Source organism: Chrysemys picta, chromosome 24 (genome assembly GCF_011386835.1).
Source record: "Chrysemys picta bellii isolate R12L10 chromosome 24, ASM1138683v2, whole genome shotgun sequence".
NCBI classification, from domain to species: domain Eukaryota; kingdom Metazoa; phylum Chordata; order Testudines; family Emydidae; genus Chrysemys; species Chrysemys picta.
In genome coordinates this window covers 5,295,666-5,433,204 of record NC_088814.1, presented here as the reverse complement: position 1 = coordinate 5,433,204, position 137,539 = coordinate 5,295,666, and the positions used below count along the sequence as shown (strand labels likewise).

General features: G+C 56.0%; 6 protein-coding genes and 1 long non-coding RNA gene across 23 annotated transcripts; 5 read left to right on the top strand and 2 right to left on the bottom strand.

Annotated features, from left to right (window-relative positions):
* Positions 1 to 3,225: 3,225 nt before the first annotated feature.
* On the top strand, positions 3,226 to 18,915 carry SP6 (Sp6 transcription factor). 2 transcript variants are annotated; one of them, XM_024100727.3, is made up of 2 exons: positions 3,226 to 3,712; positions 11,691 to 18,915. In XM_024100727.3, exon 2 carries the CDS (start codon positions 11,728 to 11,730, stop codon positions 12,838 to 12,840), a length of 1,113 nt encoding a protein of 370 aa, XP_023956495.2. In that variant the 5' UTR covers positions 3,226 to 3,712; positions 11,691 to 11,727; the 3' UTR covers positions 12,841 to 18,915. The 2 variants fall into 2 exon arrangements, with proteins under 2 accessions (XP_023956495.2, XP_005302033.2); XM_005301976.4 differs by lacking the exon at positions 3,226 to 3,712 and adding an exon at positions 3,728 to 3,933.
* Positions 18,916 to 22,771: 3,856 nt separating this feature from the next.
* Positions 22,772 to 34,876, top strand: SCRN2 (secernin 2). Of its 11 annotated transcripts, none has more exons than XM_065577649.1 (9): positions 22,772 to 22,941; positions 24,278 to 24,456; positions 24,605 to 24,786; positions 25,072 to 25,271; positions 25,866 to 26,081; positions 26,395 to 26,560; positions 27,242 to 27,422; positions 27,770 to 27,939; positions 34,699 to 34,876. In XM_065577649.1, the coding sequence occupies exons 2-8, from the start codon at positions 24,283 to 24,285 to the stop codon at positions 27,926 to 27,928; spliced, it is 1,278 nt and encodes a 425-aa protein (XP_065433721.1). In that variant the 5' UTR covers positions 22,772 to 22,941; positions 24,278 to 24,282; the 3' UTR covers positions 27,929 to 27,939; positions 34,699 to 34,876. The 11 variants fall into 11 exon arrangements, with proteins under 11 accessions (XP_065433721.1, XP_065433720.1, XP_005301922.2 ...); XM_065577648.1 differs by lacking the exon at positions 34,699 to 34,876 and adding an exon at positions 28,713 to 29,367 and having other exon boundaries at positions 22,823 to 22,941; XM_005301865.4 differs by lacking the exon at positions 34,699 to 34,876 and adding an exon at positions 28,647 to 29,367 and having other exon boundaries at positions 22,823 to 22,941.
* Positions 29,337 to 36,661, bottom strand: LRRC46 (leucine rich repeat containing 46). The gene is made up of 8 exons (XM_005301867.4): positions 36,091 to 36,661; positions 35,720 to 35,822; positions 35,123 to 35,231; positions 33,594 to 33,640; positions 32,947 to 33,056; positions 31,399 to 31,468; positions 30,206 to 30,387; positions 29,337 to 29,839 (listed from the first exon to the last, which is right to left on the bottom strand). The coding sequence occupies exons 1-8, from the start codon at positions 36,098 to 36,100 to the stop codon at positions 29,433 to 29,435; spliced, it is 1,038 nt and encodes a 345-aa protein (XP_005301924.2). The 5' UTR covers positions 36,101 to 36,661; the 3' UTR covers positions 29,337 to 29,432.
* Positions 36,662 to 37,219: 558 nt separating this feature from the next.
* On the top strand, positions 37,220 to 43,861 carry MRPL10 (mitochondrial ribosomal protein L10). Its single transcript, XM_065577652.1, has 5 exons — positions 37,220 to 37,372; positions 37,886 to 38,052; positions 39,103 to 39,267; positions 40,333 to 40,477; positions 41,623 to 43,861. The coding sequence occupies exons 1-5, from the start codon at positions 37,330 to 37,332 to the stop codon at positions 41,892 to 41,894; spliced, it is 792 nt and encodes a 263-aa protein (XP_065433724.1). The 5' UTR covers positions 37,220 to 37,329; the 3' UTR covers positions 41,895 to 43,861.
* A 3,874-nt stretch (positions 43,862 to 47,735) lies between these two features.
* On the top strand, positions 47,736 to 71,180 carry OSBPL7 (oxysterol binding protein like 7). Of its 6 annotated transcripts, XM_024100732.3 has the most exons (24): positions 47,770 to 47,893; positions 48,702 to 48,883; positions 56,974 to 57,142; positions 57,705 to 57,827; positions 58,558 to 58,611; positions 58,941 to 59,054; positions 59,711 to 59,833; positions 60,003 to 60,129; positions 60,333 to 60,436; positions 61,013 to 61,105; positions 61,464 to 61,593; positions 61,793 to 61,917; positions 62,533 to 62,640; positions 63,003 to 63,134; positions 64,733 to 64,814; positions 65,348 to 65,682; positions 66,127 to 66,264; positions 66,614 to 66,677; positions 66,866 to 66,944; positions 67,038 to 67,182; positions 67,454 to 67,598; positions 67,850 to 67,976; positions 68,092 to 68,214; positions 68,571 to 71,180. In XM_024100732.3, exons 3-24 carry the CDS (start codon positions 57,050 to 57,052, stop codon positions 68,677 to 68,679), a joined length of 2,673 nt encoding a protein of 890 aa, XP_023956500.2. In that variant the 5' UTR covers positions 47,770 to 47,893; positions 48,702 to 48,883; positions 56,974 to 57,049; the 3' UTR covers positions 68,680 to 71,180. The 6 variants fall into 6 exon arrangements, with proteins under 6 accessions (XP_023956501.2, XP_008160982.2, XP_023956500.2 ...); XM_024100733.3 differs by lacking the exon at positions 48,702 to 48,883 and having other exon boundaries at positions 47,736 to 47,893; positions 65,351 to 65,682; XM_008162760.4 differs by lacking the exon at positions 48,702 to 48,883 and having other exon boundaries at positions 47,736 to 47,893.
* TBX21 (T-box transcription factor 21) lies at positions 71,077 to 108,134 on the bottom strand. Its single transcript, XM_005301974.4, has 6 exons — positions 106,983 to 108,134; positions 77,523 to 77,677; positions 76,689 to 76,810; positions 75,714 to 75,872; positions 75,290 to 75,351; positions 71,077 to 74,389 (listed from the first exon to the last, which is right to left on the bottom strand). The coding sequence occupies exons 1-6, from the start codon at positions 107,549 to 107,551 to the stop codon at positions 73,741 to 73,743; spliced, it is 1,716 nt and encodes a 571-aa protein (XP_005302031.2). The 5' UTR covers positions 107,552 to 108,134; the 3' UTR covers positions 71,077 to 73,740.
* A 10,439-nt stretch (positions 108,135 to 118,573) lies between these two features.
* LOC112058834 (uncharacterized) lies at positions 118,574 to 122,476 on the top strand. Its single transcript, XR_002888020.3, has 3 exons — positions 118,574 to 118,846; positions 121,492 to 121,600; positions 122,085 to 122,476. It is a non-coding gene; the product is annotated as an uncharacterized LOC112058834 (long non-coding RNA).
* The last annotated feature ends 15,063 nt before the right edge of the window (positions 122,477 to 137,539 follow it).

Sequence of the window (137,539 nt, the reverse complement as noted above, 5' to 3'; positions counted from 1 at the left end):
TGGGCCTCCTGGCTGCAGATCTGTCACCAGTTCACAGGAATCGAGAGCCTTTCATCTTCCCATGGGGTTTCCTGTGAACCATCTTTTTCATGTTAGAAGCCAGCGCTGGGTTACGTGCGCGGGAGGAGAACACCAAGGTCTGGTGCTTCTGGGATGCCTGAAAGGGCTCGATTCGTGGCTACAGATCCACACCAGAGCCTACCCCCACAGCAGGGGGATTTCCAGAACATGAAGAGTTATTGAGGTTGGAGTTTATGATTTATTAGCCTGCAAGATCTTTGGGGCAGGGGCTGTGTGCAGGGCTGACAAAAGGTGGGGGAGTAAGGGGGACAATCGTACTGGGGCCCTGAGCTTAGAGCCCCGCCAAAAAATCTGTAGCGTCTGGGTAAATAAAGTGAAAAGGGAGCAGGTGGGACCCCAGCAAACTGGATGTCGTGGGGCCCCAAATTTCTCTCTACAGGCCTGGCTCTGTGTGTGTGTGAGAGAGAGAGACTGGAAGGGACCTCGAGACATCATCTAATCCAGTCCCCTGCACTCATGGCAGGTCTAAGTATTATCTAGACTGAGCTTTTAGATGCTACTCAGTAGAAATGTTAAAGATGGATCGGTGTATCTAGCTATCTGTCTTAGTGTGCTCTGCACTTTATAGCACAAACAGAAGGCCATGGTCCCTGCTACAAAGCGCTCCCAGTCTATTGGTCTAAGGAGAGATCCACACTGTTCATATTCCATAAAGCCAGGATGCTCTGGGCAGCTCGGAGGTAGCAGGACTGCTGCTGTGTGAGCAGAAGGTTGCTTGGAGGCTGGAGGAGTCAAGCCGACCCTCCATTAATAGGGAGTCATAAAAACATAAGAACGGCCACACTGGGTCAGACTAATGGACCATCTAGCCCAGTATCTTGTCTTCCAACAGTGGCCAATGCCAGGTGCCCCAGAGGGAATGAACAGAACAGGTCATCATCAAATGATCCATCCCCTGTCGCCCATTCCTGGCTTGTGGCAAACAGAGGCTAGGGACACCAGCCCTGCCCCTCCTGGCTAATAGCCATTGATGGACCTATCTTCCATGGACTTATCTAGTTCTTGTTTGAATCCTGTTACAGTCTGGTTACAGTCTGCTCTCTAGAGCTCTTCCTCCCGAAGTGGATGGACCCAGTGATCGAAGAGGGTTTTTCCAGCCCAGCTGCCAGCGCTCGCCATCCTTAAACAAGGACGTTCCAGGAGGAAAACAGGGACATGGCTGTTCATTCTATTGATGTGCACCAGCCGGTGGGCCCAGTCTAACAGATTCACAGAGTTTCAGGCCAGATGGGACCATTAGGCCATTGAATCTGATCTCGTGCATAGCACAGGTCAGACAACTTCACCCCCGTGAGTTTGACACGCTCTCATTGAAGTCAATGGAGAGACTCCGCTGACCTCCGTGAGCTTTGAGCAGGGCCCAGGAACGGTCTTGGAGGGGTGGGCGATATTCCTGACCACAGAGAGTCATCCCTCCTAAATCAGGAAGGCTGGCGCGCAGGTGCTTCTCACCGCTCCGACCCACAAACAGCCAATACGGCCCCCTCGGCGAGATGTCTCTCTTTGCATTGCAGCTACTGCCAGGAGATGGGAGGAGGGCTGGTGAAAGGACAGGGCGGGGGCCCTTGTAGTCAAACTCAATCGACAAAGTCCAGAGAGCGAAGTCGCTCCAGTTTGCAGTGCCCTCCCGTGACCTCCGGGTGACCCAGAGCAGGGTTTGGAATGGGGTCAGCTCTGTTTTGCTTTGGGGCTTTCTCCAGAATCTGCCAGGAATGTCAGTAGCTGTCAGGCACTCATCATGGGTCTAATCTAGCCAGCTGATCTCAGCTCCCTACCCAGCAGCCACCTCTTCGACTGGATCTCTCAAATCTCTCTCTGTTGTATCTGATCTATCTAGTCTCATGTACTCACTTATCTGTCTGGCCTCCTGCACATCTATCTATCCCCATACACACCCCCACTATCTATATCTATCTATCTCCATACATCCCCACTATCTATCTATCTATTCCCATATACCCCCACTATCTAGATCTATCTATCCCCATACACACCCCACTATCTATCTATCTATCTATCTATCTATCCCCATACACACCCCCACTATCTATATCTATCTATCCCCATACATCCCCACTATCTATATCTATCTATCTATCCCCATACACACCCCCACTATCTATATCTATCTATCTCCATACACACCCCACTATCTATCTATCTATCTATTCCCATATACCCCCACTATCTATCTATCCCCATACACCCCCACTCTCTCTCTATCTATCCCCATACACACCCCACTATCTATATCTATCTATCCCCATACACACCCCCACTATCTATATCTATCTATCTATCTATCCCCATATACCCCCACTATCTAGATCTATCTATCTATCCCCATATACCCCCACTATCTATATCTATCTATCCCCATACACACCCCCACTATCTATATCTATCTATCTCCATACACACCCCACTATCTATCTATCTATCTATCTATTCCCATATACCCCCACTATCTATCTATCTATCTATCTATCTATCTATCTATCTATCTATCTATCTATCCCCATACATCCCCCACTATCTATCTATCTATCTAATCTATCTATCTATCTATCCCCATACATCCCCACTATCTATCTATCTATTCCCATATACCCCCACTATTTATATCTATCTATCTATCCCCATACACACCCCACTATCTATCTATCTAGCTATCCCCATATACCCCCACTATCTATCTATCTATCCCCATATACCCCCACTATCTAGATCTATCTATCTATCCCCATACACCCCCCCACTATCTATATCTATCTATCTCCATACACACCCCACTATCTATCTAGCTATCCCCATATACCCCCACTATCTATCTATCTATCCCCATACACCCCCCACTATCTATATCTATCTATCTATCCCCATACACACCCCACTATCTATCTATCTATCTATCCCCATACACACCCCACTATCTATCTATCTATCCCCATACACACCCCACTATCTATATCTATCTATCTATCTATCCCCATACACACCCCACTATCTATCTATCTATCTATCCCCATACACACCCCACTATCTATATCTATCTATCTATCTATCCCCATACACACCCCACTATCTATCTATCCTTTACTCTGATCCCACTTCTTTGCATCCATCCATCCATCTATCTATCCATCCCCCTGCACCCACATCTATCTACCTCATGCATATCTAATCTATCTATCCATCCCCATGTACCCACATCTACCCATCCATCCGTCCCTTCTGTCTCTCTCTTTTTACAGCACCCAAAGGTGTGCTGACCGGGCCGCAGTGCCAACAGAAAGGGCTGGGTCCCTGCTAGGAAGCCCTGGCTGTCTACAGCTACACAGAGGCGATAGACCGGCCCAGGCACCCAGTGGCCACCCCTCCAGAGGCGCTAATAATCACACCTGACTCTAGTTACGTTCCTTCCCAAGCGCCCTAGAGCCGGCGGGTTCCCGTGTGTCCGGCTGGGGTGTGGGGGCAAAGCACGTGTTCATCGCCCTGCCCGCGATCGGGCCCGTGGAGCGAGCTGGGAGCGAGCCCAGCGCTGGGGCCGGTTTCTCCCCTCTAAGCACCCTCTGTGTGGGCTCCCCGGCCGGCCGGAGCCGTCTGGAAGGGTTAACAGCAGCTGGGGCAGGTAGGTGGGCGGAGCCGGGCCAGGAGGGAAGCGGAGCGCGGCCGTGAGTCAGGGCGGGTTCGCTCCGCTCACCTGGGCTCGCTCGCTCCGCACGGGGACCGGCTCTGGCCAGCGGCCGAGGGGCTCTACCCGTGGGGCGGGCGAACGGACGGGACGGGCGCCCCGATGAGGACGGCTCCGCGGGGAGATCGCGGCACCCCCGGGCCCCGCTGAATCTGCAGGTAGTTGAACTTCGTGGGTCTGCTCCGGGGCGCGCTCCCCGCGGATGCTAACGCGGGTGGGGGGCAGCTGTCCGCGGCGCCGGCGCTTGGGGGGGCAGCGTCCTCTGTGTGTCCAGGGGCGTCCAGCCCCCCCAGCGGCCCTGGGAGCCAGGTGGGGAGAGGCCCCGGGACCGGGTCCTTCCTTCTCCCGTCGTGGGGCACCTGCTGAAGTTCCTGCTCCCCAGGCTAGCTGGTCACGATCGCTCCTGCGGCGGCGGGTGGAAAGGGCCGCGGGCCCCCGGGTGAGCTCCCCCCCCGCCCAGGGCAGACCCCCAGGGTGCAAAGTGGGGTGTGCTGGAGAGTGTGGCGTTGGGGGGAGGGGGGATCTGGAGCTGTGCAGTTGTAGTGGGACAAGCCCCCCCCCCACTCGGCCAGGCAGGGTCTGGGGGGGGGTTCCTCTCCTCCGGAAGCTAAGGGGCGCATTGCTGGGGTTCAGGGTGTCCTGACTCCGGTCTGAGTTGGCAGGATTGGGCCCAATCCAGCGGGGGGGGGCCCCCACACACACACTGAAGGTTGTGGTTGATTGGACCCCTGGCCAGGATCCATTGAAGGGGCGATTGTCTTGGCTCCCTGCCACCCCCCTCTTCAAAGCCGGTCACCTGCAGCTTGTGGTTGGTTTCTCGCCTAGTGCGAGGTGCTCTGCGCTCAGGACGGGCAGCCAAGAATTGCCCAGTTCTAGTCCCAGCCCAGGCGAGGCACTGCTCGGTGCCTCAGTTTCCCCACTTGTAAAATGGTGCTCGTGCCTCTTAGACTTTCCTCGGGGGCTTGAGGGGTTTATTAGCGGAGCTGCTCACGAGTTTATCAACGCATTTATTTATTTTCTGCTGGAAAATGTTGACCTGTCAAAAGCAGAAGTGCTCACTGGAGCTGGCTGGTTTTGATGACTTTCCTGTATTGAAAAAATATTTGGATTTCTATTTTTGGGAAATGTTGGTGTTTTCTGACTGACACAGTTCCTGGTTTTGGTTCAAAGAGAGATGTTTGTTTTGAAGATTGTGTTAATTTAGGGTAAATAAAGTAAATATAAAGCTGCAATGGAAACAAAACATTTCAAAATGACTGACCTGTCGCGCGTGCTCACAAAAATTGTCAAGACTTCAACTTTTTGTCCTGATTGGGGATGGGAAAATGTCTCAAACTCTCCCGGGGTAAGAAGATTGTTCCCCTCCCTGGCCCACTGGTGAGTCTGTACAGCGCTCTGGGAATGCAAAGCCAGGATCCGAGGCCACGTGTTAGTGACATGACCAGGAGCGGCTGCAGTGGGTGGGGGCTCTGCTTTGGTAACCAAGTGCAGACCTGGAAGGAGGGTCTGATTCCCCTCAGTGCCCCTGGTGTCAATCCGGAATGACTCCTGGGAAATCAGGGGGATTATTCCGCATCAGTGCGTGTGTCACTGAGGTGACAAATTGGCCCCAGGCCTAGACTGGTGTTGACATCCACGCTGGAGCTTAGAGAGAGCTGGGATAGGAAAAGTCCCTGCTTTGCTTTCTGCCTGCCCGGCTCCTTAACATGGTGACTAGACAGCTCCCTGTGTCACCCAGAGTCCTAGCTTGGCCCTAAGAGGGATCGGGCCCTTTCAGGGCACCTTTGCTTCTTAAGCCGTTTTACCATGCAGCGCAGCCTGGCTTTGATGGCCCCTGCGTTCAGTTCTCCCCCTAGACACTGCTACCCTTCGGAGTCAACCGGAGTCCCGTGCTGGCAGGGCTGGGCCTGTCGGTGAGAGCTCTGGAGCCGTCCCCAGGGATCCGGGAAGCGGCATTTGCTTCCTATTGATGGAGGCTGAGTGTGTGTTTGCAACTTACCGGGGAGGGGGTAGGAGCCTGTCTGAGTCCTGCAGGAAAGAGCCGTTGAATTGCCAGTGAGGGTGGCCGGGGTGGGTCCTGCAGGGCTGGGCACTGAGCCCTCCTAGGGGCTGCTTGGCCAAATCTGTTTATGCCACGCAGGAAGGGAGGGAGTTGGGCACCTGTTCATAGACCCAGCCTGGCCCGTGATTCCATGTGGAGAGGGGACCACGTCGGTTCCTGCCCCCGACTGCTGGCCAGACGGCTGCTGTGTTTGCGGGCTTTATCCTGAGACACACCACATGCCCTCACGTGGCCATTGATGTCCGAGAGACCTGAGGGCCCTTAACACCCCTCAGGCTCGGGGCAACTCAGTGGTTAAAGGGGGCTTTGCTGTTCAGTACTGGGGGAGGATCTTCTTTCTCTCCTGACTTTCCCCCCACCACGGTGTTAACCCTTTACGCACCCCTCCCCATCAGCAGCCGGACCTGCTCAGTTCTGGGGAAGCCAGCCCAGATGGTAGCAGCACCCTGGGCACATTCCCAGTTGGCTCCTTGGTTAGTTCCCTTCCCCGCTTTGCTTTTTCTAGGCACTGTTGCCTCCCTATCCCTGGCGGTGGAAGGTCCATGGAACCTTTGTCCAGAAGATCAGCTTCGCCCAAGCTAGCGAAGCCCTGCTCTGTAGGGCCCTGTCTGGCCTGAACCATGCTGACAGCAGCTTCTGGACCTGGTTGTAGTTAGCAGGGCTGTAGCTAGCATGGTTGTAGTGCAGTTTCCCAGTCCATGCTGGATTGGAGGGGTAGGGTGGGAAGAGTTACTCTTTAAGCCACTCTGCTAGCTAAGATCATGCACTGGGCCCCACCCTGCGACACGGTCAGAGGGGTGGGGTTGTGGTTTTGTTGGGTGCGGACGCAGTCCACCCTGTGCTTTAAATGGATGGAGATATCCCATCTCCTACAACTGGAAGGGACCTTGAAAGGTCAAGTCCAGTCCAGCCCCCTGCCTTCACTAGCAGAACCAAGTACTGATTTTGCCCCAGATCCCTAAGCGGGGCCGGCACCAGCTTCTCAAGCAGGTGCTTGGGGCGGCCGCTCCGGAGAGGGGCGGCACATCCAGGTATTCGTCGGACGGTCCCTCACTCCGCCTGGGAGCGAAGGACCTCCTGCCGAATTGCTGCCGCAGATCATGATCGCGGCTTTTCTTTTCTTTGGCTGCTTGGGGCGGCCAAAACCCTGGAGCCGGCCCTGTCCCTAAGTGGCCCCCTCAAGGATTGAACTCACAACCCTGGGTTTAGCAGGCCAATGCTCAAACCACTGAGCTATCCCAGTGTGTTTCAAACCTGGTCCAGAGCCTTGGCATGGTCAGCGTCATGGAGCCAAAGATGGGGCTGGAGCAATGCCATCTGGGAGGGAATTCCACTCCCAGCTCCACCGCCCCACCGAAACGTGGGGGAAAGAGTGTTCTTCTGGTTAAGGCTGACGGAGAATTGAACTCGGCTCTGAGCCCTAGAGGGTGGGCAGAGAATTGGATTTGGTGTCCTGAGTCCAAATATACCAGGAACCTGTTTGCTCAGTCAGGCACCATCCGTGTGAACTCTAGTCAGTTTCTGACACTGAAACAAACATAACTTCAGGCCTGGGGCCTGTCCCCATCTCCAATGCCTGTACAATAATTGTTCTCCCCCCTCTCCTGTTGGGATGAGAGACCCACACAAACTCAGAGGGGAAATTGACTAGCCGGGGGAAGCCGTGAAACTGACTCGACACAAAATTAAAGAGGCTGTAAACAAACAAGGAAAAAACCCAGAGAAATGTGTGTTCTCCTCTGATCTGTGTCACCTCCACCTGCTCGGATGGCCCTGAGTGTCCCCCACCGGGCAGTGAGTGCTATAAATCCTTCCCTGTGCCAATCCCCAGACACCATCCAACTGTTTCAGCCCCCCAGCTAGAGAAGCCTGTCTCTTTAGTTCCGGCTCTAGCTTCTAGCTCAGGAGATCACTGGTTCAATCCATAGTGTTTTGGCCAACAGGGCAACTATCACATAAGCACATTTCCCCGCCTCCCCTCCCCTCCCGCCCCGGGCGTTACTTATAACAACGATGGTAAAAGCTTTCCGACAGGGTGTGATTTTTTTTGTTCTTTTTTTTAATTGAGGTTAGGTGTCCCCTTTAACGCTGCTGCGGGTCCTTCCAGTGAGAGGATCTGTGGGGGACAACGCATGAGAAAGGGGACAGAAAACTCCCGTCAGCTGTCCTGGTGAGATGGGGGCGGAGGGGAGTTCATGACCATTTCTGGAGCGGCATCGTTCTTGATTTCTATACATCTGGGGCTGGCGCACACGTCCTCTTTCCAGGACACCTCTTGGTGTGTCTGTGGATTTTTCTCCCCGTTTTCCTGCTGTCGGGGCTGTCTTTGCCCTATTCCCTTACCCCCACCCACACTTCTCCATGTCATCTTATGTGCAAATTGGCATGTTTTTGTCCATAGCAATGCAGGGCAGGGTAGGGGGAAGTGGGGAGAGCTGTGTGGTAGGCCAACAAGGGTGAATGGAGCTTTCGGTTTCCCTTGGTTCTGTCCAAGTGGAGTCAGGATTTTCCAGCGTCCCCTGGCTTGAGGGTGAGGATGTGAGGGTGAGGAATCTCCTGGGCTGTCTGGATTGGCTCTCCAGCGAATGGTCATTAGCAGGAAGATGAGGAAGGTTAGGGGGGCCCGGGAAGGTGTGTGTAGGAGGGACATATGGAGAGCTGCCAAGCGGGGGAGCAAGATGGGGTACAGGTTACCAAGGCTGAGCAAGACTCCTGGGGGCAGGAGACAATTGGAGCAGAGCGAGGGCTGCGCCCCACGGAGGAGGCTGGGTACCGCTCCTGGTGGAAACTTGGGGGCGGGGAGCTAGTCCTGGCAGGTGGATTTCGACATTGGGGTGGGGCGCCTCGCCCCACTGGGGTTTCCGCAGCTCGGCAGGGTGACTCACCAGCTGGGATCCTGAGAAACAAACGGGGATCCCGTGGGACCCAACGCAGGCCCTGAACCCTGATCTCGGCTGCTGGGGAGCAGGGCAGGGCTGGCTGGCGACTCCAGCCCCGGGACAGGCAGACGGGCCCTGAGCGAGCTGCTGAAAGGGGAGCTGACGTGGTTACTGGGAGGACAGGACTTCTGCCCCCCATCATCTGGGGCAGGGGGAGCTGTAGGCTCTGTGTCACTGCTGCAGCCCCCGATCTGCTAGTGCAGCAGGGAAGGGAGAGGGAACTCGGGGGCGTTGGGGGAGGGGAGCGGAGTTCGGTGGTTTGGGGATGGTGACCAGCAGCGACCTCCAGTGAAGTGGTCTAAACCGCTGCACAGATCTCGCCTGATCGGCAGCCGGATGGCCCACGCCCACTGCTGTTGAGTGCTGAAGGACAACTGGTGCCAAAGCAAAGGCCAGCAGCCTGCCTCGTGTGAGAGGGCTGAGTGAGTGGACGGGTGGCCCAATGGTTAGGGCGTTGGCCTGGGGGTTGGGCGACCCTGGTTCACGTCTCTGCTCTGCGGCAGGCTTCCTGTGCAGGCAAGTCACTAAATCTCTCTGTGTCTCAATTGCCCCTCGCAGGGGTGTTATCAGGATAAATGTATTGGCCTGTGAAATGCTCAGATAATACAGGGGCCAGATAAGTATGTAAGCTAGAGAGCTAAGACCCTGTGAAATGCCCATGGGCTTGATGCAGCGTTCACGCCAATATTGCTACACTGCCAGCAGGCAGCATGGGATTAAATCCGGTGCTGTGGGGTTGATGCTGGAGAACAACTGAGCTCCAGGTGGGACCAACCCAGTGGAACTGTCCCCTGGAAGGAGCTGGTGTCCGTCCCTCCCTCCTTGGGATTAGCTGTACACAAGGGAAAGGGAGGAGGCCGTGCCCCAAGATTAAAGTCACGGCCCTGTAGATTCTGCGGCAAAGGGTAACCTACATTCTGGTGGCCGCCTTGTGAGTGATGCAATGCAGTGATGTTCTGTTCTGGGGGACAGATGAGCTCGTTTTTTTACATCTACTGCTAACCCCGGCATCATCCCAGTCCCCTTAGGACTTCCCCGCTGTCCCTTTGCTGCAGATCAAACTCTTCCGCTGGGGCAGCAGCGCTCAAACGCTTCATAAGACAGAGCTAGGACCACTGGAGCTAAGAAGCCCCATGGCCGTATTTGGGCCTATGGCACACGACTGAGCCATTCTGATTCCATCCGGTCGGGTCAATGGGCAGGGACACACCAGTTAGTGATTGTTTATACTTCAGTCAGGAACTCTGCCCTCCCCCATCAGAGGGTGGGGACCTTGTCTGCCTGGGGAGACCCCAGCTCTGTATCCTGAGTGACGGTGCCTCGCTGGCCGGCGCTTGCATTTCAGGGCTAGTCCCAAGTGAGAAATCCCCTCTGCTTTTCCTTGTGCACGGCGCTGCACGACTAGCCAGCTGCCTTATGGAGGGAGGGATGGGGGCAAGGTTTGGCTTGCTTTGGCTTGGCCGCTGCTCCGGGCAGGAGACCTCAATGGGCCAACTCCTAGGGATGGCCCATACCTGACCGACCAGCTCCTGTGTTCTTCAGCGCCACTCCCGCGGGGATGGGCCCAACGAGCCGAGCGGCGCCGCAGGCCTGTTCCGGGGCGTTCTACGGAGCCGTGCAGAACAAGGCTATAAATACCCCGCCAGGTGTCCCCACGCCCCTGCCACCCCAGGCTCAGCTCAGAGGTGCTCCAGAACGCAGCCGGAGCCTCTTCCATCCAGCGGCACAGACGATCAGACTGTAATTACTGTAATCCACCTCCCAGAAGCTGCCTATTAGAGGGGCCTGTCTCCGAGGGCCTTTTAGGAACGGAGACTAAACTATATTTAAATCTGCTCCTCCCCCTCCTTTTTTAGGAGCCTCTAAAATACCTTCAAAAACGCCCTGGCCATCTGGACAGCGCACAGAGCCGCTAGGGCAAGATGCAAAGCTGAGATGCTGTCCAGGGACCATACAGGGCTGGGCAACTCGGGGGGGGGCTCTGTGGACAGAGGGGAGCTGTAAGGGGATGGGGAGCAGCATCAGATCTATTGTCCAAGGTGCCTGGTGCTTCGGGATCCTTAGCGCCACCTGGCATGTGTCACACAGCCAGAGCCCATTGAAGTCAACCTGAGCATTTCCACTGACTCCAACAGGCTTTGGATGTGAGGGTGAAAGGCTCATGTTCTGTCCTGTCCACCTCGCCTTCCCTGAGTCAATGACCCAAGTAGACAGCCTTCCAGCTGGAGGACATCAGCCCTTAGGGGTAGGGTTAGGGGCAAGGGATGGTGGCCTAATGGCTAGAGCACTGGATGGGGACTCAGGAGATCTGGGTTCTATTCCTAGCTCTGCCACTGGCCTTCAGTAAGTCACTACTCTTCTCTAGGCCTCAGTTTCCCCATCTGTAAAATGGGGATAATGATACAGCCCTTTGAGATCTACTGATTGAAAGTCTCTCTAGACAAATGCCTTAGGCTGTAAGCCCCTTGGGATAAGAACCATCTTTTATGGTCTGTGTTTGTACAGCGCCTAGCGCCACACGGTCCGGATCCCAAACCTGAGCTCCTAGGGGCTACAGGAATACAAATAATATGTAAAACCAAGGTTGTCTTGTTGTCCTGGTGGCACAGCCATATGAGAGAGGAGCGGTTTCTAGGCCAGATTCATCCCCGATGCAAATCCACTGAAATCAGTGGGGTTACACCTGGGATGTATTTGGTGTCCTGTGCCAAGCTCGGTGCACAGAGGGGCTTAGCAGGATCCCAGCCCCCGGTGAAACAAGTGACCTGGCCCAGACCCATCTCTGGCTCCATGGTTGAAGGGGAAACTCGGGCCCGTTCCAAGGGAAGGCAGCGCAGGGTTAATTGCATGGGAGGGGAGTGAGCATGACTCCCGACTCAGATCCCTTCCTCTCCCTCTCTCTTTCCCGCTCCAGGTCTGCTGGAGCTGCGGCCCCGCTCTGGAGTCCGGCGATGCTCACGGCCGTCTGCGGCTCTCTTGCCAACCAGCGCTCGGACACGCCGCGCGCCTCCTCCCCGCGCTTGGACCTGCAGCCCCTGCAGCCCTACCAGCCCCACGCCAGCTCCGAGGCGGGCGGCAACTTCCCCTCCCCTCTCCAGCCCACGGAGGTCCAGAACCTGCCCTTGGTGGGCCCCGGGGTGGAGTTCGCGGCCGCCCCCGGCTATGATCTGCATGGCTCTTCGAGGCTAGACCTGGATGGTGACAGCCTGCTGGCCCCCGGCACGTACTCCAAGCTCCTGCAGCCGCCTCCCGAAATGGCCCACCCCTACGAGCCCTGGTTCAGGCCCTCGCACCCCAGCAACGCCACCGAGGACGGCGGCGTGAATCCCTGGTGGGATCTCCATGCCGGATCCAGCTGGATGGAGCTGCCGCCGGGTCAAGGCGGCCTGCAAGCCCCTGGCCCGGCGGGCGGACTCCAGCCGGTGCTGGGGGGTTACGGCTCCGCTGAGCACCAGCTCTGTGGCCCACCGCATCACCTCCTGCCCTCGGCCCAGCACCTGATGGGCCAGGAAGAGCTGAAGCCACTCGCCTCGCCTCCGGAGCCGCACGTTCCCGAGCAGGCTGTGGACGGTACCGCTAGGCCGAAGAGCTCGAGGCGATCGGTGCCCCGGAGCGCCGGGCAGGCAGTGTGCCGCTGCCCGAACTGCCAGGAGGCCGAGAGGGTGGGTCCGTGCCCGGATGGGGCCAAGAAGAAGCATCTGCACAACTGCCACATCCCCGGCTGCGGCAAGGCCTACGCCAAGACCTCCCACCTGAAAGCCCATCTGCGGTGGCACAGCGGGGACCGGCCCTTCGTCTGCAACTGGCTCTTCTGCGGCAAGCGCTTCACCCGCTCCGACGAGCTGCAGCGGCACCTCCAGACCCACACGGGGACCAAGAAGTTTACCTGCCCCGTGTGCAGCCGGGTCTTCATGAGGAGCGACCACCTCAGCAAGCACATGAAGACGCACGAGGGGGCCAAAGAGGGAGCGGAGAGGGAGGGCAAGGGCGGGGCAGACCCTCCGGGGAAAGGCAAGAGGGAGCCCGAGGCTGGCAGCTCCAGCCCCGCGACCCAGCCCAACTGAGCTTCTCCCCCTCCGAGATGCCCCCTCCTCTCTCCGGTACCGCAGGATGGACGCTCCCTACCCGGCGCCGGGTCTCCCCGGGCGGGGCCGTGGTCCCTGGGCCGGGGCGTACGTGGCTGTGTCCTCCGAGCAAGAAGCTATTTATCCTGTAGGAGGAAAGGACGCAATCTCGGTGCGTTGGGCACAGGGCCTCTCCTCCCACGGGGGGCTGGGAGGGTCCGGCCCGGGGGCTGGTCTCCGAACCGGAAGAGGGAGGGTGTTAAGGGCTGGGACCTTTTTTTGAAGGATCTGAGTTGAGGGATTGTGCTGATGGGGTGGGGGTAGGGGGCAGGAGGAGGGGGCGGCCCCATGCAAAGCGGTGGGGGGAGGGATGTCTCCGGCGGAGGCTGGGGCCCCGGGTCCAGATGCTCCCCGCTGACCAGCAAAATCCGAGTGTGGAGAGCTGTGCTCCGGGCTCAGCTGGCAGAAGAGGCAGGCAAGACGCTGTAGCCGAGGGTGGTCTTAAACCCCCCAGCTCCCCCATCCACTGCCTCTCCCCTCCCCTGCCCAATCCCCTCCTCCCCTCCCCCATCCACCGCTTCTCCCCTCCCCAACTCCTCTTCCACCCCACCCCACCCCGCTGCGCACTTCGCACTCCACCCTGCAAAATGACCCTCCTGGCCCGATCCCTGCCTGGGAAGTGCCCAGAAGCCAGCTCCTGCCCTGGGGGGTTTTCGCTCGGCTGGCTTGCTCTCGCTGGGCTGCGGAAGTTTCCCCACTTGCTCGGGGATCCGCCCGCCCGCCCCCTGCTTTGTGCTGCTCCGACTTCTGGCACGAGGGAGGCTGCTTGGAAGGAACATCAAGCGGGACCCGGAGCAGCGAGGACCCTTCCCTCTCGGCCGCAGCCGTCCAGACACGTCTGCGGCCAAAAGGGGAGGGTAAAACAGTGGGTTGGGAAAGGCTAGTTTACAAACCGCTCGCCCCAAAGGGAACCCCTTGGAGAGGGGGAGCAGAGGGGTTCACTGCTCTTCCTCCTCCAGTATGCCCCCTTAGCCCCCTGCAGAGGAACAGCCCCCCGCCATTCCCCAGGACCTGTACGAGCTGGGATCGGCCCTTAGAATCACAGCCCCAACACTACAGCGGTCTGACCTGACGCAGCGCTACTGACCCGGCGTGGTTTGGGGCAAACCTGTTCCTGCCCCGCTACCTGGGGTGGGGGTGGGGGGAAGTTGACCCACAGGCTCCTGCAGGGGGGTCCAGCTGCGCTGCCCAGCTCATGGAGTCTAGGGGACAAGCTGGCCCCGGGGGGGAACCCGCCCGAGTCAGGGGCATTGCACTTGCTTGGTTCTAGGTGCGGGGGCAAATCCCCCACCCCGAGAGTAGCTTAGCCAACCTCAGCCTCTCCTCTCTCGCCACCTCCCATTAGAAGGCCCCGTGTTTAGCCATTACAGCCCCGTTCCCGGCTTTCGGTCCCTGCAGCCACTGTTACAATCCTCCGAAGGGACAGGGGTTCTCAGCCCGAGCAGGGGGCGGTTCCACAGTGGAGCCCCTGGATGTTCAGGCCCTCTGAATCTGCCCCAGGGGGTTCCCACGGGGGTCCGGGCTCTGTTGCGTGACCCCTGCCCCCTCCTGCTTTTGGCTGCGCTGGGAGGACAATCGTCCCCGGGTGCAGTGGGTGAGTCCAGTCAAGGCTGACGCCCAGGGACAGGGGCCGAGCGGCAAAGTAGAGAGCCTTCTCGTGGCGGGAACCCACTCGCCCCACGGGGATGGGTGTGGGGGGAGAAACCCCGCGATGAGCCACCCGGGTGTGGGGAGCGTCACTCTGGGCCGGGGATGCGGGGGGAAGCCTTGAGGGGGGGGGGGGCCTGCGCCAAGGCTGCTGGGCGAGTTGTGCAACGTGCCGGCCTTTGTGCGATTGCCCAAGGTGTGCAGCTGCTCCTTTCCCACGCCCACCCCTCTCCCGGCCGTCACCCGCTCTCCCCCGGGGGAGGTGAGCATTGCGTTGGGAAGCCAGTGGAGCCGGCAGCAGCCAGATTCCGATCCTATGGCCCAATCGGGCCAGGCAGGGAGGGAGGGGAGCGTCAAACCACCCTCTCCCGTAGCAGCCGGGCTGGGTGGGTCTTGTTTTGCACTGGAAGCTGAATTCAGGCTGCTCGGAGCCTGATCCCATGCTCTGCACTCCAGCGATATTTATTGAATGCCTAGATTATCATTTGTGCTATGGAAGCTGATGGGTTGGGAATTCCACCCCCGCCCTGTTTTTTTTGTTAAACTGTTGATTTTAAACCAGTTTATCCCGAAGGAAACTTTTTTTTTCTCTCTTGATCCTACCTCCTCCCCCCCCCCCCTTTTTTTAAATGAAGTGGTTGTTTCATATAATTGTTTTCCTAAATGTCGGCAGAACCCTCGAGCAAGTAAGACTGGCTCTTCTGCCAGCGAAAATGTAACTGTGGGGAGTGGAGGGTTGGGCCTCTGTCGTTCGATTTCGGGTGAGGTTTTAAAACACGGCTACGGCTACCTCTAGATCCAAAATTCTGGGGGGCCGGATCCTCAGCTGACGTCTTTCAGTTCCCCTCCATTCAATGCGCTGATCGACACCAGCCAAGAATCCGGCCTGGGGATTTTTCACAGCTGATATCATGGTTTGGCCCATTATTAAAACATGGGGTAATTTGCCAGATTCAGAGTGGAGTTTGGAGACCAAGAAGCCTCTAACTTCCAGAGTGTTTGGAGATATGTGGAGGTTCAAATCCATCTCCGGATATGAGCCGAGCTCTTTATCTTAGACTGTTTTATTATTATTATTTTATTAATATTATTATTAATAAGGTGAAACCAGGCTTTGCCAGTTGGGGAGGATGGAAGCTTAGAAACGAAGCTCGTTTAATGTGCATCTTTCAGGGGGAAGTTGCCCAGTATCGGTCTCAAAAACCAGTTGCTCGTCTCTGGTCCCATCTGGGCTGGGATCAGAACTGTGCTCGCTGCAGACAACTTTTGTTAAAGGGTTGAGAAATTCGGAGACGCTCCTGGATAGCTGAGGGCAAAGAGCCTCAACGTGTTGCAAGTTTGAGTCTCGTTGGAATGACTCGTGAGTAAAGGCTGCAGGATTGGAACCTCCAGGTTGTGAGTTCAATCCTTGAGGGGGCCATTTAGGGCTCTGGGGCAAAAATCTGTCTGGGGATTGGTCCTGCTTTGAGCAGGGGGTTGGACTAGATGACCTCCTGAGGTCCCTTCCAACCCTGATAGTCTATGATTCCCTAGCACAGTTTCCTTAACTGGTATCAAGGCCCTTTTCCTCTCTCAGACATCCGTCCATGTGATTGGCTTAGTCACATTCCCAGTGCACCCGCTGCCTCTTCCAAAGGATAATACTGATTTTTCAGATTCTTCTCCATTTGCATTTTTACCCTCTCAGGAAAGTGACGACAAAAAACAACTGGGACACCAAACTAATTCAGACCGAATGTCACAATTGTAGAAATCACAATTCATCAGTCACAAATCAAATCCTCCTGTTAACTGACTGATTACCAGACAGAACAGAGAGCGGAAGAGCTGGATAGCTGCTTCCCTGTGTGAAAAGAGAGGCCTGGCTTATCCCTCCATTAACTTCAGGGATACAACTGACACCTGATGTATTTAAATTTCCCTCCTTGTAAATTTCAGTGGAGTGTTTTTTTTTTAAATCACCTTCTAGGTGGAGGAAGAAATTAAGTTATTTATATTCACCACTGAAAATCCAAAACCTTCTAACCTTAACTAGAGTCTATCCCTGTCTGTGCTGTCATCAAAGAGAGTGTGCTAGATTCTTGCTAATAACTAGGCAAATTAGGTTGGTTATTTATGCAGCAAAACCAGTGTGGGTTTAGTTCCAGGTTCAGTGTGTCCTACCCCCAGGATCAGGAATTGGAGCTGGGAGAAGTAGGGTTTGCATCAATGATTCTAGTTTTGGTCCATCTCTATTAAACCAGAGCCCTGCTTAACTTGGAGCAAGTATGCAAGTGGCTCCAAACTTTGCCTCTTAGGTCATGTCTCTAAAAGGACATTCAGGAAAGTAGTTAATTTGGATTAACTAAAGGTGTGAATTTAACGTGCATTAGTTAAATGGGAATGAAGCTAAATCAAATTACTTCTGAATAAGGCCATCCACACAGAGGTTTAATGCAGTTGAACTAATCCACTTTAAAAATGAATTCAGATTAGTTTTCCTGAACGTCCCAGTGTAGACAAATCTTCAGGCCCTTGGTTTCTGGGCTTGATCCATCTTCCGGTGAAGCTGGTGGGAGTTGGGCTGGGTGACCTGACCCCTTTGTTAGCAGTGACCACAGTTTAAACATGCTTATGGTTACAGGTTTCCATCCTGGAGTGGATGTAGGGCATCATCCCCTGGGAGCTCTGAAGCAGAGCTGGTCTGATCTCTCCCTCCTGTGCCCCGTGAACAGGTCCTGAGAACACAAGGGCCTTTGGGTGTTGGGGTGGATTCCTTGGCATCTGGGCTCAGCTCATCACATCTGGCCTGCCCCCTCCATCGATAGTGGGCAAAATCGCTGTTCCCCTAATAGAATTGTTCCTGCCTGGTTTCTGCTGGTGAAGGCTGGGGACAATCCTGCTTTTTAAAGCAGAGATCTGAATTGGTTCCTGGATCCAAAGAGTCACGTATAGGATAGGTCTGTCCCAGGGCGGCTGAACAGTTTGGAAGGGAAAACAGTGGAAGCAGGGGATTTAGGCAGCTTTCCCCCACCCCCCTCCACCCCCGCTCGCCACCTCCTTCCCTGCAGGGAGGATGTCTCAGAACCCAGCCCCTGCCCATCAGGCCTTTGATTTATGGGGCAATGAAGGCTGTAAAACTGGGTGGGGAGAGACTGCTCGCTAGGTCTCCCCGCCTGCTGCATAGTGGGGATTTCAGGAGGGGCTTGCTGGTGCTGTGCTCCCGAATTGGCTAGTTCAAGCATCTCCTAGCCCTGCACTCTCTCCTTGCCAGGGGACTGCCCAGGTGAGAAACATACAGGCGTGAATACCAAGCCAGCTGGGGTGGTGCTGTTGAAACTTGTGCTTCAGGGCATAAGCTGATCCCCCAGCTGGGTGGTCGTGGGGGAATTTCCCCTCTCTGGGGCAGATACAGCACAGGAGCATCTGATGTCGGGTAGCTGAACCACTGGGGGAAGGATGCTGGGCTGGATGAGTGTGTTGGTTTGATCCGGGAGATACCGGGCTACAGAGATGAATTGGTTTGATTCAGGGAGTGGGGATACCTGGCCAGATGGGCCACTGGTTAGATCTGAAGTGGCAGTGAAGTGGGGATACCATATTGCAGGGGTAGTCAATAGGTGGACCACAGGCCAAAACCTTACTGCTGTCCAGATGCTTTTTGAATGGACCCCTTTTATTTACTTGCTGTTATCATTACTGTTGTTTTCTCTGGAGTCCGGACCTTGACTAGACCTTGACCAAGAAATGTGGACCTCGATGAAAAAGAATTGACTACCCCTGTCTTATTGGATGGGTCCATTGGTCTGATCAGCGAGGCAGGGAGACTAGGATAGATGGACTGATGGAGTTGGCTAGGAGATCCGGTGTGGCAGGGATACCAGGATAGGTGGGCTATTGGCTAGATTTGATGTGGCTGAAAAACGATGTTCCATTGGTCTGATCGGGGAGGTGGGGTCCCTGGGCTAGATGGGCCATTGGCCAGGTCCAGTGTGGGAGACAAGACACCAGACCAACTGGTTCATTGGTTTGTTCCCATGTGGCCGTCCGCAAGTAGGATACAAGGATGGAATTGGCGATGAGTGACACTCCCTGCCACCTCCCAGGAGCAGGTACAAGGCAGCGAAGGTTTTGCTGGCTTCCAATGCCTGATGTGGGGCATGGGAGACAGGAGAGGCCGGTGCCCAGTCATCCATGGTCAGTTTGGCTAGGGGAGAAGTTGGCTGCTAGTGACCCTGGGTGCTGGGGTGCTTTCCTGCCCCCCAAGCTGTTACCGTAGGAGCCCCACAGAGGAAACCGTGTAGGATCCTTTGCTGCTATGAAGAGACCTGGGGTGATGGCTTGTGGGTTTGTGTTTTGTACCATAATAAAGTTGTGTGTTTTCCACATGCTGAGCTGTGGTCTCTATCTCTGCTGCGTTCGAGACGCCCACCGTGTCCAGCTTAAAGCACCTGCAACAAAAAGGGGGCTCCAAGCCCTCGAATACCGCCCACCCCCCAAGTAACTATTGTTCTGATCCTCCCCTCTATTGTATTTTTAGGCCATGAGCCATCTGGGTTTGCCACGCCCCTCCTCCCAAGGAACATCACTGACTTCAGTGGACCTTTCCATGTGGATCTGCAAAAACACAGTGATGATGCCAACCCACTCCAGGAGGAGGGGAAAAGGGGCGCTCTTCTATTGAATATCCTGTGGGCCTGCTGTCAGCTCTGCTTTCAGAGAACCAAGGGGGTCTTCTCCAAACGCCCCTGCTGTCTCCGGTGCTGTCCGCACCCGGCAGTAGCCGCAGGCTGCCCTGGCCTCGCCCGTCATCCCCTTTCAAGAAGGGACATGTCGGATGAGCACTCAGCCTTTTCCCATGGCTATCCCACACGGTTTGTCATCCGGCAGTGGTAGGAGGCATTGCTCACCATTGCCAAACAGGTCTGGTTTCATAGCCCGGGACGCGCATGATGAAATGGGACGCTTCCCATCCAAATGTCAGCCACTGAAATACTACTGAGCTACCATCAGCCAAGCCTGGCACATGGACTCGAGCCCTGCTCCCTGCAGATTGATTGGCTTTGAGGGGCTCCCGCTCACGCGGATCAGCTTCCAAGCCTTAGGGCTATTTGTCTGACATCATGATTCACGTTACCGTAGCATCCCCAGGCGCTAACCAAAATTGGGATCCCGCTGCGCTGGGTCCTGTGCAGTCACATCGACGCAGTCTCTGCCCTAGAGAGTGGACAGAGAAAGGGTGGGAGGGAAACTGAGGCACAGTGGAAGGGACTAGCCCAAGGTCACACAGCAGTCAGGGGCAGAGCTGGGAACAGACCCCAGGTCTCCTGAAGCCTAGTTCTCTGCCCTATCCCCTTTGCTCTCTGCCAAAGTGAGGTGTAACCTGGTTAGTTTGCCTTTGCTGTTTCCTAAAACCATATTTTAAAAAACACCTATGTTAAAAGACTCACTTTCAGATACATCCAAGGGGTGCCAGTCAGCCCTGTGGCCACTGCTTGGTTTGTTATATCCCTGGCCCTTGCCCTTCTTGTTTCTGCATCCTTCAGACAGTAAACTCAGAGACTGTTTTTTCCTATATGTTTGTACAGCACCGCACACAATGGGACCCCAGTTGTCTTAGTAATTGTATTACAGGAACACCTAGTGGCCCCAACAGAGCTCAAGGCCCCATGGTGCTAGGCCCTGTACAAACACATAGGAGAGACAGTTCTTGCACCAAAGAGTTTACAATCCACATAGACAAGAAGTGAGAAGCCTTATTATCCCCATTTCACAGATGGGGAAACCGAGGCACAGGGTGAGTAAGGCCCACATCCTCAAAGGTATGGAAAATCCTAACATACCTTTGAGGAGATGGGCCTAAGTGGCTGGGCCCGGTACTGAACCGAGGTCTCCTGAGTCTCAGTGCAATGCTGTAGCCCTTTCTCTCAATAATCTGGATTGGCGCCTCCTATCAGTGATAATCATCGTGTCTCTAGAATAAGTCAGCCTCGCAAAGTTCAGTTTACCTTGAGCACCTTACCTATGTTTGACAGCCACAAAAAAGTCTCTTTGTTGACCAATCCCATTTTTGGCACTCGTGCGCTGAGTCAATTTTTGTGCATGGGGCTGGCAAATTTCGGTGCCGGTTTTGCTAGCCTGGAATAAATAATATTCCTGCTGAACCCTAGTAACAATCTTGCTTTTCATCCTGAAAGGTCTCAATGTGCTTTAGACACAGGGCTCACTTTACCTGCCACTGAAATGCGGCTGCTTCTGGGGTGGAATGCTGCAGCTGGTTTAACAGTGCACACCACCACCATACTGCAATAACCAATTGAAATAGCAGGGGAGAATTTAAGGGGGTAGAATGTAATTACCCTGGGTGTAATTTGGCCAGGACAAGGGGGTTCCAACACCCCACCTCTTGTAAAAATGACAACGATTAGTGAAGACCTTTGCTTTATGTCCGCTCCAAGAGACACAATTCCATGCGCAGCCAGAGACAGGAGCTATTGGACAATGTAATTTTGGAAGCATTTTCCCCCCTCCTAGCCAAAGATTTCCAAATGTGAGCGGAGAGGAGGAAGGGGGCGTCCGCGCCTGGAACGGCCTGTCTGGGCACGGCTCAGGCATTTCCTCTCTAGATCCCGCTTTCTACCGCTGAAGCCTTTTTCCCTTCAACTCTTCAAATGGGGGCTCTGGCCAGGCCACAGCCCAGCCAAAGCCTGGGTGACTCCTAGAGTGTCCCTAGTCCCCATAAGATTGGGGAGGGGGTAGCAGGCAGCTGGTCACCCCACCCCCAGATGCCCTTTGACCTGGCAGGTTATGGACCCCCCACCCCCACCCCCAGGGCAGATCTGGCTGACTCCTACATCTCTCTATCTGTCCGTTGCAACATTAAAGATGCTTGGATGAGTCATGACTGATCAAGGTGTGACCCTCAGAGAAAGGGGCGGTGGGAGCCTGAACTGTAGATTGCAGCCCCCTTCCCCTCGTTACTCACAGGACGGGCCTAGAAGAGGCCTGAGCAGAGATTGTGCCATGTCTCCCCACCCACACACACCTTCCCCAAGGCAGAACCACTCGGGGATCCCCCAGTTGGGCTCTGCATGGGGCTAGGCCTACTGCATTGATCTCAAAGGGGGCCAGCAATCAGGGAGCAGACTCGTCTCCTGCTGCAGCCCTGGCTGGCGTTTCCGGCCTACGACGCGGAGCTGATGCCGGAGGGAACCCGAGCCTGGCAGAACCGGTCTGCGAGCAGGGGACCCTGGGATGAAGCAACAGGAGCCCGTGCAGGGAGTCGGCCAGGGAGCGAGTGACTCCGACTCTCCGGGGAGTGTCTCTCTCACTTTCTCCTCCTCGCCCTCTTGTTTGTGATTCTCTGGCCACTTTCCCGTGTTTCCCTGGGCCCCGTTCAGGCCTGTCGTGGGAGGGCGCCGTTCCCATCCGGTCGCCAAGCGGCCCCGGGAGGGATTTCACCCAGGGTGTGAGTTACAAAGCAGGTGTCAGCTGGCTAGGAAGCAGGTGTGTCAAGCGAGTGTAACTTGCTTGCACTGATCCGGGGTGTGCACGACGCGTGCGACCGACCCCGGAGAGGTGTGCGGGGGAGTGGAAGGGGTGAGACAGGAAAAGCAAATGGCACAAGGGAGTAAGAGAAAGCAGGTCTCTCCGGCAGGTGCAACTGCCCTGACCTCGCAAAGGCAAAAGGAGGAGAGCTGGTTGGCAAATGGATTTAAGCGAAGAGAGCCCATCTCGTCCCATGGGGGGAGGGTGTTAGCTAGGGGGACCCCATTCATTCCTAAAAGGGGGTAATCAATAGGAGAACCCCCGTTCAGTCCATGGGGGGGGTGTTAGCCAGGGGCCCTCCATTCATTCCTAAAAGGGGGTATTAGCTAGGGGACCCCCGTTCAGTCCATGGGGGTGTGTTAGCCAGGGTCCCCCCATTCATTCCTAAAAGGGGGAATTAGCTAAGGGAACCCCCGTTCAGTCCATGGGGGGTGTTAGCCAGGGCCCCCCCATTCATTCTTAAAAGGGGGCATTATCTAGGGGAACCCCCGTTCAGTCCATGGGGGGGGGTGTTAGCCAGGGGACCCCATTCATTCCCTAGGGGATGTGTTAGGGGACTCCCAGCCAGTCCATAGCCTGAGTTCCTCCGGAGCCGGGGGTATGGGGCTGACCCGGGCCAGGAGGAGCAGGGCGCAAGGGCACCTCCTAGCGGTGCGGTTTGCTCCAGCTCCGGGCCGGTCCAGCCCGGGGTGACTCCTGGTGTGTCCCTGGTTCAAGTCCCGCTCGGGGAGAGCAGGAAACGGCGCTCCCCCCCCCCCCCCCCCCCCGGCTCCTGCCTTAGCAGCCTCCGGCCACAGGGCGCCGCCGCTGCCTGCTCCGAGCCGCGGAAGGTCCCGGCGGCGGGGGGCGCAGAGCCGGGCTGGACAGGTGGGGACACCCGCCCCCCAGGCCCGTGCAATGCAGGCGGGTGAGGGGGGGGGTGCGGGGAGCCCCCCCCAGGCCCGTGCAATGCAGGCGGGTGAGGGGGGGTGCGGGGAGCCCCCCCCGGCCCGTGCAATGCAGGCGGGTGAGGGGGGGTGCGGGGAGCCCCCCCAGGCCCGTGCAATGCAAGTGTGAGTGTGGGGGGGGGTGCGGGGAGACCCCCCAGGCCCGTGCAATGCAGGCGGGTGTGGGTGGTGGTGCGGGGAGCCCCCCCCGGCCCGTGCAATGCAGGCGGGTGAGGGGGGGGGTGCGGGGAGCCCCCCCCAGGCCCGTGCAGTGCAGGCGGGTGTGGGTGGTGGTGCGGGGAGCCCCCCCCCAGGCCCGTGCAATGCAAGTGTGAGTGTGGGGGGGGTGCGGGGAGACCCCCCCGGCCCGTGCAATGCAGGCGGGTGTGGGTGGTGGTGCGGGGAGCCCCCCCCGGCCCGTGCAATGCAGGTGTGAGTGTGGGGGGGGAGGAGGGCTGCAGAGAGGGAGATAGGGCTGATCCATTGGCATGCTGTGGCCAGTGGGCCCTGCTGTCCCTGGGCTTGGGTCTGTGTCGAGGGGGGTGTCCCCCTAGGGCCTCTCTGCTCTGACAGTTTAATCTGAAATGGCTTTAATCCCAGTCAAAATAGCCTTTGTTTTTCGGTCCCAGCTGGCCTGGATCCAGCCAGTCTGCCTGGCAGCCCCTGTTGGCAAAGGGCGGCCGGGGAGCTGTTCCCAGAAGGGCTGTGACGAGGGTAGGGGAGTCAAATCCCCTTTGGCAGCTGAGCTCCGCCTTCCGCGTGGGACAAGCCTCAGCCACAGGCCTGAACTGCTCGACTGGGCTGAGCTCCTGTGCCCCCGGCCCTTCTAACCCTCCGCCGGGGTTTTCTTTCCAGAGCGGTGGAGGAATAAGCCGCCCTCCTCCTCCTCTGACCACATGATCCCCGGGCCCAAGGGGTTGGCCAGAAGGGGTGACCCAGCTAGCGCTGCAAAATTGGGAGAGGACGTCACCCGTGGCAGGAGAAGTCCCCAGCCGCCCTGAGCGTGGCTGGCCTGTGCCAGGCGCTCACCCGCCCTGTGCCAGGCGCTCACCCGCCCTGTGCCAGCGCATCACGGCGGCATTCCCGGCCTCAGCAGGTGGCCTTGGAATCAGCGCGAGGCAGCTGGGTGGGTGAACTGATTCCGGGAGGACATGGTAGGGGATGCCCTGGGACTCCACTGTGAAGGGTGCCGATGGCTGGCTCGAGCGCTGGGCAGGGAGACCCACTTGAGAAGTGGCTGAGAGTGGGTGACCCTGACTCACCTTGTTTCTTCCTAGCTGGGATGGCCGAGCAGAACCGCCCCGCGCCCTCCTCCTGCGACTGCTTCGTCGCTCTCCCTCCAGCCACCGCCTCCCGGGCCGTGATCTTCGGCAAAAATTCAGACCGGCCTAGAGATGAGGTCCAGGAAGTCGTCTATCTCCCTGCTGCAACCTATGTCAGGGGGGCAAAACTCAAGGTGAGCAGATGATGTGCCGGGGGGGGGGGGGGACCCAGTTCTGGGCGGAGGAGATGGGGATCTGAGCCCCTGTATTAAGGAGAGGGAGCCCCCTTTGTTGAAGGTCCACAACCCAGGCGTGTGTGCTTTCTCTCCCCTGCCCTCCTAGTGCACGTACATAGAGGTTGAGCAGGTAGAGAGGACCCACGCGGTGATCCTGAGCCGCCCGGCCTGGCTGTGGGGCGCCGAGATGGGAGCCAATGAGCATGGCGTCTGCATTGGGAACGAAGGGGTGTGGACCAAGGAGCCTGTTGGGGAGGAGGAGGCCCTGCTGGGCATGGACTTGGTCAGGTGAGAGTTGCCGGGCGTGGGAGACAGGTGCTATGGAGTGTTGCCACCCCCTGATCAGCTGGACGGGTTGAGTCCAACCCCCTCCGTTGGGCGGTGATCTGATATTTTGAACTGCCCGGCTCCGTCCTGTGGCAGCTGCCCGCTGCCCGCACTTGTTTGCCCCCCCCCCGGTAGTTCTCCGGATGTGCTGGGGCGATCCTCTGGGCTTGTGCCTGGAGAGGGGAAGAGCGCAGATCCAGGTCTCCCCCCACCACCCCCTCTCCAAAGCTGCTCTGTTTGCCGCAGGCTGGGTTTGGAGAGAGGCAGGTCGGCTCATGAAGCCCTGCAGGCCATCACGGCTTTGCTGGAGCGCTACGGCCAGGGCGGCAGCTGCAAGGAGGAGCCGACCCCTTTCGTTTATCACAACACCTTCCTGCTGGCGGACCGCACCGAAGCCTGGGTGCTGGAGACAGCCGGCCGGTACTGGGCAGCCCAGAGGATCCGAGGTGAGCAGTGAGAATACCCGGGGAGGCGGAAGTCCTGCATCGTGGGGAGTAAGGGAGCTCGGTTACTGCAGTCCCAGCGGGAGGTGCTGTGTGGGAGCTGCTAGTCCAGTCTCAGCAGGGATGTTGTCTGCACAGGGATGGATGAAAGAAAAGTCCTACTGAGAGCTGATCTGGGACGTAGGGGACTGGACAGCTCAGATAAACGTGGAGCCTTTCACCTCTTGCCGACCAGTTCTAGTCCAGCCGAGGCTGCTGCTTACCGAACTTTGTTCCCATCTGCTGCCTTTGGCGGCCGGTGTGATGAGTTTGGTGGGTCTCAGCACAGTTTGCATCACAGCCATCCCCAGCCTCCTCGTTTGTGATGCCAGCAAACAGGCCAAGGATTGAGCAGGCCACGGCGATTTGACTCTTATGCTCACTCCTAGAGAGGTGTCTCTCTGGGTCAGGCGGTTTCCCGGACCCTTGCCTTGCTCCTGCCTCTGCTGTATTGGTGGATGGAGGTGTCAGGTCTTGGGAAGGACCCAGGCTGGCAGCCTTCATGGCTACATTCCCACTGGTACAATCCCTTTTAATCAAAGCCATGTCTTGTTGCAGAAGGGACCCGGAATATCTCCAACCAGTTGAGCATCGGCACGGAGATCACCGCCGAGCACGCGGGGCTGAGACGCCACGCCCAGAGCCAGGGCTGGTGGAGCGGGGATGGGGAGTTCAACTTCACCAAGGTCTTCTCTCTGACCCACCAGCCCGTGCGGATGGAGGCGGCTAAGGCCCGGTACTGCGCTGGCAAGGAGTTACTGCAGCAGCACGCAGGTGGGTGCAGGGGATGGGGCTGTGCCAATGTGGTGTCTCATCCCGTTACCATCCACGTGAAGGATCAAAGCCAGACTCCTGGCTGCTCAGTGTCTCCCTGGCCAATGGGATGGGAGCAGTTGGTTGATGGGGCAGCACCTAGCAATCAGGAGAGGCGTCTCTCTGGGTCATCCAGCAACCACTTGGTCTCATCTCATTGGCCACAAATATGGTGACCTAAGCTGCTGCTGGTCGATGGGGAGCACGAACTGGTCCCCCTCCCCGTGGTTACGTACCCATTGATCTTCCAGCTCTTTCCCCCTGATGTTGCTAGGCCGCATCACGGCGGAGACCATCATGGCCATCCTGCGGGACAAGGCCAGTGGGATCTGCGTGGACTCGGAGGGCTTCCGCACCACGGGGAGCATGGTGTCCATCCTCCCCCAGGATCCCGCCTTGCCCTGCGTGCATTTCTTCACAGCCACGCCCGACCCTTCCAGGTCAGTACCAGTGCTGCCTAAGGGGCCTGCCGTGCTTGGAAAGCCCCAGGCTCCCGGCTGTCGGAGGCGGCTGAGAGAAGCCAGGGTGGGAAAATTAAACAGGCCTGTCGTGTCTAAGATGCTGAGGGGCCTCAGCCACCAGCAACTTCCCTCAGGACGCTTGGCCTGTGGCAGGATCGGGCCCTTTGTTTGCACATTAACATCACGAGAGCCCTTGCCCAGCAGCAGTAGAACCATCTGCTGAGTGCCCATTGCAGATGTCCAAGGGGGATCCCGGGTGGAGACTGACCTGGGATTGGTTCAGTGAGAATCCAGGGGTCAGCCCACGGGAAGTCCCTGGGAGCTCAGGGATCGAGGCTTCAATGGGGAACCCGACAGCGACCCAGCCGAGTCACCTTCACTGCCCGAATAGCATCCGGCCCCATTGCCCCTCTGCCGGGTCGGTGCCTGGGTCGGTGCCTGGGGCACCCCCGCTCACCTGCAGAGCAGGCGTTTGGTTTGAACCCGGGCAGTGCTAGCGTCCTGCTGTTTGCTTCCCCGGTGGGCAGGAGCTGGGCAGGAGGCAGATTCCCGGCAACCTCTGGCCGAAACCCACTTTGCCGGGGAACGTCTCAGCAAGGATGTTGTGGGGCGGTAGAGACACCCCTAACAGTCTCTGCGCCCCCTCTCCTGCCCGGGCAGGTCCATATTCAAGCCCTTCATCTTCGTCGCCAACGTGACTCCGGTCCTACAGGCGATGTCTCCGAGCTTCGGTGACAAGGACCCCGTCCAGAAGGTCCCTCGATTTCAGAGCAGAGTTGATCGGAGACACCAGCTCTACCGGGCACATCAGGCAGCACTTGATCTCATGGAGACTAACCAGGTAACTGAATGCCCTGGGCTTGTACCCTGGGGTTCTGCTTCCCTCTCAAATGCTGAGCAAGGCTTCTGATGGCCTCGCCTGGCACTAACTCCCTATCACCCCAGCCCTGGGAGCTTTCCCAGGGGCTCTGGGGTTCTCTCTTGGGAGCCAGTTGGGCTGCAGAGTTCCCAGCAGTACAGTGGGAGGATTGGGGTTGGGCTGTCTGAGATCAGTGGGGTGTTTCTGGGAGGTGGAGAGGATGGAACTAGACTCTGGACTCACTCCGGATCTACACCATCCCCATAAGTAGCGGCTTAGGCTGTATGTGTCTCTACATCTCTCTCTTCTCCACTGACCCTGTCCCACAGGAGCAGGGCCAGAAGCTCCAGCAGACCATGCAAGATCTGGAGAGGCAGGGCCTGGAGGCCATGAAGGAAATGCTGGCCAGTGGTATCACCCTGGACCCGGCGGAGCTGGCTGACCTCTTGTTTGACTGTGTGGACACAGAAATCAAGTTCTACAAATAAGCCCGAGGCAGGTGGGTTTCAGGGAGGGGGGGGTAGGGGAAGGAGAAAGATGCTGCAGAGTTCATGGATTGTGGGCTGCACCCCTTTGATCTCTGTGGGGATCCCTTGATTTTGCCTGGTGCCCCCTGACTGCAGGTCCGTTTTGGGGTATTGTCTGCACTGGTTTCCTTGTCTCCATGCAACACTGGCTGCCCCCTTGCCTCTGTGCTCATTAATATCCCCGTCCTAGGCAGAGCCGCTCTGGGCCGCGGCCTGGAATGAAATGGAGCAAAGGCTCCAGTGTGGCATTGTATCCACATGGCCCAGGAGCCACGTGAAGGGCACAACGTTGTGGTCTAATACCTGTCCCTAAGGGGACGGTCTGTGTGCCACTGACTGGGAGAGCGTCAGCCTGGAACAGCCCCATTTATTTATGGGATTGAGGAAGCCCGTCACAGATGGGTTACGCTGATCAGTCACTGGGATGTCGTCGCCCTCTTGGGAACCTGACGCTCCTTCATCCTTAACAGAGATATATGGCCCATAGAAACTACAGGGTCCACTATGCAACATAACTGGGTTGCTCAAAGCAAGGCAGAGCATTGCATTCTGGGGCGTGTGGTCTTCTTGTGCTGCACCCTCAGAAAGAGGAGAATAGGTGTGGCTGAGCCATGGTCCACCTTCTGGCTACCCAAGGCCGCTGGTGAAAGGACACCCCCTCCCACTTGGTTTGTTTCAGAGCCCTGCCTGCCCTACCCTGTCTGGAGGTTGCTCTGTTCGCTTCTCTCCCCTGCTTTCCTTTCAGCGGGGAGCATTTCAAAGGCACAGGAGAACCTTAATTCCCGCTGCTGCTGCCGCCCCGTCTGCTCCGCTCCTGATTCCTAACCTCACATCCGATCGCTGCCGTTCTCTCCGGCTGCGTGAACTGGACTGGAAGTGGCTTTGCGCCACCGGGATTATTGCTCTGGCATGGTGCCCTCTCTGGACCCTCCGCCTGGCATTGCCCAGCCTGTAGCTGTGGACAGCCCTCCTCGGGAACGGGCGGGCGCCTGCCACTCCTTTCCTAGCACGAGTTGTCACTCCCATGAAGAGTCCAGAGCTCCAGTGGAGGCTTCAGCAGCTTGAACAGGCCTGAGCTCCGTGGGACCGGGAAGGGGAGAGCCTCAGCTAGTTAGATGGAGCTGAATTTGGTGGCTGGGTTACCAGGGGGCCCACCTTGCTTCTTCCTAAAAGGAAACACGGCCTAATGGTTAGAGCACAGGACAGCTGGGCTCGCTGACTCACCTAGGGACCTCGTTCGAGTCACTTTCCCCTTCCGTAGCAGGGGGATGATCCCCACCTATGTGTCCTGTACAGAGCTGGGATGCTGTGCAGGGCTAGCCCCACCCCCGCCAGGGAGCACAGGACAGAAGCCCACAGGCAGACAGACTGAGGTGGAATAAAGAGGTTTTATGTTTCAATCACTAGCGCCACTGTGCTGTTTTGTCCGGGCCGGCGCGGTCAGCGGGGGCTGGCTGGGCATCAGTCACTTCTTTGCTGCTCTGGCTGCAGTTTTAACTGTGGTGGAAGCCTCCCCTTTCGGGGGCTTGAGGCGGGCCCCGCTCCCGCGCTTGCTCTGCCCGCCAGTGCGTGGGGTGCCAGACCTCGCAGAGCCTCCTGCCTTCGGTAGAGAAAGCAGCCGAGATCCCGACTTGGGGTTGGGGTGCGGCTCAAGCAGCCTAGGGGCTGGTGATCTCCCTCCTGCAGCTCCCTCCTCCGCTGGGCTAGGTGCCAGGCGGCCCTCCCGGCTTCCTGGGCACAGATCTCCTGGCGGCTGCATCAGTCTCTGTCGCTCTGTGAGCTCCTCCAGCCGGGCCTGGTGTTCGCTCAGCGCCTCCTGCCTCCTCCTCTGTGAGCGGCCAGCCAGCTCCTGGCGGAGACCCGCAAAGAACTCTGCGGGGGGGAGAGTGGGAAAAGTTAGAGCGGTCCCCCTCTGCAGCCAGCAGACCAGTGGGGCAGGCTCATTAAACTGGCTCCTGTGTGTTACGGCACAGGGTCCCCCTGGTGGTGATATGGGAACATGGTGTGTGTAGCCCTCAGCTAGGATCCCAAGGAGTGCTGCAGAGCAGAGGGTTTTCCCCCATCTTTGGAAGGGGAGGACTGTCAGATCGGCCCCTTTCACCAGCACTGGTATTCACGCACACAGCCCAACCCTGTTGTCAGGCCTGTGCAAATCCAGGTGCAGGGGACTTCATCTGAATTTACTCGTGTACCAAGAACAGAATCTGGTCATATAGCTGATAGCAGCAGCTTGATCACCTTTGTCTGCACAGAAAGGACCAGTCAGCTCAGGGACATCATCATCATCTTCCTCAGAGTCACTGTCATCAGAAGCTCCCTCCTCTTCCTCCTCCTCCTCCGCTGGGTCAGGGTCCCTCCAGCTGGGGATAAGCTGGGTGTCCAACTTCTTGAGATGGGGCAAGGCCCCGAGCACCAACTCTCTGGAAGGACCAAAAAGATATTGTGCCTTCCAACGCCGAGGATCCTAAAGTGCTTTGACCACACAAACACACGCTGGCTCATGCTAAGTGTTGCTGCAATGCAGCTACCTCTGGGGTGGAACACAGCAGTGAACAGGGATAACTCGATATAACAGCTTTGGGCAGAAAGTGCCAATTCTGCTATCCAGTTGAAATTGCAGATGGGGAAGAATTTAGGGAGGCCGAAGGGAATTACCCAAGTTGGCGTTTAGGGAGGACACCCATTTAATATCCTGGGCTCCTGCAAAATACGCCATGGGGTCTTTAGTGACCTGGAGAGGGTAAGATGGAGATATAGCCCCTCCTAGCACCACCATGAGGCACGGGGTCAGAACTGACATGGGAAATAATGTGCCACCACCTCCCCCAGCTCTGACGTGGGAGCTGCTATAGGGGGCAGCCTTCAACAGCTGGCCACCGCTGGGGGAAGCCTTTTAAAGATCTCACCTTGCTGGAAGGCAGAGCAGCAGACGGCGCAAACACAAAAATGACACAACGATAAGCCAACAAAAAACAACTCACGGAAGGAAGGAGCCGCTCACCAGTTGTCGCCACTCAATCCTGGGCTTGTTCATTACCTCCCTTGCCCCTGCATCTTGGTATGGGGGAACCCTTTGGGGGCACAGTCTTGCCCGCCACTCTGGCCCACATGCTCCGAGGCATTTAGGCTCCAGATTTCCATTGATTTCAGTGGCAGTTTGGAGCCTATCTAAATAACCCCACTCCTTGTGATGCTTAAGTGTATCCTTAGAGGGTCTCCCATTGAAGGTACAGAGCTAGCCTGAGCCAGTTTAGCAACACCCAGCCTGCACTGGAGATACTTGTGTAAGAGAAGCAGGATTAGGTGCTTGGGTCCAGGTCCTCCGAGGTAATTAGGTGCTTAACACCCACTGGAGTGATCTTTGAGGAGCTGGGCTTTAGTTCTCGCCCGTGAGACTCAGAGGAGGGGAGATTGCGCGTACTCTCTCTCACCTGTAGCCATTTTGGTGGGTGCACCTGTTTCCCGATAAGTTCAGGATGCGGAGGGTCCGGGGCAGCTCATCTGCACAGACCAAAGGGAAGAAAGAAGGTGAGGGAGCAAATCTGAGCTCTGACTGCTAAGTAAGTGGATGAGTGGATAGGCTGCAGGTCCACTGAAACCCCTCCACCCCTCTCTGCTCTGAGTACTTTACAAGCACTAATGAAGCCTCACAATACCTCTTGGAGGTAGGGGAGTATCAATTCCCTTTCACAGCGGGGAAAACTGAGGCACGGGGGTGACTTTCTCAAAATCACACCGCGATTGTGTGATAGAACCCAGGAGTCCTGATTCCCAGTATCCTGCAACTACATCGTTAAGCTTTAAAAACCCACGTTCCTTTGCTCATTTCTCCCTGCCACAAACTAGAGGCCGATCTGCACGTGATTTTCCCACATCGGTGCATATTACTAGAGGCCTGCTCTGGACGGAAGAGACAAACTGTAGAATAGCTTTCTGCCCGGAGAGTGTTTCATTCCGCACTTCGCCCTGGGAACACCCAGATGGATTTGTCATTAATCTGCGTGTAGCTTTATTTTTGAAAAGCAGAGTGCATGGGAAGTGGCTACCGTGCCTAAGAGTTAGAAGGCCACATGATTGGCCATGGCCGTCCCTTATCTGCTTCCTGCCCAAATGAAACTGAAAAGAAACTTTTAAGCTCTGATTCAGCAAAGTATGTGTTCAGGGTCATTGAAGTCCATGGGACTTAAAACACATGCTTTGGTGCTCTGCTGAATCAGAGCTTTAACGAGGACACTGTAGTTTCATGGAAAAACGTGACGGCCTATTGGGCTGTAGCTTAGAAACCCGGCCAAGGACAGACTACGTCGTAGGACTGTTGGAATGTGATGTCGCATGTTAGCTGGATTCACAACAGCATAAAGAATTCCTTCACTCGAACACACAGTTCTTGCTTTTTAAAGAAACTGCTCTTTTGGCAGGAGACACACGCGCGAGCTCCCTGGCCAATCGGCATGTGTTTTTCCCACATCGGTGCGTATCCCTGCTCGTGTTGTTGGTGCACAAAAGAGGGAGTTAACCGAAGGCAAGACAAGAATGGTTGCTGCTCTCGCAGAGGAGGAAAATATTTGTCAAATGGAAAAGAGACTCGTTAGGGAAAGAAATGGGAGTGTGGTCTAGTGATTAAAGTAGGGCACTTGAGATCAGAACTCCTGGGTCCTATTCTCAAGTCAGGGAAGGACGGTAGTCTAGTGGTTAGCGCAGGGCACTGGTTAGCAGAGCTCAATCCTATGCCCAAGTCTGGGAGGGGGGGTGCATTAGTGGTTAGAACAGGGTAGCGGTAATCAGGGTGGGAGTCTTGGTTTATTCCTGCTTTGGCACCTTGGCTGGACAAGGCTAGGGATGTGCCCAGTGATTGAGATGGGGCCGCCCTCAAAGCATGTTAAGAGCAATGAGGAATAGGCAGGAGAAGGCACAGAAGAGCAGCCAACTGCGTGTGTCTGAGCCTGTCCAGCAGAGACTGCTGCATGTACCGCTCCTACCATGGTCCAGTGTCTCGATCCGGTTCTGCGACAGGTCCAGGAACTGCAGTTGTTGCAGGTCCCGGAGGTTCTCCACTACCCGGACGCGGTTCCCAGCCAGTGAGAGAAACCTGCAGGGCAGGAGGGGTGGGGTGGGGTGGAAGCTGTGTCAGTGAATGCAAAGGGGAACCACAGAGGCTGGGGACTTCCGCAGCGGGGACTATATCTGATCAAACCTGTATTGTGCTCTTGTGCGAGGTGAGACAGAGCTTGTGCTGATCTCAAAGGACCTGCTCCAATTCGTGCTGAAGTCAATGGCAAAACTGCCGTTGCCTTCAGTGGGAATGAAAGGGGGCCAAAAGACAGGGACAGCCGTGTCACTAAAGCAGAAGCATTTACTTTGGATTTGTGCCCGAAAACTTAAAACCGGAGGGCAAAGTCCTGTGTGCCAGAGAACCGGGGCCAAGTTCTTAGGGTTAAACTGTCATGAGGCTGCTGATGTCACTAACTACACCCAATCCTCACTCTTCCCTGAGGAAAAGCCGGTGTTCTCTTCTGATTGCCACCTGCGTTTGGAAAATTCATCCCCCACTACAGCTGCAGTGCAACGGCTGCTGTTAATGACACGATTCACTGTACAGAGAGCGTGTGTAAAGAACCCTACTTACCGGAGGTTGGGAAGGCAGCTGAGATTCTCAATGGTCTCAATTTGGTTCTGAAAAATGAAATGATTTCTTGACTACATGAAAACGAACAATGGCACGTCACGTGTTCGCAGCACTGAACAAATATTAACTAGACCTGGGAGTTCCCCCGACAGCTGGGCAAGTATTATTTTACAGATGAGGGAAACTGAGGTAGTGAAAGACTTGTTCAAGGTCACAAAGCAAATAAGGGGCAAGGCTGAGATTATAACGCAGAACTCCCCGAGTCGTAGTCCTGTGTTGGCTCTTCCACAGCATGCTTCCTTCTGGGAAACAGTTCTCAGATTTATAAGGAGCAGGGGTGGGGGGAAATACAAAGGAAAGAATAACTTGCCAAAAATCAGACTATGGGAGCAGACTCTCCAGTCAGGACGATAAGGCCTGAAACACACACGTGAGGTGGCCGAGTGTTAATCAGGTTAGATTTGCCCAGCTTCCCGAACAAGGAACCTTTCCATAGGAATCACTCAGCCCCTGCAAGCTTTTACGCACATGTGCAGCTTTCCTCAGAAGAATTCTTCCGTTGGCCCAGCACTGTCTACACCAGGGATTAGGTCGGCATAGCTACATCTCCTATGGGGTGGATTTTTCACACCTCAGAGAGACGAAGCTAAGCCGATGTAAGATCCCAGTGCAGACCAGCCCCAAGACCCCAATCCTGCAATCAGAGCTGCACAAATGGATCCCCAAATCAATGGGATCTGCAGGGGGCTGCATGCAGGGATCCCATTGCAGGCGTGGGGCCTGTACATGTACATGATCTTAGCTCGACTTGCCAGATGGCTGAAGCCAGAGCACCAGTCCGTTCTTTATTAATCCAAAGGGAGCTCTTTTAAAGGTCAATTTAAAAGGCAGATTTTTAAAACCTGAAATGTTCTTTTTATCGGTGTAACTTAGATGGTTAAATTCCTGATTCTTCTTCCATAGCTTAAATAATCGAAAGCAAAAGAATTAAAGATCAGATTTGCTTTTCCTTGGTTTTAGGTCATTTGTTTATTTTTTGTGGCCACTTGTCTCTCAGAGTGGAAGGCCCCTAGTCATTGTGACTTTTGTTAATTGTGTCTTTCAGGATATATTCACTTTCTGGCTCTCAACGCCTGGCACAAGGCTGTGATGGTTAGGTGGCCGTTGCTGTAGGGAATTGTTTAAATCAAAACACAAAACCGTGTTCAGAGATTTTTTTTTTATATATCTCAAACTTTTCTATTAATAGTATATACTTAAAAAAATAAAATCTGGGCCCAACACACCTGCCATTGTCTCTGTTTCTCACCCTCGGGGTGTCCCTCCCCAACACAAAGCATTCTCAAGAAACTGCTTGCAGAGGAAAGAGTCTGATCTTATTTCAAAGCCAAAGTATGTTCTTGCTTATAGTGGAATTTACTGTGGTGGGCGAAGTTTGGCTGCTGTGAAAAACCAGAGCTCATCTCCAGGGGGTGCTATCTCCCAGCCTGAGAGACAGATCATGTTAAAGAGCATGCTAAGCGCTTTACCTCTTGCAGGTAGAGACTGCGGACCTCTCTCAGACCCTGCAGGTTGCTGATAGCGCAAATGTTCTCCCTGTCCAAGCGGATGGTGAGCAGCGACGCTAAGGCCTTGGATCTACGGAGAAAGGCGTTCAGAACAATTTTGTGTAGCCATATTGTGGGTGTTGCTGGAATTCAAGAGCAAAGGAGATCCTTCCGAGAGCCCCTCCACAATGAAGGATCGCAGACTGCTGGGAGAGCAATCTTCAGTTCCCTTTAATAAAGCTACAACTTTATTTTCAATCACAGACCTGCTGGGTCGTGGCAGGAGCAAAGCAACCAGATGCACTTAGTAATTAGGGTGATCTCCCATTACCGTGTGTGTCTCAAGTCACTACCTCTGTGCCTCGGTTTCCCCATCTGTAAAATGAGGATAATAATACTGACATCCTTTGAAAAATCCTATGCGATCTACTGCCGAAAAGTGCTATGTAAGAGCTAGGGAGTATCATTACATCTCCCTTCCCATCTGCTAGGTTCTAGGGTGCCCGCCCATCCCTCATTTCAAGGGACTTCCCTTCTTTGATCCTGGACATCCCATTTCAGCAGCGATCAGACACTCACATGCTCTCTGGGGTCTCTTTTTCTGCAGGGCAGGACAGGTTTCTCTGGGCGATGAGAGAGTCAGTGATGCTCCTCCCTTCCTCTGCGGGGCTCTGCTGAAGGTCTGGAAGCAAACACAGGGATCCACATTCACTCAGGGCCCCTGATCCTGCTCTCAGCAATGTCAATGGGAGTTTGGCCTTGGACTGCATTGGGAGCAGGCCTTGGTTAATCACAGTGAAAAACTCCTGACAGTGCTATATATGGGGGGGGGGTTCCACCCTGACCCCCCCATCTTCATCTCTGCATGCAACCTCCTCTCACCCGCAGCCCCACCTCGAGGGCAACGGTGCTCTGCTGCAGTGGGAGATCCCATTGCACGGATCACTCACCCCTGGGCATGGCCTCTGGCAGGTTCGCCAGCCTGGAGAGGGAAGGGACACGTGGCCCCTGTACCCCAGTCCCCAACTCAACTGGCCACAGTCATAGGAATGGGGATGTGAGGATGGGGAGGATGAGGGGGGAGAGCTGCTCAGGGTAACTCTGCCACTCTGTGTGAAGGCAGGGCTGAGGGGACAGGGACCCGAGATAGGAGCCTCCAGGAAGGGGTTGGGGGGCAGAGCCTGGGATTGGGGGATCCTCAGGGACTGGGGGGGCAGAGGGGGAGAGCAGCACCTGGGTTGGGGGGGGATCCCCAGGAAGGGACTGGTGGGGGCAGAGCGGGGGGGCAACGCCTGGGTTAGGGGGGATCTCCGGGCAGGAGCAGGGGGGCAGAGCCTGGGATTGGGGGATCCCCAGGGACTGGGGGGGCAGAGGGGGAGAGCAGCGTCTGGGTTAGGGGGGATCCCCGGGAAGGAGCAGGGGGCAGAGCCTGGGATTGGGGAGATCCCCGGGAAGGGGTGGGGGCGGCAGCGCCTGTGCGGGGGGGAACCCTGAGAAGGGGTGGGGGGGTGGAGCCTGGGCTGGGGGATCCCCAGGAAAGGATTGGGGGGGGCAAAGCCGGGGGGCAGCGCCTGTGCCGGGGGGGTTCCCCAGGAAGGAGCGGGGGGGCAGAGCCTGGCCTGGGGGGGACTCTGGGGGAAGAGCAGGGGGGGCAGCGCCTGGGTTGGGGGGATCCCCGGGAAGGGATTGGGGGGGCAGCGCCTGGGTTGGGGGGATCCCCGGGAAGGGGTGGGGGCGGCAGCGCCTGTGCGGGGGGGAACCCTGAGAAGGGGTGGGGGGGGTGGAGCCTGGGCTGGGGGGTCCCCAGGAAAGGATTGGGGGGGCAAAGCCGGGGGGCAGCGCCTGTGCCGGGGGGGCTCCCTAGGAAGGAGCGGGGGGGCAGAGCCTGGCCTGGGGGGGACTCTGGGGGAAGAGCAGGGGGGGCAGCGCCTGGGTTGGGGGGATCCCCGGGAAGGGATTGGGGGGGCAGCGCCTGGGTTGGAGGGGGGGGCTCCCCGGGAAGGGCCGGGCAGGTGGCGGGCGCTACGCCCAGCGCGTGCCCGTTGCTAGGAGACAGGCACTTCCGGGGGTTCCCAGGGGCGGGCTCCCCCTGCCGGCCCGGAGGGCGCTGGCAGCGTCCGGCCCCTTTAACTCCCCCCGCCCCGCGCGGGGAGCGGTCCTCCAGCTTCCCACAACCCCCCTCGGCTAGGATGGCGGCCGTGGCTTTGTGCTGCCGGGGGCCCCGCAGGACGGGTAACTAAGGACCCTCCCCCCGGGCTCGGGCTCCCAGCAACTCCCCCCCTCCTCTCACAGCCCCCCCCCATGGGGGGCCCTATCCCAGGAGCCCCCGTGTGGGTTTGGGGGGAGCCCGCACCCAATGGGCGGCTGGGTCTGGGCTGGAGATGAGTCTGGGCTGATCCCCCCCGCCCCCCCCGCTCCTCCTTCCTTTCCCCTCCCCCCGTCAATCCAAACCCACCGAACTTGGCATGTCACAGGTATTGCTGCAGTGGGTCCTGAGCTTCAGACCCACACGTGGCCCCTGCGCTCTCCCCTGCCCCCCCATTTCACATCCGGGTCAGATCTTTGCATCTTGGGCTGGTCAGTTACTGAAATGTCTCTGCAGCCTATAGTGGCAGGGCCAGGCTGACCTTCTCCCTCATGGGGGGGTTCTGTGAAACAGCCCAGGTCACGGTCCAACGTGGGATCAAAGGCCCCCGGGGCTCAGATGCGCTTAACTACATCGTTCTTTTTTCTTTCCTGCACCAGGCTGGCTGCCCACCCTGCAGATCGTCCGCCATGCCAAGGCAGTCACTCGGCACTGGAAGGCGATGCACTTTGAGCGGCAGAAACTGATGGCGGTGACGGAGTACATCGCTCCCAAACCGGCCGTCCCAGAGAAGTGCATCACTCCCTACATCAAAGCAGTCAAGGAGGTAAGGCTCCCAGCCCAGGTTGAGACGCTTGTTAGTTGGGCTCACCCTCGCGTGCTAAGAATAGCTGCGTTGATGATGCTTTGATATTGCGTTTCGAGCCCGCAGTGCCCCCAGGCTTGAGACCCCAAACTCCAGCCTACATAGCTATTGTTAGCGTCCTAGCTTGAGCCCTGCTAACCCAAGTCTCTGTACCTGGGCTGGGAGGCTTGTTCCCAGATGCGGGGTAGATACGCCCTTACGGGCTCTGATTATTCGCTGGGGATTCGTGGCTCTAGGAAACCTTCTTGGGTTATAGTTGGTATTCCCTTTCTTATCCTTGCTGCTGTTGGGTCTGGACTTCCCTTTTGTTGCTTTGTTGTTTTTTTTCCTATCAGCCTCTTGAGTAATAGAGGCTTTGAGTGAGCTCTGTCTCCTGTATTTCTCAGCATTTCTACGTCCCTTCGGCTTTAAGGTCTGATCAGCCCTTCTGTTCACTGCGTGCCTGATTCATCAGTGATGCTGGGCATCCCAATCACGCCTGCTGAAGCATGTATGAGCTGGAGATATTTGGCATCTCTCAGATGAGGCGTTATGCCCATGCCGTCTCTCCGGAGCTGGCCTCTTCAACCTTCGTATTCTGCTCTTTCCCGTCTTGGCTCTTCGTTTGTGAAGGACCCAATCCAGCTCTTCGCTAAGTCAACGGCCTGTTGATGTCAGTGGGTGCGGGATCGGACCCCTAGTTCAGATGGTACTCTGGGCTAGTAGCTAAAATGGGGAACAGGGAGTCAGGATTCCTTGGTTCTATTCCTGGCCCTGCCACTCACCCTGTGTGTGATCATGGGCCAGTCACTGAATCTCTGTCTCTCAGTTCTCCCATCTGTAAACTGGGGATGGAGCCCACCTCTGTGAAGCCCTTTGAGGTTCTTGGGTGACTGGATCTCTATAAAGGCAGAGTTCTGCTTAACTGCTCTCTGCGCAGGCTTCAGGGTGGCACCCAGGTTCCCCCCCAGATCTAGGCTTTGACAGTTGTGTGTTTAAAAAAACAAACAAACATGGCTCTACCTCTCCCAGGAGAATGGCTATGCAAAGCTGTTACACTGGCAAGTGGTGGAGACATTCCGGGACAGTAGAATGATCGCCGTGTGTCAGCACAACTTTACGCCCAGCGAGGAAATGCTGCTCATGAAACACCGCCTCAGGAAGCACAACATCCATGTCAAGTTCTTCCCTAATGAGGTACAGTCGGAGCTGCCTGGCAGCTAAATCCAACGTGGCAGGCCGCTCCTATTGGAGCGAGGTTTAGTTCTTAAGGGGGTGTAGCACAGCCAGTGCGTGATGGTGCCCAGGACTGCCAAAAAAAAAAAAGGGGGGGGGGGGGTGAAGGTTATTGTGCGCCCTTTGTTGTGGTATCTGGGTTTGTTACATATATTAAAAAAAAGAGCCTCATCTGGAGTTAAGTGCCATCTACACAAAGCACCAGATGGGCTAAGATTGTGGAGGTTGGCTTCTAGGGCAAACGAATGGTTGGCCAAAAAAGATGACCCTTGCATTGTCCTGAAGATCGGTGTGCTCTGGCGCACCACTAGAGGGAGCATGTTCCACAGCCAGGGACCTTGCACCAGAATGCCTTGCCCACAGCTCAACATCTACCTTGGCTCTCTTGATGTTTCATCGGGAGTGAGATCTGGGGCAGCTGGGTCCCAAACCATGAGATCTGGGGCAGCTGGGTCCCAAACCATGGAGGGCTTCAGAATGCAGTTGTTTTCAAGTGAAGTGCACTGCACACAAGTATAATATGTTCATTCTGGCCTTCCCCACTAAACGGACTTCTGCATTTCAGCGCTAGGTGAGGCTTCTAAGCAGCCGTCAGCACACGATCTCCTCATTCACTTACTGGAGGACGTAAGCTTTCCCTCCTCTGCCTCTTTCTGGAGTACCGGGCGTTTTAAACACACTGCCATGTAAGGGCCTGCGAGCACTGCAGAGGGAATGTCAGAAAAACATCTGGCTACGGGGGAACTGCTGATGCTGGCCACTTGGGCTAAATGAATCCAATTTCAAGGTGGTTTTGTGCTGAAAATTCTGGTTAGAGGGTGTCTGGAATCTGCTGGTCTCAGATCTCGGGAAGGGCCCAGGTCTGTTCTCATCTGGGCAGATAAAGGGCTTAATTTGAATATGGGGCTCCTGAAATGGCTGTCCCTGTGGTACCTTGAAGACAACTTCAGCCTTTTTGTGATAAATTAAGTGTGATCTCTCTCTCTCTCTCCCTTACCTCACTTACTGTTTGCCTCCCTCTTTCAGATTGTGAGACCGTACCTGTCAGTATCCAAATACAAGAACCTCCTTCCTCTCTTTGTGGGCTTCAATCTCATGTTAGTGAGCCCAGAAATCAAGGTGAAGGAAATGTTGCGAATACTGAAGAACGTGCCACAGATAACCCTCCTAGGTAAGGATTCTCCCTCAATCAGGCTAATCTGTTGGATCAACCTGCTTGGAGAGCATCAGATCTTGTTACTTATATTACACGGGCGTCTAAAGGCGCTAACTGATGTCGGGGCCCTTTCGCGCTAGGTGCTGTACATACACGTAGTGAGAGGCAGCCCCTGCCTCAAAGAGTTTATGATCAAAAGAGAAAGGGTGGGTGGAGTAAACAGACCGAGGGAAAACAGTTTACTCAGAGTGATGCCATACTACTGCCAGGGCTGGTAATAGAACCTGTGTCCCGCCTGGTAGTTCGGTGCCCTGTGGCCCACACTACCTCTGGATGCATCTGCGAGGGGAACGTTTCTGTCTCTAGGTAGTTGGCCCAGGCATCTTTGCCCTCAGTCCCCAGCATGTGCAAGAGGGATTTGTGTTCACTCAGTCCAGTGGCAGCCCAGCTGGTGCAACTCCCTGGTGGCAGAAGGCTGGAGGAATTGCTCCTTGGGTCTCATGGACCAGTGACTGTACAAAGAGGTCTCTGGAGAAGAGAACAACTTTGAACCAGGATCACAAACAGCGACACTTAGCTGGGTCTGTGGAGCTGTTTACTGGACGGCTGAAGAGGCTGGAGCTCTTCAGATCACTGATGGAAATTCAGTCCAGGATGGAAGCCATCCAAAGCCCTGACCACCTCATGACTGCTAGGGGGATGAATTGGTCTGAGTGCAGGTGCTCACCTCACATTAGCCAGCCCCTTCTCCCCCACCTTGTTGGCAGAGTTAGAGACCAGGATCACGCTCCCCTTGAAGTGGCCCCTTCAAGTCAGGTCTGAGTCCCTTTGACAGGGACGCTCACGCTGCTGCTACCTGTTCCTTTCTAGGTCCTGTCTACTGAACTGAGTGCAGGGCTAGGAGCCAGGAACTCCTGGGTTCTTTTCCTGACTATGCCACTGATTTGTTGCCTGATCTCAAGCAAAGCATATAACCTCTTTCCTTCCCCCTCTGCAAAGAAGGCAACATGGTCTCCAGGGCTGTAAATCCAGCAGCATTAAACTCCCATAACCAAGCACCTCCCTCACACACCTATTGAAAATAAAAGATCCCTGGCTCTCTTTTCCTGCATAACCAGTATCTTGCACTCAGCCTTGTCTGCTCCTTTCCTGTCTTTCAGGTGCCTGCATTGACGACACCATCCTAAGCAAGCAGGGGGTCATAAACTACTCCAAGCTGCCCTCTATGGAAATCACCCAGGGGCAAGTGGTGGGCACTCTTTCTCTCCTGGCGTCCCAGACGTGTGCTCTCGTGCAGCACAGCTCTGTGCACCTCACGGGTTTGCTGGATCAGTACATCAAACAGCAAAGTGGCGGAGCTGGGGAGACTGATGGGAAGGCCGGGGAAGCCCAGGCTGAGTTGGGGCCTGCCAAGAGCTCTGCGGGCCTTTGATGCCAGTTCCCTGGCACACTGTTTATTAACCACATCCTGTACATAGAGGCTTGTAGCAGGGAGCCTGCCAGGATTCATCTCAGGTGGGTGTGGATTCGTGGGAGAGGCCAATCGCCTGTCTAAGCAAACAACAGAATTAGCAGGAAAAAGATCCTAGGGGACTAACCTGTCAGACTGGTGCTAATGGAATGTGCTACTGTTTGGGGGTGGAGTCTGCCAGGTGGGTCCAGTCCCCCTTTCTCAGCCTGGATATGCGAAGCTGTTCCTCCCTCCACTTTCTGAAACGCCCCCTCTGGTCAGTTGGAATGCCGCTGATGGATCATCCCGAGTCTTCGTCAGTGGGAAGGATTGTTCAGTCATGTGGGGAGCGGAGCAGATGGTGGCTGTAGTGCTTTCCAACCACCACCAATCCAGCAGTGAGAATCACTGGGCTCTGGGGTTGGGAGGGGGCAGAAAGCACATGGGGAAATTCAGAGCCCCTCTCTCAGTTAGGGGAACTGAAAGGCAGCCACCTCTGGGGTGGAAGGCACCAATTGTTTAGCAACACACAGTAACGCTCCTCTACAGTTTAAGACAGGAAGTGAAGAAGACACTGAAACAGCAGGCTATGCTAGGGACATAGAACGGAGATATATGCCTTCACAGCAGCTGGAAAGTGTAATTCCCAGTGCGGGCAGATGTACACACGTTAGCTTTGCGTAAGCTCCCCCCTAAATATAGCACTGTGTCCACCGTGGCTCGAGGTAGCCGCCTGTGTCTAGTCTCACCCAACCCCCTGTGGGGCTAGTCTGTGCGCCTGTGGCTAACCCTGCTATTTTTAGGTGTGGCTTGAGTAGAGCTAATGCACGTACGTCTGTCCCAGCCGGGTGTTCGATCTCCCAGCTGCTGTGTCGACGTCCCCTTCGTGGCTTGAGTGCGCGGTTAACCCTAGAGCAGGATGGGCGTTTTCTATGGAGACATTTTTGCTGATGGAAAATGGCTTTTTTTTTTTTTTTTTTTTTTTTTTTTTTTTTTTTTTTTTTTTTTTGCAAAACAGAAAATTTCTTGGGGGAGGAAGGGGGCATCTGTTCTTGTTAAACTGTGAAAGATTCTGGAGTCTTCAATTAACTCCTGAAAATATTTGAAGACGAATCTTGTTTTTGTTGGAAACATTTTACAGAGGAGGGGGGAAAAGAAAACGAGCTTGGCTTTAGCTAACAGCTCTGTTCTTTCAGATGGGGCCCAACCGTACAGAGCTTGACTAACATGGTTATTTTTCTCAGATGGGCAGCCCCTGCCTGTCCTCCCCAGGGGAGAACCTCCTGCTTCTCTCTCATCTATGCTTCAATCCGGCACAGAACTACAGCCCAATGCCTTCCTAAGAGCAATGGCAGGCACCCTGCCCCACCCAAGAGCTGAGTTCCCTGCCTCCGAGTGCCACTGATTTTCCACTGAGTCTGAAACCAAACCCAGCCCTGCGTTAGCACGAAGGGATGTTAGCAAAATAGCCTTCACAGTGTAGTCAAGTGGCAGCCAATCTCTCCTCTTCGCTGCTGTTTGCAGGGGCTGGGTAGCGATGGGGAATTGAAGATGTGGAGGTAGATTTTAACCCTGCTGTATATTGGCCTAATACCACTGATGTGAGTGGACTTGTGCCTAGCTGAATCAGGGCTGTGGATGGCATAAATCTACAGGCCTGCTGTATGAAATGCTTTGTCCTAGCATTGTCAACACGGCCATTTAAATTGTTATTGGACCAGGGCCCCTATTTTTTTTTTTTCTGATCGCTTTGGCCTCAGAGTTGTGTGGACTGGGGCCGTGCAGTAGCAGTGACAATACTGCCTATGGCGTGGGTGTTAACGGCTGCCTGTGGACAGCTCCTTCGTCTGTGCTATTGAACTGAACTTTGCAAAGCATCCAAGCCCGGCCCCCAGCCTGGCTGTGGGAGCGAAATGGGAGGACTCGTTAATAAACATTGTTTTCTAGAATGTCTGGGCTGCGGGAGTCTTTGTCTGAGGGTTTGCTCTTAGGATTCTTACAAAGCTGGTCCCTCTCTTCCCCCTCCCCCATGTGACTCCTTGGGTGGCTTCCCTTCCAGCTGCAATATGACCAACGTAGTGTTGGTGCCGCGGGATGCTGGCCTGAAGCCGCCTTTAGGCAGAGTACAGACCTCCCTGGTCCTCAGCCCAGCCCAGTGCAGGCAGGGAGAAGGAGGTCCAGTCCCTTTGCCAACTCAGTCCGTGGGCTCTGCTGAGACTCCAGGCACAGGGAACCCTTCTCCCAGTAAATGAACCTGGGTGGTAGAGCATCTCACAGGTCTCCTGGGAAACTAAAGAAGAAGTCTGGTGTTAATCTGAGCTGCTCCTGCTTCTTCCGAGATGCACCAAACTCTCTGGATGGCAGGTGGTGATCTCCGTGATTACACGCACGAATGCCTCTTCCAATCTGTCCAGTCAATGGGTTCAGTCTTCGCTTTAGTGAGCTAAGGAGGGTAATAGTCTTTGGACTTCTCCAGCACCTTCCATCCAAGGATCTCAAGCCCCTTTACCAATATTAAAGATGGCAGGGGATTGTGGTCTGCTGGGGAAACAGAGGCACAGCTGGGACGTGACCTGCTCCCAGACACGGGGGATTTCTACCCACCAGTGGCCTGGGTGTGTAGTGTCGTGTCTTTCCGCTTCCCACCAACACTGATGTCAGAGTTATATTTAGCTCCGAGTAACAGGATGTGGCAGAGTCTGGAACAGACCCCAGCTCTCTGCCTCAATTTCCTGCCTGAGAACTGCCCGGCCATCCCTTTGCCTGTGAGGGAGCTGCTGCGTCTTCTCACAGGGGTACCTGCATCTTCTCCCTGGGGCCTGTAGACCTGTGCGTTTCCCAGGCTGCTTCGGGCTCACTCCCTTTATCGCTCGTAGCATAAATCACTTGATATCCCTGAACCTGGGCATTGCTATAGGCGTCTGGGAGGGCCGATCCCTTCGCTACTCACGGCTCTTGTTCCCTGATCTGTGACCCAAGTCCAAGCAAGTGCGGTGCTCTCCTGATTAGAAATAGGAAGGCTGATTTCCCCTGGTGACCTTGGCAGGGTGGGGAAATGCTGCTGTTAGGGCCAGGAGATCAAAGGGGGCTAGCAGTGACACCTCTGTCCCAAGCACAGGTAACTCACAAGGGCAGCCCGGTCCCCTTCTCAAGGGGGGAGAATGTCTGCTTCATGCCTTTGCTCTCTGCATGGCAGCCAGGAAAGAAGAGTGTGATTGTAGAACACGGACATGCCTCCAGCGGTGCGGTGTAGACCATGTCCCACCCGCTCTCTCACTGATCTGATATGGCCAGGAAAGACCCTACTGGCTGGCACATGATCTGGAAACCTCAACAGTGGCATTGCATTTTCAGATGGTTCAACGGGGGCCCCACTGCTACAACTGTGCTGGGGGGGAGGAGAGAAAATACTTGGCACAATGCACCGAAGTGGAAATTCTTCTGCCATTGGGCTTAGCACATGGAGTTTTCTGCTGGTGCTCCAATTGCAAATGGACTGGATTTTTTTCTTTCCACAATATCTGAGTGCTAACCGCTCTGAAATCCGCACTGAGGAGGTAGGAGGGGGGAGGTTTTGTTTTAAAAAGGGGGGGTTATAAAAAAAAGAATGGTCATTTTCTGTTTATTTTGACGAAAACTTGAAATATGTTCCAAGAAAAATGTTGATGCAAATGGGGAAAAATATATAGATTTCATGTACATTTTGTACAACTTTTTTCCTTCCAGTGACAGGTGAACAGGGAGAGCTGCTGGAAGCCGAGGTTGGTTTTAGCTATTGGATCAACAACATTCCTCATTCTCCATCCCCCTTTATGCCCCTGCAATTTAGTTCCTTCCGGTGGCTTCTTCGACTCTGTATCTCTACACTTGCAGCTGTGGCCCTGGTGTGCTTTCCTACTCCCTTCCGGAGATAGCTGAAGATATTAACTCTGATCTCCGAAACGCAACGGGCTTGGGTCCTGTCTGCCTGGAGGAACCAATCTTCTCTCCACTTTACTTTGTGCTGCTGTAGCTGTTGAGATAAGGGTGACAATTTTCTGAGCTTTTTGGCAGAAAATTGGGTTTTCAACACTATAAAAAACGTTCTTTCTTCCCATGGAAAATGTTGAGTTTTTTGGCACAAGATCAGAATCCAAAATATTTTGGCCGAAATCCAAAATATTTCAATGCTGAAAGGCTGCCCCCAAGTCTTATGGGAGTTGTAGTTCAGGTGCCCCACACTCCCATTCTCTGACAGCTTTGCTTCCTGGCTGGATTTCATCTCCCATGATGCACTGCTGTCCCTCACCAAGAGGAGAGATGATGATGCATCATGGGAGACCAGCCTATAGAGGTGAACGGGAGTATGAGGCACCCAAACAACAATGCCCCTGGGGCACCGCAGCACCATTTCAAAACAGAAACGTTTTGGTTTTCGGCCCAACTATGTCAGTTTGATTTTTGGCCCCAAACTTGAAATTTTCTGCTGTCTTTGAGATCAGCAGGGGACTCTCCAGCTAGGAGTCCCTAGAGTTAAACAGCTGAGCACTATCAGCCTGCAGGACTTTGACACTGGAACTATTGTGCCAGTGGGAGAAGCAAGAGGATGGAGGACTATGTGGTTAAAGCACTAAAGTGGGAGTTGATTCCTGGCTCTGCAATGGTTTTTTGTGGCCTTGGGGTCATCACTTGACATCGCTGAGCCTCAATTCCCACTGTGTAAAATTGGCAGAGGGGTGTGTGTGTGTGTGTGTTTGTGTGATCCTTCCAATTCCTACCCCACAGGGGTGTTAGGAGGCTACGTTCATTGTGAGACAATCTGACACCATGATGAGGGTGACCAGCATGACAAGTCCAAAAGGGACGTAGCCTCTGTGCACATAGAGTGCCAGCGCGGCTCATGTCTAGCGAGGTCCTTCATGTGATCTAGCCAACCCTTCTGTGGCTATGTCCCTTGCTGGCGATCTTATGCAACTGAAGCTTGTGGTGCCCATGTGGTCACCGGCCCTGTAGGGGCCTTCCTGGCCCTTTGTTCGTTCATGCTAATAAAAGGTCTCTATCAAGACAGCCACGCAAACTGATGGAGGTGGTGGATGGGTTTAGCCACAAATATGCTCTTTGCTGAATTTGTCCTGTCAGTTAATATGGAACAACTGAGAAGATGTTCGGTTTGTCCCTTGTGGCACCTTAGAGACTAACAAATTTATTTGGGCCTAATCTTTCCTGGGCTAAAACCCACTTCATCAGATGCCCAACTACATGTGTTGTTTTTGCTCTTACAGACTAACACGGCTACCCCCTCTGAAACCTGTTCGACCCTTGTTACCCCAGGTGACAGCCTGTTTTGGGGTCCATTCTGTTGAGCTGGTACTGCCCCCAGTGGCTGTGTGTTGGGGTCAGCCCTGGTTGCTGGTCCTGGCCCAGGTGACAGGGTTTGGGTGGGTTCCCGCTCGATCCCGTGTGGGCCCAGGTCAGGTGTGGGTTTGGGTCGGTTCTGCTGAGCCGGTGCCGCCCCCAGGTGTTTGTTTGGGTCGGTTCTGCTGAGCCGGTGCCGGCCCCAGGTGTGGGTTTGGGTCGGTTCTGCTGAGCCGGTGCCGGCCCCAGGTGTGGGTTTGGGTCGGTTCTGCTGAGCCGGTGCCACCTGCGGCTGTCGGGGCCGGTTCTCCGGGAGTCTCTGCCGCTGTCCCCCTCCCAACTGCTATCACACCCCGCCGGAGACCTCCCCGAGCGGCCCGGGCAGCGCCCGGTTCGAGAACGGGACCCTGCCTGGGAAGGCTGGACCGGGCGCGTCCGGACCGCGCGGTCCCGGTCCCGGTCCCGAGTCCTCCACGGAGCAGGGGGGCAGAGCCGAGCCGCGTTAGGGGATTAGGGGCGAGAGAGCCGCTGCCGCTTTCTTCCGTGTTCCGGCTTCCTGCCGCCAGCCGCGGCGGCGCTGGGCACGGATGCGGCCGGCCGGAGGCGGAGGGGCCGGCGCGGGGCTGGGGCTGCCCCCGCACGCCTAGGTAAGGGGCCGCCCCGCGGGGCCGGCCGCGCCCCGCTTGCTCCGTGCCTGGGGGGCGGCTGGGATCCGGCCCCCTGCCCGCTCCGGGGCTCCCTTGCCAGGCTCCGGGGTGGGGGGCTGGCCACCGGGGGGGGGGTCTCCTCGGACCCTGCGCTGGCACGGGCGGGGGTCTGTCCCTGTCTGTCTGTCCCCCCTCCAGGAAGGGGCTCTGGCTGGGGGTCTGGCCCCAGCTCTGGGGGCCGGTGTGTAATAGGGTAGTTGCGGTGGGTAGCGACTGGCAGCCCCCGTCACGGACCGGGACCCCGGTGGGCTGGGTGCTGTCCTGGTAGCCAGGACGCCTGGGTTCTATTTTCAGCTGGGGAAGGCAGTGCCGACTAGGGGTTAGAGCAGGAGACAGGCAGCCAGGACGCCTGGGTTCTATTTTCAGCTGGGGAAGGCAGTGCCGATTAGGGGTTAGAGCAGGGGACAGGCAGCCAGGACGCCTGGGTTCTATTTTCAGCGGGGGAAAGGCAGTGCCGACTAGGGGTTAGAGCAGGAGACAGGCAGCCAGGACGCCTGGGTTCCGTTCCTAGTTCTGCCGCTAACTTGCTGAATGGCCTTGGGCAAGTCACTTCTTTCCCCCCCCCGCCTCAGTTTCCCCCATCTGTAAAGTGGGGGTAAAGATACTGGCTGAAGTGCCCTAAAGGAGGATGAGACAGTGCTTTGAACATACAAAGGGTCAATTATTAGTGGTCTTATTGGGCCGGGGTGTTGCCCTGCTGTCCAGCCCAATTGTAATTGCATTCTGCCTCCTTAAATTCCTCCTGCAGTTTCACTTGGGTACAGCCTTCTCCTTCCCTTCCTGTCCTAAAACTGTGGGGCAGCGTGACCATTGAGCAGCCGCTGTGTTCCACCCCAGAAGCTGCTGCATTTCAGAATGCCTGGGTGAAGCGAGGCTCAGACACTTCATTCGCAAAGCCCTCTGGGCTGAAAAGCACCGTAGACATCTCAGGTATTTTTAGCAGCGGCGATGGGTGACATCCGAGTGGGTACGCAGATCTGATAGCGTTGAGGCGGCAGGGAGGGCGGAAATTTACAGTGAGTGGAGGGAGACGGGACCTCCCCGTGGCGCACGCCTCGTCAGGTTCATTTACACACGTCTTGTGGCTGTTTGTGTGACAGTAGCACCCAGAGTCCCGTTGTGCTGGGTGCTGTACAAACACAGGCTATGAGACAATCCTGGCCCTGAAGGGCTGATAGATTGGAACGACAAGGGAACGTAGGGCCAGATTTTCACAGCGGCTCAGGGCCAGCACTCGGCTCCCACAATCCGGGCCTTCAGCACCCACTTGGCAAATCTGATCTGTGCCTGGTCCTGGAACCAAAGCCCTCGGTCTAGTCTCAAATTGTCAGATTCACCCTCATTTTGGTGGGTCTCTATATAAAACAACACCTAAGGGACTCTGCCATTCCCCCGCTGCCCTTAAACCCTTTCCAGGTCCTCCCTCATCTTTGCACACTCCCAACACCGCCCCTGTTTCCTGACTCCAACACCCCCTCCCTCCGCCTGTATGGAGCCAGGCCCTCCGGACTTTGTGGCCTGTGGTCGGTTCACAGATTATCAGCCTGTGAGGTATGTGGCGGCTGAGCGCAGCAGGTCCCCCCCAAGGTAGGAGGGTAAAGAAGGGGATCTGCCTGCATAGGTACTGAGTCACTGCGGGCCACGTGTAGGAAATGCCGAGGAAGCAGAATGAGGCGGGGCAGCGGGGGAGGATGGAGGTTGCACTCTGAACCCCGGCTGCCTGGCAGCTCCCAGGTCATTAGCTGTCAAGGGGAAGTTGCACTTGTCCTCGGAAGAGAAGCCAAAAGAACTCTTAGCCGTTTTTCTCCACCCCGTGTAAGAGTGACGCTGGGCCCTTCTCCAGCATTTTCTACTCAGGAATCTCAAAGTGCTTCATGGGTGTTGGGGAGTCAAGACTGAAAATCCCTACTGAGGTGGGTCAGTATCGTTATCCCCATTTCAGATGGGGGAAACTGAGGCACGGGGGGACGGGAGTGACTTGTCTGAGGTGAGACAGTGGGTTAGTGGCAAAGCTGGGAGTAGAACCTAATAGTCCTGGTTCCAAGACACCCCTGTTCTAACCACTAAACACACTCTCCTCCCAGAGTTGGGATAAGAACCCAGGAGTCCTGGTTCCTTGAGTCCCTCTGCTCTAAGCACTAGACCCCAGAGCCGGGACTAGCGCCCAGGAGTCTTGGGTCCCAGTCTCCTGCTCTAACCATTAGACTCACTGCCTGAGACTTCGGTACTTTTTAGCCTCATCTGAATTTATACGAGGGGTGGGTGTTTGTCTATATAATGTATTATTATTATTATTATTATTTGCATTATCATATCACCAAGGAGCCCCAGTCAGGGGCCAGGACCCTGCTGAGCTAGTCGCTGTGCTATATGTGTATTTACTCTCCTTTTTATGTTTCACGTGGTAGATCACGTTAAAACAAAAAAGTCGTGTAGTGAACAGAAATTTGCTTGGAAAAGGTCAGTTTCCCTCCAGTTTGAGTTGCATCTGGGTTTGTGATCAGCGTGTACTGGGTCTTGGTGACTGAGATTTCAGATGACATAAAAGCTGGAGCGTGGCTAAGAAATATTTGGGGGGGAGGAGGTAGGTGTTGGCCCCCCTGATGCCCGAAACCCTGTGATTAGGAGGTTCTCCTGTTGACTTCAGTGGGCTCTGTTCCCAGCTCTGCCACTGACGTGCTGTGGGACCCTGGGCAAGTCACAGCCCTGCTCTGTGCCTCAGTTTCCCCTCCCACCCTTGTCTATTCAGCCTGTGAGCCCTTAGGGGCAGGGACTGCCTCTTATTACATGCAGCACTTGGCACAATGGGGCCCCTAGGTGCTGCTGTCATGCAAACAGACCCCGGCCCAGGGCTCAGGCCGCTTCCCGGTATTGAACTGAAAGAGGTGAGAGGAGGTTGTGCAAATGGGGGGTGGAGGAGTGAAGAGTGGTGGGCCAGGAGAGATGGCGAGGAGGGGTGGGGGTCTGGGGCCACGGCAGCTCTCTGTGTGGGGCGGAGGGGGCAGCAGGCAATGGTGGGGGCTGGGCTATACCTGGCATTCCAGCTGGTGCTTCCCGGGGCTGGGAGGCGGAGGGGGTCATTGGCAGAGGGGGAGGGCTGATGTGGGTGTCAGGGGTGATCAGAGGAGGCAGAACGCGGTGTCCTGGAGAGATGGCTGAGAGGGGCCCGGAGCTGCTGGAGGAGGCAGGATCCCAGGGTGGGTGGAGAGTTTGGCCCGAGGTCCTCAGAAGTGTGGGAGGGACCTGTTCAGTCCATCCAGCAAGTCCCCACCCCCATCCTCCTTGGGGGGCATTTGTGGCACCCACTGTGTATCCAGGGCACACATTTGCTGCCTTTGTGTCTTTCCTACTCTCCATTGTGGGCTTATTCGGGGAGGGGGGGATTTGTAACACTGTCTCCAGCTTTCCTGGGGGGCAGAGCGCACTGCAGGGGTCGCAGCAGGGGTCTTTGAGTCAGGACTCCTGGGTTCCTTTCCCGATGTTGGGAGGGGACAGCAGTAGAGCTGGGAATCAGGAGACCTGGGTTCTGTTTCAGCTCTGGGAAGGACGGATTGTGTGTCGTGGCTCATGCCCAGGGGGCCAGAATTAGGAACCTGGATTCTATTTCTGACTCCCACCACCCTGGCTGTGTGATCTTGGTCAGGTCGCTTCCCCGCTCTGTGCCTCAGTTTCCCCCATCTGTAGTATATTCCCCAGATCTCTGGGTGCAAATGGGATAAACACAGAGGCCTATGAGCTAGCTGATGGGGAAGCTGAGAAATGCCCAGTGCTGAAAAGGTTAAACCTTCCTGAGGCTTGTGAATGACCCTGTTGTCATAGCATCAGGGAAAGGCAAGGTGTAGAACCCTGTTAAGCCCTCCCACCCATCCACCCCCCCTTGGCAGAAACACACAGATTTGTTTGCCAAGGGAGGGTGCAAAGGAGAAGGACTGGGAGGGCCACATGCTGAGTTTCCCCTCCCCCACCATGCTCCCTCAAGGTCACCAGACCTGCTTCCTCCCCAGGTCCCCACTTGGGCTCTGCCGGGGTTGTTAGCAGGGATCCTGCCAGCTGCCGGGTGCCCTGGGTCGTGGCTTCTTCGGGAGCAGGAGGGTTACGGGGAGAAGCGGATGGGGGGTGCCGGGCTCACCCCTCACCCTCTTCCCCATGGGGTCGGCTGCGGGGTGCCGGGCTCTGAGGGTGAGGGGTGAGGAGGCAGAGACATGGGGAACGGGGGTGTCAGTGATGGATGGACAGTCAACCTGTGGAACTCACTGCCGGGGGATGTTGTGAAAGCCAAAACTAGAACAGGCTTCAAAAAAGAATGAGATCCATTCATGGAGGACAGGTCCATCAGTGGCCATTAGCCAAGATGGGCAGGGGATGCAACCCCATTCTCTGGGTGTCCCGTAGCCTCTGACTGCCAGACGCTGGGACTGGATGACAGGGGATGGATCACTCGATAATTGCCCTGTTCTGTTCATTCCCTCTGGGGCACCTGGCACCGGCCACTGTCGGAAAACAGGATGCTGGGCTCGATGGCCCATTGGTCTGACCCGGCGTGGCCTGACGCTCGTGTGCGGCATCACACCCCGTCAGAAGGGGCCATTAGATCATCTAGTCCGACCCTCCGTACAGCTACAGGCCAGTAATGTTCATCCTGTATTGAACCCAAAGACTTCAGTTCGACTAACGCATTTCAATCCTCCGGAGACTAAACTGCCTAGGCAGAGACCGAGGGGCCGCCGCAGGGTTGGTCGCTGTGCCCAAGGCTCCTCCCGTGGCAGGGAGTTGATCAGGTGTGATCTGCCCAGGCGATCCCAGCGGGCGACTGGCGCCCCGTGCTGCAGAGGAAGGAGAATCCACCCCATGAGGTCCCTGCCAATCTGCTCTGGGGGGGGAGGAGGGGAATCCCATACAACCCCCAAATCTGGCAACCAGTCTGACCCTGAGCAAGTCAGCCAGGCAGCTAAGACAGGATCACCGGCCCCCCTGTCTGGTGTCTCCAGCCATGGCCGTCTCTGATCCTCCTTCAGCGGCAAGCAATTCCCCCCCCCGACCCCCCCAATACATCTGGACCCGCGATACTCAAACTGCAAGTGGCTCTTTGCAGCACATGATATTAAAACCCTGTGAGATTTAATTATTAACCGATCTCAGCTCCTAACCAATCAGGATGCTTTCCCTCTGTTATTAACCAATTGTAGACTACTTGGTCAGTCTACCTTGCTGTGAAAATTATGTATCCAAGTAGTTAATGAAGCCATGAATTCCCAGGGCCGGGGCTCTTTTGGGTAATGTTAATTTGGCTCCAGACCCCCTGAGGTCGGAGTATCGCTGCTCTAGACACTTGTGTCCTGCCTCGTGGGGAGGAGACGAAAGCTCCTGACCCGAAAAGGGGGGTGGGAGGGGAGAGAGACAACAGCCGGATCGGACCAGCTGAGCCTCTGTGCTGAGGAGGGCCTGTCCCCTCACTGGGGCGTCCTCTCCCGCTCGCCCACAAACCCCTCGACTTCCGCTAGGTTTGCCCTCTCTAATCCTCTGGGGCCACAAAGATATTTGCTAACATTTCCGAACTTGCTTCAGCTAGTGCCTTAAGTAGTGTGGGGTGAATTTCATTAGGCCCTGCTGGCTTGAATACATCTAACCTACCAAGATGTTCTTTAACCCGTTCTTTCCTTCTTCTGGCTTGAGTTCCTGCCCCCTTGTTAATGTTAATTGTGTTCAGTATCTGCTCACAATTAATCTTTGTAGTGAAGACTGAAGCAAAATAACAGGTTTCAGAGTAGCCGCCGTGTTAGTTTGTATCCGCAAAAAGAACAGGAGGACTTGTGGTAGAGACTAACAAATTTATTAGAGCACAAGCTTTCGTGGGCTACAGCCCACTTCATCAGACGCATAGAATGGAACATATAGTAAGGAGATCTAGATACACATACAGAGAAGATGAAACTCCCACCTTTTCATGTTCTCTGTATGTGTGTGTATATATATATATCTCCTTACTATATGTTCCATTCTATGCATCCGATGAAGTGGGCTGTAGCCCACGAAAGCTTGTGCTCAAATAAATGTGTTAGTCTCTAAGGTGCCACAAGTCCTCCTGTTCTTTTTGAAGCAAAATAGGTATTAAACACCTCAGCCTTCTTGATGTCACCATCCACTATTAGCTCCCCTTCCCTGCTAAGTAGAGGACCTACACTTCCCTTTGGCATTCTCTTGCTCCTAATGTATTTATAGAACCTCTTCTTCTTGTCTCTTATGCTCCTAGATGAGTTACACTTAGCTTGTGCCTTTGCCTTTTTGCTGTTGTGCCTCCATGCTTGTGCCATTAGTTTATATTCATCCTTAGCGATTTGTCCACATCCTACTAGGCTGTAGATCGGGGTAGGCAACCTATGGCACGCGTGCCGAAGGCGGCACGCGAGCTGATTTTCAGTGGCACTCACGCTGCCTGGGTCCTGGTCACTGGTCCGGGGGGCTCTGCATTTTAATTTAATTTTCAATGAAGCTTCTTAAACATTTTAAAAACCTTATTTACTTTACATACAACCATAGTTTAGTTATATATTATAGACTTAGAGAAAGAGACCTTCTAAAAACGTTAAAATGTATGACTGGCACGCGAAACCTTAAATTAGAGTGAATAAATGAAGACTCGGCACACCACGTCTGAAAGGTTGCCGACCCCTGCTGTAGATCCTACTCAAGAGGAGAGGATAGAAGTTGATCCTACCCTTTTGTAGGGTTCCCTTTTTGATTTCCAGGTCACTAAAGAGTTCCTGATGGATCCCTGTTGGCCTCTCGCTATTCTGACTGTCTTTCCTTTGCGCCAGGATATTTGCAGAGCTTTGTGCATCACCATGGGCCCCAGGGCCTGCTGGGTATTCCCCACAGTTAGACGAGCCTCCAGTTCTGGCACTTCCGCTCCATGCCTCCTATCATGGAGACACGTCCATAAGCTATCGGCATCTCCCCCGGAGGCAGCTCCCCCAGCCCAGGGGTTCCTTTGCTCAACTGCAGCTTACGCACGGTGTGCCAAGTAGATGCAACTTCTCAAGCCTTATGCATCGCGGTGAGATCTCTTAGGGCTGTGGAACAGTCTGCCAAGGGAAGTGGGGGAAGCTTTGTACCCAGGGACCCTTAAAGCCAGACAGGACAGAGGGGCAGGAGTGTTGTCAGGACCGAGCCTGCCCTGGCCTAGACGGGACCGAAAGGGTCCAGCTCCTGTGATCCGACGTTCCAATGGAGAGCGAAGCCCCTCGGAGCTCTCGCTTGCATTTCGGAGCAAAACGGAAAAGCCGAAGGGCCGGATCCTCAGCGAGTGTAAATCTGCCACCGTGGAACTGTTCTGATTTACCCCGGCTGGGGGTCTGGCCCCACGAGTGCAGTCAGGTGACACTGCACTGCACGTAACCCTGAGCTGAGCGGATCAGAGCTGGCTTGGCCACATGGCCCATAGCAAGTACTGTCTGGATCTCTGGTCTCCATGGGAATAAGCTGGCTTTTAGCCTGAAGCCAGCCTTGGAAAGGCTCCTGCTTGCAAAATAAAAGTCCCAGGGGTTGTAGGGGTGATGGTTGTTCGGGCGGGACGTGCGAGGTAAAGGTCTGTGTGCAGCGGGGTACGTGCTTCCTGGCCAGAGGTCCAGAGTTCGCACCTCTTTGCAAAATGAGAGTGAGGCAGAAGGGAAGGCACCCCGCGGGGTCTGCCCCTGGCTGGCTAAACTCTGAAGGCGAGATCCTGCATCTGCTTTAGCTTCCACTCCACGGAGCCCTAAGCGATCAGGGTGAGAAATTTGCAAATAGCCCCTTGTCCGTGGATGTGTTAAAGATCCCGTCACCCTTCTTGTAAGTGCAAGGGTGTTAGCTCCAGTGTCCAGGCCAAATTCCAGAACTGGACTGGAACAGAAGGGGGCTTCGGGTCGGGAATGAGGCGCATCGGTAGAGCTGGGCCGGGTTCGAGGGCTGGAATAGCAGGGGGTGCGGGTCGGGAATGAGGAGCATCGGTAGAGCTGGGCCGGGTTTGAGCGCTGGAATAGCAGGGGGTGCGGGTCGGGAGTGAGGAGCATTGGTAGAGCTGGGCCGGGTTCGAGGGCTGGAATAGCAGGGGCTGCGGGTCGGGAGTGAGGAGCATTGGTAGAGCTGGGCCGGGTTCGAGGGCTGGAATAGCAGGGGCTGCGGGTCGGGAATGAGGAGCATCGGTAGAGCTGGGCCGGGTTTGAGCGCTGGAATAGCAGGGGGTGCGGGTCGGGAGTGAGGAGCATTGGTAGAGCTGGGCCGGGTTCGAGGGCTGGAATAGCAGGGGCTGCGGGTCGGGAGTGAGGAGCATTGGTAGAGCTGGGCCGGGTTCGAGGGCTGGAATAGCAGGGGCTGCGGGTCGGGAATGAGGAGCATCGGTAGAGCTGGGCCGGGTTCGAGGGCTGGAATAGCAGGGGGTGCAGGTCGGGAGTGAGGAGCATTGGTAGAGCTGGGCCGGGTTCGAGGGCTGGAATAGCAGGGGCTGCGGGTCGGGAGTGAGGAGCATTGGTAGAGCTGGGCCGGGTTCGAGGGCTGGAATAGCAGGGGCTGCGGGTCGGGAATGAGGAGCATCGGTAGAGCTGGGCCGGGTTCGAGGGCTGGAATAGCAGGGGGTGCAGGTCGGGAGTGAGGAGCATCGGTAGAGCTGGGCCGGGTTCGAGGGCTGGAATAGCAGGGGGTGCAGGTCGGGAGTGAGGAGCATCAATAGAGCTGGGCCGGGTTCGAGGGCTGGAATAGCAGGGGCTGCGGGTCGGGAGTGAGGAGCATCAATAGAGCTGGGCCGGGTTCGAGGGCTGGAATAGCAGGGGCTGCGGGTCGGGAGTGAGGAGCATCGGTAGAGCTGGGCCGGGTTCGAGCACTGGAATAGCAGGGGCTGCGGGTTGGGATCGAGATGTCTGCCCCCAACCTAGAACCTGCCTGTCGTTCTCATGAGAGTTGCAGCTCCAGGAAGCGGGTCACAATGTCGCCGCGGCAGCACCGCTCCCAGGCAGTAACAAGCCGGGTTTTGGTTTCTCTCCCCGCAGGGGGACTCCGAGCTGGAGATGAAGGCGGTGGCCTGACACCGAGGGCCGTTCTGTTCACAAGAGGGAGCCCCCGGCCATGGGCAGTCACGAGAAGGAGCTGGCCTCCCCCCGGAGGGTGCCGTCCAGGTCCAACAGCACCGTGTCTTCCAAGCACAGCAGCGCTCACCAGGTCCGGCATCTCCCCTCCCTCTCGCCGACGCTCCTAGCAGACCCTCCCCTGCCCCCGGGACCAGAGCTGGGCCGGGGGAGGCTCCTCTCTGGGGAGACTCAGGAGGGGGGCGGGAAAGAGGACGCTGGAGATCTCGCCCCAGAACCAGGTGCCCTGCGGGGCAAAAGCGGGGCCAGCCAGCGAGGAGGCCTGACTCTGCCCATCAGTGACTTGGGAGCCAAGGATGTTCTCTGGGGCCCATGTTGCTTTAAACTGGAGCAAAGGCAGGGACCGGAAAGAGGTCTGATGGGGCCCCCAGCCCCCTGCTATCCCGACCTGCAGTAGGGTACGGCCATTTCCTAGTGCCCATCGGCGCTGGTACCCCCACAGCCCTGGGTGGTGTGTGTGAGACAGAGAGATCATGGTCAGTCAGCCCGGTCACGCCAAGGAACGCGTGGCCCAGGGGCACTGAGGGAGCAGCGCAGGGATTACTATATGACTTGTTACCTCCCTCGGCGCCTGGGGGGGGCAGCGTTGGGGCCTGTCTGTTCCTAATCAGACCCCCCCCACCCGTGTGCTGCAGGGCTCTGAGTGCTGGGAGGTGGTGGACGAGCCCCGGAGCAGGACCGGGCCCGGTCAGGAGCTGGAGCGGCACGAGGGCTACTTGCTGAAGAAGAGGAAGTGGCCCCTGAAGGGCTGGCATAAGGTGAGAAGGAGAAGGAGGGGGGGATAGAAAACCACCCCCCTTCCGCAACCCGGCACCCCACTGTCGCATCACGGCCTCCTTGCAGTGCAGCTGGGGGCGACCCCTCGTGGGGCAGGGGACTGGGGCGAGCTCTCAATCCCCAGCCGCCTCGTCCTGGGCTGTGCCCTCAGCTGGGGGACCGTGAAGGGAAACTCAGGGCGTTGCCCCAGCAGGGGGCGCTCTTCCCCACGCCGGCGCTGATCGAATGCCCCCGCAAGGCCCTGCCTGCGTCGTCACAGAGCCCAGGGATGAAGGGCATCTGGCTAACGCTGGGGCGTTGGTTGACCCTGGTTTCCTTGGTCAGCTCCCAGCTTGGGTGGTTACATTCTGTCCCCAGGGGATTTCCCCCTGCAGCTTCACAATTCTTCTTCACTTCCTGTCCTAAACTGCCACGCGCTGTTCAATAGCTTCCAGCCCAGGCCTGGCTGCATTTTGCGGCTCTGTGAGCTGGCCGTGGGCAGTGTGGCTGTTAATCGGGTCCTGTGCTCCACCCCAGAGGCAGCTGCATTTCAGTGCTGGGGGAAGCGATTCTGGGATGTCGTTTGGAAGGTGCTTTGGCATCCTCTAGCTGCCTTGAATCCAGCGCGTGAGCTGGGCTCCTGGGGGCAGATCATGCTGCCCTCTGCCCCCTGGCGTCCCCGCCCTTCCCTCCCTCCTTCAGCCTCATTTCCTTCTCCTCTTCCTCCCGCAGAGATACTTCCTGCTGGAGGAGGGGATCCTGAAATACGCCACCACGCGCCAGGATGTGAGTATGGCACAGGGCTGGATGCCCGTCTTGGCCTCTGGATCAGTCTGCCTGGGGGTGGGGGTGCTGGAGCTGGCTTGCAAGGACTCTGTGTTTAGGGGGAACCCTATAGATCGTGCGCCCATTTCACCCCATCCCCCCCCCCCCCCCCAAGTGGGGCCAGTTAGGAAGGGGTCTCTCACTGGGGACCGTTCTTCCCCCGATCCAGGTGGGGCGAGGTGGGCGGGGCGGAGCACTGAGACGCGGGGGTGGAATCCCGCGCACTCGGGCGCTGCCCAGTGCCCGTTCGCGCCCCGGCTGACCCGGGCCTGCAACCCCGCCCCTTCCAGGTCCTCAAGGGCAAACTGCACGGCTCCGTCGACGTCCGTCTGGCCGTCATGTCCATCAACAGGAAAGCGCAGCGCGTGGACCTGGACACGGAGGAGAACATCTACCACCTCAAGGTCTGCTCACGGGAAGAGCGGGTGGGGGAGGGAGGAGACAGGATGGGATGGGGAGAGAGATTGGGGAGGGAGGAGACAGGACGGGGGGAGGATGGGAAGAGAGGGTGGGAGGAGGGAGTAGATGGGGGGGGATGGGGAGGGAGGAGATGGGGGACAGGGGGAGGACGGGGAGAGAGGGTGGGGGAGGGAGGAGATGGGGGAGGGAGGAGACAGGACGGGGGGGAGGAGGGAGAGAGGGTGGGAGGAGGGAGTAGATGGGGGGACGGGGAGGGAGGAGATGGGGGACAGGGGGAGGACGGGGAGAGAGGGTGGGGGAGGGAGGAGATGGGGGCCGGGGAGGGAGGAGACAGGTCGGTGGGGGAGGATAGGGAGAGAGGGTGCGGGGAGGAAGGAGACGGGGCGGACGGGGAGAGAGGAGACAGGATGGGGAGAATGGGGGGGGGAGGGAGGAGATGGGGGAGAGGGGGGACGGGGAGGGAGTAGGGGGAGAGAGGGTTAGGGGAGGGAAGTGACTGGGGGGAGAGAGGGTTGGGGAACAGGGAGAGCAGGAGGGGGTGGTGGGAGGGGGGAGGCCGGGGCTATGGAGTGGGGATGTCTATGACACATGTCCCGTCTCTTCCCCCCTCCCCACTCTCTGGGGTCTCCCCCTACTGCAGATCAAATCCCAAGAGCTCTTTACCAGCTGGGTGGCCAAGCTGTGCTCCCACCGCCTGGCGGAGAAGCCCAAGTGCCCTGTGCCCACGGGGGGCCCGGATGGGCGAGTCCCGCCCCCCGCCCAGGTGAGCGCTGCCCATCCGCTTTGGGAGCACGGGAGGGGACTGGGGGTGTGTGTGTGAGGGTGGGCAGGTCATGGGAGATGGAACCCAGGCGTCCGTGCCTCCCCCTCCCCCTCTGGACAGAGTCTTCCCCAGGGAGCTCCCCTAACCCCCCTACCCCTGCGTCCCCCAGGGCTACGGTTCCCGGAACCGCGTCCTGCCGTCGGACGGCGCCCCGGCCCTGTCTGCGCTGACCAGCCCCCGGGACAAGGTGAACGCCTGGCTGAAGGACAGCGAGGGGCTGGATAGGTGCTCGGCAGGTGAGTGGGGCGGGACGGCTGGGGCCGGGGTGTGAAATCGGGGGGGGCTGTGGCCCCCGACCCGAGGGGCCCTTTGGGCGCCCCGTCCCCTGCCCGAGCGATGGGGGCGGGGAGTGTGGCACCCACCTGCTCTTGTTCACCATGGCTGCTTCCCTATTTCTCTCTGTTCCTGGCCCCCGTCTGCCCCCCCCCCCCCATCTCAGAGCTCTCCGAGTGCCAGGGGAAGCTGCAGGAGCTGAACAAGTTGCTCCAGAGCCTGGAGACCTTGCACCGCATCCCGTCCGCGCCCCTCATCTCCAACAGCCAGGTGACTGCGGGTGGGAGGGCTGGATCCTTCCTATGGGGCAGTGCCGGCCCCTTAGGGAGCTCAGCGTCAGGGATACCCTGCCGGGCAGCTGGGGGCAAGGCTGAGATCAGGGCACGTATTGCCGAGAGTGGAGACGGCCCCAGATCACAAAGGGGAGCGCAGGGGAGGGATTGTGCCCTGAATCCATGGTGATGGGCTCTGCACAGGGGTCCTAGGTGCAAAGGCATCCACATGGATGGCCTGGGTCTGAGCTTCCCAGGGGCTGTTGGCAGCGGGTGGGGCAGGGCACTGGGGACTCAGATTCACTAGCCAGGTGCAGCATGGTTGTTAATTGGGCCCTGTGCTTCACCCCAGAGGTGGCTGCATTTCACACTCAGTGAGCGATCCCTGTGCACCGCTGGCTGTTTACTAGGCCCCATGCTTCACCCCAGAGGTGGCTGCATTTCACACTAGTGAGCGATCCCTGTGCACCACTGCCACCTGAGTCTGCCCCTTGCCTTCCCCCCCCAACCCCCAGCACATCCGTGTTCCTTCCCCTCTTGCCAGGGGGGTCTCATGCTCTCTCTTTGGTTACAGGCCTCGGCAGCTGCAGAGAGACCCAAAAAGGGGAAGCGAACCACCAGGATGTGGTGCACCCAGAGCTTTGCCAAAGACGACACCATCGGCAGGGTGAGCGGGGCCCTGGGAAGGGCTCCGGCGTCGGCAGGAGGAGGGGTCTGCTGCTTCGACTTTCCCCAGACCCATGCGCTGCTGGGGTCGAAGGCTGGAGCCGGCCATAGGAGAGGCAAATGAGGGGGTTGGGGGAGGCCACAGCAGGAGACCCCCAAGGTGTGGCCACGAGAGCCCAGATCCCATGTGGTGCCGAGTCAGTGGGAGAGCCCTGCCCGCGCCAGATTCACCGCAGAGGCACGGCCTAGTGGCTGGGGGGCGGTCTCTGAGGACGCCGCTAAGCCCCTTGGGGGGTCAGAGGTCATGCTGACGTACGAAAGGGGGGGATCTAACCCTCCCCCGCTCCATGCCCCCACAGGTGGGCCGTCTGCACGGCTCCGTCCCCAACCTCTCGCGCTACCTGGAGTCGAGCCAGAGCCAGCCGGCCTTCAGCCTCCCCCCGGAGTACAGCCAGCTGCAAAGGAACTTCTGGACCCTGGCCCAGAAAGGTGGGATGGGTCGGCAGTGGGGTGGGGGGGACAGGCCATGGGGCCTGCTGCTCGGAGGGCACAAGCCGCCGCCGCCCGGGGAGACGCGCAAAGCGCTTTCCCTGGTCCAGCCACTGGGGGGAGACAAAGCTCAGCGCCGGGTGAACGTGGGGGGCAGCCTGACCTTGTCTCCCCTACCCCGTCCCGACCCCTTCTCTAGTGCACGGGTCCCTCAGCAGCGTGGTGGCCGCGCTGACCGCGGAGAGGAATCGCCTCCAGGAGATGCGGCGGGCGCTGGATTTGCAACGCCGGGCGGGCGGTGCCAGGAACGCAGCCGTGGCCGGGGTAAGGCACCGGGTGCGCGTGGGTCAGGCGCCGCGCCCTCCCTCTCTGCCACCGCGGGGAGCTGCGGGCCGATCCCAGCTTTGCCCCCCGGCCCCCTGGGTGGGTGGCGAGTGGGGACCTGAACCCGGCCACTCTGGCTGTGACACGTGAGCGGCTGGCGCTTGAGCTGAAGGACGAGGCTGCGGCCACTAGAGGGGGACAAAGACCCAGGCGCTTGTAGGCATCGGGTTAGCCGGGGTCTAGACTGGAGCGGGTGTCGCCGGGTAGGAGATCCTGCGCTCCCCCCTGCCCAGGCACCCGCCAGCATGGAGGTCCCGCTAGCTAACGAGACGGAGAAGCTCCGGGTCCCGGGTTCGAATCCCGCCCGGGGCCGTAGCGACTGGACATATGGACCGTTGGGTGGCTCTGTGCAAGGCCTGGCTGGGTGACTGCGCTCTCGCCTGGGGGGGGTGTGGGGGGGGGAAGGCTATGCTGTGCACCTGTGATCAGCAGAGCCCGGCAGGACCCGGCGGGGGTGATCGGCCAGCCTCGGGGGGGGGGGGGGAGGAAGGGATGTGCTCCTAGGAACGCCCCCCCTCCTCCCCCTCAGCGTTCCCTTGTCTCCTCCCGGCCCAGGCTCCCTCGCACAACCCGGACCACACGGAGTATCTGCGGCGTTTCCACTCCCTCTCCATCTCCTCCGACGCCACGCTCGCCTCGTTCACCTCGCTGCACCCGGACGAGGTCAGGCGCCCTCAGGGGCGGGGGGGAGGGGAGAGGGAGAGGGGTTCGTGCCCCTCGGTGGAAATCAGGATCGGACGACGGAGGAAGCCTCCCCCCTCCCCCGTTCCCTCTCACGCCGGGATGGGCGGCACCTGTGGGTCGTTGCTGGGGCCATCGATGGAGCCGTGCTGCACTGAATCGCCCCACAGATGGTTGTCCAGTCTGGACGGGGGGGGGTGTCTCTCTAGCGTTGCCCCTTCAAGCCAGTCCTGCTGCTCCTGGTTCCCCGGGGGGAGCAAACCCGCCCCGCCGTGGGGAGCCTAGTCCCTCCAGGTGCCCCCTGGCCTCGCCCCTGCGGTGACTCCCCTTCTCCCCCCTCGCAGCCTGACGCCCACCTGGCCAAGGGGCGGGAGCAGCAGCTGTCCAATCGCAGCATCGTCTCGCTCTCGGACTCGCACACCGAGTTCTTCGACGCCTGCGAGGTCTTCCTGTCCGCCAGCTCCTCCGAGAACGAGGTGAGGGGCAGGGCTGGGGGGATCCCCGCTGCAGGGCCGTCCTGCACCTGAGCCTGGGCCCCACTGCCCTCTGCTGGCCGGGTTGTGTCAGCCGTCTATTGCTTCCCTCTGGGGTCCAGTCAGTGGGGTCGACACACCAGCGCTGACGTGGTGGCCGGCTGACAGCCGTGGCGTCGAGACAGCGGTGGTCCTGGGTCAGTTATACCTGGCCCAGGCCTGAGCAGTGAGACACGCACAGGTGTACGCACCTCTGGCCATGCAAACACACACACGTACCTGTGTGCACAGCCGTGCACAACCACTGCAAACACCTCCGCACACGCAGAGAGACACGACGGCCGTCGTGTACGCGGGCACACGCAGCCCCCACATCTGCACACGTATTCCCTCACAACAGCCACGCCCGCAGGTGCACACAAGGACACACACACACACACACACACACACACACACACACACACACACACACGGTGCCAGCGTGGCCATCTGGGTCCCAAATGATGCTGTGGGAGGAGCTAAGAAAGGGGGAGGGACTAGGGAAAGTGGGTGGAGCTAGAAGAAGCCATCCCATGCGAAAGCCCTGGCCCGGCTTTGTTTGCTGCTTTCCTTTCCTTGGCTGAGTTTGGGTTTTGTGGCACTCATCTGGCCTCTCTCTGTTCTCTCTCTCCCGTCCTCCTCTATGCCCTGGTCCAGCCGCTGGCTGAGAAGCCCCTTTCCCCCCCGCCCCCCCATTCATTCTCGTGAGCTTTTACTTGTGTCTCGTGTAGACAGGACCCTGGTGCATAGAACCATTATCTCTAGAAACCACCCCCAGGTCCCACTCTGCCTCTCCCCCACCCCCCACTTCTCCCCCTTTAAACCCCCTCTCTGCTACCCCCCTACCAACCCTCCACCCAGATCCTGGGTCCTCCGCTACTGAACCCCCAGCTCCTGGATAACCCCCCTTCCCCATCACCTCTGCCTCCACGTCCTTGACTCTAGCCACCTCCTTCTGGGTGGGTCCGTCTTGTCTGCCCCCGGTGGTCTCAGTCCTGTCCCTAACCCTGAAGACCCCCCCACCCCAGTTCTAACCGCCCCCTCCCCCCATTTCAATCCCTTAAGAAGCCCCTAACACCCTGTGCAGTGTCCGACCAGGCTGCTATCCCACGCCCTGCCCTCTGGCTGTTAGAAACCCCGTTCCCCTCCTGAGTCTAGTGGGGGGTGCAGCTCCCCCCCCCCCCCCCGTCCTGTCTGTGCTTTGGGGCAGGGGGATTCTGGCTCCCGGGGCTTGGGTTCCCAAATTTGGAGTGGGGTAGCAGCCAAATGCAGCCAGGGGCCAGTACACGGCCCTCTGCCCCCCCCCATTCTCCGGAGCCTGGGGGCTGCATCCCAGCCAGCCTGGCCAGTGGGTCTGACCTGTGGCTGGTCCCATGGGCAGCTCCAAGGGTCGGGGATTTTGCCCCACCGGCTCTGGGGGGGGGAAGGTGTTGTGCTTTAATCCTCCCTCCCGTCCACGGAGCCCTCGGCCTCCCACACCCCCACCCCAGCTCCTGTCGCCCTGCACCCGTCCCAGTCCCTTAGTTGCCAACCCGGCTTCTGTGACCTTTCTGCCCCTCCAGGCCTCCGACGACGAGTCCTGCATGAGCGAGGCCACCAACAGCCTCTCCGACGAGGCTGGGGGGGACGGGCGCTTCCAGAGAGGTATCCGCCCCGGGGGAAGGTGGGGGGTAGGATCACCAGGGGTTGGGGGGAGGTGCTGGATGATGGGGGGGGCAATGGGGAGGGGGAGAAGCTGGGGGGCCAGTGGCTGGGGGGAGGGGAAGGGGACAGGTTTAGGGGGCAATGGCTGCGGGGAGGGGGGCAGGTTAAGGGGTGATGGCTGGGGGAGGGGCCAGGCTGGGGGGGCTGATGGCTAGGGGGAGAAGCTTGGGGTCAATAGCTGAGGGAGGTGGACAGGCTGGGGGGCTGATGGCTGCAAGGAGGGGTGCAGGCTGGGGGGGGGGGATGACTGCAGGGAGGGGGGCAGGTTGGGGGGGCCGATGGGTGGGGGGAGGTTGGCAGGTGATGGGTTGGGAGAGGGCCAGGCTGGGGGTTGGCTGCGGGGAGGGGGGCAGGCTGGGGGGCCGCCGATGGCTAGGGGAGGTTGGGGGGAGGGGGAGAAGTCGGGGGGCGATAGCTGAGGGAGGGGGACGGGCTAGGGGGAGGGCCCAGGTGACTCACATGTCTGCCCCCAGCAGGCCGAGGCGCGGCGGACGGGGGGCCTGCGCCGTGCGCGTCCGAGCCGGGAGTTGGGGTGCTGCCGGCTCCCCTGGCCCTGCCCCTTCCCCTGCCCGTGCTGCTGCCCGCGAGGCTCCCGCGCCGGAGCTGTCTGCCGGCCCCCAGCGTCCCCGCCGGCGACGTCAGCCTGTGGAACATCCTGCGCAACAACGTGGGCAAGGACCTGTCCAAGGTGTCCATGCCAGTGCAGCTCAACGAGCCGCTCAACACCCTGCAGCGGCTCTGCGAGGAGCTGGAGTACAGCGCCCTGCTGGACGCCGCCAGCCGCTGCGCCGACCCCTGCGAGCGCCTGGTACGGCCCCCGTCTCGGCCCCTCCTGCCCCACTCTCTCCACACCAGAGCAGTTCCCGGGGGTCCCGTCTTTGGCCTAGCCCATCCCCGGGGGCGGGGGGTTCGTGGGAAGAAGTAAAAGCCATACACTACTGTGCGGCTGGCCACATACCTTCCTGACCCCTCCAGCTCGGGCCCTGAACCATGAGGGTCAAAGGCCCGGGCAGCTCCTTCCGCAGCCATTTGTCCTCATTCCTAGAAATGTCTAATCCAGTCGCTCTGCAGCAGGGAGTTCCACCCCTCCATAGCTCTTACCTCATGGTCCCACCTCCACTAGATGAATGGAACCCGTCTCTCCCCGTAGCTGCCTCTCCACCCTCTTAGCCCTACCCACAGCACCACCTGCCCTGGGGCCTGGGCGTTATGGCCGAATATGGATCAGGCCCCAGTGACTCTCTCCCCCCAGGTCTGCGTCGCTGCCTTTGCTGTCTCTGCCTACGCTTCCACCTATTACCGTGCGGGCAGCAAACCCTTTAACCCCGTCCTGGGCGAGACATATGAGTGCGTTCGGCCGGACAAAGGCTTCCGCTTCATCAGCGAGCAGGTACTAAGCCAGCCGGCCAGGCTGGGGAGGTGGGACAAAAGGACAGGAGTCAGCCACTGTAACAAACTGTGCACGTGACACCCCTGCCCTCTCCTGGGCAGAATCCAAACTGCCTGCTGTGTGTGTCATGAGCACCGTACTGCTCGCAGCTGGTGGGGATTCGCCTAGCGTTATTTTGTATCACAGAGGAGAGGTGTCCATAGCTGAGAACGGAGATGGGGGGTGGGGGCTGCAGAGGAGAGAAAGCTCTTGTGCAGAGGGTGGGGGGATTACAGCTCCCCCCACCCCCGGCTCTCCAGACAGAGGACACAGCGGCACGGCTCTTCCTTTCTCTCCCCACTGCCTGCAGGTTTGCCACCACCCGCCCGTCTCCGCCTGCCACGCAGAGTCAGACAACTTCATCTTCTGGCAAGGTGAGCACCAGGGCATCGGGGCGGGGTCAGAACCGTCCGGCCAGCGGGATTCCCTGCGCTCAGGGCTGCGGGACCAGGGGCTGGGGTGGGTCCGAGCCCTGTGGGAGGGGGGCTCCTCCGTGCTCAGGAGCGCGGGTTTGGGTCAGAGCTGCCCTGAGCACACGGCCGTCTTTCTCTGCTCCCTCCAGACATGAAGTGGAAAAATAAATTCTGGGGCAAGTCCCTGGAGATCGTCCCCGTGGGGACCGTGAATGTCAAGCTGCCCAGGTGAGTCACCCCTGGGGCTGGTGAGCCCCTGCCCTGTGCCCCTGTTCCCCCCCCCCCCCCAGCGCCCGGTAACTGTCTCTCTCGCTGGCCAAGGTTCGGGGACCACTTTGAGTGGAACAAGGTGACGTCCTGTATCCACAACATCCTGAGCGGGCAGCGCTGGATCGAGCATTACGGCGAAGTCCTGATCCGCAACGTCCGGGACAGCAGCTACCACTGCAAGATCACCTTCTGCAAGGTGGGGGGCTGGGCCCCACGGCCCCAGTGGTCCCCTCCAGCGTCCCCCCCCCTCCCCCCTGCGGCCCCCACAGCCCCCACAGTCCCCTCCAGCCTCCTACCTCCCCCCTGTGGCCCCCACGGTCCCCCACGACCCCCTCCAGCCTCCCACCCCCTAGAGTGGGGCCGGGCCCCACGTCCCCCACGCCTCCCCTCCAGCCTCCAACCCCAGCCGTCTCTCCCCCCCTCCCCCGCGAGGCGTCTCCCCCCTAACCCCTCCCCTCCTCCGACAGGCCCGGTATTGGAGCTCCAGCGTGAACGAGGTGCAGGGGGCCGTGCTGAGCCGCGGGGGGCAGGTGATCCACCGGCTCTTCGGCAAGTGGCACGAGGGGCTGTACCGCGGCGCCTCCCCCACCGGGCAGTGCCTCTGGAAACCCAGTAAGGAACGGGGGGGGGAGGGTGTCAGCACTGCTGTCCCTTCTTGCTGGGGGGGCCGGTCTTCTATAGGGGACTGGGAAACCGCCCCCTGCAGGGACAGACCTCCCCACCCCATAGGGGCCGGCTCTCCATAGGGGACTGGGAAACTGCCCCCTGCAGAGGGGGCGGGTGCTATCCGAGGGTGGAGGCTTGGACTGGGAGGGGTGCTCAGAGGCCGGATCGGTGTAAACACACACACCCGCCCCCCGCAGACCCCATGCCCCGAGAGCTCGAGAAGAACTACGGCTTCACGCAGTTCGCCCTGGAGCTGAACGAGCTGACGCCGGAGCTCAAGCGTTTCCTGCCCTCCACGGACACGCGGCTGCGCCCCGACCAGCGGTGAGTGGCCCCCCTCTTCTGACCCGCTGGGCCTCGCACAGCTCCTGGGGGGGGTGATAGAGGGGTATAGCTGAGACTCCACAGCTCATTGCAGGAGTGATTCCCCCCCCACTAGGTATCTGGAGGAAGGCAACGTGCAGGCAGCAGAGTCCCAAAAGCGCCGGATCGAGCAGCTGCAGAGAGACCGGCGCAGGGTCATGGAGGATAACAACATCTTCCACCAGGCGCGTTTCTTCAGGTACCGGCTGCCTGCCCAGCTCCTGGGAGCCCCGTCCCTGCCCCGCTCTGAAGAGGAGACCCTAGGGGGCTGGGCGCCGCTCTGGGGGGTTGTGGGACCCCCGGGTCCTGGCTTATGCCAAAGCCACAATGCGAGTGCAGGAAACTGGGGTCTGGGAAGGGCCTGAGCCTCAGAAATGGGGGGAAGCTGAGGAGCCCCTGGGATATTTTGGGGGGGAGCGAGTTGGGGTTTGGGCCTGGACGCTGGGCCCAGGTTAGTTGGAAGGCCCGGTCCGCGGTTGTTTGCCCGGCTCTCTGGGGTGGCCCCTGGACTCCCTGTGTCTGACCACATCCTTCCCCCTCCCCTCTCCCCGGCAGGCAGCAGACGGACCCCGGTGGCAAGGAGTCCTGGGTCAGCAACGACACCTACTGGAAGCTGCGGGCGGAGCCCGGCTACGCCAACCTCGACAGCCCCGTGCTGTGGTAGCAGCGGCATCTGGGGGCCGCCCTGGCCAGCTCTCTGGGCCCCTGCCTCCCGGGCACGTAGGGACTAGTGGGCAGGGTCTGGGGGCACCACAGCGCTGGGCAGTGCCCCCCAGTGGACAGGGTGAAGATGCCGCGGGTGAAAGGTGTCCTGGCCCTTCCCGGGTCCACCCTGCTCCCATCCCATCCCCATCGCTGCTGTCTGCTGGCCGGGCAGCCTGCACCCGCTGGCACCTCGGGGACTACTGGGGGTGCCAACCCAATGCACTTACTTCTGCCTTCCCCCCCCACGGGGGGCACCGTGATCCAGGGGGTGGGGGGGAAGCTTTGATTTTTCAAATGCTTTGTATTAATTTAACAAAACTGTGCAGAGAGGGGCCTGAATCCGGGGGCGAGTGAACAGCAGCAGATGGGACTGTCTGCAAAGCAGGGGCCCGGATCTCCCTGCAGGGAAAAGCCATTCCTCAGCATAGGGGAGCATCCAGGCAATGACCTGAGCAGCTGTGTTACCTAATGGTTGGAGCCAGGACTCCTGGGTTCCATTCCCAGCTCCAGGCCGGCAGTGGAGTCTAGTGGTTAGAGCTGAGGAGAGTTGGGAAGGTTCAGTTCCTGGCTCGCCCAGGGCTGTACGGATGGGTGAGGGGCAGGACGTGGGCGTTAATGACTGGCTGTAGCGCCCTCGGGCACCCCTCTGTTCCGGTGCTGGCGTGTTCTCTGCTGCGGAGCTGGGAGTTGTTCCCCTTGGGCCCCCGAATCTGCTCAGGACCGGAGGCAGCCCTTTTCTCTCCCGTTTTTGGGAGGCCGCGGGGTGCAGGTTCAGAAAGGACCCCTTGGGCTCTGATGCTGGAGTGCTCCCCTCAGTTACCCGTAGGGGGCACCGTGGAGCTTCCCTCACCCGCCAGCATGGGGGGCAGGGATCCCCCGTGTGGCTTGGGGTCAGCCTGCAGGCGGGCAGACCACACACCCTCCCTCCAGGCCCTGTCGGGCTGGGTTTGGCCTTTTGTTTGATCAAACATTCCACCCCCTAATAAAGGATCCGGAAGAGCCTGAGTGGAGAGTCTCCTTCACCACCACCACCACCCCTGCCCCCACCTTTCCTCTCCCCCACTCTACTTGGGGGGGGAGGTTCTTCCTCTCTGCAAACCAGGTCCCCTCCCGCCCACCCACGGGCTCCTGTCTACGGGGTTCTTTCCTTCTTGCACCACAGTGGTTTCTTAGCGAGAGCAGGAGGCTTCATTCGTTCATGTGGCCTAGGGGTTAGAGCAGAGGGGCTGACAGCCAGGACGCCTGGGTTCTGGTCCCAGCTGTGAGAGGAGAGTGGGGGTCAGGGATTAGTTGAAGGAAGGGGGAGGTAGTCGAAGTGAGGTCTCCTGGGTTCTGGTCCCCATTTGGCCTCGGGATACAAGTCACTTGTCTCTGCCAGTTTCCTCACCAGGCTGCCTAGAGCTAATTCACTGGTGTGAAGTGCTTGGAGAGCCCCAGCTGGAAGGTGCAGGACCCAGGCAGGTTTCCTGGTGCACGCCTACCAGGCACCCGTCAGTGCATGAGCACAAGGGATTGGGGCCAGGCGAGCTGCTGCCACCCTGAGTATTGAGCCAGGCCTGCTGAACAGGTTGGTGCTGGGACGGACTAACATACCCGTGTGGGGTGTGGCCCCCCCCTCTCCCCAAGGCTGCTGCCCGGGATGGGGCCCGTCCATCCTGGGGGGTTGCAGGCTCCCTGCCTGGCTCTGAGCAGTGATCAGCTCTCTCCACCCAGGTCACAGCCCTAGATTCACCACTCGCCGGCTCTTGCGCGCTTGCGCTCACCTCCTGCGCACCGTGTGCACGCACCCGCTCAGCTCCACCCATAGGCGCTCATGCAGCGACACAGATGCTCGTACCAACCCCCCCCCCCTGCACACACACTAGTGCGGGTGTGCAAATGCACGCATTGCACCCCCCTCACCTGGATGCTCACGCGCACGCCCTGCACACTTGCTAGGCACAGGCCTGCATGTCTGCCTGCTCAGTGCACCCACGTGCTCCGCTCACGCACGGCTGGGGTTGCACACCCCTTATCGCTCTGTGTGTGTGTGTGTGTCTCTCTCTCTCTCTCTCACATGCTCACTGCAAATCACACACGCACGCCTGGACACTCACTATTCTCACACACACAGAGCTATGCTCACACTCACAAGCCATACTACACATACACACAAGTACATGTGACTACAGGCATCCAGATATGCTCAACACACATACACAACCCCCCCTCCCCCGCCTGCCACCGTATGGTACTCACCATACACCTGGCTGGCGTGGCACCTGGTCCCATCGAGCCAGGCTCAGCTCCCCGCCCACCCCCACCCCCCGAGCGCGCGGTGCATCCGCGTCTCTGGTGCTCACACAGACACAGCGCGGGCGCCACAGCTTTCGTTTATTTAAAGAAAGTCTTAAGCAAAAAACAAACCACGGTGAACGTGTAGAATCTGTACATGGGTCAATAAATATTTTCAAAAGTAAAGATTTTTTCTTAAAAAACAAACAAACAACCCCCCCTACCCCCCGGAACAGACCTGCACCTTTCGCCGCCTACACGTGGCGGCGTGTAAACAGTTTGGGCGAGCGCGGCAGGGCTGGCGCTGGCCCGTGCCCGCAGGGGGGGCAGCCCAGGGTGGTGGGCTGCAAGGAGGGCCGGGCCTGCTGCTAACAGGCTGGCACTGTCCTCTGATTGTCTGGCTGAATAAATCCACCTCCAGTGTTCCCAGGCTAGAGGCTTCAAATATTGCAGGTCCAGGGGCATGCCCCGAGGAGGGGGGGAGAGAAAAATAACATGTAACGTGTAACTAACCCCCTGCCTCCCCCCGCTCCCCCCGAATCGTTAGGTGCGTAGCTGAGTGGTGGAGGGTTTTGTGGGGCAGGCTCCCTGCTGGTTGGGCACTGGCGAGCAAAGCCTCCTGGAAGGCCAGGAACTGGGGTGCAAAGGGGGGGCTGGTTCGCGGGGAATCGCCCGGCTTCACCCATGCGCCGCCCTGCTGGTCGCGGGGATGAGCCGTGTGGAGGGAGCAGCAGGCTGCCCTGCTCTGAAATGCTGCAAGATCCGTGAATATTTCTGGCTGATGCTTCCCCCCCCCCACCCCCAATGGCTTTGCAAAGCAAGGCTGGAGTTAGCCGCTCGGGGGGCAGCACCCATCCGCGCGTGGAGAGAGGGGTCAGGGAGCCGGCGGCGTTCTGAGCTGCACATCCTGGGGGGGTGCCCTGCTTTCTGGCCTGGCTAAACGGCTCGGGGCAATGCCGCTGTGTTAGAATGGGGCGCCTTTACCCTCCAACGACCCCCCTCCCCATGGGGCAGCTCAGACAGCCCCCGCCCAAGGAGCACCACCGTCAGGGCCTCAGCAGAGGGCCTGCTGGGCAGAGCCGTAAGTCCAGGGCTTACGTTCAGGGGCAGGTGTTCGCCTTTCCTTCCCTTGTGGACGCCACAAACCCAAACTCACGCGCACAGGGGCTGCCCGTAGCCGAGGGACAGGACAGGAATGGGGGGGGCAGGCTAGGCCGGCTGGAGGTGAAAGGCAACATCCCCCCTCCCCACAGTGCCAAGTTGGAGCTGGAGGGCTCAGAAGGTGGGATGTGGGGGGGATGCCCCCCCAAGCTGGCAGTGCCCCTATTGTCAATGTAGGTGCCTCATCCCGATGGCTGCATTGCCACGGGCAGATGGGCACTGTAGGCCGGCCTCAGTGAACCAGTCTGCTCCTGCCCCCTTGCACGGCTGGTTCGTAGCGCCCGTGGGGGCAGCGGGGGCCTCTGCCCCGTGAGCTGGGGGACCCCAGGCGCCCCTGAGGTGAGGTGAAGAGACAGACCAGACGGGCAGGGGGCTGAGGGTTCTTACTTGGGGGGTAGGGGGGGCAGAGCCTTTCAGTCTCCAGGGCCTGTCAGGTATGGCACCCCCCCCCCCAATTTGCTTTAGTTGCTCCCCTGAGCTGAGGGCAGGGACCAGCCCGGGGTCACCGCCGGTGGCTGAGGTAAGGTTGGTGCAAAACTCATCCCCGCCCCCCAAGCATGGCCTTCCTGCCCACCGCCAGACCCAGCAGAGCCACAGGGGAGCAGCCGAGGCCACCCATGTGGTTTGGCGCCTTCCTGCAGGGGGCTGCGCTGGGCACGGACCAGGCCCCCGTCACGCCCGAACCCTCTGCACGCTCGGGGAGAAGTGGGGGGCCAGAAGGTGCCTGCTGCAATGGGGGGAAATGAGGCTGCTAGGAGGGTGCTCCTGCCACCACTGGTTGCCACCGGAGGGCAGCACTGAGCAACAGGGGTGGGAGGTAAAGAAAACGTGCCCCTGTGCCCAGCCCACCCTGGCCTGGGAATGGTAAGACAGGCGCTCAGGGCATCAGTGATAAGCAGGGTCAGGCCAGACCTGCAGCCTCGGCAGGTCTCCTGGCTGCAGGGTAACTGCATTGTTGGTGCTTTGGGGGGGTGCCCTTGTTGGTTGTTTGCCTAATTTAATAGAAGGGAGCGTGTCAGGCCACCAGTGCAGAAGCACGCATGGGCACACAGGCGTGGGCATTTTTCTCTCACGTGTGAGCCCCCCTGTGTACGTGTGACCAATGCGGGGGAACAGGCGCGTGCAGCACGGTGTGCCCATGTGCTTGTGCGTGACTGGGGCATGGGCCAGTGTGTAAATGCACATGGGTGTGAGCACCTCTGGGGCTGCCCCCCTTTCCCGCGTGCATGACTACAACCACAGGCGCACGAGGGCGTGTGCACATGTGCCGTTGCACAAACACGGGCCAGCAGGGGCCAGCCTGGCACACACTGAGTTCGGGCACACACTCACCCCTACCCTGCCCCCTGCCAACAAACAGTAACATTTGTGTGGGCAGGGCTTGAACTGTGCACCGGGGGGCTGGGGGGGGGGGCAAGTCGCCCAGAGAAGCTTCACCCCCCCACACACCTTCACCTTCTCTGCTGCGTCTGTCTGCAGCAAATGCCCCCCATCGCGCCCTTTCCCTGGGGACACCTGATATGATTTGGGGGGCGGGGGAGCTCCAGCCCCGCAGCACCAGGAAAACGCTCCCTCCGCGCCCCCCTCAGTTGCCGTAAAAGCCGTAGTAGCCGGGGTCGGCGCCCCCGTCCTTGTCGTACAGGTCCCCGTTGCGGGCGGGGGGCGAGCTCTCGGCGCTGGAGGCGTAGGGCGACACCCTGCGCCGCTTGCACTCCGCCTCGAAGAGTCCAGAGTCCGACGAGTCCACCGACTTGACCGAGGCCGGCTCGGCCCAGCCCTCCGCGTCCTTCCCCTTCTCCTCGCTGGCGGGCAGGGGCCGGACGTCCCGCACGGGCCGGAACCAGCCCAGCGCCCCGGGGCTGGGCTTGGCGGGCGGCTGCCAGGCGGCGGGCGGCGAGCCAAAGGGGTGGGGCTCCTGGTAGTAGGGCAGGGTGGCGTGGGGCGAGGCCGGCAGGGGGAAGGCCTTGACGCCAAAGGGCATGTACTTGTTCCCGCCGTAGCTGCCCTCGTAGGTGCCGTAATCCAGGGGGGCGGTGGGGGGCTGCTGGGAGGCGAAGTACCAGCGGGGGTGCTCCTTGTGCTGCAGCGGTTCCCCGTTGTAGTAGCGGCTCTGGGGCAGCGGGTACTGCTCGTGCAGGAAGGACGGGAAGCGGCTGCCGGGCAGGAGCTGCTGGCAGCTGGTGGCGTCGGGCGGGGACGGGGTCACGCGGTCGCCCTCTGCTGTCGTGTACATCCTGGGGGGGGATAAACACAAAGGGGGGGGTGTCAGGCAGGGGTGGAGAGGGTGCCCTACGGCACCGGGGTTGGAGCTGGACGGCTGGTGGGGGGGTGGGGCCTGGTGCCTCGGGGTGGTCTCCAGCCCTGGCTGGCTTCAGCTGCCCGCTCTGGTAACTGAGTTGAGTTTGTGGGGGTCTCGGCCCCGCTCCTGGCTGGGCGTCCCTGCCCGTCGCCATCCCTCCCGCCGTGCTGGCAAACTCAGCAGGGGCCCCAGGCCCCGGCAGGTGAGCGACAAGTTTCCCTCTCCTTTTTTCCACCCACATGCGGAATACATTTTGTCACGTGCACCACTGTCGAGGTACTGCGGGGACGTGCGCCAGCCGCAGAAATACAAAAACCGAGCTAGAAGATCTCCGTTTAAAAAGTTCCCCGAGGGATAATGACTCCAGCCAGGACAGGTGAGGCATTTTAGAATTAAAGAATTAAAACTGAAGTATAAGAGAGAAATAAAACACTCAAGTAGCACTTTGAAAGAATACAATGACAGTGACTGTATGTGCATTGCAGGAAGTACCAAGAAGGAGCAACACCACCGAGAGAGAGAGAGAGAGAGAGAGAGTGTGTGTGTGTGTGTGTGTGTGTGTGTGTCGCACACACACACACACACACACACCCCTCTCCCCTCTGCAGCTCCGAGGGAGAGGCGTCTCTCCCATCCCCGCCGCAGCTCTGTAGGCCCAATGTTTGCCTCAGTGGCCGGCCTCTGAGAACTGGGGGGTGCCAGGCGAACGTGGGCCTCGGAGACGCCTGGCAGTGACCCAATGACGAGGGTGCATCAAGGCAGACCCGCCCCCTGGCCCGTGGCTGGGCCGGCCTCGCGGGGCAATGGAGAGACAGCCAGTGCGGGGGATACTCACGAGTCGAAGTTGTCCCGGAAGCCCTTGGCAAAGGGGTTGTGGTCGATTTTCAGCTGAGTGATCTAGGACAACACAGAACAGAGTCTGGGCACATGGTCACACTGCGTGTGCGGGGCGGCACGGGGTTGGGGAGGGGGCGGAGGGAGAGTCGGGGGGAAGAAGCAGGGCTGCAGGGCAGCCCCCATCTTCCTAGTGCTTCCCCAACTGCCCCCCCCTCAAGCCCTAGGAACCCCCCCCCCCCGACACCCGCCCTGAGGCAGGAAGTGGGCCATGGGGTGCTGACGTGACACTCCAGTCCCCACCCAACCGCACCATGGGCGGCCTCAGACCTACCCTTCTCCTTGGCACAGCGCCCCCTGGCGGCTGCCCCCGGGCGTCCGAGGGGTTGCCGTGGCCCAGGGAGGCGCGGGGGCCCGGTACTCACGTCGGCGTTCTGGTAGGCCGTGACGGCGATGAATTGCGTCTCCGGGAAGATGAAGGTCTGGGTGTTGCCGGAGGGGTAGGCCTCATCCCCTTCCCCCTCCTTCACCTCCGTCACGTGCAGCCGCGGTTGGTACTTGTGCAGCGACTGCAGCACAATCATCTGCAGAGAGCAGGGCACGGGAGCGTCACGGGGGAGGCGCTTGGAGCAGGGGGCGTGGAGCTCATAAGGGATGCTCCGCAGCTGGGAGTGGGGGGACATTGGGACAATCCACTGTTCTGTGGGTCAATCTATGGGGGAGACCGTGGCAGGCTTATCCTGACCGAGGGTACCATGGCCCGCTGGGATAAGCCATTGAGGGAACGTCAGTGGGATTCATAGCTTTAGATCGATATCATGTGGCAGGCAGTTCCACAGGCTAACTATTGGGCAAAAGGCAGAGCCTTCAGCTGGAAAGAAGGCGACAGAAAGAACAGAACAGAACAGAACAGAGAAAGCACGAGGGGTCCTGAGAGTCAGCCCCACACCACAGAGAAGCTGATGGTGGGGAGTAGGTAGTGTCTGGAGGGTCCCGAAGCTGGAGGGGAGTGCGGATAGGCTGGTGGGTCTCTGTCCAGGTGACAGGGATGGGTGTCTGGCCTGTGTCCTGCAATGGGGGGACGTTACCCGGGTGACGGGGATGGGTGTCTGGCCTGTGCCCTGCGATGGGGGAACGTTACCCGGGTGACGGAGATGGGTGTCTGGTCTGTGCCCTGCAAGGGGGAACGTTACCCGGGTGACGGGGATGGGTGTCTGATCTGTGCCCTGCGATGGGGGACGTTACCCGGGTGACGGGGATGGGTGTCTGGTCTGTGCCCTGCGATGGGGGACGTTACCTGGGTGATGGGGATGGGTGTCTGGTCTGTGCCCTGCGATGGGGGACGTTGCCCGGGTGATGGGGACAGGTGTCTGGCCTGTGATGGGGGGGGAGGGGGTTACCTGTGTGATGTTATTGGATGCCCCCTTGTTATTGGTGAGCTTGAGTTTTCCAAACGAGACCTCCTGGCGCATCCAGTGGGCCCCGGTGTTGGATGAGTCGGGGTGGATGTACAGCCGGTTACCTGCCAAAACAGCCCCCGGCTGAGTGCCATGCCGCTCCCACGGGCCCACCAGCCGCTCCCAGCACCCACGGCCTCTGGGCCAGCCGGTCAGCGCCTGGCGCGGCGACCCTGCCCGCCAGCGCCCCCTCCCGCCTGGAGCAGCACCTGGGACCAGCTCCTCCACCCAGCCACAGGAGCAGGGCCGGCTCCAGGCACCAGCCCACCAAGCTGGTGCTTGGGGCGGCACCTGGAGGGGGGCGGCGCGGTGCGGCGCTCCGGCTCCGGCTCCGGGGAGAGCGGAGCCACAGCCGGGCTCGCCGCCCTCCCCCCGGCGCTCTGGCGGGGGCACCAGTGTCTGCGGGGGCACCTGGCTCTCCCAGCAGGGGGGGCTGCAAGGGAGGGTGCAGGAGCAGTGGCTGGGGTAGGGGGCGCCTGGCTCTCCCAGTAGGGGGCGCTGCAGGGGAGGGGGCAGGAGAAGTGGCTGGGGGGGCGCCTGGCTCTCCCAGCAGGGGGCGCTGCAGGGGAGGGGGCAGGAGCAGTGGCTGGGGTGGGGGGCCTGGCTCTCCCAGCAGGGAGTGCTGCAGGAGCACTGGCTGTGGGAGCTCCCCCCTCTCTCAAGAGAAGCCTAGAGACAGTGGCAAGCACCAACCACCCCCCTGTACCCAACGCCCTGGTCCCGCCCCATGAACGAGATAACTGGGAGGGGGAAGGGGCCTGGATCTCTCCTTCCTACCTGGCATGTTCCCCTCGGCCTTGCCGCACTGGACCCACTTCCCGCCTTGGTACCTCCAGTGGTGCTGATCCACCAGGACAATGTCCACGCAGACCCTGTAGTGAGCCACGGGGTCCAGCCCGGAGAGGTTGAAGCTGAGAAACGGGAACATCCGCCTGGGGAGGGGACACAAACACAACCCGGCGTGTTACACTGGAGGGGACCCTGCCTGGGTCCCCATATCACATAGCGCGACCCCCCTGCCTCCCCGGCGCAGAGCATCTGCCTGCCCTTGAAATCCCGTGGAGTCCGGCCACGCGGCGAGGAAAGATCCCCCAGGAGGTGAGCTGGGCCCCAGGTGGAATCCCAGCCCCCAAGCAGGACAGGATGGAGGATGTATCCGTGGGACATGGGCTGGAGGAACGTGATGGCAACAAGGGGGATCGGCGTGTGGTGGCCTGGATTATCCTCACGCTATTATTTCTGATGGTAGCGCTGAGCGGCCCCAACAGAGACCAGGGCCCCGCTGTGCTAGGGGCTGTACAAAGACACAGCGAGGCAGTCCCCGCCCCGAAGAGGTCACAGTGTGATTACACAAGACACATACAGGGTGGGAGGGGAAACTGAGGCACAGTGAGAGTGACCAGCCCCGGGTCCGCGGCAGAGCTGGGAGGAGAACCCAGGCCTCCTGATTCCCGGCTTGGCATGGAGCAGGAGCCTTGGTGACCCCTCAGCCAGTCCCATGACGTTACCCTGTAACTACACGCCCCTAGACAAGGCCAGTGCAGGGCTGGTTTCCCTGCCCAGGCAGCAGGAATGCCTCATTCAGTCCTGAGCGGCGGGGGAGCCCCCGGGGGTATCAAACCAGAGAGATCGACAGAGGGCTGGGGGCAGAGATTGCAGGAGAGCCTGAGGGGGAGGAGGAGAGGATGGCTGTTAACCATTCCTGGTATTTCAGCAGAGACCTGGGGCTCCGGTCAGGATCGGGACCCATGTGTGCACATACAAAGACGTGTTCCCTGCCTCGGAGAGCTGGGCACAGGGAGGGATGGAGGAGAGCGGGGAAGCTGGGGGTGGCTATAGAAAGTGGGGGGGGGGTGAAGAAGAGGTAGAGAACGGAGAAAGGAGGGGAGACAATGGGGTGGGGGGTGAGGTGTTGAAGCAACCCCCCTTAACACCCCTCCCCCTTCCAAGCACTGAGGAGGATTATTTCCCAGCTCTTCCAATTCCAGGTCCGAAGCCGGCCCAGCCAGCTGGTTTTGATCCCAGCCCTCTCCCCCCCCCCGGGGCAAATTTAGCCGCTTGGCCCTATTTAGAACCCAGAGACTTGTCAACTGACTGTGACAGGTGGCAGCTCGGTTCTGCGTCCCATGCCCAGGCCCCCCCTTCCCTCTGCCCCGCCTCCCCACTTTTCCGGTTCAGAAACCGACACCGTTGCTATTCTCAGCCCCATCGCCAGGCCAGGGAAGGGCCGAGGAGCAGGAGGGAGGGAGGCAGGGAGCGAAAGGGGAGAGGATAGCTGGGAAGGGAGAAGAGGAAAGAGGCAGCATCGGGTGGGGCTCACAGGTCAATTTCAAATCCCTATTTCAACCCCTCTTGTTAGTGGCCTCCCCTTCGTCAGAGCAAGAAGAGGGGTCTAAGAAAGGGAGCTGGGAAATAGGGGACACTGTCTCTCCGCTGCACGGAGGGCCCTGGCCTGGCAGGATCTGGGGGGGATCAATGCAACAAACCACATCCGCACATGCCTAACAGTCGCCACAGAGGATCGAACTCGAGACCCACAAACATACCGGCGTCTGCTGTTTGAGTTAGGGGTTAGGTAGCAGGTGGCTGTAGACACCAGGGCCGGCCACAAGAGGGAGACATGACCACACGTGTAAGGCACTCCTTCAGGGAGTGTCAGCGTGGCTCCCTCTAGTGGCTGGCTTTAGGGACTGCAACAGGCTGCTAGTCCCCTTGCTTTGGTTCTGAAGGTTGCAGGTTCGCGCCAGGCAGACGTAGGAACAGCCCTACTGGGTCAGAGCAATGGTCCAGCTCGGCCAGTCTCCTGTCTTCCGACAGGTGCTTCAGAGGGACAACGCCTCAGTGTGTGGCTCAAACTCCCAACGGGGGCAGCCGGGACCAGAGAGGAAACCCAAAAGCCTCTGCAAAGGTGGTACTGTTTTGCAGCCCCCTTTAGGAGATGCTGCCCAGTAACTTTGTGCTTTGTAACACACACACACCCGCCCTCTTGCTTCAAACCTATTTCAGTGAAAAGAGGTTTTGTTTGGCACTTTCAGCAAGTTCAGTGCAGGGTGGGAACCACAGAGGCCGCCGAGGGACGACACTGACAGGAGGCAGAAAACGAAACTGGCCGGGAGCACCCAGCCCCAGCGGGTTTGAGAGGCCTGATCCTCCGTGCCGTCCAAATCAACGGTGGCCAAGTGCGGCGAGGGGAGCTCAAGCGTTACAGATAGTGAATTAATGATGGGTAATTATGATGCATGTGCCCAAATCCTGCAATCACCCATCCTGAGGTACAGCCGGAGCGTTGCATTGATGCCAGATTTACACTGGTGGAGATAAGAGCGTCCGTAGCTAGACTGACAACAGCTAGTTACAGATGCATGTTAGCACCAGCCCCCTCTCGGGTTGACGCTGGTTTTACACACTGACCCTCGCCCGATTAGCACGAGGGTAGACAGGCTCAGAACCAGGCCCAGTCACGCTGATGGAAATTGGGAGCAGCGATGCCACCCTTCGGACCCGATTCCAGCCTTGCCAACGCCAACCCTTCAAAAGTGATCAACCAGCCCCCCCTCCTCCCACCGTCGTGAGAGTGGCTTAAAAAAATCTTGAAATTAAAATAAAAAAAATAGATGCTTTTTTCATTTGCCTTCTGGATTTTGAGCCTAGGAGGGGGTGTGTGTGTGTGTGTGGGGGGGGGGGGGGGGATTCAGGACGTCAAGCCTCTCTCTGCCACCACGACGTCTGGAAACTTACCGTTCTTTTGTTTTAAATGGAAGCCGAGAATCTCCCATCATCACTGGACTCCCGGAGCTGGGGCTTTCAGAACCACCAAAATCAGGAGCAAATTGCCAGAGCAAAAATGCCCGAGCTGCCGAGCCTGGGATTCTGAGATGACTCCCCCTCGGAGGACTCAGGAGCGAGTCCGCTGCGGTAAGGGGGAGCGAAGTAAGTTCTTGGGGCCAGGGACCACCATTCTGTTCGTAGAGCACCCAGCGTCACGGGGGCCTGGTCCGTAGCTCCCATGTGCTACCACAATACACAACTAATCATACTAAGACTAAAAGCAGAATTTACCTCCCCTCCACCCTCCCGTCCTGCTCATGTTCCTGGTGAAGCCAGGAGCTCAGGACCATGGGACACAAGCTGTCGTCAGTTGCGCCAGCTGGTTTAAATGGGTGACGACTGGGCTGCCCAGAGAAGGTCTAGCTGGGGCAAGGCTGGCCCAGGATCTCTCTCCAGAGCTCCCACGATCTGTCAATCAAGTATGACCCCCCCACACACGTTACCCCCAGCCCCGCACGTGGAGGGGAGAGCGTGCGAATATGGCACTAGCTAGTGAATAAAAGATGGGCCAAGGGCGGGGAGCCAGTAGGGTCCAGGCCACAGCCCTGGGCAAAACGCCTGCCCGTGTTTAACTGGCCGACCTGATTGCTTGCAACGTGCCAGGCTCCAGGGACAGGGTGAAGCAGACGTCCCCGGAGCCCAGGGCAGCTCCCCACAGCCCTGCCTGCTGGGGTCGGGGCCTCTCGGCGCACCTGTGGTGTGCACAGACCGACAGGCAGCACCCGCACCCCCACCGGAGAGGGGCACACACAGCTGCACCTCGGTTGTGTAAGAGAGACACGGTCGGGGAGGGAACAGCTTCTGGAGGACGCTGGGGAGCCCGAAAGCTCGTCTCTCACCACCAGAAGCTGGTCCAGTAACGCTATCACCTCCCCCACCTTGTCTCTTTAATATCCTGGGGCCAACCCGGCTACAACCCAGCAGACACCCTATGGTATGTACACAAACGTACACACGCTCTGAGCCCCCCTCCCCCATCCAATCAAACACACACAATTGTAAAGCGTATATGCACAAGCACACACACCGAGAGCACCCCTAGAGCGTGCATGCACAATCCGGCATGCCCATGTACACGTCCACAGATACGCACACCTGTGACACTCCCACAATGCCCCGACTGTGCGTTCGCACAGATTCACACCCAAACTGACGCGCACACTCACGGACGTGCACAATTGATCACCAGCATAGTCACAGGTAATCTGCTGCACGCACACACACACACACACACACACACACACACAACGAGCCGCTGTCAGGCAGATGTGTGCTCCCTGTGCAGTGTTGCTCTTTAAACATTAACGGCCCCCTTGAAATATTCATCCCCGACTCTCTGCCGGAGGCTGCGAGCAGGACCTTTTGGCGCTTTGGGACCCGGTGCGGGCTCCCCGAATCCTGTCTGAGCTGAGAGCCGGGGGGGCAGGAAGCCAGGGGACGGGGGGGGGGCAATGTGGATTCAGTGGGAGCACTGAGGTGGGGGCGGAGGGAGCCAGAACCAGACCCGCTGGTACTGCTCCGTTGGCATGGGGAGGCCAGGGCATCTCCCTCCTGCCCCCCAGACTCCATTCGACCTGCCGAGCCCGGCTTTCTCCCCATCATTTCAGGGATCTCTCTCCCGCCCTCTTCCTCCCCCTCCCGCCGCTGCTCTTCTCTTCCTTTCTCTCTCTCTCTTTCCTCTGCTTCTCTCGGTCTTTCTCACTTCCTTCCTTCCTCCGCTCCCTCCCCGCGCTTGCCACAGTGCATGATGCTCAAAGCTGACAGGCCAAGGCAGCGCGGCTCGTGCCCCCCCCTCCCCCGGCGTGGGAGGGGGATGCCGGGCGGAACCAGGAGGGGCTTTGAGCCTTCGGGCTCTGGGTTTCCTCGAAGCGCCGGCGTTTCTGATAAAGCAGGGCCCGGGGCGGAGTGATCTCAGGGCCGGGGGCGACCGGGCAGGAGTGGGGCCCCACTTCTCAGAAACAGCTTCGGAAAGCCCAGCCCAGGCCTGGCTCCTAGGGCCGGGTCGGACCGGGGGGGGGGGGGGGGGGGCTGGGACCCTCCCCTCCCTCTGCATGGAAATCCTCCTCCCCACTGCTCAAAGACCAGCCCTGGGGTGTCCCAGGGAGTCATGGGAAGCAAATGTCTTTCAGAGGTCACTTCTTCTGCCTGCTTTCACCCTCAGTTACCTCCTGGAGACCCTCTCGTCCCAGGTCTCCGCTTCTGTACTACTGACCAGTGGGGGCCGCCTCTGAGCACCCAGCCTGCCCCATGCCTTGCGCCCTCCCATGGCTATCTGCCCCATGCCCCCAGCCTGCCCCATGCCCAATGTCTAACCTGCTCCATGCCCCCAGCCTGCCCCATGCCCAATGTCTAACCTGCCCCATGCCCCCAGCCCGCCCCAGGCCCAACCTGCCCCATGCCACCAGCCTGTCTCATGCCCCCAGCCTGCCCCATGCCCCCAGCCTGCCCCATGCCCCCAGCCTATGCCCAAGCCCAGACTTGTGTCACTTTTCCGAATAGTTTGGGACCGAGGGGACGGGTTAGGTGTGTGTGTGGGGGTTAAAACATTTCCAAGACCCAAGTGTTTTTAAATACCAACTCCCTGTGAAAGCCGAGCGCTCCCTGGGTTTCTAAGGAAAATCGACGTGTCTGAAAGAAACGTCTAGGTCTGAAATTCTGCGTTTTAATCATGACTCTTGAAGACCAGGCCTGGGGGTTTTGCCCAGAAATGGGGCCTAGTTCTGAGTAAAACTCCCCCCACGCCCACGATGAGCTTTTCGGGACAACAGAGCCAGAGTTCCAGATCCGACAGGCAGCAAACCTCAGACTCGGCGTTAGAAGTCCCTGGAGAGCCGTGGGTTTGCCGGGTGGATGGGGAGCACAGGGCTGGGATACCAGGGGGTCAGGGTGGTGGAGCATCTGCAAAGGGGAGGGGGAAGTTGGTACAGCCCACCTGCCCGCAGCACGTTGGCATCTATAACGCTCCTCATCTGGGTCCAGACCATGTTCCCTCTACCCGGCCAACCCTTCTGCGGCCACGATCTTCACGGGCTCGAACTAAAACCCTGGCTCCAAAGCGCCCTGAAAATCTGGAGCTGTTCAAAAGCCGACCCCTGATCTGAGCCTGGAGGTTGCAAATGGCCCCTATCCAGAACTGCCCCGAACCAGACCCGCTGCCCCGCTTTCAGCCAGGCACCTCCCACGACAGCCATTCTCCTCCTGCCCCACACAGCGGGGAGTTCCTTTCCCACGGGAGCTTTGGTTTTATTTCAGCTCGGCGGTATCCTGGAGCGGTTGCACCCCTCCTGCACTGGGATACTTCTACCGCGCAGTGCCGGCACTGTGCCATGGTGACTCGCTGCAGACCAGGGCAGCGGGGGGGTGTATGGGAGGGGTACACTGAGCTGAGCGGCTGCCTAGCGTCTTAAGATCTTTGGTGCCCCCAACTTTCACAGACCCAAGCAGGCTGGATCCTGAGTGGAGTTCAATGGAGCTCCCATCAGCTGGGAATCCACTCAGCGAGTCGGTGTCCCGCCAGCTTTCCTTGCTCGATTAGGCAAATGAATTTCCCAGACGCTTGCCCCGAGCTCCCCTGGGCCTGGGGAGCGGGAGCGCTTTGCTGCTCCCAGGGCACCAGGATCTCCCCAGAGACGTGCTGAGGGTTTTCATGGCTGTGTCAGCAACGTATTGCCCCATACGCGTATGGGGCAGGTGGGGCGGGGGCTTCTCAGGCCTGGTCTCGGGGTCGTTAAACTGGTCCCGAGCAATGGAAGCCGGAGCAGGCCGTGCGTTGTATCCTACATGGAGCCCAAAGCAGCACCTACACACTGAAATGAAGCCACTTCTGGAGTGGAGCATGTCAGTGGCCAAACAGCTCACAGCGGCGAGGAGACCCCTGCCTCAGAGAAAGCGCCCCCTGGAGTGGATTTTCACGCCAGTATCCTTGTGCTCAGTGACTCCTGAGTTACAGCAGGGGGAGGGGAATCAGGCCCCCAGTTTTAACCCAGTGCTTAGGGTTGGGCCCCCTCTTTCTCCGTGTCCCAGGCTTTTGGGTCCCAGGGCATTTAAGTGCCTCTGGAAGTTTACACAACACCCCCCCACACACACACCGAATCATAGTATCTGAGCACCCAAGGGTGGTGGTGGGGAAATCAAGCCCCTGAATTATACACCCTCCCATTAAGGGTCCGGAAACCCATTAATGAAGACTCACAAAGCCCTGCGCCAGGAGGTGGGTATCATTTTACCCGTGGGGAAACTGAGGCAAGGAGGCCTGACTATGGCAAAGCTGGGAGTGGAACCCAGGCCTCCTGCCCGTCCGATCCCTACATGCTAACCGCTGGGATACAGCAGACTTGGGGCTTTTGGAAGGCCAATGCTGCCCTCATGTGGGTGGGGGGGAGAATTTGCCATGCCGGGTCTCGCCTCCCTCCCCCCATAGCTATGATCCCCGACAGGCATTTCTGCTGCCTCTCAAATCGCGTTAGCGGCAGGCCCCGCTATTGATGGGCTGGGTCTCCCGTATCATCCCCAGTCCGTTTGGGACGGAGATAATCCTCTCTGTTTGGCTTTCCCACGTGGGGGTAAGACCCAGGGACGGAGCAGGGGTGGGGACAGACCGGGGAGCTCTTTGGACTGCATCAGCTAGCGCTTAGCAGGATCTCAGAAGGAGCAATGGGCGAGCTGCTCGAGTACTTGCCCAGGGTCTCCTCAGACAGCTAGGCCACGCTGCCGCCCTCACTGCCGCCGGTAAGTCTACATGTGCCGCCCTCACGCCTCTAACTGCAGTGTCGCCAGACCCCTTGTGTGCATAGCCCAGACTTCCAGCGAGTTCGAAATGAAGGGCCGGATCCTCCGAAGCCTTCGATGGAGCGACACCAGTTAACCCCAGCTGAGGTCATTTCGAGGTCTAACTCTAATAGGCACCAGTTTGCACCAGCCAGGGATCTGACCCTTTAGATTACAGGCAAACCGGTTCATTGCTCTTATGTTACATAGCCAACGGCTGTCCGATCAGTGCAAGCTACACCGCTTTGAAACTTACACCAGTTTCCCAGTCCATGTACACAGGGGGCCTGATCTTGGTTGCATGGGTGTCAATAAGGAGTAACTCCACTTTGTGTTCATACAGGGCCTAGTGCGATGGGGTCCTGATCTTGCCTGGAGTTTCTAGGTGCTACTTTAATACAAATAAAGAAGAATATTATAATGATAGAAGTTAATAAAGTACATGTAGGAGCTGAAGAGACACAGTCAGGCAAAATCGTCCCATTCAATTACATCACATGAAGGCAGACAACTAAATATTGACAATTTTTACAAGTGCTTGTATACAAATGCAAGAAGTTTAAATACTAAAGATGGGTGGACTTGAGTGCCTGGTATTAAACAGGATATTGATAGAATAGGCATCACAGAAACTTGATGGGCTGATGATAATCAATGGGTAATACGAGGGTACAAAATGTCTAGGAATGACAAAGTAGGTCATGCTGGTAGGCGAGTGGCACTATATGTGAAAGAAAACAGTCAAACATAGCAAAAATCTTAAATGAATCAAACTGCATCATAGAATCGCTACGGATAGAAATTCCATGCTCGAAATTCCATGCTCAAAGAATATAGCAGTAGGGATATACCACTGACCGCCTGACCAGGATGGCGATAGTGACTGTGAAATGCTCAGGGAGATTAGAGAGGCTACAAAACCAGAAACCCCAATAATGATGGGGGATTTCAACTATCCGCATATTGACTGGGAACATGTCATCTCAGGAAGAGATAAAAATCTCTAGACACCATGAATGGCTGCTTCTTGGGGTAGCTAGTCCTTGCACCCACAAGGGGAGAGACAATTCTTGATTTAGTCCTAACTGGTCCAAAAGGTGAATATAGCTGAACCGCTCAGTAATAGTGACCGTAATGTAATTAAATTTAACATCCTTTGGGGGTTAGGAGGAGTACCAGAGAAAATCACCACAGCAGCATTTAACTTCAAAAAGGGGGAACTACACAAAAATGAGGAGATCGGTTAAACAGAAATGGAAAGGAACAGTCACAAGAGTGAAATGCCTGCAAACTGCATGGAAACTTTTAAAAAACACCATAAGAGATGCTCAAACTATATATGCCCCAAGCAATAAATAAATAAATAAATAATAATAATAATAATAACCAGGAAAGGGACCAAAGGGACCACAGTAAACAGAGTTAAAGAGATGCTTAGAGACAAAAAGACATGTTTTAAAAATTGGAAGTCAAACCCTACTGAGGAAAACAGAAAAGAACATAAACTCTGGCAAGTCGAGTGTAAAAATATAATTAGGCAGGCCGGAAAAGCATTTGAAGAGCAACTAGCAAAAGACACACACAAAAATGTTGCTGTTAGTTTTAAGTATATCAGAAGCAGGCTGCCTGCCAAACAAATCAATGGGGTCCACTGGTTGATTCAGGCGCTACAGGATCACTCAAGGAAGACAAGGCCGTTACGGAAACATTAAATGAACTTTTTGCATCCGTCTTCACTGCAGAGGATGTGAGGGAAATTCCCACACCAGAGACATTCTTTTTGGCAACAAATCTGAGAAGTGGTTCCAGAATGAGGTGTCAGTAGAGGAGGTTTTGGAACGAATTGATAAATTAAATAGTAATAATTCACCAGGACCAGATGGCATTCATCCAAGAGTTCTGAAGGAACTCAAATATGAAACTGCAGAACTACTAACTGTGGTATGTAACCTATCACTTAAATCAATCTCTGTACCAGATGACTGGTGTTTAGCTAATGTAACGTCGATTTTTTAAAAAGGCTCCAGAGGTGATGCTGGCAATTACAGGCCAGTAAGCCTGACTTCAGTACCAGGCAAATTGATGGAAACTATAATAAAGAACAGAGTGATCAGACATATAGATAAACACGACATGTTAGGGAAGGGAAAACATACCTCACCAATCTATTAGAATTCTTTGAGGGTATCAATAAACATGTGGACAAGGGTGATCCAGTGGCTATAGTGTACTTGGACATTCAGAAAGCTTTTGACCAGGTCCCTCCCCAAAGGCTCTTAAGCAAAGTAGGCAGTCATGGGATAAGAGGGAAGGTTCTCTCATAGATCAGTAACCGGTTAAAAGATAGGAAACAATGGGCAGGAACAAATACATTTCACAGTGGAGAGAGGTGAATATCGGGGTCCTCCAAGGATCTGTAGTGGGATTAGTGCTGTTCAACACATTCCTAAGTGGGCTGGAAAAAGGGGTAAGGAATGAGGTGGCAAAGTTTCAGACGATACAAAATTACTCAAGACAGCTAAGTTGAAAGCTGACTGTAGAGAGTTACAACAGGGTCTCACAACACTGGGTGACTGGGCAACAAAATGGCAAATGAAATTCGGGGTTGATAAACACAAAGTAATGCACATTGAAAAACACAATCCCAACTATGCATGCAAAATGATGGGGTTTAAATTAGCTGTTACCATTCAAGAAAGATCTGGGAGTCATCAAGGATAATTCTCTGAAATCATCTGCTCAGTGCGCAGTGGCAGTCAAAAAAGCGAACGGAATGTTAGGAACCATTAGGAAAGGGATAGAGAAATAAGACAGAAAATATCATGATGCCACTATATAAATTGATGGTACACCCACACCTTGAACTGCATGCAGTTCTGGTCACCCCATCTCACAAAAGGTGTATTAGAATTGGAAAAAGGAGAGAGAAGGGCAACAAAAAATGATGAGTGGGATGGTACAGCTTCCATATGAGGAGAGACTAAAAACACTGGGACTGTTCAGCTTCGAAAAGAGACGACTAAGGGGGGATAGGATAGAGAGCTATAAAATCATGAATGGACTGGAGAAAGGGACTAGGGAAGTGTTATTTACCCCTTCGCATAACAAGAACCAGGGGTCACCCAATGAAATGAACAGGCAGAAGGTTTAACACAAACATAGGGAAGTATTTCTTCGCCCAGTGCACAGTCAACCTGTGGAACTCATTGCCAGAGGATGTGGTGAAGGCCAAGACTATAAAAAAAAAAAAGAGATAAGTTCCTGGAGGACAGGCCCATCAATGGCTATTAGCCAGGATGATCAGTGGAGGCGGGGGATACACCCTGGGGACGAGGAGCCCCATGCTCTGGGTGTCCCTAAACCTCTGACTGCCAGGAGCTGGGACTGGATGACAGGGATGGATTACTCGATAATTGCCCTGTTCTGTTTGTTCCCTCTGAAGGGCCTGGCACAGGCCCCTGTCCGAATACAGGACACTGGGCTAGAGGGACCATTGGTCTGACCCAGCCTGGCCATTCTTCTGGTCTTATAGTCAATGGGTTACAGGGCTCAATTCTCCTCCCACTTACCCCAGGTTCACACTGGTGTAACTCATTGGCATTACTCTGGATTAACACCAGTGGGAGTGCACAGAGCATCAGGCCCCTCAGCGTACAAACTGGTGTGAGATCACAGTTGCTTCCCCCATTGCTTAGGTCACGGCTGACTCTAGCCCACTGGGCTAGTGGCAATGTGTCCCGGACACACGCTGTTTCCACGGGCACGTGGAATCGCTCCCCATGACCACCCCCCCAGGTACCACCCACTTCACTCACTCACTCACTCACTCCATCCCACGCCAACAGCAGCAATGTGGTGTCAGGGAGTCACTCCCCGTGGGCCCTGCAGCGTTTCAAACTTCCTCCCGGGCTGATGGTTTGGTTGTTTTTCCACAGAGCTCCTCTTTTGCTTTTTTAATTGCACATCGGGGTGGCAGCAAACGGAGCGTAACAGACCACACAAGTGTCCACACACGCACACCTCCCATTGGCACCGACAGACGATGCGATGCACACACACACAGGCCCACACGATGAGCTGCAAAGGGGAGGCACCCTGGGGACGAGGGGCCTTAAAATTAGAGCCAGACCAAAAAACAACAAAAAAAAATTGATGCTCTGGTTCACTGGCAGTTTTGAAAGGTTAAAAAAAAAAAAACATTTGGGGGGTCAAAGGAAACGCTTTGTTTGACCCAAAATGTTTCGATTTTGAGCATTCTTAAATAGTTTTGAATCTGAAAAGAAAATAAAGGCAACATCAAACCGGAAAAATCAAAATGTTGCGATTCCCCCACCCACCCACCGCCGAACAATTTGGTGAAACTGACACAACCTGTGAATGGTTTGCTCACGCGTTTTTGCCCCGAGACTTTCAGCTGAAAATTTTTGCCCACCTCTAATGAAAACCCTCTTCCGGCCGGCTCCTTAGCTGGTATCTATTGATGTAGCACTACTGACGTCAGAGGAGCTCCGCTGATTACAGCGGCTGGGGAGCCGGACCTCGGAACGAAGCCGCCGGGCCGGATTCTGCGCTACATCACGGCGGCGGAGCAGAGAACCAGCCCTCTCGGCTCTATCGTTCAAAGTGCTTCTCCTAACCCAGATACCGCGGGTGGAGCAACACTGCTGTATCGTCCCCACCTGCAGAGCGTTGGCTGGCCAGAGGCACATGGATTGGTGTGACCAAGCCGTTCTTAAAGGTCGTGTTCTTTTAAACAACTGTGCGGATGTTCCTGAACACTCCGATTTCAGCAGGTTTCCAACCCTTCCCCTGATCTTTCATTTGAGGATCTTAAAGCGCTTTGCAAAGACTAACGTATGAAAGCTGACAACCTCCCCCCAGGAGGTGGGCCCCCCCAAGTTAAAGATGGAGAAACCGAAGCGTGGTGTCTTCGCCCAAGATCACAGAGAAAGAGCTGGGGATAGAACCCAGGAGTCCTGCCTCAGGCCTCTGCATGCCGACCACAGCCTGAAATAGAATCCGTCGTCCAACCTGTCTGTGACCACCAGCCCTCCAGCCCAAGGAATAGAGGCCAGGAGTCCCACGTTGTGGGTTCCCCCCTGCTCTCACCACTAGACCACACTCCTTCCCAAACCCAGCTGTCCTGATGCTCGGTCCCTGCTCTAACCACTAGACCACATGAGCACATCCACAAACAAAAATTTCTTCTTCCCTTCACAGAGACTTCGACAGGGTGACCACCCGGAGGGGATCACACAGAACACCAGTGGAGGCGGGGGATACGCACGCAGAGCTGTGCCGGGCAGAGAACTTCTGCAAAGCTCTCGCCAAACCAGTACGGCGCCAGGACCCTCCCTCTGGCTGAGGGTTGAAATGTAGCACACATCTCCCGGCCGAGTGACAGTCTGAGCGGGGGGTGCGGCCGTCCTCAGCCTGGGTTGGTCAGTAACAGCTCGGGGGGGAGGGGAGCTGGGGTGCTGCGGCAGGAAGTTTACAAGGGAATAGATACTGTTCAGACCAGACCAGCTGTTTTCCCCCCAAGGGGGAACAAATAAGCAGTTCTCTGGGTGTCAGATGCTGTCTTTTCCCCAAGCCAAACAGCTCAGTGCGGAGCCGGATAAATGTGCAGGCCTCTCAAATGGACTCAAGGGGCCAGAACTTCACCGGGTATAAGGAATGCCAAGGACAGCCCTGAGTCCCATTGAGTTACCCCAGCTGAGTTCCTGGCCCTCTTGAGGTTAAGAAGCCCTGGCAGGATCTGCCTAGTATCTGCTCTCTGCTACGCGTTACGGGGCTCACTAATATCACTGGTAACCTCCCCACACACACACACGCTTCACTGGTTTCAGTGGGAGGTTTGGCTCGGATGGATTCATTGGTGGTAAAGTAATAACGCATTGTGGGCATGAGTGATGAAATCCAATCCCAGAGCAGAATCCAAATGTGTCCAAGGCTGGTTGGGATTAAAGGGGAAAACCATAGAATATCAGGGTTAGAAGGGACCTCAGGAGGTCATCTAGTCCAACCCTCTGCTCAAAGCAGGGCCAATCCCCAGACAGATTTTTGCCCCAGATCCCGAAGTGGCCTCCTCAAGGATTGAACTCACAAGCCTGGGTTTAGCAGGCCAATGCTCAAACCACTGAGCTATCCCTAAAAGCGGGGGCGCTAAAAGCAACACAAGAATGTTCTCAAATTGGGCAGCCCAAACCGGAGTCAATCCCTAGTTGATGCCACAGCATCTAGCATGGATCCCTGAGCCCTTTACCGACTGATAGAAAAAGATTCCCCTTCCCCACCATTGAAATGCAGCCACCTCTGGGAGGGAGCTCAGCAGCTGTGTAAGGATTTGATCCAAAGCCAATGGAAACAGTTCAACAGGCCATAATAGCACCCAATAATGCTGCACAACAGTTTCGGACAGGAAGAGAAGTGCCACAGAGCTTGAAGAAATGTTTGTTCATACGGCCAGATGGGCCGTTTTTAAATTCTGGAGCCGAGCAGAAGGGGAGATTTTAGGTGGTTTTAGACCATTTTTTTCAAGCGCTAGTTAAAAATAATCCGCTGGTCTGGTGACATGGTGGGAGATGTTAGAGGCAGGTTCTCTCCCCGCAGAGTTGGCTGAGGCCTTATGCAAACGTGTGCGCTTGAAAGCAGAAACTCGGGCGCTGATTTTTTAAACTCAATGGTCCAGACTCTCATCCGGTGGAAACAAACGCAGCTCCACTGGTTTCAAAGACGCCACGTCCATTTACACCCGCTGAGAACTTGGCCCCTCTTTGATGGCCTTTTCCATCCATTTTCCGCGGGTGTAAATGGAGGGCCAGGGCAGGGCCGGCTCCAGGGTTTTGGCCGCCCCAAGCAGCCAAACAAAAAAACAAACAAACAAACAAAAAGCCACGACCACGATCGCGATCTGTGGCAGCAATTCGGCAGGAGGTCCTTTGCGCCGAGCAGAAGTGAGGGACCATCCGCCGAATTGCCACCGAACAGCTGGACGTGCCACCCCTCTCCGAAGTGGCCGCCCCAAGCACCTACTTGGTAAGCTGGTGCCTGGAGCCGGCCCTGGGCCAGGGGGAACCTGCCCCCACTCCCTACTGGGTAGATCTGGAGTATGGCTGCAGTGAGTCAGGATGGCTATTTTAATCTAGGCCTTTCCCATTTCAACGTCTCCTCCTGCATGTGGCTGCATCTAGACCCCACACAACTGCTGGATCGCCCACCCCCACGCACTGTCAGCAGGGGACACTGCAGGATCGCCCCCCCCCCCCCCCCCCCACGCATTGACTCAGCAGGAGACACGGCGGTTGCCTGATGGTGCGAGACTCTGGGTTCTTTGCCTACCTAGCGCAAAGTCTGACTCTGAGGTGACAGCCGTCCTGCCTCAGGGCACAGGTCCAATACCAGCCCTTGGGGACCGGGCTGTGATGTGCTACCAAAATCTACAGGAAGCAATTGCTGAAGTTAAATCTAAACATTACTGAAAGCCACGTGGCCCTGCCCTTCACATAACACAATGATCTAGAGCAGAGGTGGGCAAACTACGGTGGCCCGCGGGACCGTCCTGCCCGGCCCCTGAGCTCTCGGCTGGGCCCCTGGCCTCCCTCCCCCACAGCCACACCTCTGCACTTTCCAATAAGATAAGGGTTAGATAAGGGGCAGGAGGTCCCGGGGGGGCTGTCAGGGAACAGGGGGCAGTTGGATGGGGCAGAGGTTCTGGGAGAGGGGAGCAGTCAGGGGACAGGGAGCAGGGGGCGGTTGGAGAGGCATGGGAGTCCCGGGGAGCCTGTCAGGGGGCAGGGGTGTGGATAAGGGTCACGTTAGTCAGGGAACGGGGGGGGGGGGGGGGTTGGATGGGCCGGGGCTTCTGGGGGGGCGGTCAGGGGATGGGGAATGGGAGGATTGGATAGGCGTGGGAGTCCCGGGGGGCCTGTTGGGAGGCGGTTGGGTGGATAGGGGTTGGGGCAGTCAGGGAACAGGGAGAATGGAGGGTTGGATGGGCCAGGGGTTCTGGGGGGGGGGGCTGTCAGGGGATGGGGAATGGGAGGATTGGATAGGCATGGGAGTCCCAGGGGGCCTGTTGGGGGTGCGGTTGGGTGGATAGGGGTTGGGACAGTCAGGGGACAGGGAGCGGGGTGGGTTGGTTAGGGGTTGGGGTCCCGGGGGGACAGTTAGGGGCGGGGGGGTCTCGGGAGTGGGCAGTCAGGGAACAAGGAGCGGGGGGGGGGGGTTGGATGGGTCAGAGGTTCTGAGGGGGGCAGTCAGGGGGCGGGAAGTGGGAGGGAACGGATAGGGGGCGGGAACCAGGCTGTTTGGGGGGACACAGCCTTCCCTACCCGACCCTCCATACAGTTTTGCAACCCCGATGTGGCCCTCGGGCCAAAAAGTTTGCCCACCCCTGATCGAGGGGGTCGATCCCAGCTGCTGATAAACCTTCCAGGAGTGTGGGAGCATAAAATACCCCGTGTCCTCACCAGGGGCCGTGGGGCGAACCATCGGCACCCAGAGAGAAGTCCCTTGTCTCCCCCCAGCTCGGCCGCAGGGGCGCGGAGAAGCCTGACCCCTAGTGGGTGCACTCGAGGGATGCAGGGCTGAGCTAGCACAACCGAACGGTGTCCCTACGGAGAGCAGTTCCTATTTATTTGCAGACGGTCCCTATGGCGATGGACAGACTGCATCAGTGAGGACCGGCCTGGAGAAGGAAGGACTAAAGGAAATCTCCTCCCATCCCTGGCACAGGTGCCTTCACTTCCTCCCAAAACACAGCTGCTTGCTTTTAATCCCAGAGGTGACAGAAGAGCGGGCAAAGCCAGATCCCAGAGCACACGGGCAGGGGGAGGAGGCCTGGGAGCCATTCACCCCTCATTAAGCGGGTCTTTCACCTTGCTCCTGAACCTCTTCCTTCAGCAGCTCTGTCTCCACCTCAGCTCATCTGAGCCGGAACCTTCCTTCCTTCCTTTGTGGCCGCTTGCCCAACTCCCCTGGAAATGGATTCCCAACTCAGGACTGGTTTCCGCTGCATGCTAACGCCATGCTGCAATTACCCCAGAGCACAGACGTGGCTGTAGGAACTCCACCTCCCCTAGCGGGGTTGACGGAAGCATCCCTCCCTCAGCCCAGCCACATCTACACCAGGGGCTAGGTCAGCCGAGCCCTCAGGGGTGTGAATTTTTCACACCCGAGAGCCGTGGCTGTGTCAATCGAGATTTTTAGTGTCACCCAGAGCGCCGCTACCCCAGTGGAAATCCAGAGTGCCCCCCGTCTTCGATGGACACAGAGTCCCAATCTTCTCCCTCCAAGATCCGAGCAGCGCCACCGACTTTAAAAGACTAAATTTCCCACCCCGGCCTACGTCCACTGCCACCGAGAGCTGGGGTTGATTCCCTCCCTGCGCCACGTCCCTCCACCCTTGACTTCTCTCTCTCCGTGCAAGACCCCAGCCCTGGCCAAACCCCAGCACCTGCTTCCTCCACTCCTGCCCTTGTGCCTCGGGCAGAAACCCCGTGACCTTGTGGACCTTCCTCCACCACGATGCCATCCTCTCCTCCTTCAGTTCTGCCCTCTCCCTACCAAGCAACCTTGCCTCTCCAACCTGGCCGACTCCCATGCCAGCAATCCCAGCTGCTTGGCCTCCCTCCTCAAACCGTCCCCCCACCCCACTCCTCTCGCTTCATAGGATCTCCCTACTTTCTCCCTGCCAGCCAGGTGCCAAAATGCGGCCCTCTCTCCAGACCCTCCCATTCAGGCTAGGTCTAAATCTTGCCAGTTCTTTCTGCAGAACCTCTCTAAGGGCTAGCTGGTGCTGACGCACCAGGCCGACGGAGGCAGGGCCGGCTCCAGGCCCCAAGCAGGTGCTTGGGGCGGCCACTTCTGAGAGGGGCGGCACATCCAGCTGTTCGGCGGCAATTCGGCGGACGGTCCCTCACTCCTGCTTGGAGCGAAGGACCTCCCGCCGAATTGCCACCGCAGATCGTGATCCCGATCGCGGCTTTTTTGTTTTGTTTTTGTTTGGCTGCTTGGGGTGGCCAAAACCCTGGAGCCGGCCCTGGACGGGGGAGAGCTCTCCCGTCGGCATCAGAAAACCAACCTCCGCGAGAGGCAGCAGCTCTGTCATCGGGAGACGCTCTCTTGCCAGCACGGCGCTGTCCACACCCGCGCACCAGGGGAGGGCTTAGTCAGACATGGTCTACACTACAGATAACCCCGTCAATCAGGGGTGGGGAAAAGCCACACCCCGCGCGAGGCAGTTCTACCGACCTAACCCCCCGTGTAGACAGGGCTGTGTGACACCTCGGGGAGGTGGATTCATGACGCCGACGGGAGAAGCCACGGCCTGGCCTCTCCATCCATGCAGCTAAAACTCTCACCATCTCATGGCTCTGACCAATGCAGGCTTGCCCCGCGCCGCCCTGTTCGGACTGCTGCTGCGAAAAGCATCACTGACCACCCCACCGCTCTCTCTGGACCTCTCCCCTGGCTCCCCCTTTCTCCAGCACTTCAAACACGAGCGATTTGCCTTCCCTTTCAATTCTTGGTCTTCAGGGCCTGTCCCCACCCTAACCATCATCTCCTTGAAGTGCCAGCCCCCCCCCCCGCCCCAACACCGACTTGTTACATTTTCAAACAAGCCCCTCTCTCCCACGCTGCCCCAGTAAACACCCCCAACGCCACCTCCTTGGCCATCTTCCTGGTGGCCTTCACTCGGCTGATGAAGCGGAATTTTGTTCTCTTGCAATTCCCTCAACTCTCCTTTGCCTTGATCCCACAAAAAACTTAATATTGGCGAGGCAGCTGGTGCCGGTCCCTCGTACGCCCCCTCCGGCATCCAGCCACTGTCTCTTGGATCTTCCTTTTGTTCTGTGTTGGTGAAGCACCTAGCGCAATGGGGCTCTGATCCTCTGTGGGGGCTCTGCCCCCCCCCCCCCCGGATGTTATCATCCTACAAACACCATCCGGCCCTGATCTCAGATTAACCATAACGAGCCAGATTGGCCGGTGTAAATCAAACCAGCTCCATTGATTTCCACAGTGCTAGGCTGAGTTACACCAGCTGGGGATCTGGCCCAGATGACAACAGATTCCCCAAGCCAGAGTGAACCCCCCTCCCCCTCCGAGACATGGGTTAAAGGGACTGGACCAGGGTTAATTTCTTGGCAGGACTTCGGGGCAGGTTTGGGGATGTGACACCCGGCGCTGCTTTGAATCATTGCAATACTTCCAAGCATGGGGGGGAGAAATGCGGGGGTTGGGGAAGGAGCGTGTGCACTGGAGATAAAAGTCCCACTGTGCTGTAATGTTGCATTAGCGTCAGCTATGAGGAGCTATGAGCGTGCAGGGACCGGCCCCCTGTTTCCAGCTTTTTCCTAAGGGGATCGGAGCTGGGTCAGGAAAAAAATTAACTGGCCCTGAGAACCGAGCATCTTCTAGCAGCTGAGTCACATTTTCCATGGAGGGCTGGTGCGTCGCAGCCGGCGCCCGGCTCAGCCCACCTGCCGCCTTGCTGGGGGACATTTTGCCTACGAGACCCGACACCTACGAGAATCAGGAGGAGGCTGCCCCATGGGAGAACCAGCCTCTCTCCGCACACTGAAAGCACGTCAGCGGGCCAGCCTGCACCAGGAGAGGGGCGAGACTAGGTGCAGGGGCCATCTGTGTGTTTGGCGTTTGTACAGCACCGAGCACAGCGGGGAGCTGGTCCAGGACTGGCTGATCCCCAGCAAATAGTCTAATTGTTCCCCCCTCCTCACCACGCCCACGTTGGGCTGCAACAAGCACCAGATAGTCTGGGGTAGTTTGCAGGAGGGACCCCATGTAGGATGACCAGATGTCCCGATTTTATAGGGACAGTCCCGATTTTTGGGTCTTTTTCTCACCTAGGCACCTATTACCCCCCGGCTCCTGTCCTGATTTGTGACACTTGCTATCTGGTCAGCCTAACCCCATGCGGACGTGCCTGGGGAAGAGGCAGAGAGCTTGTCATGCAGTGGACACCTGGATGCAGCTCATGGGAATGTCCCGACCTATCGAAAGGCCGGCCGGGTCGGCCCGTAGAGTGCGAGAGGGGGCGTTTGGAACGTAGCCTCTCTCACCCCAACGTCAGTGGGAATTCTGGAGGGAGGCCCAGCCAGGTGCGAGGGCACATTCTCCTTCTCAGATCTCATCCATGTTTGATCCTCAACTGGTGTAAATCCACTGACTTCAGAGCTAGGTTTATTTACACACACACACACCCCCCGCCATATCATTAATTGCCCATCTACTACTCCGAGAAAGAAAATCATCCGTCACTATTTCTGCTTGGTCAGATCAGCCCACAGCTCCGGCCCAGGACCTATGTCCTCGCCCCACATGTTCACCGAAGGCCTTTGAGGCTCTCAGGCTAGACCTGGTAGGGGGCTGGGGCTTCTGGGAGCAGGGGCCCATCCCCTCCTCAGATCAGAGACCGCCTTCAAGATCCAGATTACCACCACTGGGGCTTCCCTTTTCTTTTAGCTTCTTTGCTCCCGTGGAAGGAGCATTTTTGTTTGTTTTCCAGCTAGGTCTGAGCCCAAACCTTCCTCTCCAAACAGCTCCAAGCTTTGGGGCAGACCAGCTCCCATCCCCCGTATATAGTTTAAATGCCTGCTTCCCAGGACATCACTGTTCTTACTTCCTATTCATCTTGTAGCAGCAACTAGGCACCCCAATGACGGACCAGGACCCCCCCACTGCTAGGCGCTGTACACACAGACCCAAACATGGTCCTCCTACAGCTTAAACCCGATGGGCTCACTCATTTTAAAGCCACTGTCCTAAAAATTCTCCTGAGGGCCCCAGAGGGAGGGCTCCAGAAACCAAACACAATAAATAAAAACCTGTCTGTGAAACAAAGGCAGGACCCGGCTCATGTTCTGTTCCACCGGTTCTCATGGGTATGGTGGGATGGCTTCTTTGTGGGAAGAGGAGCTCCGTGTAAATAACAAATGTTAATAGAAGAATGAGATGACTCGAAATTGTTCTTTTGGGACTTAAGGGAACTCAACGCCAGGAGGCCTCCATTCAGCAAAGCACTTGAGCGCCTGCTTAAAGTTAAGCGTGTGCTTTGAAGTCCCATCGAGCTGAAGATCTCTGCTGAATCCGGGCCCTCGTTAGGACAAAACAGTGCGGCAAAGGCGGACGTAATCAGCACTGTGAGAAACAGGCATCACCGGAGCAGATCAGACCCCGTGATCCAATTAGTCGGGCTCCGAGACCCAGTCTACACAGCAATCAGAGGTGTGATCCCAGCACACGTGACCACGCCTGAGCTCGCTTTAATCTCGTTAGCTCAGGCAGCAACACCAGTGAAGCCACGGCAGCACGGGCTAGCCACCCGAGGGTCCCGAGTGAGTTTGTACAGCCCACGCTGCTCCGATCGCAAAGACAGCTAGATTAAAGCTACCTCAGGTGTGTCTACGTATGCTGCTATCACACCTCCAACCGCTGAATGGCCAATCAAGATGCTGCGGTTGAAGATGCAAGAAACCCTCATGATAATTTAGGCAGGGTTCCACTAATACAGTGATGGGTGCTATGGGGAAAGACTGAAGAAGAAATTGAAATGGTTATTCAGTAGCTATTTCCAATGCTTGATTAACCCTTAAATAGGAAGGATTTAAAGCACTTACACTGTTTATCCTACCTAACATAACTGTAGGCATTCACCAGTTGTTAGTTTTGCCGTTATTGCAGAAATGGCATCGATCTCCCCGAGTGTGAGCATGTCGCTTCCCTCCCTGTCTGACAAGCAACTATGGAGACATTCCAATAAACGGGCCAGGTTATCCACTGAGCTCAAGTGGCACAGCTACGTGGACCGCCACGGAAAGAAGTCATTTTACGCCGGCTCAGAATCTCGCCCAGCAGTACCGGCCCCCAAAAGGTCTATAAATAAATACATTTCACATTTAAGCGAGTTTCGGGCGCGTGGGGACTTTGATGTGGTTGGAATTTTAATGTGTTACTCTGCGGGGGACTGTTTTATCTCCGGCGGCAAATATCACGTAGAACATCGAAAGAGGAACGCTTTAAGACCCTAAATTCTAGCACGTGTCTGAGGACTGATGTATAGAAAAAACCCTGGCTTAAGCCACCAGCAAGGACTGGCCACCTCTTGGAAGCCAGGGCCATATTGGCTGAGTATCAAGCTAGTGCCTTGGGGCAGAACTACACAGATTTTATACTGATACCACTAGGTCAGTTAGGGAGCTGGGTTTTTTTAATTGATCAAGTTATACCAATAGAACTCCTACCATGCACGCAATTATATTGATACAAAAGTAACTCAGGTCACGTCCACGCTACAGACGCCCACCGGCATATCTAGGTCAGTCAGGGGTGTGAAGAGGTGTGATCGCCGGACAAAACACAGCTGTGCTAGCAAAAGCCCCTAGTGTAAACAATTGCCAAAATTGTGTTTTTGCTGGCATAGATTATTTTGCTCTATGGGGCTGGAATAAGCGATACCTGTAAAACCTTCCAAGGGTACATCTGGCTTCACACTGATATAATTTATTTCCCATCCCATATGGGACTAGTTATACCGGCATAAAGCCCCTTTATATTGGTAGAACGGCATCCACACTAGGGGGCTTGTATGAATTTAACTACACTGCTTTTGCGTTTAGACAGTCCTTGGGGGTCTCAAACAGACCCGCGCTCCATTGCGTTAGGCACTATACAAACACACACAGTCCCTCCCGCAAAGAGCTTGGTTTTCAATGAAACCTGAAATGAAATCCTGGCCTTACTGCTGTCAATGAGTGTTCTGCCCTTGATTTCAATTCAGACAAACTGTCACCTCATCAATTTTAAAATGACACCTTTGATTGAAGGCGTTGTTGCAGCCCTGTTGGGCTCTCTAATATCCTGGGACAAGGTGGATGAGGTAGTATCTTTGATCAGACCAACTTCTGCTGGTGAGAAGGACAAGCTTTTGAGATTCATAAAACTGAAAAAGAGCCGTGGGTCTGTGTGTGTAGCTGAAAAAGCCTGCCTCTTTCACCACACGAAGTTGGTTCGACAAAAGATATTACCTCCCTCACCTTCTCTCTCTCTAACATCTGATTTAAAAACAAACTAATATTGTTACAAGCAACACCTCAGGTTGATGAGGTTAATGAGAGGAAGTGGAGAGAGGGGAAAAAACCAAAACACATTTTTCTATATGTTTTTCCACATTGTTTACTTTGTGCATTTGACAGCACTCGGTGTCATCAGCTTCACCATTTCCTCTGTTATAGTCAATTTCATAGTTTTCCCCTGTAGTCAATTTTCCCTTATTGTTGGTGTGGGTCTTTATACACACTACAGGGGAAAGAAAATCTCCCCCCGCCCCCCCCCCCACACCTATATATAAGAAAACACAATTGTAAAATACGGCAGGGGGATTCCAGGGTAGGGGTAGGATGTGAAACCACTTTTAAATTCTTTGATTTAAACGGACTGGAGTTTGAGTTGATGGTGTCTCTCTACGCAGAACATTCCTGCTTTGATTTCCATAGGGAATTCTGCTTCAAGTCGACAGCACGACACCAGGGGCAACAGAGCTACTCTGAGGGCTTGTCTACACTTAAAACTCCACAGGGGCACAGCTTCAGTGTGGCCACTACCTATGCCGATAGGTGTGGATAATCCACTTCCCTGAGAGGTAGTAGCTAGGTCACCAGAAGAATTCTTCCATCCATCTAGTGCTGTCTACATGGAGACTTTGATTTACCCAGCTCCATCCCTTGGGGGATTTTTCACACCCCCAAACGGGGTAGCTGAGTTGATCTAATTTGTAGGCCAGACCTGACATACAGATGAGGACCCGATGCATAGCTTTTAGCTAAAGATCAAGCTAACTTGTACTGGGAAGTTTGGGTTACTTTAAAGATGCTTGCTTAGGAAAGGAGACGGCTTATCGCTGCTACTTCTGTAATAAACATGATTCCTGAATGTGTGTGTGTGGGGGGGGCTGTCTAGGTTGCAATACATTGTTACTTGCTCATACATTCCCCAGCCTCGTACCACGCTATCATACCGCTATGCTAAGCGCAGGGTGGAGACCACAGGAGTGTGGTTCTGAAACAGAAGGGGGAGGAGTGGGCTGGGGTGAGGGCCATGGCTCGCTGCTAAGGATAGGAGATGGAAGGATCCGGGTTGGTGATGAGTCGTGAAGCAGTGACACAGGGAACACGGAGGTAAGTGGGTGCGAGTGGAAGATTATGTAGGTGCTCTGGGTGGAAGGATATTTTTGGGCCAACTTCAGAAGTGAGTAAGTCTGTCCAGAGGGAGTCGGAGGCCTCTAGCCTGCCTTGCAGATCAGTAAGTAGGTCTAAGGGAGTCTACGAGCCCCCTAAGTCACCCATGCATAGGCCTTGCCTCTGAATCTGCCCTGTTAACAGGCATGTCCTAGCGATTTGGGTGGAAGGGTCTAGGATACAGGGGCAGGTGCAAGGGTGTGGAAATCAGTGGCCTGGTGCTGAGGTGGGACTCCATGGGGGGGCCTTATTTACAAACACAGAGCCACAAAGCCTTGGAGGGGGGTGCGGTCAGGTTCCCAGTGGGGGCAGCACTCAATGGGCGTAAAATGGCCCAGCTCCACTGCCATCGATTTGCACCAGCCGACGATCTGATTTCCCCCCTCCCCAAAGCATCCACCCGCCACCTTGCCTGCTGGAGGAATGAGCTTTAGAAGGAGATAGCAGACCTAGGGTTAGAACCTTGGACTGACTCCCTGTCTGGTTGGGACAGCACCAGCGTTCTGTGCCTCAGTTTTCCTGTCTGTAAAATGGGGATGATTCTACCGTCTCCACCGCAGTGCTATGAGGACTTCTCTCATAACGGACCAGTTTCACAACAGCGAAGTTTGATGGTTAATGGGTTTGCTGAACCCCAGCCTTCCTCCCTCCCCCCCTAACCCAACCCCCGGCCCCTTTTCCATCTCCTGAGCACACCACAGAACACAGCCCCGCTCGCTCCCTCTGGTTAAAAAACACCCGCCGTGGAGGGGCGGCGGGTGGGCTGCTGATTTCCTGAGTCGACTTGTCTCCCAATGAAAAGCCTGCCGCTGAGTCTGAGATGATGAAAGGGCGCGGAGCCACAATAACCACGGCCGTGCAAGAGACACAAGAGTCAGGGAGACGCTGCTGCTCACCTCCCCCCCCGCCCCGGCCCGCTAATACCAACAAGGGAAAGAAAAGCTCTTTGCAGAGTAACATTGCACCAGGCAAGCCCGGCTGACTTCAGTGGAGCGTGCGCCTCATTTTACATCGGGGGAGTGAATCAGGTCCAACGACTCCAAGGAGGGTTTAGCCTCAGGGCCAGTCTGTCTTTGGATTTACTTTGCACCTGGCCCGTGCATCCGTGCAAGTTGGTGCTTACACCAGTGCAACCCACCCTGGTAAACTGTACTAGTGCGAGCCCAGTTTTGCACCAGCACATTAGGGGGGTTGCACTGGTGCCCCTGCCTCCATGGAGTTATGTCAACACAAGTTTTCCCAGTCTAGACAAGCCCCTCGCAAATAAAACTAAGGAAGGGGTCTCCAGCTTTGACTGTCAGATTGTGGTTGTGTTCCCAGGGGGCAGAGCGTACTGTAGAATTAACAGGGACCATCCCACGTCTGGAAGGATGGGTCCGGCACCAGATTTGTCCTAGATGCCCATTGAAAAGAAAATTACTGCAGCAATGGGCCAACCCATGGTGGAGATGCTGGAACAAGGAGCTGGGTTTGGGACAGAGGCCTGGTTCTGTCAAAGGTATTTAGGTACCTAACGCTCACCGATTTCAACAGGCATCTAAATATCTGGGCCTGATCCATGTCCAATGAAACCATGGCTCCCAGTGGATGTCAGATCAGCCCCTCGAACTGTAGTTTGTGTGAGCAGGAGAGAGATGGGTCCAAATGAAGCACTTCCACCTTCCAACACACACACACAGTTCCTGTGGGCCATTTGGAGATGATTTAAATATCCTCCGAAAGGGAAGGAGCTAACTGTTAAGCACCCCCAATTCAGGGCGCGCTCAGATAGGCTCTGCCCTGTTTAATTATACACACACACACACACTCTGCTGGAGTTACCCCAAACTCAGGGGTCTTAGTCAACGTCAGACCATTAGTGCAGAATACTGTAGCGCTTTCTCGTAAGGGCGTGACTTGCCTTGGCAGGAGTCAGCCTGAAAAGACAGCCACACTCCTTGCCCAGCCTGGGTTGCATTTGGGCGACAGCGGATTTCAAAGAGCAGCCCGGGGGACACACAGGTTGGATCCACAGGGAACCCCACAAATTCAAGCCTAGCTGAGCGACCGCCATGGAGCACCAAACAGATCCCTCTCTTCCTCCCCAAAATTCGCAGCGCTGGGGAGGTAATGGGCTTCCCCTTCACTCTAAAACCCCATCAGACCCTGATTATTTGCAATTCAGCTTGCAATCAGCCCAGGGGTGGGTGGGGTGGGGGAAGACTTAGAGAAACCCAATGAGTAACTCCTGAAACCAATAGAGATCGAATCTCTAAAGCAATAAAATCCTAAGTCTGGGGGAGGGGGATATTTTAGGGCCTGATCCTGCTGGCCTGAAACCAACGGCGGTTGTGTCGTTGATTTCAATGGTGACAGGATTGGGGCCATGATTATGGAAGATGTTTGGGCTGGATGTCAATTTGGCAGTATCCAGATGAAGGGGGCCTGACTTTCAGTCAGCACGGACCCACCCCCGGCTCGGAGAGAATGAAGCCCCATTTCAGGGGTTCACAGAAATCTTTAGCCACTTTCGAAAATCCCGGCCTAGGCATTCACGCAGCACCGTTACAGAAGAAGGATCTCAAAGCACTATCAAAACCAACCAGCTTGGCAGACGAGGGGCCCCCGATCCTGCTCCCTCTGAAGTTAATGGCAAGTCTCCAATCTAGTGCCAGGGCAGCAGGACTGGGCCGTCTCTACACGTGAATCATTTTAAGCCCCTCTGGAATGCAGCCACCTCTGGGCGGCGTTTGTTTAACACCCCACAGCAACAGATTAATTTAACGCATCGTATTCGATTTAGTGAAAGGCTCAGAGGGGCGGAATTAACTATGCGAGTGCATCCTATGTGCAGTTAAAACTCATTTGGAAGGGGGTTAGTTCTGGGCTCAGGGGAAAGAGGAAGCTATTTCTTCTGGTGATATTTTAGTAGGTTTCTATATGACCCCAGCAGTGGAAAAAAAAAAAATCTCAGATGCTGAAAACCTATCGAATATGTTCCGTCCCCAATCTGAATTTAAATTTCCAGAGGAACCGAGTCACTGGGGTTTGCAGGCAGAGAAGGGAATTGACAGAATACTAGCCAGGGCTTTTTTCTAGCTCCAGGTGCTTTCGGATCTTTCTTTTTTTCCCTTCCCCGTCCCCTTGATAGTGATGGTATGTAACTGAATCGCCCTGAGTGCTTCGCAGAGGCCATGCTCCACAGGATCCCAGGCCTGACGCCTGCGTGGGAAATGAACCGGCCTTAACACGTTTAGACTTTCAACACATTAAGCAGGTTGGTTTCGGCATCAAAGTGACACCGTCTGTCTGGGCCAAAGAAAGAAAGAAAAAGCTGATCGGTGCGGAGACCTCCTGGGTGAAAAGGAGATACCCCGTCACAGCAGCAGCCAAGTCCACCAGATCAGGGCAGCGTTTTAGCCATTTCTGAAGCTCCGGTTTGCACGGATTGGCAGCGGCAGCTCCAGCTTTTAATAAGTTATTAAAAAGCATCTTATCAAATGCATTAACCCTGGCAGAGGAGGCGAGAAAGCACCCACAAGGGAGGCAGGTTAGGTTAAAAAGAAGGGGCCGGATCCCCCGCTGGCGCAAATCGGCACGGCAATAGGGAAGTCGATGGAGCTCTGCTGATTTACTCCAGCGGGTGTGCGTCCGCCTGTTCAACTGACATTGAAATAGGACTGTGCCTGGTAGGAAGCAGCCTACCGCTTAAAGAACAAATACAACCACCCCAAGCTGAGAGTGCTCAACGGCTCCCAGGAGTAGGCCCTTTTGTAGCACCCCTCCCGTGCAGAAGTGACATAGGCCAGACTGTGATCTGTGATGGTGCTGTAGTCCCAGGCAGCCCTAGGTGAAACATGCCTGACACCTTACAGACCCCTACACCCACTGAATCAGAATGGTAGGACTGGAAGGGACCTCCAGAGGTCATCTCCTCCCGTCCCCTGCACTCATGGCAGGGCTACGTATTATCTGAAATCAGAGGCCCTCTTGCCACTGGGCTTCAGAGGCAGGCAGATGGGGCTATCACAGGGCAAAGCGTCCCCATCTGCAGCACGGGGGAGCCTGTGACGTGGTGGGGGCTGATGTTTGTCAAGGGCTTGGAGCTGACTGGGCCAAAGATGGGCATTCATCATACAACTTCATGGCATTTCAGCGTTCAAATTCCCTGCTGGCCCGATGCCACTGAAGTCAGGGGAGTTACGCCACCAGAGCATTTGACCCTAGGTTGTCATCATCATGATTATTAAAGAGCCACACTGCATTTTGAGCTGACAAGCCTGGGAAAGGAGGACACAGTTTTAGTGTTGGCTAAAACCCTGGCTTCCCGTGACCCTGCTCACGTACTGCCTGGGGACCCTGCCTGGTCAGGAACCCGGGCATCGATTCAAATGGTTTCTCTCGGTTTGTTGAGCTCGCTGGCACATCTGAGCGAGCCTGCCACAGGGACCAGAGGGGAAAGACCAGCTGCCCAGTGGCTCAGAACCTGCCCAGTCATTCTTGTGCGGACTTGGCTCTGGGACGTACCAAAGCCCCTGAGAGTGTCCAGCGGGCACCAGCGGCTGGGCACCCAAGCAGAAACACTGGAGTTGAGCCGGGAGACCCGCTCAGAGATGGCCAGGCAGACAGCAGTTGGCTTGGAGCCCTCACACTCAGAAAGACAAGAGATGAGAGAGAGAAAGCCAGCGGGTGTGGAAGATCAAAGTCATGACATACACGCTCCCTCGTCAGGGCCAGACTTTGCTCTCCGTTACACCAGTGAAAATGCAGAGGAACCCCCCCGGCACTTCACTTATTACTAGTTTTCCCCTAGTCGCTATGAGACTTAGTCAGAGCCCAGGAGGCCACCCTGCCGGGCGCAGCGCAAACACAGCCCGGCTTTGCACCGGAGGGGCTGAGATCCGGACCCGGGGGCCCGAGATCCGGACCCGGGGGCCCGCGCGGGGCAGGTTACACCCTGGGCGCCGGGCCGCTTTGGCATGTCACTCACCCCGAAGGATTTACCGACCCGGCAGGTGTCAAAGAGCCAAGAGGGCCGAAAACAACTCCCAGGACTTGCAGACCCCCAGCGAGTCAGACCCCCACCCCTCCGGGACCCGCGCCCTACACCCCGCGTGTCCCACTCGGGCAGGTAGGTGCGGGGAGCCGCGGGGCGAGCGAGGAGCGCTGGCTCTCTCCAGGGAAGTTTTAGGACTTGGCTGGCGAAGCCAGAAATGGGATCGCGTTAGGGGGAGGCGATGAGTGGTCTCCATCCCCCCCCCCCCACTAGATTTGGGGGAGTCCCAATCTCCCCAACACCTTCACCAGACTCCCTCCGGCCCCTGTAGGGGGGCGCCCGCCCCCAGCCCCCCAACTCCGCCCCGCCCCCTCCGGAGGGGCCCAGGCCCCCCTGTCCCGGCCTCACCTGCCCTGCTTGGTGATGATCATCTCGGTCTGGTGCTTGTGGAACTTGGCCCAGAGCGGGTAGTTGTTGAGCATCACTTGGACCTTGCCGGAGAGCTGGTAGCCGGGCACCGGGTAGAGCGGGCCCCGGGGGAACACGTGCTGCACGGCGCCCGGGTAGCAGCTGTCCCCCGCCGCCGGGCTCGGGTAGAGCTCCCCGCCGCCGGGGTAGAGCTCGCCGGGAGGCAGCGCGAAGCCGTGGCCGCCCGGCTGGGCGGCGGCGGGCGGCGGCTGGGGTCTGTAGGCGGAGCAGCTGCTCAGGGCCGGGCCGAGGAAGCGGCCGGTGGCCGGAGCGCTGCCCCCGAAGCCCCCCGGGACCATCGGGGCGCTGTAGGGCAGGCTCAGCGGGCAGCTCTCCGGAGCCGGGGCGTCGGGGAAGTAGAACCGCTCCGGGACGCCCATCTTCAGCTCGGCCGGCTCCTTGGCCCCCTGCAGATCCAGCGGCTCCTTGGCAAAACTTTGGCTCTCGGCCCCATTCAGCATGGTGAGCGCGGGGCTGCTGGCTCCGGAGATTGGGTCCAGGGCGCCCATCGACTTGCCAAGCGAGGCGGGGTGGGGGAGTTTGCAGGGGAGGAGGTGGGGGGGGGAGATCAGCCCCCTCCCCTCCCTCAGCAACTCATCAGGTTGTGCAAAGAAAAAGGAAAAAAAAAAAAGCGAGAGACCCCCCCGCCGCCGCCGCCGTGCACCAAAATCCCTGCAGCGCTCGCCCCACAGCTCCCAGCCCCGCTTCAGCGGCGGCGGAGTCCGGTTCACACGCGGGGCCGGGGCTTCATCGCCGGTCCGGACACGCCAGGAGCAAAGGCAGCAAAACCCCCCGTCCCGAGCTCGGTGTGTACAAAATCCTCCCAACTAAAGATCCCAGACAGAGCCGCTCGGTTCCAGGGGGCGGGGGGAGTTTCCCCCTGACACCTCCCCTCTTTCCAAGGGTTACGCGAAGGGGGGGGGATTTCCCCCCACTCCTGGGAGCTGCCTCGTCTGCCCCGCTCTGTCACTCCACCTGCTCCATCCTCTGCTTCAAGAGCCGCCCTGGCCTCCCTCTTATTAAAAGCAGCAGCACTTGGGGCGGCGAGGCTCCGCCTCCTCCCTGCTGGCCCCGCCCCCTGGCGGGTGGCGCAAGAGATTGGTTCCCTTCCTTCTTTAAAGCTGCAGGCCCCGCCCATTGGGAACAGGGATGGGGGGGGGGGGGGAACTGTCCAGCCAGAGGGGAAAAGAGAACTTAGGGCCCCGATCCTGCCAGCACGGATGCATCACAGACTCATAGAGCATCAGGGTTGGAAGGGACCTTAGGAGGTTATCTGGTCCAACCCCCTTTAATTTTAATAACGGAGATAGCCTATCTCCTAGAATTGGAAGGGACCTTGAAAGGTCATCCAGTCCAGCCACCTGCCTTCACTAGTAGCAAGACCAAGGACTGATTTTGCCCCTGATCTCTAAGTGGCCCCCTCAAGGATTGAACTCATAACCCTGGGTTTAGCAGGCTAATGCTCAAACCACTGAGCTATCCCTCCCCCAATAAGGGGGCACCAGGATTTGAACCGGGGACCTCAGTCAAACCACTGAGCTATACCCCCTTTGCTCAAAGCAGGACCTAATCCCCAACTAAATCATCCCAGCCAGGACTTTGTCAAGCCTGGCTTTAAAAACCTCTAAAAAAGGAGATTCCCCCACTTCCCTAGGCGGCGTTGTTGTAGCTGGGACGGTCCCAGGACGTCAGTGAGATCTCACCCACCTTGCCCTGTGGTCCAACTAGGCAGCTGCCTAGGGTGGCAGATTTCTGGGCAGCTGCATCCTGGCAGGGCAGCTTGGCCCTGGTGGGCCAGGCCACAAGGCCAGTCACTAAAATCCATCATTACGAGAGAACGTCCAGGGCCAATCTGCTGCCTTAGGCCTGTGGGGAGGTGGAGTTTTGCCGAGGGCAGCAGATTGTCTTGAGCCGCCTCTGGTCCCCTTGAAGCCAGCGGAATTTCGCTCATGTTTGCAGGGTCAGGCCGTCACCTAGGAAAGGGTCAGTCCACTGCAGCTGCACCAGGTTTGGGTTTGATTCTGTAGTCAGGGGTATGCTGTTTAGCCATTGTTATTTCACTTGCTTCAGAGTGAGATTGGGCACGTCCCAGACATTTATAAGCATCAATTTGGCCCCGCCCCCATTTCCCCTCTTTTGGTTTTCTGACCCTCTCCCCCCTCCAAAAAAAAAAAAGGTCCTGCCCATTAATGCTTAGAACATCCTCTGAAATTTTACAAATGATTGGCTGCAGCATTCAAAAGTTACAGCCGGACAGAGAAATGCCATCCTGTTGAGGGGAAACCCTTTGCAAGCTCAGCCAGTGGGATATCTTCCCCCTGCCTAACACAGCTATGCTGGCAGACGTCTGTAGTGTAGCCAGTCGAACAGAGGTAGGCCCCCAAATCTCATTGGAAGTGGGCACCTCATTTTGGAAATCCCGGCCCATGGCTCCAACCCTGCAAACATTACACACAGGCTTAACTTTACGCAGGCAGGTTGATGTCAGTGGCGCTGCCCCGGTGCGCAAAGTTAAGCAACTACCAAAGTTGGATCTGATTGCGGGATCAGGACCCGATTGTTCCCCTAGGATAATCACCACCCCGAGTCTGCGGGGCTGAACTGGGGGAGGGGAAAAGTGTCTGTACTCTTCCCAGCTCCTCCCCAAAAGTAAGCTGCACCCATGAGTCACCAAAATGAGACACTGCTCACAGTAGAGGTTTGAAATATGATGGTGCAGCACTCTAGGCTCATTGAGTTTGGTTCCTTCCTGAGTGGGGGGGGTATCCCCAAATGTCACTGCTTCAGACCTCAAAATCCCACCCAGCAGATTGGACTGTTCTGTGACCCTCCCTCTCCTTTTCCAGGAAATATTTAACACTGCTAACATTAAAATGATCACCCCAGTTAACTCCTCCTTGAGATGAATGGGGGTGTTAGCCTCTCTCCAAGCCACTGGCCCTGGCTCTCTGCAGGCTTGCTTGGATGTCTCTGCAGCAGTTACACGTGGGTCACATCTGAGGTTTCCTTTGCAACTGTGACAGCTAGAAACTTTTTTTTTTAAAGTGAAAGATGAGATTCTGAGGAAGAAGATAGTATCTTCAAAGAGGTGCCAGGATGTTGTACGGCCATATACTAGCCCTGTATCATGGCCAGTGGAACTGTTCCCTGGAGGAACAATCATTGAGGGGTGTCCAGGGAAAAGAGGAAAGGGGGGGGGGAGGGCAAGGAGACAAGTCAGCCATGTGGATGGAGCAGTGTTCAGAGTTTAATAAAGTCCCAATTTATTCAACTGAACCTGCATTCAGCATCATCCTTTGCAAATGAAACAGCCCATCTAAGCCCTGCATCAAGAGAACAACAAAAAGAAATCTCATTAAATAGTAATAACCCCCACCCCCATAATAAAGACTGTGGTCATGATAAAGAGGTGAGAGAGGGTATTGGATTTTCCAGGGATTTTAGGAGCATGGGATCCAAATTTAAGACACCGAAAACATGTATTATATATTTGTTTTGTCATACTGCCAAGGAGTCCCAGTCACGGATCAGGACCGCGTGGCGCTAGGCGCTGTACAAACACAAAGGAAAAAGATCGTCCCAGCTCCGACAAACTTACAAGCGAAGTATTAGACAAGAGACAACAGGTGGATACAGACCAACGGGGGAGTACAATGAGACAATATCGGTCAGCATAGTAGGCCCATTTTACGCATGCAAATAAATCAACACACTTCACTGACGTCAGTGGGCTTATTGGCATGAATAAAGCTACTCACATTTGTAGTGTTTGTGGGACCATGCCCTAGAGTTGCAGAGTAATTTGCAGCCAATAAAAGTTTTGTTGCTTTGCAAGATCTTTAAATAGGATTTTTCCAAGGAGGGGGTAAAAAAATGCCAGGATAGATACAGAACTTGCTTTAAAAAGGATGGGCAGGGGGGAGAATTGTCTGTTTTGCAATATTTTCAGTTCTTTTATTTTCATTACAGTTCCCCCCTCCCTCCCCTCATAAATCTGTGGTTTTGGGGCATGATCCTGTAGTCCTTGAGCTAGGACTACCGGTGTGAATAAGGGTATGAGCTAGGACTACCGGTGTGGGAAGATTTGTGTGGGTGGAATTAAGGAGATAGTCCTATTGATTTAATTGATACTGCTGGTTTGAGGAACAAAGGGTTAACCAGGTGAGTGAGGGTTCAGGGCATCCACTACTCCTGTGATGAAAGCCATAGATAGATATTGGGTGTGTATGGGGATAGATAGATAGATAGATAGATAGATAGATAGTAGGTGTGTATGTAGATAGATAGATAGTGGGGTGTGTATGGGGATGGATAGATAGATAGATATGGGGGTGTATGGGGATAGATAGATAGATAGATAGATAGATAGATAGTGGGGTGTGTATGGGGATAGATAGATAGATAGATAGATAGATAGATAGATAGATAGATAGATATGGGGGTGTATGGGGATAGATAGATAGATAGATAGATAGACAGATAGATAGATAGATAGTAGGTGTGTATGTAGATAGATAGATAGTGGGGTGTGTATGGGGATGGATAGATAGATAGATATGGGGGTGTATGGGGATAGATAGATAGATAGATAGATAGATAGATAGATAGATAGATAGTGGGGTGTGTATGGGGATAGATAGATAGATAGATAGATAGATAGATAGATAGATAGATAGATATTGGGGTGTGTATGGGGATAGATAGATAGATAGATAGATAGATAGATAGATAGATAGATAGTGGGATGTGTATGGGGATAGATAGATAGATAGATAGATAGATAGATAGATATGGGGTGTATGGGGATAGATAGATATGGGGGTGTATGGAGATAGATAGATAGATAGATAGATAGATAGATAGATAGATAGATAGATAGATAGATAGTGGGGTGTGTATGGGGATAGATAGATATGGGGGTGTATGGGGAAAGAAAGAAAGAACAGGGCTATTAAAAAGACACTTTGAACATAAACCTCATACAATAAAAAAAGCAAATTTTAGCCCTACGGTACCTTCAAATATTACAACTGAAATAATAGTCCAAATAAAATTTTCTTTCCACCATTTGCCTTTTACATTTCCCCCAATTTGGATATTGAACCTAGTCTAGTCACTTTCATTTTTTTTCTTGTCACTTTCACCTTCCAGTTGTAAAGCATTATGCTCTGTACTACCCTCAGTGCTCGACACTAATTATTAATTCATTATTGTTATTACTCACTACACCTACCACCACTAACAAAAAGGTATAAACATTAACATCAACATAACAATGACACGGCAGGAAAATGTGTAAACCGAAACAACGACAAATACGCACCCGGTTCTTACTGAAATTTTAAAAATAAAACTCAGAAATCAGAATAAAAAAATAAACAATCAGAAGCATTTTCTATTCATATCAGCTTTTGTAACTGCAAGAAGATTGAAATGTTGAGCCTAAAATTCCTTGACAGCACCTTTTTAAAATGTTCATTTGGAAGGTAGAAGGAAAAAAACTTCAGCTATTGTTGAAAAAAAAATCACTCTGAGATTTAATACAAGGGGCAGGAAAACAGCTCCCCACACATCCGTGGGCCTGATTCGGGTCTCATTTACGAAAGCTCATGCTCCAGTACTTCTGTTAGTCTTAAAGGTGCCACAGGACCCTCTGTTGCTTTTTACAGATTCAGACTAACACGGCTACCCCTCTGATAATTTACACCGGTGTAATCAGGAGCGACTCCATTGAAGGACACGTGTGTAAAATGTAAGTGACAGTGGGAATCAGAGGCACAGTGCTTCAAAGACAGAGCTGATCACCAGAGCAGCCCTCCCCTTCTGAACAGAAAGTCAAACTCATTTCAGGCTAAAGTGAATGTGACCTGGTAGGAAGTTTGCTCTGAAATGAAAGGAGGGGTGAGGCTGGGGGAAGAATCCTGGGAGAAATGTCTGAGGTCAACATGATGTTTAGTTTTTGTTTGTCTCCCCAGCAGAGGTTCCTGGAGTGCCCGTCCAAGCTCTGTGCCACGCGTATTGGGATCCATTAAGTGCAGCTGCAGGCCATGCAGAGAGGATGTTGCTTTTAACACTTTTATACGGTCAGGTTTTCTTCTCGGCTGTGGTTATTTATTTATTTTTAGAATGCTCAAGAAACCTGAAAAATCCAGTCCTGCCTCAGGGACATCCACCCTCTGCCCTGCAGATCATTCACGCCAATCCATGCCCACCTCATACACTCATCCCAGTGCCAGCCATGCCCACCCTATCCATTCCTCCCTGTGCCAGGCCATGCCCACCCCAAATACGCTTGCAATCAAGAGACTGTCCTTCAATATAATGTTTCCCAGTGGTAGAGCTGGACCACCTGTTAAGGAAATCCCTGGATCTTTCCCTGTAGTGACCAGTGTTGTTGTGGCCATATCGAGTCCCAGGATATTAGCGAGACAAGGTGGACCAACTTCTGTTGGTGAAAGAGACAAGCTTTCAAGCTACACGGAGCTCTTCTTCCTTGGCAGCTATCCCAGAGAAGTGCCTGTCAATATTTTCCATTCCCAGCGGGAACACAGTCTGCAGGGGACGGTGGCCAGGGATCACTGATCTGACTGGGATAACAGCCCCAAAAATACACTGATCAGGAGGGTTCTCACCACGCTATTTATTTCCACATCACAGCCTGTTACATTCGCTCTTCTCATTAGAGCTCTGAATTTAACTCACCTTGGAGATCACACTGAATAGATACAGAACACCAGATATTCGTCACGCCGATGTTTTTTCCCCTTTCCCCAACTATAACATAACCAGCAATTGCTATCCTTCTTGCTAGCCCCCTCCAGGCTGGAAGTCTGTTCTCTTCATCAGAGGTGGAAATATTGTGACAGCCACTCAGAAAAGTTTAGACAAGAAAATTAGCATCTTGTAGGGTTAGGGCTTGAAGTCAATGACTGTCTCTCTGGTTGGATCAGGACCCCGGCAGCATCTTTTCCAGAGCTCACAGTTTGGACTAGATGACCTCCTGAGGTCCCTTCCAACCCTGATATTCTATGATTCTAACATAAGAACATAAGAACGGCCGTACTGGGTCAGACCAAAGGTCCATCTAGCCCAGTATCCTGTCTACCGACAGCGGCCAATGCCTGGTGCCCCACGGGGAATGAACAGAACAGGGAATCATCGAGTGATCCATCCCCGGTTGCTCATTCCCAGCATCTGGCAAAAGTGTTTTGGGCTGGACTGAAACATTTCCAAATTTCCAGTGAATTGAAAAACCAAAACAGATTTCGTTTTCATTGCTTTGTGAGCATTTTTAAAAGTTTCTGATTTCATTTCAAAATGTACTTTCATTTTTTTAAAGGCCTTTCAAACCCCCAAAGGAAAATGTTTTATTTTGAAAATGGCCCTTTGGATTCAGAATTAAAAAAAAAAAAAAAACAACCCCCACCTTTTTTTCTAAATGAAAAATTTGGTGAAATTGACGCATGTTCGAGGGAGGTTTCGGTGTTGCAGAATCTGCATTTTTCACCAGGAAAAAAGTGTGTGAATTTCCCCCCCAGCTCTCGTCAGCGCTTAGTGCTCATAAGAGCCTGCATCGAATGCTAACTGAAGAAAACTGGGAAGAGCACCTGCAATGTACACTTGAAAACACCAGGGTAAGAGAAGATGGAGGCGGAAGAAGAGAATCCAGTTTAGTGGCGCTGATTGCTGGTTTGCTTCATCCAACACTCACCAGCAAGAGGCTCTGGTCTCGTCCTCACTCTGGGGTATCCATCTTTCCAAGAAACAGTCTCCCACTGCCTCTTCTGCCCCTGCCATGGTGGGTGGTCATGTCCCCTCACCAGGAATTATAATACACTGCTATTTACTGAGCTCCACGGGTGCTCTCTGGCTGGAATGGCAGGGCCTTGCATGTTCGGTGGTGCGGCCCCAGTTCTAATCAGGCTGTCTATATTGACGTGACCAGATTTCACCCCCCATCTCCGCTGGGACTTCCCGTCGTACCCATCAGCTCAGCGTCCCATACGACATCGAAGCTGCGGAAGATTAAGGAGCAAAAGGAGAAATGTGCTTTTCTCCCTCCACTCCTCCAGGCCAGAGGATTCGAGATTATGGAACCCTTTGACGGGCACTGACTTCTCCTTCCCACCCTGAATCTCAAAGGGAGAGGAGGCTGCTCCCCTTGGCTTTCTTCCTAATATGTGCGTCCACAGCACTGGCGGTCTCAAAAACAACCCTGTTTATCCACTGGAATAACTGCAGGGGGCAGTTCGCATCTCTGGCTATCTGAGGCCTGCTTTTCAGAGGCTCTGAGTTTCCATCAGGCCAGATTCTGAATCCCATTCTCCGCCCCTTACTCCACAAGCAAGTGTCCTTGACTTCATTGGAGTCCAGTGCTATTCAACAGAAGCTGGGCGTGACCGTGAGACGACATTTCTTAATATCAACGGGCATCAAGGACTCTTTGTTCTGCATCCGAAGAAGTGGGCTGTAGCCCACGAAAGCTTATGCTCAAATAAATTTGTTACTCTCTAAGGTGCCACAAGTACTCCTGTTCTTTGTTCTGTGTTTGTACAGCTCCAAGCACGATGGGCTCCCGGGTCCATGACTAGGACTCCTAGGATACGTCTACACTGCAATTTTTAGTCCCGCCAATCCAAGTCAGCTGACCCAAGCCAGCTGCCACCCTGCCTTCGATTGCAACGTAGAAGTGCCTCTAGGGCTAGAAATGACTAAAATACCAATAAATAACCCCTCTCTAAACTGCTGTGTCCCGAAATCCCCTCCCACTGCCATGTCCCCAGATCTGCCAGGCACCCAAATCTCCTGCCACTGCGCTGGATTTACTGGGGAGGTGATACTCAAACCATCTCCCTGCATCAGCTGAACAGGGAGAGGCCACTCTGGGAACAAGGCGGTGGATCTGCACAGCCCCCTTCCCCCAGTGTGGACCAGGCCCAGGGGAGCTCCCAAGAGTCCACCTGGCTTGAGCCAGAGGAAATGGGGAGTTAAGGATGTGCAAGGCTGGGGGAGCTGCAGGGGGCTGGGGGGGAATGTGTCTGGGTGGATGGCACTGAGTAGCCCAGACTGATGGGCCTGGTTGCCGTCTCTATAGAGGGTTGTGTATTGTCCCATCAGATGCAACTTAGCAGCCATTTCAGTCTTTTCAGAAGTTTAATTGTTTAGAAAAGCTTCCCTTCCCCCTGTTTAAATCTATATGCAAAATCACCCCGGCTCCTCTTCCGGCTCCCTGCCAGCTCCGCCCAGCGCTGTAATCCCCCAGGAATTAGAAGAGGAAAGAATTGATATTAGGAGCATTTAAACAGCTGTTTTAGTCAAGGATTTTACAATGCCGGCAGCCAGACTGGGAAGGGTCTGGAAATCCAATATCCTGGATCCAGATGTCCTTTGCTCTGTGTCACCTGCACATGGCAACACACACAGGGAGGACACACATGAACACATGCGGAGGGGCAAAGACATTGCATCCCTATGCCCTTTAACCCAAGCCTCCCCGTTCCCCCCTGAGAAAACAGTGCCCGCGAGGATCCTCAACTGCTTTACAAACTATACACTTCGGCCACCTCTGGGGTGGACGCCTTGTTACCAGCCCACAGCAACGCTGCACATCAGAAGCAGTGGAGGCCCAGAAATCAATCAATCTCTCATCGAAGTTCTTACCAAAAAACTTTCCAGCCAATTCCTGTGTCGGGAAAACTTTTGTTAAAAGAGAAAAGGGGAAAAAAACCACCCGAACAGCTCATTAGGAGACGAGAAAAAGCGCAGCAGCATGTGTTCCTCTGACGTCACCACGTGCTAATTCATTCCTGATTTACCATCCCCAGCGAGGATAAATTCACAGGCACACGCCCCCTCCTGCTGTGAGATCAGCCCTCCTGGCCAGGAAGCAGAGGAAGACAGACAATTACGAGGCTCACCAGCTTCCCTGCTGCTCCCATTGTCAGCACAGGCCAGTGGACAAGGCACTGCACTGGGGCCCAGGAGACCTGGGCATTATTCCTAGCTATGACCTGCTATAGGACCTTGGGCAAATCACTTCCCCTCTGTTTCCTTCCTCCATTCTTTGGAGTTCAAGTTATTTTGCGGCCTTGTCTGCACACACACGTTTTATCCCTTTGGCTATAACTGAAGCGGTACAATCCTCACTAGTGTGGACGCAGTTGTACCAGCATAAAAGGTGCTTTATACCAGACTAGCTACTCCTGTATGGGAAGTTACAGCGGTAGAAGGCATCCCACCCCATGTTTGTACAGCATCTAGCGCAAGACAGTCCTCACCTCAGCTGAGGTCTCTAGACACTTGCTGTACCACAAATCCTGACTATTCCAGAAGGATCCTGACGCTCTAAGGGCCCCTCTGCTCCTCAGTGGGGCTTCCACCATCAGAGATGATCCAGCTCCAAATGGTTCTTAGCACTTGTCTTAAAGTTGCTAGGGGCGCTATTGCTGCAGGAATCCCAGGGCAGCCCTTGTCCCGAAGAGATTATCAACTCAATAGACGAGTCAGATAAAGGAAGTCAAGTATCCCCATTTTATAGATGAGGCCCAGAGAGGTTAAGGGTCTCACCGGGAACCCGTGGCACAGCCAGGAAACGATCCCAGAGCCCAAGGATGGTTCCTTAACCACGACACCATCCATTCCTTTCCGTGGTTCAGGGTTTGATCCAGATCCAACCTTTTAAAAGAACAGAAGATCCGCTCAGATCCCAGTTCCTCCGGCACTTCTTCGCGCCACGCTCAAAGACACCCAGCCAGCACAAACACACAGTCCATGCGCGCAGAGCTTTGTTACAGCAGAGCATTAACAAATCCCAGGGGGGAGGGATAGCTCAGTGGTTTGAGCATTGGCCTGCTAAACCCAGGGTTGTGAGTTCAATCCTTGAGGGGGCTATTTAGGGAACTGGGGTAAAAAAATCTGTCTGGGGATTGGTCCTGCTTTGAGCAGGGGGTTGGACTAGATGACCTTCTGAGGTCCCTTCCAACCCTGATATTCTATGATTCGCTCGGCTCGTTCCAGATAAAGTTGAGAGGGGCTCACGGTTTGAACAGCCGCCTTTTCGAAGTCCTCTCGCATCCACATTCTGACTCAGGTGGTCTTGGAAAGCACTGGGCGGCATCAAAGTCCAGGGAAGGGGGAGCAATCCAAAACCGGGGCTGTTTGAATAAGTGGTTCCCGAGATACAGTGCCCCTGAAGAGAGACGTCAAAGGGTTATGGTCCTGATAGGCTTGTAGGTGTCTGAAGAATGAACATTACAGCCCTGCCTGCAATGTGATGGGATTCGGTCCCACAGGAAAGGGCAGAATTAGAGATGAATTCAATGGGCAGGGGAACCCGTCCCTCCGATTTCACCCCCACACCAGCCGCGTAAATAAATCAATAAATCCAGCATGTCCCAACCAAGAAAAAACCGGCCAAGATCGTTAAGGGTAAAACTGGCTGGAATGAAGATGATGTTCCGCTTTAGATTTATTGCATGACTTTTACGATCTCATGATGCCCATAAAACCCCCCCCAGAGGAAATTTCAGATCATTGCCGAGAGTTGTTAAAACCAGACAGCTGAGCGTCCGGCTGCACGCAGCGATTTGAGGGCTCAGAGCGGCGTCGGAGGGATACAAAGCGCTGTTCTGAGCTGGCAGACATAGGGAATCAACGTCCCGAGGAGAAGAGAACTGAACTGCCCCTTTTCAGAGCTCCAAAAGAGGATCTTCTATGGCGGCGAAGGAATTCTCCCTCTCAGGATGTCTTCAGACCAAAAATGAGCCCCTTTCTGGAAGTGCGGAGCTCAGTGTTTTACCAAAGAGGTCAGTATCATTGTCACTATTGTAGAGATGGGGAAACCAAGGCACGCAGAGGGGCCAGGACTTGCCCAAGGTCACCCAGCAAAGCAGTGGCAAAGCTGGGGAACAGGAAGAGAGCAGCAAAGGCATCTTGTATCTCAACTGTCCTGTCCTAAGCGCGTCCGGTTTCCTGTGCCCTGTGGCACATGGGCACCCTCTGAGGTGCGGCGGGCAGGAGGAAACGGCTCACGCCAAGGGATCCGGGCAGGATATGATTGTGGTCGTGGGGCTTTTGCATTTTCTCTCTCTCTTTTGCCCTGTCACGCTCCCGTCTCAGGAAGCGCACTGGCGAAGTAGCTTGTCGAAGAGCTTCGCCCGCCCTGCCAGGAGAGCTGCCGAAGCCTGCGGTTGAGCTGCCTTGTTCAGCGCGGAGGGAGACCCCAGCCGGGGTGGGGCTGTCCGAGGGTGTTACACAAGTGGTGCCGCTCAGCAGCTCCATCTGTTCTGAGTCAGTGCTCAGCGGCTGGGGACGGGCATCTTTCAAGCCACTATCGCCCCGAGCTCCTCATCAGTGATGACATCTGAAGCGGGTTCTTATCCACATGCCACCTGGACTATTTAGACTGGGCCTGTGGATGCAGTATCCTTCCTGCCCTCCACTACGCTGCTGTGTCCTGTTAACCAGAGCTCCCCTTTCAACTCAGCCTGGGCTGTCTTTCAGTTGGAGAAAGCAACAGAGGGTCCTGTGGCACCTTTGAGACTAACAGAAGTAATCTATCAACCTCATGAAGAAACTTGCACAAAACTTCTGTTAGTCTCAAAGGTGCCACAGGACCCTCTGTTGCTTTTTACAGATTCAGACTAACATGGCTACCCCTCTGATACTTTCAGTTGGAGGTGGGTGGATTTTTTTACAACTAGCTAGACCCGTAAAACTGTGCTGGGGCATCTGTGATCCCGGGGTTGGGAATCAGCCAGCCAGGAACCTGACACTGTCCCCGGAGAAGTCACTTCAAGTCAGCCGTGCCGCAGTCTCCCCACTGGAAAACTGGGGCTAACGATTCTTACCCGCCTTTGTCAATCGCAGAAGCAAGTTGCTAGTCGGACAGATCTTTGGCGGGTGAAGGTGTACCGTAGGATGGGGCCTCCAGCTAGTGGAGAAGGGGGTCAGACTCACCTCTGCCCTATTTTGAAGGCTGAAATGAGACTTAAATGGTGCATAAGCCTTTTGCCTAGGGATGAATTTCATCCCAACCCCCTGCCAAGAGCTAGTAGCCGCCCGTAGACATCCAACGGCTGGTTGAGAAACTGTATTCATTCATTCTGGATCAGCTGGCGTCAAGCCACGTAGCTCCGCTGCGGCCTAACTACGCCACCTGACGCCAGCCGAGAATCTGGCCTAGAGGAAGCTGTGCACATACCATGGGCTAGGATGACCATATTTTCCCAAAGGGAAAACAGGACACCACATGGGGCTGGCCCGAGGCCCCCTTCTACCCTCCCAAGCGTGGGACGGGCTCGAGTCCCCCCAGCCACTCGCCCGCACAGGGATGGCCTGAGGCCTCCCTCTACTCCCCACACGCAGGGCCAGGCCAAGAATCCCTGTCTCCCACCCCGTGTGGGGCTGGCTTGGCCTGAGCCCCTCCGCTGAGCCCTCCCTCCCATGCAGGGCTGGCTTTGCCGCTCGCACCCTCCCCCCGCACGTTCCTCCATGCCCCGCTAGGGGTCGCACCCCACTTTTTTGGCAAAACCAGGCATTTGTCCCGGTTGCCGTTTGCCAACAGATGATCAATTGGCAAGAGCAAACGGGGAAAAATGCCCAGTTTTGACAAGAGTCGCATCGACCAGGACAGGGCTTAGAAAAAGGGGACTGTCCTGGCCAAAACGGGATGTAAGGTCACCCGACGCGGAGCTCAATCCTGCCAGATGAGATTCATGCCGGATTCTGAAGATTTTATTCAAGCAAAACTCCTAGCAAGAGCAGTGATCTTGGGCTTTGGTCCCCTATAGATATCATGCCAGATCCTCCGTTTGTATCAATCAGCGGAGCTCCCTGGATGTTAGTGCAAGCGTGCCGAATGAACTCTCTAGTAGGGGAGGTGTCAGTGACAAAGATGAACGCACAGCAACATTTTAGTTTCAGGCCACACATGCTTTATACTGAGGTCTCATTTACAAACCATCTATAAAGGCTTAGTACAGGATTCATCGATGTGTCAATAATTGGCCGATCACTTGTTAAGAGAATCCAACGATTGCGTCTTACCAGGCCGCATAACCGTCTTTAACCCTTCTATGCTGATAGCCCGCTCTAACACATACAACCCACGCCCATGCTTAGAACATCTGTCAACCATTTATTAACCTCTCCTTTGCCGTGCTGCCTACAAAAAACTTGACAATGGTTAGGCAGCTGGTGTAACGAGACCATAATAATCGCCAGCTCTTATGTAGTGCTTTTCATCAGCAGATCTCAAAGTGCTTGACAAAGGAGGGTTGTATCATTATCCCCATTTTACAGATGGGGAAAACTGAGGCATAGATCAATATTGTCTCAATGATTCCTTGTGCTCTCCCACCTGTCTGTCTCCACCTGTTGTCTCTTGGCCTATACTTAGATCGTAAGCTCTTTGGGGCAGAGACCATATTTTTGTTCTGTGTTTGTACAGCGCCTAGCACCATAGGGTCCTGGCCCATTGGTTCAGTGGAGAGGCCCCTAATTTACACCAGCGTGAGCGAGACCAGAATCAAGGCCTGTATACCTGTCAGGAGCCGAGTGTAAGTATATCCAGTCAAGTGCAGCTGGAGAGAAGTTTCTTTGCATTGCAAAATGAGCAGAGCTGGACGGAAACTGGAATTTCTGTTCTGTGAGAAATTCCAACAATTTGAAAAAAAAATAATTTCACATTGGGAAACAAAAAATCAAAAGTTAGGAATTTCCTGCGGCATGAAAGTTCCAGAATTTCTGATTCAGGACTATTGGAATATTTAAGTTCATTAAGGTAAAAACATTGTTTCAATACTGTTGAAACATTCTACTGTAAAATATGAAAAGTAGCCTATGAAACATAGCATATGACATCTCATTTAATATTAAAATAATATTTTAATATAGTATAAAAGTCAAAATGGCACAAATCAAAATGAGAAAGTCAAAATTAAACATCCGGACATAATTGAAATGAGAAAGTCAGACTGATTCTTTTCCCTGTTGAAAATTTCATCGACATTGACACATTCCTACGCCACCTTTCAATTTCAGCAAAATGGCGTTCTCCGATGGAAAACTCCCCCATCAACGTTTTTCCGACCAGCTCAGGAACTGAGCAAACATGTGCCTAGACGTTCAGGCAGCTGGGACCAGATGCGCCACTGATGGAAATCAGCATAACTCCAACAACTGCTGGTTTCCACCCGTAGAAGATCTGTGCAGATCCTGTTGTTATTAACAATAACCCCATTCAAATCCATTTCCAAAAGGAATCCTGATATGAACGGCAGCCCGAAGTTTGGCAGCGGTTCGGGTCTCAGGCAGGAATATACAGGACTGTGAGACAAGTAGAGGATAAACCAGTGGGGCTGTTTCTTAATAAATCACTTTGTTCCTTTTTTCATTATTAAAAGAAGAACAAAAGAAAAGAAAAGAAAAAAAAAGGGTCTAAATTCAGTCTCAGGAATAAAAATACCCCGTCGGACGAATTTGCATCTCACTTTTGCTATGAAGCCAGCTCTTACGGAGGTGGTCAGGGAGGCATGACAGCAAACCGCAGCTTGGCAGAGCTGGGCCCCTGCCACCTGCCCTGGCAAAGTCCCGGGGAAAGAACCAACAAAGCCAGCTAGAAATAACTGCCCAGTCATTACACACACAAACGGGCACCAGGCGTGCCCAGAGACACCCAAACACGGCACCCTATCCCCACTGTGCATGGATTGTCAGTGGTAATAGGCCAGTGTTTGTGCATCAACACATTCACAATTATAGGGCCAGATCCACAGCTGGTGTGAATCAGCACCATGAAAGTCAGCGGCCGCTATGCCAGTTGACACCAGCTGAGGGTGTGGACCTGTTAGCTTTACAGACCTGAATCACTTTCCTCGTGTCACTGAAATGCAGCCAGCTCTGGGAGGGAATGCAGCAGCTGTTTAACAGCGCACAGCGACCGTACACAACAGTTTAGGGCAGGAAGCGAGAAAGGATCCTAAGTGACTTGCCCAAGGTTACACAGGAAGTCTGTGGCAGAGGAGGGAGTTGAAGGAATGTCTCCCAAGACTTACATAGTGCCCTAACCACTGGGCCATCCTTCTCCTCCACTGATCTGCTGTGGGACCTTGGGTGAGTCACTTCCCCCCCCCATGCCTCAGTTTCCACTTCCATCCTTTGTCAGTCTTGCCTACTTCTCTTGTAAGCTCTGTGCGACAGGGGACTGCCTCTTGATGGGTGCGCATACAACGCCTACCACAATGGGGCCCTGATCTCAACGGGGGCCTTTCCGTGCTACTGCAATACGAACAATCCACGATCAAATAAAATGACAGTCACAGCTGGCAGAGGGCCCCATGTGCGGTATAGGGAAAGGGGTGGTCTGCAGCCCCCCAGCACCAGCCATGGAATTCACTGTGTGCAGGCCCTGTTCCTGACGAGCATGGATCCCAGGGATGCAGAGAGCTGGCAAGCAGCCCCCTTAGTATTAGTTAAGAAGCAAAGCCAAGGGAGCGTGTGTGTGGTTGATGGTGGTGGCATGAAGAGGAGACCATCAGACATTAGCTGTAAACCCCCCCCGCACCCTTCCCACCTCTGCTCTGCCGGTATCATGTGTTCGAGTCATTTTCCTTTGCCCTGGTCCCCCGCGGACTCACAGCTCTGCTTGTGAAGAGGCATTGTCGATTCAGCGCGATATATCCTGAAAGCAGGCAGCTGTTCTGCCGGAGAACTTCCCCCTCCACCCCGCTCGGGAAGAGTTGCCAGTTAATTATAACGTTAGGAAACGGCAAATTATTCAGTTCTGGGGCTGACATGTTGACTCACTCTGGGGGTGTGTGAATGCCACCTCCTGCCTGGCCCCCCCGGGAGCACCGAGCCCTGGGCCCTGGCCTCTCTCATCCCTTCAGACAGGAGCCTTCACATTCGATCACGAAGGGCCGTGGATATGAGGCTCGTTCGCTTTCAGGGTCTCTGGTCAGAGCCGGCCCCAGCAGCTCGGAGCTTTAACCCTCTGTCTGATCAGACCTTTGGCCTCGGTCCAGGCAGCCTCTACCTGCCAACCCTCCCTTCTCATTGCGGGGGAGACGTAGCAGGCCCCGGCCAGCTCCTTGTCCTATTAGATTCATCTCCTGCTTTGGTAATCGGCTGGATTAATAATCAACTGGTTCTCACGTCTTTTTTTGAAGCGAGGTTAACGCCAGCACAAGGGGGCAGGCACCATGTTGGAAATCTGGCCAGATGACCAGCATTAATAACCACCAAGGATCTTTAACTGGCGTGTTCGGCTAAGAACCGTGGATATTCACATCCAAAAGATGACACCTCCAGTGCCATGGTTAAAATGCCACCTATCAAGTGACCAATTCCATATGGGCTTTCTCCACTCCGAAGTCTGATCCTTCCTACTCTGGGAGATCTAATGGGATAACAGCTTAGGAGACCGAATGGCATGATAGCTTGGGAAATCTAACAGGCTCACCGCCCAAGGGACCCTGACTAAAGTGAATTTAAAAAAAAAATCAGTATTGTCCATAAAAAACTTCAAAGGAAGCAAGTTTGAACCTTGTCTCTCTCTCAACAAGTTGGTCGAAAACAAGATCTGACCTCACCCACCTTGTCTCTGGGGGGAAAGAATTAAATGTTTTCATTCCATTTCAAAAAACTGTATTTAAAAAAAAATAGAAAAAGCAAGCAATGAAAAAGGGTCAATTTTCATTTTTTGCCCACGCCTCTCTTTCCATTTCCATGGGCAACACAGAGAAATGCAGAAAGGGGAGGGGGACAAAAAAGTGTGGGGGGGAAATGTGTTTATTTTTCCCATGACCACTCCCTTTCCGCCCCGCCACCCATCGAACAAATTCAACAAAAGCCAAAAATTCCACTGGAAATTTTCTTGTTTAGTCAAAAAGCCATTTTTCACCCTCCCCTGCCCCAAAAATGCTGTGAGGAGAAAATGTTGAGTGGCTCTAACTGTGACAGCGTCCAGCAGAGCAGATGATAAACTAGACCAGGCTGGTTTGGCATTGAGATTGGCCATCCTCATCTCACGAGGACCACAATTCATGGGGTGATCCCCGAGTGCCTCCGGCTTTCGTCTGCACTGGAAGGAGCGCCAGAAGACCCTCTTTCATTGTACTTCCGCTACAGAACTCCAATGCAGGGCGAGTTCACTTAGACTGGATCAAAACCCAAGCCAGGGCTTAGAGAGACCCCCCAGATTTTGGGGGGTCATTCACATCAATGGATGGATGGGTTCTGTTTAGCTCGTTCTAAAGCTAGGCTAGAAATTCAGACCCAGCTCCAAATTGCAACTTCTCCGAAGTTCGGATGGAGGATTTCGATTCCGGCTCATCTCGGGGAGAAAAACAATCCAAGAAGGGAAATACGGTGTCTACTGCAAAGCAATATAGTGTACAGACTGTACCTGCTGCCCACCCGGTCTTTCCTTAATGCTGACAGCAGCCGACAACGTATAGCAAGTGGGGAGGTGGTGAAAGAAAGGTTAAACAAATAGTTATTAGTAATAAACATGCCCTGCTTCTCTCTACGAGACTCTAGGCTGAGCCATCTGTGTGCTCATTTTATGATCAGTGGGATTTGCAGACGGTTGATCTGTTCTTCAGTTGTCACTGGCTAGTGTGTCATTTGTTCTGCCTGACGACTAAATTACACACGCGTTTTGCCCAGACACCCCCTCGTGTGCGCACACGCGGATACTTGTATCCAGAGAAACAAAGCGATCCCGATACTCAGTTGTGTTGGAGCTGGGTCGGTCCCAGCTGGGACCCTCAGAGTACCTTTCCCAGCCCTGAAGAAGAGAACGCTTGGCTCTCATCCCAACAGAAGTTGGTCCGATAAAAGATATTACCTGACCCAGCTCATCTCTCCAATATTCAATGCACTATTTCCCCACACACACACACACACCCGCTTTCAGCTCCCGCAATCACTGGACTATCTGGGACTCGGGGCTAAACCCCCTGAAATTAACCCTGTGCATTCCACAGAGGTCCTGCCCTCTCATCCAAGCGGGCGAGACTGGAGTTTCCCGGGCGCATCTCACAGCTGCAGCAGCAGAGGGGACCCTGGGCCAGGACAGGGCCTGGAAAGACCCCCTGCCCTGAGATGATCACTCCCTGGCTCTCACGCGGCCAGCCCTAGGGTCCGTGTCCCAGCCAGAGAGGGGAAGGAGCAGAGAGGGTTCCTTAATCTTCGGAAAGGAAGTGGGCTCTGGTTACCCGGCCGGGCGACAGCTTGCAGTGTAAACGGAGAGGAACAGGAAGAAAAGCTATTAACATATTTCAGCTGGTGCCATCCAAAAACGGCCAGCTCTGGGGGGCAGCATTCCAGAGGGTTAACCCCTTCCTGGTTCGGCTCCTAGGGTGACCAGACAGCAAGTGTGAAAAATCGGGACAGGGGGTGGGAGGTAATAGGAGCCTATATAAGAAAAAGACCCAAAAATCGGGACCGTCCCTATAAAATCGGGACATCTGGTCACCCTATCGGCTCCACCAACTCCAGTCACTCACTAGTCCTCTGCAATGGATTCCCTCTCCCCGCAAACGCCCCTGGGCCTGGATTTCTCAATCTGCACCCCCCTCGCTCCCCCACAGAACTATATCAATCCCCCCCTCACAGCGGGCATTCGGCTGGGCACAAGCTGCCACTCGATTCCAGCATGAACACCCCCGGTCTTTGTCGAGACCCATTCTCCGGTTCTGCAGTGCGCCCCGTCTAAGGGCTGTGCATCACTGCTGCCCTCTACTGGATGAAACCAGAACCACCTCACTGCGTCGGACCTTCTACTGCCAGCAGTTAGTGGAGATTCTCCTTTAGTCGAAGCAGCCACAATCTTGGCTTCTAGGAGCTGGAGAATCGGATTCTGTCCCCACAGCTGCCAGCACAATGACAAGGATGAGTTCCTAGATGGCCACGGGGAGGTTAAATTATCTTGTCATCACCCAGCGCCTTTCATACCAGAGGATCTCTAAGAGCTTTGCCAACTGGCTTTAGCTCTCCCTCTAGCTTCGGCATTCCTAAGGCACTTTAAGCATCAAAGCGCTGAGGGCTGCAGCTGTTTGACAGGGCCCAGCCACATTCCACTGCAGTTTAGGACAGGAAGTGAAGAAGAATCCCAGCCCCGCTTGGAACGGCCGGGGAAGATTTTCGGGAGGCAGCTTGCAGCTCTCCCATTTGGAAGGCGGACAGGGCCACTGAGCGGAAGAAATCTTTGCAACATGTGCCATGGGCATCTCGAATGACCCCAAATGGCCAGGCCCCAGATCTCACCTGGAAAGCAGCATCTGCAAAAGCACAATGGAAAAACTCCGTTACCAGGCAGGGGCATTGGGTCAGACGTGGGTCAGATGGAAGAGCGCCTCCCACGGAATAGTCAGTGCCACTCCCTGCAGCTTCTTTGCAGTGCAGTCGGAGTTGTTAACAAGAGGAAACAAGACGTTTAGGCCCAGATCTTCAAAGGTATCTAGGGCCATAGCTTCCATGGAAATCAATCTAGGAGGCTTACTTCCTCGGTGGCTGCAAGGCAGTGCCACCTGACACTGGGAAAAGCAACGCTTGTGACCGTTATCACGATTCTCGCATCACTTAAAGTCCCAGCTCCTGGAGTCACGTGAGTATGAGAATCCCCCTCCCTTTTTTTCTTTAAATAAAAGAAGTTCCTCGCCTTCATGGCTGGGGAGAAAAGCTTGGAAATGAGACCTCCGAAAAGCTCAAAATCCAAAAGGCAAATAAAAATGACCGCCATTTTTGAAATCTCCTGGATTTTTAAGCTGATCTCATGCTTCGAATGCAACCTCATGCTCAGGGCGACCCTAAGCCTCTGACTGCCGGAAGCTAGGAGGGGAAGACAAGCCTGGATGAACCCAGCTGCCCTGTTCCATACACTCACCCTGAAGCTCTGGCCACTGTCAGAAGACGGGATACTGGGCTAGATGGACCATTGGTCTGACCCAGTACGGCCGCTCTTAATGTTCTTAACCTGCAGTTTGTGTGGCCATTAAAACTGGCCCCGCATAGCCACATGTTAAAGCCTGGGCCAGTTGGTCCCCTGGGGGTCACTCACAGTGATATAATTCCAGCAGCCTCCAGGGGCCAGCGAGAGGAGAATCAGGCCCTCGGTGACATTAACCAAAGTTTTTCCCTTGACTTCGGTGGGCTTTCGGATCCGCCTCAGAGGAATGAGTTTCTTGCTGGTGCCTCCCAGAGCAGCTTCCAGTGCTTCGGGAAGCCAGGCTGGTTGTAGCCCCAGCCCAGGTCTCTTTCAGGGTTTCGGGATGCTTTTGGCATGACCACCCTCAAAAAGCAGGACCTCTCCTGCGCCCTATTTCTGCTTCTTGTGCTTCAGTGTCAGATGTTTCTCCTGTGGCCGTTCAGCCATGATCCATAGAGCTGAAGGGCCCATTCTGCCCATCTTCTCTGACTTCCTGCATCATCTGACCAGAGGCTCCTGCCTCAAGCCCATAACGTCTGCCGGTGCTAAGGCAGATCTTCTAGCACGCCAGCCAGGCTCGACGCAAGCGATGAAGAATTCATCACATCCGTAGGCAAGTTGTTCCAATGGCTAATTCCCCTCCCTGTGCCTTGTTTCAAGTCAGAATTTGTCTAGCTTCAGTTTCCAACCATTTGAGCTCGTTAGGCCTTTTGCTGCCAGGGTAAAGAACCGTCTACTATCAGAAAGCTCTTCCCCGCTGATCAGGCGGGCCTTCACTTTTTTACCCCTAACGGGCTGACGTTTGTCCCTTTTTCAAGCCTACGGGTTTTGTTTGGCTGTACGTACAACATTTCACGCCCAGTCAGGGCGCAATGCCCAGCCTCGAGTTCTTTCGGGTGTGAACGGGAGCCGTGTGTTCACACCCCACTTTTTGCCACATGAAAACTTAAAGCGGGGCATGAAATTCAAAAGCGGAGATGTGAAAAATGGTGCGCACAAGAAAGTGAGCTGTGACGAGCCACCAGGGAGATTCGTAGAGCTTGGTTGGGGGACGGGGAATCAATAAATCCGTATCTGCAAAGCCCGGAGGGCACTGTAATATATAGACAGGGACTCCGATTGGAACCTGTCTTAAGTAACCAGAGACGGGATCATCAAAACGGGTCTGCCTAATAGAAGATGGTCTCTGACTTAGATCCTGTGTTCTTCGGCTGGTGCCGACGGTGACCGAGCTGCGAATCCAGATGGGACAGTTAACACTGTACCGAGTCCCTAGCACACTTTCTGCACCAGTGTAAGAAATGGTTTTGTCGGTCTGTGGCAGCACGTGGCAGGAACCGGGCCGGGGAGCGTGTGAGAGAGAGAACCAGTGGTGCACCCGCTGCGGCAGAAGATGGTTCCCACCCTGCAGGGTTTCCCAGCCATTGTGTTTCCATGAGCCAGAGACTGCGGTTGGGTTAGAATGCAGTGGGCATATGTTTGTGTGTATGGCGGGGGGGGGGGGGAATGGAAATTAGATAGCATCCAGCCATGCCCCCTTCTCTTAAGCATAGGGGGTGAGGGGGTGACGTGCTTGGAAGGGATCCAGCCCTGAGCTATGGCATGAAGAGCATGTGTGACCAATTCGCCATTCAGTTCCAACTCAGGAGAGGGGGGGTGGCAGGCTGGTGAGTTAACCAGCTTCCCTGGAAGGAGGCGGGGTGGGGGAGTGTCTTTCCTTCCTTTATCCCACACTCCCTGGCTAGTCAGATTTCATTCTGGGCTTCCAGAAGCTATTACACATCTGGGAAAAACCTGTCCAGTCCTCATTCCTGTGTCCGGCCCTGCCATGCATGCTGCCTTCAGGGCCAGCTAGTCGGAGTGGCTACTACTACAGAGCCCGCCTTCGGGAGCCGAGACGCACAGACCGCCCGATCCTAGGGCCTTAGCTAGACCGGGCTGGGTCCGGACGGTTATGCCCTGGCCCGGTTATACAGCTGCACTAAAATCCCCTAGCGTCGCCCCACTGCACCGGCGCCAGCCCTCTTTGCCACCACGTGGGCACTCGGCACAGCACCCTCCGTGCACTAAGACCCCCCCGAGAAGCAGCCACGCAGGAGAGGGAGCAGGAGGCCAGTGGAGGGGCGGGAAGAAAGTCCATTTCACACACACGCCCCAAACCCGCCTCTCCCTGACCTCCTGTCTGATTCCTGTACGACGCAATTTGTTTCAGAGGGAACCAGATTTTCTCTGAAAACAAGCTTTCCCCTTCCCGACGCTCCTGGGGTGTCTCCAGTCCCTGTCTGCCTGGCTTAGCGTAACTCTGGAAAGCCAAGTCTCTGGGCGGATGGCCAGGAGGGTTCCTTCTTCATCAGAAGGATTAAAAGGCGCGGAAGTGATGGGTGCTGACCGCTAAGGCAAGCTGGTAAACACAACATGTGTTACATCTTCTGACAAAAAGCAAGGGTCAGAGCTCTTGTCATCTGCTGATCCGCCAAGGGCCTGGGGACCAGAGTGGGGGGGGGGGGAAGAGAGAGAGAAAGATGGAGTGACAGAGAGTGGGAGGAGGGTGGGGGGGAGAGAGAAGGTGGAAGGCAGGGAGGGAAAGGACAGCCAGAAGACGACGTGGCAGTGGAGGTAGAGAGAGGTGCAGGTAGGGTGACCAGATGTCCCGATTTTATAGGGACAGTCCCAATATTTGGGGCTTTTTCTTATACAGGTGCCAATTACCCCCCAGCCCCGTCCCTATTTTTCACTCTTGCTGTCTGGTCACCCTCGGTGCAGGGATGCTAAAACTGGGGGAGGGAGGCAGTATGCAGAAGTGATGCATGGGGGGGCACATGCCCCCCCCATTTCTGCCAGGGTTTCTATACCTCGCCCTGAACCCCGCTGCATACCACCAGAGCCTTTACAGTGTAATCCCCCCACACACTCTCAATCGTCTGGCTGTGGGCCTGCCCAGCTAGAGATGGGGGGTGTGGAAGTGCAGAGAGAAGGAACAAGTGGAGGAAGGAGAAGGGGCAAAGGAAGGACTGGAGAAGGGGAGCGGAGGGGAGGGAGAGGCCAAGTGAGAGGGCGTGGGAGGGGACAGGGATGGCAGAGAAAGAGAAAGAGGATGGATGGGAGGAGAGAAGGGAGGGAGGGAGGCAGAGTGGGGAGGAAAGGTATGTAAGGTGCCCAATTTGAGGCTGGATATTCGCTGCTGGGGGCAACCAGCGTTTCCCCTCCCAGATGCCCAAGGCCCCACGCACATCACCCCCCTGGACTAGGGTGACCAGACAGCAAGTGTGAAAAATCAGGACAGAGGGTGGGGGGTAATAGGAGCCTATATAAGAAAAATCCCTTATAAAATAGGCACCTCTGGTCACCCTAGCCTGGACAGTCCCAGGACTGAACTGAGTCCCAGCTGGAGAAAGCCCTGGGGAAGGAGGCTTAGGAGAGGAGTTAAAGCAAGAGGCTGGGGATCCTGGGACTCTATTCCCAGCCCTGCCACCGACTCGCTCAGGCACGTCACTTCCCAGCCCCGCTCTCTGCCTCAGTTTCCCCATCTACCCGTGGAACATTTTTGCTTCCCTACCTCAAAGAGGAGGCTTGTGACGCTTCAGTCTTGCTTGCAAACGCACTCTGAGCTGCGTGGGTGGGAAAGGACAGGTACTGTTGTTACAACTAAACAATTTGGATCTGTCTGGTGCGCCAGTCTGTAAGTATAATAGCAGCTCCACCCGAGATCAGGGCCCCACTGTGCCAGGCGCTGCACAGACACAGAGCGAGAGACCGTCCCTGCTGCAAAGAGCTTAGAGTTTAAATAGAGCAGACCGTTAAATGGATGGGAAACTGAGGCACAGAGCGGTGCCCTGACTTGCCCAAAGTCAGCCTGCAGCACAGCTAGGACTAGAATGCAGGTCTCTTGAGCCCTTATGCAGGACTCTACCCACTGGACCACGCGGCCCCCCCTCAGTTTATGTGCCATGATCCAAAGTACTTTGGGATTTTCACGTTGGTGACCGAGTGGCCAATGGCTCGGCTGACAGCCTGTGGGGATGTCTTACTAGGCGGGCAGCTGGGCGATTTCACGCAACTCGCCTGAGCACCAGTCTCCGTAGTCGTCAACGCGAAAGGACAGACTTTCAGAAAACCTTCGCTGCCCCAGAGGACCTAAGGACGGGCTAGTTTTTCGGAAGTGCTCCGCGTGTGCCCAGCAGCTGCCGCAGCGTTGGCTGGGTTTTCAGCACAGCTCATCTGCTGATCACTCTTGAAAACGTGGCCCGAGGTGAGGTTTAGCAGGTTACAATTTCTGGCCAGTCCCTCCCTTCAGAAGAAGAGGTCAGATGGGACGATCCCAGTGGGACTTTCTGGCCTACGCATCGGTGGCCAGACCCACTCGGATTGCCCCCGTCTCTCATTGTGAGCCAGTGACGAATCAATGCTGGTGGCGGGGAAAGGCACAAGAATAGGAACACGCTTAAGTCTGGGCACGGAGACACAGACCTCCTGCATGCAACGTAACTACAATGGGCACATGACCACCCCCGGCTCCCACCGAGCGCTCCTGCATTACAGAGCCACTGTTCCTAAATCGCTGCCCAGACAAGGAAACGGCGCAGCATTTGCTACTTTGCATGTATATTGCGATACCACCTAAAGGCCACAACCAGGTCGGGACCCCCCTGGGGCACAAGGTGCTGACTGTGCAAACACACAACAATCGACGGTCCCTCTCCTGTTGTATGGTTCGGATACAATTGTCAATGCACCCCCGCACCAGCCCAGGGTCCTGCTAGATCAAAGCAGCCTCTGGGCACGCAACGAGAGGACGGTGGGCCCCGTGGTTAAGGCCCTACATCTAGGACTTGGAAGAGCTGGGTTTAATTCCCTGCCACAAACTCTAGCTATGACCTTGGGTGAGTCACTTAACCTCTCAGTGCCTTAGTTCCCCATCCACCCCTTGGGGATTACAGCCCTGGCGTGTAAGGATAATTGCAGTGCATTAAAGATACTAGGGTGACGGTCCCGATGATGGATGGATGGATAGTACGCTCCCCAACCTGGGAGTGTAGGAGGAGAATTCAAGCCCTCCCTGGGAGGCGGGGACAGATGCTGTGGGGCAGGGGAAGGCTCGTGGCCCTCTCCAACCGGTCCCCCAGGCGACACACAGCTCAGGCAGGCGGAGAAGGCAGCCCGAAGCCAGGGCTTGTGCGGATCCATCTGATCCCAACCCTCGCAGGTCCGGGGCTGGGCCTGGGGAGGGGATCCCATCCCCAGTTCTGAGCGGCGGCCCCTTGGGGTTGTTTCAGACCCCATCTAGGCTGCGGATGGTTCTACAGCCTCCCCCAAGGCAGGTTAACAGTGGCTGTCGCAGCCGGGCTCCCTCGAGGCAACAGATAAGCGATATGGGAGCCCCCCAGTTTCTTCAAGCTGGAGGTGGCGAAGATGGGCCAGAGCGGTGGATCGCATCCTGTGGCCACTAAAAACCCGATCCTCATGTGATCCCCTCCCTTCTCTCCTATAAGGACCCCATGGCTTCCATCCAGCAACCACGCCGCTGGGTCCCTCCTGAGTCTACAGGACTTTACATTTATCATCCCTGCCCGAAGGCCTCTACTGCTCCCATCTGCCTAGGCCACTTTGCAGCTTGGATCCGTTCCCTCTTTGCCAGTGCATGCGTTACCCACAAACTCGATCACAGCCCGAATTTACCCACACGGGAAACCCAACAAGTGGCTACAACGTGACAGCTGGGGCTGTCTTTGTGTTCTGGGCTGGGCACTACAGTACCACAAACACAGGAGACAACGGTGATCAACACGCAAAGCTTGACCACCGGGAAGTGGTTTGTAGCGATCCCAGCGGAGGATGGAGTTCAAGGGGGCAGTGCTGGATTAGGTGATGGTTCTTCCACACACAAAGGGCGGCGGGGGAGAAAGCACAAACAGGCAATCATGGTTTCTCTTTCTCCTTTTCTCTACGATTTGAAAATCCAGACAGTTCCCCCCTCCCTGCCGCACTGAATACCCGGCACGACACAGCCCCGTGTCTGGGAGCCAAAGGAAGCGCCGTTAAAAGTAGAAGGAGCGGTGGGTTTTTCTCCCCTACAACTGGCTTCATCAGAGCCGGCGCTTGTGCCGAGACAGGCTACGGATCGTGCTTCACGGAAGAGTTTCCAGCTGACCTGACAGACTGCGATCCCGAAATGAACGCTCGAGCGACAGGGGAGTGGGGAGAGGGCCGTAGCAGCGAGAAAGTTGGTGAATCAAGCCTCCGAGACAAAATTGTTCAATGAAAGCTGGGGGAAAGCCACATGGGCCCTCGCCGAGCGGCGATGCCGGCCTCACAATGCCTAGCGCTTGCCCATTACAAACAAAGAGATGGATGATTAAAAACGAACAGGGGCGCTTGGCCCCACCTGGGCGGGGTTGTCGGCATTTCAGATCTACTTAAGGAACGGTCCGGTGAGCGGGGAGCCGTTCCCCCTTTCATTTACTGACTGGAAACCGAGTGCTGCTCTGCACCCGGGTGGGTGGGAGCGGCGGGGACGGCGGCCCGCTCTTCAAACTAGCACCCTCCGTGCAACGTGAGCTTGGAGGCCAGTGGGAGTGGGGTCACACCGTTATCAGAAGTCCCAGAATGTCCGGTATTCTGGGGGTCCCTCAGCCCTTGGTGAAGACCACTGAGAGCAGATATCAGACCTTTTCCTCCAAAGATCTCAAAGCACTGCCCCACTTTGGTCCCGGATCGTTAACCCTGTTTTAGAAATGGGGGAAACTGAGGCACGGAGCCGGAAAGTGACTTGCTCGAGGTTAGCCACAGAGCTGGGACTGGACCCCAGGAGTCCCTAGTCCTAGGAGCTGGCCACTAGAATACCCCGAAGCTCCCACCGGTGTAACAGAGAGCAGAATCTGGCTCATTTAATTACTTCTTCCCCAGGTTTAAAGCTAAATCCTGTATTCTTCAGTCTCCCTCTAACAAAACCAGCCGCAAAGGTCTGAGTGTCCCATGGCCACAAGTGGCACTGGTGTTCTGGTCTCTCCAGCACACCACGCTGCTTTTGGGAGGGGGCTTTTATCTAGTCTCTTTTCTTTGTGGGTGTAATTAGGTTGACATCCCGCGAACATTTGGGCCAGGCAGGTGGGGGGCGGAGGGAGGGAACCGTCGCTATTCTTACAAGTCACCCACAAAACAAGCCTTATCTGTGGGAGTGAAATGCGACTCCACTCACATTACAGCCTGGAGATGATGATCGCACAGCTCCCAGAGTTCAGGGATTGCATGGGACCACGCACGCCGCTCCTTGAGCGGAGAGAAACTGTGCAGTGGTTTCTCCCAGACATGGTCACCAGCCACTTGGGGCACCCAAATTCTACTGTCCCTCCTAACACATTGTGCCGATCCAGGCCCCTCCCTCTCCTACATGGGGGATGAAATAGTTATCCCACTTGACAGTCACATTATGATCACAGGGCAGCAGAGTTAACCTCTCCCTGGGATGAATGGGACTGTCAGCACCTCTTGCAGCTACTGGCCCAGGCTGGCTCCACAGTGGTTACACTCAGGTCACATTTTTGAAGGTGTTCTTTGCAGCCATGACAGCTTAAGGATATTTTATTTATAAAGCTGAGATTCTGGGGATCTAGCATCAGAGAGGGGCTGGTGGGCAGCACAGCTTGGTACTGGCCCAATCTGTGCTCTGGTGCCCGGAGAACTCCATTGCTCACACATGGCCTTTACACCCAAGATGGGTCATCTGTAGGGTTTGAACCTTGACCATCAACACAATGCATAGGCCTCTTGAGCTAAAAGAACAACCCCCTTAGCCAGTAGCAGTAGTGGACTGTTATCCTGCATGCAGACTAGCCACATCACACGCTGCAAGCATGTTAGATGAACATGGTCTGAACAAATTCATGCAGGGCTTGGATGCAATATTAGCAGCGCCGTGTTACCAGCCCCAAGAATTCAAAAATCTTAAGTCAGACGACCCCTTCACGTAGGGTGATTTTTAACAGACTCTCATTACATTTAAGCTAAAACACATTTTCTTTGCCTCTGGTGTCTGAGCCTTTCCTAAAAGGCACTCTGATCATGTTTTGAAGCTTTCTTCTGCCACCACAAAGGCTAGAAACTTGGTTTTCATTAAAAACTACAACAACAAAAAAGCGAGATTCACATGTAATCACAGAAAGCAACAGAGGGTCCTGTGGCACCTTTGAGACTAACAGAAGTATTGGGAGCATAAGCTTTCGTGGGTAAGAACCTCACTCCTTCAGATGCACTTGCAAGTCTTATTCTTACAAGTCACCCACAAAACAAGCCTTATCCACGGGTGCACTTGCATCTGAAGAAGTGAGGTTCTTACCTACGAAAACTTATGCTCCCAATACTTCTGTTAGTCTTAAAGGTGGCACAGGACCCTCTGTTGCTTTTTACAGATTCAGACTAACACGGCTACCCCTCTGATACATGTAATCACAGGACTCCAGCGGCTGGGGCTTGAAGACACACGTCTAATCTCACCAGAGTTGGCGACGCTGCGGTCAACATTTTTGCATCGCTCGCCCAGAGTTAGAACCGATGCAGGGTGGCAGGGAAGCAGGAGCTGACGCTGCCTGGGCTGTAACCGGGCTGGGAGCACGTTGAAGAATCCAAGCCAGACCTACCCAGCGCTGGCACCAGGATGGCAGAGAGAGAGTTCGCCTCTTCCCCGTTCAGGGACTTCCTGGCCTCTGGCACAGCTCTCAGGGGGTGCCCTAACTTGTCCCCCTCTTCGGTGACTCCTTGTGGGGCTTTGCAGTGAAGCTCCAGCTGCACACCCCCCGTGGCCCTCTCCGCCCCAGAGTGGCTGCTGGAGCCGGGCATGGCATGCAGAGGTCTCAGAGCCAGCCCGGTGCTTGGGTATAGCGGTTATAAGCATTGGTCTCATTAGGATGAGGCAGGGATATTGGCAGGAGGCATGTGTGGGGTGACAAACACACACACACTTGATATAAAATGGGGGGGGGGGATATTTTGCTGTTTGGATTATGTGGATGTATCTCTGCCCCAGCTGTTAAAAATTCACACGGGAAGTTTACAAAACAAAAATAAATCTTTTTAAACGGATTTCCTGCCCCCGCCCCCCTCTCGAGTTGCAAAATTGTCAACTCTTCACCGGTGGAAAAGCCACAAAAAATAGGGGGTGGGGGGAAAGAACCTCTCCCCCCCAACAAATATACACCCAAAAAATAAAGACAATTAATCAATCCACCACCATCCTCCAAATGAAAAATAAATAAATAAACCCCTCAACCTACAAGCCAGGGATCGGCTGGTTCGGAGAGAGTGAGAGAGAGAGAGAGAGGGCTTTTGGAAATCCAAAGTGACACATGATGCCTCGCGTGCATTAATTGATGTGACGCTGGGCTGACACCGCAACCCCAGGAGGGGCTGGCGTTCGGGGAAGAGAATCCAATCAAATGTTAAAAATAGGTCAGAGGGAAGGAGATAAAGCCGTTTTAATTTCGGCAGCTAGTTAAAAGAATCTGCCCCCGGCTACAGAATGCTTAATGCAAGCCCGGGCAGTGACATCAGATCCCAAAGCCGGCACAACCGG

Bases quoted from the DNA above. Each gene is read 5' to 3' on its own strand.
- SP6 (XM_024100727.3), top strand. From the start codon at position 11,728: ATGCTCACGGCCGTCTGCGGCTCTCTTGCCAACCAGCGCTCGGACACG.
- SCRN2 (XM_042844537.2), top strand. From the start codon at position 24,193: ATGGCTGGCTCGAGCGCTGGGCAGGGAGACCCACTTGAGAAGTGGCTG. The intron at 25,272-25,865 runs GTGAGCAGTGAG...GTCTTGTTGCAG, and splicing joins GGCAGCCCAGAGGATCCGAG to AAGGGACCCGGAATATCTCC. The intron at 27,423-27,769 runs GTAACTGAATGC...CCTGTCCCACAG, and splicing joins ATCTCATGGAGACTAACCAG to GAGCAGGGCCAGAAGCTCCA.
- LRRC46 (XM_005301867.4), bottom strand. The intron at 33,641-35,122 runs GTAAAGCGCTTA...TTCATTTTTCAG, and splicing joins GCAGTCTCTACCTGCAAGAG to AACCAAATTGAGACCATTGA. The intron at 31,469-32,946 runs GTAGGAGCGGTA...TGGTCTGTGCAG, and splicing joins GATCGAGACACTGGACCATG to ATGAGCTGCCCCGGACCCTC.
- MRPL10 (XM_065577652.1), top strand. From the start codon at position 37,330: ATGGCGGCCGTGGCTTTGTGCTGCCGGGGGCCCCGCAGGACGG. The intron at 37,373-37,885 runs GTAACTAAGGAC...TTCCTGCACCAG, and splicing joins CCGGGGGCCCCGCAGGACGG to GCTGGCTGCCCACCCTGCAG. The intron at 39,268-40,332 runs GTACAGTCGGAG...TCCCTCTTTCAG, and splicing joins TCAAGTTCTTCCCTAATGAG to ATTGTGAGACCGTACCTGTC.
- OSBPL7 (XM_008162760.4), top strand. From the start codon at position 57,050: ATGGGCAGTCACGAGAAGGAGCTGGCCTCCCCCCGGAGGGTGCCGTCC. The intron at 58,612-58,940 runs GTGAGTATGGCA...CGCCCCTTCCAG, and splicing joins ACGCCACCACGCGCCAGGAT to GTCCTCAAGGGCAAACTGCA. The intron at 67,599-67,849 runs GTAAGGAACGGG...CGCCCCCCGCAG, and splicing joins GCAGTGCCTCTGGAAACCCA to ACCCCATGCCCCGAGAGCTC.
- TBX21 (XM_005301974.4), bottom strand. From the start codon at position 107,551: ATGGGCGCCCTGGACCCAATCTCCGGAGCCAGCAGCCCCGCGCTCACC. The intron at 75,352-75,713 runs GTGAGTACCGGG...GTGTTGTCCTAG, and splicing joins CGGCCTACCAGAACGCCGAC to ATCACTCAGCTGAAAATCGA. The intron at 74,390-75,289 runs GTGAGTATCCCC...ATCCCCCCCCAG, and splicing joins TTCCGGGACAACTTCGACTC to GATGTACACGACAGCAGAGG.